This window comes from Tachysurus vachellii, chromosome 8, assembly GCF_030014155.1.
Source record: "Tachysurus vachellii isolate PV-2020 chromosome 8, HZAU_Pvac_v1, whole genome shotgun sequence".
NCBI classification, from domain to species: Eukaryota; Metazoa; Chordata; class Actinopteri; order Siluriformes; family Bagridae; genus Tachysurus; species Tachysurus vachellii.
The window spans coordinates 15,575,563-15,719,741 of NC_083467.1; the positions used below are offsets into that span (position 1 = coordinate 15,575,563).

The 144,179-nt window shown below is 36.8% G+C and overlaps 9 protein-coding genes and 1 long non-coding RNA gene across 14 annotated transcripts in view; 5 read left to right on the forward strand and 5 right to left on the reverse strand.

The window, feature by feature from the left end:
* Positions 1–2,082: 2,082 nt before the first annotated feature.
* Positions 2,083–23,285, reverse strand: tlk1a (tousled-like kinase 1a). 4 transcript variants are annotated; one of them, XM_060876514.1, is made up of 23 exons: positions 23,132–23,285; positions 22,819–22,957; positions 13,962–14,080; positions 13,486–13,557; positions 10,593–10,631; positions 8,997–9,072; positions 8,809–8,852; positions 8,377–8,466; positions 8,194–8,280; positions 7,983–8,075; positions 7,760–7,870; positions 7,426–7,562; positions 7,030–7,218; positions 6,809–6,875; positions 6,527–6,624; positions 6,045–6,126; positions 5,826–5,917; positions 5,236–5,325; positions 4,482–4,651; positions 4,253–4,388; positions 4,026–4,137; positions 3,774–3,881; positions 2,083–3,081 (listed from the first exon to the last, which is right to left on the reverse strand). In XM_060876514.1, exons 3-23 carry the CDS (start codon positions 14,073–14,075, stop codon positions 2,929–2,931), a joined length of 2,160 nt encoding a protein of 719 aa, XP_060732497.1. In that variant the 5' UTR covers positions 14,076–14,080; positions 22,819–22,957; positions 23,132–23,285; the 3' UTR covers positions 2,083–2,928. The 4 variants fall into 4 exon arrangements, with proteins under 4 accessions (XP_060732497.1, XP_060732496.1, XP_060732499.1 ...); XM_060876513.1 differs by having other exon boundaries at positions 8,377–8,472; XM_060876516.1 differs by lacking the exon at positions 10,593–10,631.
* A 2,184-nt stretch (positions 23,286–25,469) lies between these two features.
* On the reverse strand, positions 25,470–34,726 carry mettl8 (methyltransferase 8, methylcytidine). The gene is made up of 10 exons (XM_060876521.1): positions 34,624–34,726; positions 32,935–33,133; positions 32,468–32,559; positions 31,532–31,875; positions 31,405–31,454; positions 30,478–30,538; positions 28,523–28,662; positions 27,262–27,368; positions 26,096–26,161; positions 25,470–25,964 (listed from the first exon to the last, which is right to left on the reverse strand). The coding sequence occupies exons 2-10, from the start codon at positions 33,078–33,080 to the stop codon at positions 25,810–25,812; spliced, it is 1,161 nt and encodes a 386-aa protein (XP_060732504.1). The 5' UTR covers positions 33,081–33,133; positions 34,624–34,726; the 3' UTR covers positions 25,470–25,809.
* dcaf17 (ddb1 and cul4 associated factor 17) lies at positions 34,075–39,320 on the forward strand. Its single transcript, XM_060876520.1, has 14 exons — positions 34,075–34,840; positions 34,913–35,016; positions 35,109–35,199; positions 35,285–35,421; positions 35,619–35,697; positions 36,340–36,429; positions 36,522–36,629; positions 36,776–36,881; positions 37,073–37,215; positions 37,867–37,976; positions 38,083–38,170; positions 38,427–38,510; positions 38,920–39,075; positions 39,152–39,320. The coding sequence occupies exons 1-14, from the start codon at positions 34,523–34,525 to the stop codon at positions 39,260–39,262; spliced, it is 1,725 nt and encodes a 574-aa protein (XP_060732503.1). The 5' UTR covers positions 34,075–34,522; the 3' UTR covers positions 39,263–39,320.
* A 204-nt stretch (positions 39,321–39,524) lies between these two features.
* On the forward strand, positions 39,525–42,522 carry LOC132850213 (plasma membrane ascorbate-dependent reductase CYBRD1). The gene is made up of 4 exons (XM_060876522.1): positions 39,525–39,916; positions 40,703–40,911; positions 41,043–41,197; positions 41,533–42,522. Exons 1-4 carry the CDS (start codon positions 39,730–39,732, stop codon positions 41,783–41,785), a joined length of 804 nt encoding a protein of 267 aa, XP_060732505.1. The 5' UTR covers positions 39,525–39,729; the 3' UTR covers positions 41,786–42,522.
* Positions 42,523–43,428: 906 nt separating this feature from the next.
* itga6a (integrin, alpha 6a) lies at positions 43,429–60,003 on the reverse strand. Of its 2 annotated transcripts, XM_060876518.1 has the most exons (26): positions 59,776–60,003; positions 55,510–55,637; positions 55,070–55,149; positions 54,504–54,765; positions 53,865–53,996; positions 52,973–53,186; positions 51,468–51,661; positions 50,921–51,015; positions 50,558–50,685; positions 50,382–50,471; positions 50,179–50,240; positions 49,790–49,959; positions 48,666–48,809; positions 48,099–48,214; positions 47,807–47,966; positions 47,576–47,659; positions 47,390–47,469; positions 47,201–47,278; positions 46,958–47,060; positions 46,645–46,821; positions 46,270–46,371; positions 46,078–46,188; positions 45,883–45,981; positions 45,608–45,733; positions 45,249–45,370; positions 44,653–44,786 (listed from the first exon to the last, which is right to left on the reverse strand). In XM_060876518.1, the coding sequence occupies exons 1-25, from the start codon at positions 59,967–59,969 to the stop codon at positions 45,263–45,265; spliced, it is 3,237 nt and encodes a 1,078-aa protein (XP_060732501.1). In that variant the 5' UTR covers positions 59,970–60,003; the 3' UTR covers positions 44,653–44,786; positions 45,249–45,262. The 2 variants fall into 2 exon arrangements, with proteins under 2 accessions (XP_060732500.1, XP_060732501.1); XM_060876517.1 differs by lacking the exon at positions 45,249–45,370 and having other exon boundaries at positions 43,429–44,786.
* Positions 60,004–72,660: 12,657 nt separating this feature from the next.
* Positions 72,661–75,167, forward strand: dlx2a (distal-less homeobox 2a). The gene is made up of 3 exons (XM_060877333.1): positions 72,661–73,143; positions 73,328–73,512; positions 74,014–75,167. Exons 1-3 carry the CDS (start codon positions 72,825–72,827, stop codon positions 74,341–74,343), a joined length of 834 nt encoding a protein of 277 aa, XP_060733316.1. The 5' UTR covers positions 72,661–72,824; the 3' UTR covers positions 74,344–75,167.
* Positions 75,168–76,780: 1,613 nt separating this feature from the next.
* LOC132850216 (uncharacterized) lies at positions 76,781–101,421 on the forward strand. The gene is made up of 3 exons (XR_009648964.1): positions 76,781–76,850; positions 76,985–77,174; positions 101,394–101,421. It is a non-coding gene; the product is annotated as an uncharacterized LOC132850216 (long non-coding RNA).
* On the reverse strand, positions 80,233–83,240 carry dlx1a (distal-less homeobox 1a). The gene is made up of 3 exons (XM_060876523.1): positions 82,596–83,240; positions 82,119–82,318; positions 80,233–81,614 (listed from the first exon to the last, which is right to left on the reverse strand). The coding sequence occupies exons 1-3, from the start codon at positions 82,906–82,908 to the stop codon at positions 81,363–81,365; spliced, it is 765 nt and encodes a 254-aa protein (XP_060732506.1). The 5' UTR covers positions 82,909–83,240; the 3' UTR covers positions 80,233–81,362.
* Positions 101,422–111,636: 10,215 nt separating the features above from the next.
* On the reverse strand, positions 111,637–126,687 carry hat1 (histone acetyltransferase 1). Its single transcript, XM_060876524.1, has 11 exons — positions 126,611–126,687; positions 125,930–126,001; positions 125,271–125,346; positions 124,888–125,008; positions 120,914–121,093; positions 120,473–120,594; positions 119,361–119,465; positions 118,633–118,739; positions 117,484–117,635; positions 116,452–116,568; positions 111,637–112,105 (listed from the first exon to the last, which is right to left on the reverse strand). The coding sequence occupies exons 1-11, from the start codon at positions 126,621–126,623 to the stop codon at positions 111,938–111,940; spliced, it is 1,233 nt and encodes a 410-aa protein (XP_060732507.1). The 5' UTR covers positions 126,624–126,687; the 3' UTR covers positions 111,637–111,937.
* A 6,540-nt stretch (positions 126,688–133,227) lies between these two features.
* LOC132850217 (electrogenic aspartate/glutamate antiporter SLC25A12, mitochondrial-like) overlaps positions 133,228–144,179 on the forward strand; it is a 22,333-nt gene continuing 11,381 nt past the window's right edge. The window contains exons 1-10 of the mRNA XM_060876525.1: positions 133,228–133,316; positions 133,836–133,889; positions 136,706–136,851; positions 137,339–137,454; positions 137,685–137,824; positions 138,832–138,978; positions 139,326–139,464; positions 140,584–140,677; positions 141,578–141,662; positions 142,955–143,033. Coding sequence (XP_060732508.1) covers positions 133,305–133,316; positions 133,836–133,889; positions 136,706–136,851; positions 137,339–137,454; positions 137,685–137,824; positions 138,832–138,978; positions 139,326–139,464; positions 140,584–140,677; positions 141,578–141,662; positions 142,955–143,033 — 1,012 coding nt within the window. The 5' untranslated portion in view covers positions 133,228–133,304. The remainder of the gene's footprint in view (positions 133,317–133,835; positions 133,890–136,705; positions 136,852–137,338; positions 137,455–137,684; positions 137,825–138,831; positions 138,979–139,325; positions 139,465–140,583; positions 140,678–141,577; positions 141,663–142,954; positions 143,034–144,179) is intronic.

The following is a 144,179-nucleotide window of genomic DNA, read 5'->3' on the forward strand; positions in this document are numbered from 1 at the left end:
TGTGTTCTGTCCCCTGGGACTGCCTGCTGCATTAGGCCTGTGATAAACACTGACAGTCCTTTTATGCATGACTCCTTTAATGAAATGCTGATGGCGATATTGATGAAAGGAGCCTGGATTGGTGCCAGTGAATGTACTATTGTTTCTCTTCTGTGCTCACATACACGAACACAAAATGATCTACCGCACCAGTCAATAAAATCTGCCTATTTGGATGCATTACTTCAGAAGTACTGCAGCCTAAGTACTAACTTGCTGCTTGTTGTGTTTCACAATTATTCATCTTTACTACCTCTACCTCTGTTTAGGATAAAATGAATAATAAAAGTGGTAGACCTCAGAAATGCACAACTTCCATAGTTATTGATTCCGTGCACAGAAGCACTTTAGTGTAAAAAGATTTATTGGGCTTCAAGTGCAATTTGTTTCATCCCTGTCAGCTGAATTTCTAATAGGTGTCTTGTTAAAGCTAAAATATTGGTGGTTAACGTCCTTGTGAGACAAGTATTTAAGCACTTAGCAAGAGAACAGCCACTGTTCCAAAGTCTCCATACTGCATCACGTGGGAACACTGACCCATGTGATCACTCACAGGACATGATAATACACTGTACAAAATGTAAAGAACATTCACTGAGTACTGAATGACTTCTCACATAATCGGTTATTAGTTTTCTATAATGCAATGCAGAAAACATGTTCTTTCATCATTTCTTGCAAAATTGGACGTCACTTTGCAGTGACACTCTGAGATCATCACTAATACAAAAAAGACCAAATGTGCAAAAGAAACAAGCACAATAAAATATCTGTGAACACCAAGAGTCTTCTATAAACCACGTGTCACTTAAAGCAGACAACATTCAGTCAGTGCCAGAATTACTGGCACTGTATAGACTGGCAGAAAAACTTAATGTTAAGTAAATTAAGTTAGTGTGTGTGTGTGTATATATGTATATATATATAAATAAAAACATTCTGTACTAAACATAACACTGATCCTGAATTACAGGACGTCATGTTCTCTGTTGCAGAATCTCTTATTTCCTGTTCATCACAACCAACAGGTATTAATTGGTGTTTAGGTCAAAGGACTGACTGGGATGACAATGTCAAAAGATTCTGTGGTTGTTGAACCATTCGTGTGTGGCTTGGTGTGTACTGAATAGTTTAGATTATTGTCCTGTCTGAGGCCTTCATTTATAATTTCTGACCTATAATTACCTGACCTTCATTTATAATTTCAGGGTACTTCATGGAATCTTGTTCCAAAGTGATCATGGTCTTTTCTGTTACATTCTGCTATTTCACTCCTTTAACGAACACTCCTTTAGTGATCGTTATGAAAAACTCTTTTTTTTTTTGGTCTCATCTTGACATAGATTCTTGCTCTAGTCGATGTTGCAGTATGCTCAGAGCATTTCTAGCACTACATTTGTAGCTAGATGGAAGAAAATGCTTTGTCTTGGCACACCTTCCAAATAGTTTGGTGACACTGAGGTGCCGCTTAACTGTACATTCAGAGACTTGATGACCCTAAAATGTTGCCATCTGCAAATCCGAAAGTGCGATCCATGGAGGAATTTTTTCCTCTCTAACCATCCTACTCACCATCTGCTCATTACAAGTATGGCTGCATTTTTCAGTCAACAGTTTCATTTGTATATGCTATACTGTTCCCCATGTTGATGAATGTCTAATGGCATTTAGCTTGCTACCTCATTTATATCTCAGTGTAACAGGAAGGAATAGCTGACCACTAAAGTCATCTAAACACTCTTACGGCTAAAAACACTCTTATGGAAGAGTGTCGTACCCGCCCCAACCTCTGGTCATCATGTAATTTTTTTTTTAAATCTCTGATCATTTTTCTTCTGTTATGACCTGCTATCTCCCATCTAAAGATTTTAAAATTTAACTCCATTTGATACACACTGGTCAAGCAACTGTATATACAAAAAATATAGGATGTCTTCTCTAGTCTGAGTGTATAAAATGCCATCAGGTGGCATCAAACCTCAGCAAGAAAATTAATTTTCTGGATACTAATTTCAAGAACAATATAAACTTTGAGGCAACAAATAATTACTTGGCATTTATTACCATTTGAAATGTCAACAGAACTGTACACTTTGTACCCAAAGTAGTTCAATACAGCCATTTTTAAAAGGCAACATAAAAGCAACAAACACTTCAGGAAACCAGATTTACAGGAACAAAAATGGCAAAAAAAAATTAATCTGTTGAAATTTAATGTCTGCAAGTATGGTCCTGTACAGCAAATATACATTTACTTTCTAGAAGGGATTCTTTATTTTTATCCTGCATAGGGATTCTGTACATTGTCATTTGTCTACATTTGGTTATTTGCATTCAAAATTAGTATTCTGCCTGGACCTATTGTGACACTACATGTCACAACAAATGCTAATTACATTCTTGTAGCTAAGTGTACAGAAAACAGCTAACACTCCCCCAAATATCGCTGCCAAGTTTATATTGAAACTTTAGGAGACTTACTGTATGCAAGTAAGCACCTTAGCATTTTATAACTGCAATCTTTTTACCTGGGAGAGATTGCATTCTTTTATTCATGGTTGATATCCTTCAAAGCAACTGCCACAAATAAAAAAAATCATCACATTTCAAGTTCATTAGAAGGAACAGTGCTGTATAGAATTTTTGACATTATGCTTCAATAACGTTTATGCAACACTCTCTTTCTGAATGAAAGTTTGTTCTTTTCCTACCACACTTCAGGTTGGTAAAACTGCCCAAATCCAAACCCCAGATTCACCTGTCGATCTCAGGGTCCACAATCTGAGGACATACTTGATCCGTGCCTGCTTTGGCTCAAGTCCAGTTCCTGCAGCAGGGAGAGCAGGGATGGGCCAGCACAATGTTCAGTCAGTAAGTCAGTGCAGATTGTCAGTAGATGACACTTGATGGAGCTGGACTTGAAGACAGGTTGCCAGAGGAACTGGACCGTCTCATATGAGGCTGCAGGTATGAATCGCTACCCAGCTGCTGCACATCAAACCGGTCCTCCTTCCTATATGCAAGACAGCGTCGGATAAACGCCTGACGAACAAACATATGCATAGAAAAGCACCTGTTAAAATATACATATACTCTGTAGCTGCTGCATGTGCAGATGAATAACAAACAGAAGTTAACACTAGAGGGCATCCTTGTGACATGGCTCTAGTAAAAGAATTATATATTAAGTAATAAACATTAGATGCATCCCAAAATCTAGGCTAGTCAGATGATTATCAAGTGAAGTGAAATGGAAATGTCAGCATAAAATCTGCATTTCTTAAATTGCTTCAGTTGCTTTGTATAATTATTTGAATCCTAAATTAACTACTGTACAAGCTGTTCACATAGCATGGCAATTAGCTACTCAAAAAATTATGACAATGCAATGGGTAATACTATATTTCGATTGGTTCTAAACAGATTTTTAATAATTAGCAACATGTATTTTAATATAAATCACATTTGACCCAAACTCTGATATACTTGTGCCATTGCTTTTGAATTTGTTCGATGGACAAGGAGGATGGTTTGACAAAGACAATAAAGGATACAATGGTTTAACCTTTAAACACATTAACAGACTGCATTTCTGTGTCTATTTGAACATACAGTAAAAACGAAACATCATTGAGGCAGCGGTCGACAAGAGACGTATCGTTCAAGTGCAGTTTAGATTTTTGTGGCACATCCATGATCGTCCATGATGATGTACCAGTGTAACACTCACTGACCTTGGCCTCGTTGCTGGCCACCGGCTTGACTGGGAACTGCACCTCAGTAGCTTTGAGAATAGTGTTCTCCTGCAGGATATCCTGCTGGGACTGGTTATGACCAAAAGGCTGAAACACAGAGATCATTGTACTATTACTATTCTTATAACTTAGCAAGTTCTACATTCAGAAAGATACTGAAAAGGTCTGACCCATTTGACAACTGAATAAAAACATTCACTAAATTACAGCCAGTTCATTCAGTCTTCTTACCTTCCGTCCGTAAAGACACTGGAAAAAAATAACTCCCACAGACCACACATCCACCTTGTTGGAGATCTTTGGAGGTTCCTTACCCACAACAAAACACTCGGGGGGCAAGTACCTTAAACATAACACCATGACAAATCTCTAAACACATTATATACGTTATACACATCTGTTGTACAAAGACAATGATTACTGTAACAAGCTGTAGCAGGTTCCTTTGGATCCCCTACCAGTAAGTGCCTGCCCCTTGTGATGTGAGGTCCATCCCATCCACTCCATAGTTGTCATCGTCCATTATTTTAGACAAACCAAAGTCTGTGATTTTTATTTCTCCACACGCAGTTCCATCCACTAGTAGTATATTCCCTAAAATAAAAAGAATATACTTGCAATAAAGATTTTGGAATTGGTTGTTAGTAGTGCTTTGTTAAACAGTGAGTCTGTGTGCATGTCGGATACCTGGTTTAAGGTCATAGTGTATTATAGGTGGTTTAATCTCATTCAGGTACCGTAGTGCATTAACAATCTGCATAACAATTGAACGAGCTTCTTTTTCAGACATCAGCTTGTGCTGTTTCAAGTAGAAGTCCAAATCATTTCCTTCACAGTATTCCAGAACTGTACAAAACCTACAAAGAAATAAAAACATAAATAATAACAATAACTATACCTTGGTCTTTGCAGTTTGCACTAAAACAAGCTTTCTGCACTAAATAAAACCAGAGAGCTAATCTAAAGACAACAAATGAAATCCTTAAACATCTATAAACATTAAAGAAATATCATATAACCAGGATTATGCACAAGCTGAGAGAAAAGTGAGGAATGGTTTAATGAGGATTTGTTTGCATTAATAGTAAGACTGCAGCCAAGTACTATGTCAGTCCTTATGTAGTGAAAAGTTTACTGCGGTTCAAGATTAGGCACCAATTTTGGGAAATCAATAAATGTTTGTTGAAGTCAAAAAGTCTAATGCTATAAGAAGAATATTATGTGGAAATGAGGTGAGGCAGCTAGTTTTACAGACTAGAGAGAAATCGGCGAGTTAGGTCAGCATATACAGTATATATACCATCTCAGAATGTTCTACATTATATGAAAATGCCACCCTGATCATGTCTCCTAAACCCTAAGTACCTCCACAATACTGACTGGCATGTAACTAACCCATGTCACCAATAGGACTCAGTCTGGCTGCCTTAGTCATACTCACGTGTCTGTGTCCAGTGAGAAGTAATCATAAAGTTTCACTATTCGTGGATGATCCAGCTGCTTGTGTATTCTGTACTCTCTACAGGCATGTCTACATATGGGAGGAGAGACAGAGACAGAGAGAATGTAGAAGACAGAGAGGGTGAGAGAGGTTACCATGGGCAACAGAGGTTCAGCCCCAGGCAGGCAGTCAGACTCAGGTGAAAGTGACTTGATTTCCAGACATTTACAGCACAGAACAGAATAACAATCAGACTGAAATACCTTAGTACCCATCTTAGTGCCTGAATCACAGATATTACAGAGCAGACAGATACCGACCCCTCATCTACCAATTCCACCAGCTTATGACCACCAGTTCCACCAATTATTTTAGTAATTATGCATCCAATGAACAATTCCATAGAATTACACATAATAACAAACAATGTCATGATTACTATACTACTGAATGCTTTACTTTCATCCTTTATTATAATTATAGCACAATTAATGTCAGACAGTCTGAATACACACTGCTATAAACCATTTCATGCTGGTACTATCACTTTAAGATGGCATAAAACAAGAATGGGGTCATTTAAGCATTACTTGTGATAGTTCTCCTTCTTCTCCTCTCTCCAGTTTTTGTTGAGTTGATGGATTTTCACAGCTGCATAACGTTGTTCAATCAGGTCAAAAGCCTTAAAGACACCACAGAATACTACAAATGAAACTTGCTTTATAAATCTGACATCAACTTTACAGATATATAAAAAAATAGACTCAGATTTATCTATTCAGGTTGACAATTCTGTAGGTAATGAATACCTTGTACACTTCACTGAAGCCCCCTCTTCCAAGCAGATGCAATAACAAATACCGTTCATTCAGAGTTGGATGGTCCTTGAACCTGATAATGCAAAGGAAGGTTTGCATTCATTATATTTATTTAAGGACAGATGCCCTTATATGCTATAAAATAAATCCTGAGGAAGTTTACGGAGAGCTGTACTAATCTTGTGGACAGTAGCCTATTCCGGTTACTTGTGGATAGCTTATCATATGAAAAGCATTTAACACATAGCTATATAATGTTAAGCTGGACCCCTAAAATATTCTGGTATTGAACTTAGTGGAGATTGAACGCCTTGGTAGCGTAAGCATAAAATCTGCAATTTTCCTTCAATAAAAGTAATAGAAATTCAATAAAACTGAAAAGGTGCATCAAAAAAGTCAGGCAGTGCACTGAGGCATAAATAATGACAGCGCTACAGGAAGCAGTACAGTGACACCATGGTGACGGTACTCACTGGGAGCTGTCCTCGTTGTTTATTCTCTTCAGCTCTCGGATGTGAAGATTCCTCACTCTCTCCAAGCGTTCCAACTCGGCTTGGATCTCTGCCTCCTCCTAAAGAACATTCACAAACTGCATCATTCAATCACTCAGACACACTGTGAACTCAGCACAATAAGAAATGGCTCTTAATTCTTTCAATTTAATTCAGATGAATAAACTGACATTGCATATTCATGTTCAGTCAGAGGACTTGAATTTTCTATTAAAGAACTGAAGAATTAATACAGCTATTGACCTTTTTGAGATGGCCAAGACGTAGCTTGAAGATTTCCTCTTGCTCATGATACTCGGCTATAGTTAATCTGAACACACACAGAGGTAGAGAAACATCTTGGATTGTTAAAATGTTTGGGGGGGGGGGGAACAACAACATAGCAATCATTATAAATAAATGTGTTTCTATGTGACACATATGAGTCTTAGGCAAATAATGTACTGCAGCAGAAAACCACTCACAACTGAGGCAAGCTGGGTTTAAGGAAAGGGTCAGTCTCAGCCCCGTTAACAGCCTTGGTTTTGCGCTGTTTTTGCTCAGAGTTGGTGCTGGGGCTTTGGGAGTTACTGGTTGAAGGAGGTTTCCTCTTGGCTAATAACTTCCGTTGTCTTTCTATATCTTCCCTCTGTTGATTTATAGACTCTTGCTGCCTGCAGGACAAACACAAGCATTTAAATATCACAGAGACTCAAAGTAAAGTACATCTAGATGAAAATATATAAGGTTACCAAATAACCTACTATGCAACAAAACATTCAAGCAGTTAGAAAATAGCAAGAGCATCAATAAAATATTATTCTGATATATTTGCATACATCTTAAAAACATTAATTGGGGATTTTTTAGGAGGCCTTTACTTGATGAGGTTCTGGAAAGCATATCCGTCTGTCCATTGCTCAGTAAATGAGGCCCCGTGTCTAACGGTGGTGAAGTGTCCCAAGCGCAGACGATCCTGCATACTCTTCTCCCTACATGCCTGTTTCTCCTGTGTGCTCTAAACATCACATACAGTGCATTTATTATCACACTGACAATATGTTAAGGCAGAGACACCAGTTTGTATAAAACCAATAAATCAACAGTTAAGTATTGTAATGCAATGCATGTGAATTTCCGATAGGAGCAATTTGAAATTTAAACTCAAGCATTTCGAAGGTAAATTTTAGAACCTGGAAAAATGCTTCTTCTGACCTTTTCAATAAGGAGCTTCTTGCTCATGCTGATGCATTTATTTAAGCGTTCCTTGTACTTTTCAAGTAGTTTCTGTTGCTCATCTATTTGTCTCCTGAGATCACAATTTGCCTGATTAAAGAGGAAAAAAGAAATAATTTCGATATAACAGAATAAGAAGAAAAATCTCAGAGAAGATGGGGAAACAACATAGCAGAGTGTGCAGTCTGTGTGTTCTACTCACCCGTAACAAGTCATCTATCCTCCCCTCCTTTTTCTCCAGGTCTAGGTTCTTATTGCTCTCCAGAGCAGCCAGCTTCAACAAGGTTAGCTCAGTCTGAGAGATTGGAAAACCCCAAACAGTCACAAAACAAAAGTTCAGCTAATTTACTACAAACTGAAAGAAAAAAAATCTGAAAATGATCTTAAGTACAGTGAATAGTTTGTATTCCAACCTGAACACTCTTTACTGCTAACTGTTTAGGATGCATCATGTGGTCCCCAAAAGTCAGACTGGTGGGTGAGGAACTGTTTTGCCTGATCTGAGTTGCAGAACCACAAACAAAATAGTGTTAAAAAGACAAAAAGCAGAAATAGTCTGTGTGTGTGTGTGTGTGTGTGTGTGTGTGTGTACATACATTGGATCCAGGTGCAGAATGGGAATGTGAGTTCTGGGGAGAGCGAATAACTGGTGGCAGCCCTCGAACAGGACTGGACCCATTACCACCCTGTATCTACAGCAAGTCACAGAGAAAGCAAAAGAAAGAGAGAGGCAGGAAAGAAAGGACGTGACCTCTGTTAATTTCAACATCAGCCTGTGCCAGGACAGGCTTATTATGGCGAGTTCTACAGTATTTGTCTGCACTCAATCACAATGTTTTCTTCAAAAGAAAGAAAAAATGGAAAAAGACTAAAAATGACAGACAACTTAAGCTGATTTCTTTTTAATCAGTTCCAGTTAAAAGAGTGACAGACATATCCACCCATTTTCATTTTAGATTCATATTGTCCTATTCACATAATGGCATGTCATTCAGTTCCAATCAGCGAATGATGAATACATCACTTACATCAAAATAGTCACTAATTTTAGTTCCCCGAACGATGGATTTCCCTAAGCAACAAGAGGAAAAAAGCATGGTCAGGAAATCACTGAAACTATAAATATGTAAAAAAAACAACAAATACTTATACCTTGGCAAAAAAGAAAAAGAAATAAAAAAAAGGCCAGCAAGCCAAAAAAAAAAAAGGGCTTTACCTTGGCTACTCTCTGACTGAATCTCTGCTTTCCTTTTTCTACCTCTTGATGACTCTGAATGTTTCTTTTCAGGCGTCTACAGGACAAAAAGAAAGAGTCAATGCATATATGAATAAGAGCACTACCACGTTACATGTAGTTGACGTAGTTGCAGTTTTCTTTCTGTCTGGTGAGATTGTGGATGAGGGTGGTATTTTTAGGTTTGCTCATTTTCCTTTTTCGGTCCTCAAAGCAGATAATAAAAGAGCAAATAATGTGTGAAATTTTGTTATTTGTTTAACAAATCTGTTGTTGAATATGTGACTATGCTAGAGCAATCTTTTCAACACTACAGTGACCCGATGCATCTCCAAAACCTAGAAGCAGGTCTGGTCAGATGATAACTCAAGATTACTCAGTGACTGTGTTTTCTGATATTAACAGACTTGTTCATAGAGAGTTTGTTCCCTTTATACAGACTGTTAATCAGCAATTTTACAGTGAAGCGCTTAGACGTCAATGTAATAAAGCATGCGGAAAGACAAAGCACTTGCGCACACACCCAAATATTATTCTCTTCAGTCTCATTTTTAACTTCGTGAACAAAAAGATCTGTCTAATATAGTGTACGTAAAGTTTTTCAAAAACAAATCACATCAAGACAATGATTGCACTTTCAACATTAATATACTCATCGATGGAAGAGCATCAGGGAAAATCATCCAGAGATGTGGTGCACCCAGAACAGCACTGACCAGAAATAATGCCGTTCCAGGTTCACACTCAAAATACTCACCGGTTCTCAATCTTTGCAACTTTTTATTTCACATTTTAAAAACGAGCCTGAAGATTAGCATGTGTACATGTACAATTCTCCTGATTCTTTCCTGTAGACTGACTTGTCTCTCTGAACCACCAGCACTGACATTATGTCACAGTGACATACAAGTTGCAATGGCCTACTACTAAATGTCTCATGATACCGAATATAATGATTTTCTATGAGATGTGAACCGAACCGCGGACAAACACACGGGATAAAACAAGCATCTTAATAAAGGCCCATTTTACAACACTACACTGAATCTCATAATTAAGAACAGACACAGGTTAATGATGCATTATGTGTTACATTCATAACACTATACATGTGGATATGTGTACTGATGAATTGTTACACCCTGCTGCATACAGAAGAATAGAGACAAATGCAGACATCCTACTCAGCAGAGACAAAGAGTGGCTAGCTGCCAGTACATCTTTGCATTCTGATCACCAAGGAGCTCACTCTGCCTCAGCCTGAAAAATATTTGCAGCCCCCAAACAAAACAAAACAAAAAAAATAAATAAAAATAATAGTAATAATATTTATTAAAATTTCAAATTGGGTGCCAATTTCTTTTTGAGTGCTGCTGCAGTTTATCAATATGAACCTGCTGATTAATCGCTAATCTATTTAGGGCTTTGTAACAGACTACTGATCTGAAAATAATGAAAACATAATATACTTGTTTATTATCTAGCTGAGACTCAACAATGTAGACCTGCAGTAAAAGCAGAGCAAGAGAGAAAGCAGAAAATGCACCATAAAAAGAGGGGGAAAAAAGACTGACTTACTGAATATGCAGGAGAACTGCCTCGTTTTACGTCAGAACCCTGGAGAGAAACGGGGTGGGGGGACAAGCAGGTAAGAGAGAGAGAGAGAGAAAAAAGGAGAGTCAGAGAGTGAGCAAGAGAGAGAGAGAGAGAGAAAGAAAGAGCGAGAGAGAGAGAGAGAGAGAGAGAGAGAGAGAGCGAGAGAGTGGGCAAAAGAGTAAAAGAAAGAGAAGAGAGAAGTAAGATGTTAAAGAAAAACAGGTTCATTGTAACAAACTACATGACCAAAGCCTCTGTTTATAATTAGCCTTTAGTGACAGTGACAGAATGTCACAGTGGTCTTAATGAGCAAGGCGGGCTGGTTATCGATGCGCCACACACTCCCTGCTGGCATTTTTGGGTCACAGTGGGCAGCAGCTCAGAGCCATAAAAACAAGCAAAAATGAATAAATAGAATAATAAAAAAAAATAAAACTTATGGAAATAAAAACAGAATAAAGAACTTACTGACAAGAAAACTCTGATAAAGTGCAAAATAATTACAAAAAATAAATATAAAATGCATATCACTGCATAATGAAGCATGATCATAAAAGAACAATCAATAAACATTTTGGAAAATTAAGGTGTAAAAGCTATAAATTAAAAGTGTATATTAATTGCTATTCAAAGAGCGCACACTGATCTAAGTTTTTGTATATACATACAACCCATTTTAAATGAGCAAAATGCTGACACCAATAGCTTTCTTGTGGTTGGGTCATAATTTAATCCTGTATGGCTTATTACCTATTTCGTACATCATTAACCTTTTCCTCTAAAAAGATGTGCTGAAATGGGAGAGCTCATTCTTTCTGCTCATCATTAGGATAGAAAAGTTGAAAAGCAGTACAAGTGATTGTGGAAAGACATCTACTCAAAACATACCATTAAAACATGTTAATGGAAATCAATAAATTATAAAGATATAATAAATACAATTAAGTTTGAAATAGAAGAAAACAAGAATCTACACATCTTATAAAAGCACATGCAAAGTTATGATACAGTATATGATGGGATCTTTTTCTTTCTGCAGTACATACATACATACATACACACAAGCATACATACACACACTAATCTGAAGCTAGTGACAGACATTTTGTACCATGCAAGTGTCTAGATTTGTGCATAAACGCAACAGAGTCTGCAGCATGGTGTGGCAGATTTTGGTTAGAGGTTTCTGCCAAGTGTGATGTAGACTGCAATATTTATTTTGTTAGTCAATATGGATGCTTTTGTGTTTGAACTGCAGCATTTGTAGTTCTTTATTTGTGCATTCACATCTCTGTGCAGCATTATTAGGCACAGCATTAGCACTGATGGTTGCTCTGTGTCTGTGGGAGTGTTTGTGACAGGTGTGTGTGGTGATTGAGAGTGTATCTGCTGCATCATTAGAGAGCGTGCTGACGTATGGGGGCATCTGTGTGCCTGGCATCTGTGCACAATCAGCAGCTCAAGCCACCACAGGACTAGACAGGGGCTTTATGCACGTCTCCTTCAGTTTTCTGGCCCTCTCCATTTTAATCCGCGTCACCGTTTTGGTTGCTGGCTTCCTTTTTCCCTTCACTTTTCCTCTGTGCTCCATACATACACACTCCCTCTGCTCCCTCCTGCATTACCAATTACCACCTTGGCCATCCCTCACTCCAACACTATCTCTCTTCTCTCTACCAATCGTTCTCTCTCTCTCTCACTCTGTGTGTGATTTATGGCACAAGCAGGTGTGCTAGGCAGGGGGCAGGAGGGGGAGGGCTGCAGACAATGTTTTTAATGTCTGTCTGGGTATGTTGGAAAACGGGTGCTTAGCACTGCCTAGGTTTTGGAAGTAAACAGAGATAAAAAGCAGCTACTTACCAGTTAAAATCATTTACAACCTTAAATAACAGGTGCCAAACTTGAGGTGTAGATATCTTTAGAAAAGAACCTTTAAAATGTAAATCAACCCATAGAACACAACTACCCAATATGTTCATGATGGATCAGTTGTAGTCCTAGAGCACAAGTCGCATTATGCGTATAGCAACTGTCCCTCCAATCCCCATCACACACATTCTACCCACACCACCACACAGCACGAGATCACACACAATTATTAGAAAGGAAACTAGAGCCCCAATATCCAACAGTGTCAGTGTAGCCTTAGGCTCAGGGACAGATGTCATTTGGCCAGCTGTATTTTGCACTCAAAAAAGTAACAGAAAAAGAATAAACCGTATATATATATATATATATATATATATATATATATATATATATATATATATATATATATATATATATATATATATATATATATATACACATACACACACACACGTTTATCCATACGAATAATCACTAAGAAGCTACATGCAGAATCATGATGTATTATAACTATTTAACTATTTCATTATCTACAGGGAGTATGAGCTCACATCTTACGTGCATCTCACCAAGCTCCTGCAGTTAGGCTGGTTAAAAAAACCTGAGTGTGTGTGTGGAACTACATTTTGTAAACTCACTCAACCACTGTCAGATTTAAGGAAAGGCTTACATTTATGTTTTTAAATAAATAAATAAACTTATTAATTAATTAATTAATATATAACACACACACACACATAATAGCTTCTTCAAGAGCTCACAAATATGCAGATATGGCCCAGGCATGTGAATTCGACAGGCCTGTTTGAAACATCCAGGTCCATTCTTACCCAAAAAAGCCTACAGTAACAACGGTCACAGTGTAAATTCACTGCTTATCACTAGCCAGTTGAAGATGTTGGGAGCTTCTATTAAAGTCTTGAGAGAGCAACTGCTAGTTGTGCAGATTTAAAACATGTTAAACCAGTAAAATGTGGATGTTGGTCAGAAACGTGAGAGTACGTACCTCTGACTCCTTATCGCTGGAAGATCCCAGACTGCCAAAGCTATGATTCGAACATTCGTTGTTTGTTAAGGCCTGGAACATGAAGATGGCATAACTCATACATAGATTTGCACATATTGACACAAAGCAGTAAACTGACTGAGACTGAAAAAGCGACTTAACACCTTGCCTAAATACAGCAGGTGCTGATTACAAATTAATGACACTCCTGCAGAACAGCATGAGGCAGGCAGATCGAGTCTAATGACAGAGAGCAGGGATGTCACAAAATGAGGAAGCTTTCACTGGATCAAATAACCTCCTTATAATTCCTTTAACAACTGGAGACATTTTCCCCTCATTGCCTATTCTCTTCCAAATTATTCCACTTGGAGACAAGAGGGGACGGACGTGTGGGTAAAACTGCAGCCATTTTACTTCAGTTTATATAAAGAGAGAGATAAAAAGCTTGGACTGTAGGTCATGATGCTACTCACCTTGGTTCCTCCACTGGTGCTGCCAGTACTGCCTGTGCTGCCGCTGATGCCTCCTATAAAACGGGCCTCCAGGAGCTCCTGTCGGCGTGGATCTAGACTTTGCAGCTCATCCATAGCACCTGAGAAAACAAGCAACGATAAATATTCACTCATATTTCAATAACAAGCTTCATACAACTGACCATTAAAAAGGTGACCAATTTCAAGGCAGCTTAATTATTTACATTTTTCATCTCTGGTACTAAAATACTACAGTATAATGTTTTATATCATTTAAAAACCTTCCTTTATAGCATCAGTAAGAACATCAGGTGTGCTGTCATGGGTGGCTAACTATCTACCACAAGGAAGCAGACTTCCTGGATTTCCTGAAATGTGCTAGTTGGCATTTTTGCCAGCGAGTCTAAAAATATACATGCTGGAAGCAGGCTGTTGTACAGGCCAATTTTCCTACACGGCTATACTAAAATGTTTCCTTGTTGCACATGCAGACATTAACAATTCTCTCAAATGTATATTTAAATCAAATATATAAAGGATACCTATATGATCTAAAGCTGTGAAAAAACACAATTTCCTCCTGAATGCAAATCCCCAGGTTACACACCCAAACACAAAACAGATATGTATGTGTGTGTGTGTGTGTGTGTGTGTGTATATAAACTACACATGCAAGAAGGCACACATCAAGCCCAAACATTCATGGACACATATACTGTATATGTCAATATAATAAGAATTATAATTTCAAATCCAAAAAGTATTTCTTGTGGTCAACAACACTAGTTTCAAAGTATTCTGCTCCCTTACAATGAACATTTTGTGACACATGCCCTAGAGAAAATAACAGCATCGAGTATCTTCTTGTAATGCTAAATAGGTTGTTGACACATGTAGAGAAATCTTGTTGAATGCAGAACATTTTTACATTTTTTGGTTTGTGAAGCTGGGGGTCACGCATTAAATCAGACCACTGATTTTCAAACATTTATTATAAGGATTCTTATTAGTATGTTTGGCTCCCCATCCTTTTGAAAGCACTAGCTATGGGCATGAGTTTTGGGGCTGAAATATCCTGGTATTTAGCAGAATTAATGATGCAATCGAGCGTCACAATGGCCCGGGATCTACCAGTCAAAAAACACCACCAGCACATCTAGGGTCCCTTCTATATTTAACACTGACCAAAATGTTTGACTTTGGACTCATCTGGCTATAAGACACAATACCCATACAATATCTCTCTCTTCTGGCCACAAAACACAAGCTGTTGTTCTCAAGAGTCAAGTCAAGAAGCTTTTATTGTCATTTCAACCATATATACTGTAGCTGTTGCAATACACAGTAATGGTCTAATGGTTATTCAGCTGCTGCAATTTGAGAAATGATCTCTTAATTCTTGCCAAAAGTTATGAAAAGCAAAAAAAAAAAAAAAAAAAAAAGCAAAAAAAAACATCTAGGCTAATTAATCTACAACTGATCTTGATTATCTTTTCCTCCCATGCCTCTCTTTCCCCTCATACAGTTTCAGACATGTAAAACTTTTTAACTGCGTATTTTCATATCCAAAACCTGATCTTTGCAGGTCAACAACCATGTATCTCGTTTGTGCTGAACGCTTTTAATCGTGATTATGTTAATGGATGGCATGGGATTTTACATATGTGCCACTGCATATTTTCCCCCTCAGGGAATCAGGAAATGATTAAAGGCAACAACAGACTTCCTGTTGACTGACAGCAAATAAAATGTTTTTCAATAAAGACAATTTGTTTGCATCTATTTATAATATTTGTTACGGTTATAAATCATTTTGGTGCATTTTTAATAGAACATACTACTATAAAATGTATAAACGGATTTTTGTGCATGTTTATTAAGGTTGCCAATAATTCTGGAGGGCATTGTGCATATACAAACACCTCACAAGTGCCGGGAGCACAGGGACTGCTTGACTGCACCAAACCAGTAAAAACAGAGGAACTGGCCCCAAGAGATCACAGCAGGCATTAATCAAGCATAACGGTGAAAAAAAAATGATACTCATAACACAGCATCTTTACTATGGATACACAAACGCTAATATCTACATGTACACCTATAAGAACCGATTTATAGTACCAGGCACTGGGGACCGGGAAAACGACATCGACGCTGTAGCAAATAGTGAGATTCAAGGATGTGGTAAACCACTGAGGCAAAGACATTAAAATGTGTACCACTGTAACTGGCAAGACAAAGCCTAACCTAAATCAACTTAAAACTGTCATGAGGCTTGGGTTTGTGAGGCCAACTGAGATTGCTCGAGAGTCTATAAATATGCATATTGGAAACAGACTTGTAGCATGGTGCAAGAGTCTTCCTGCACTGGCACTGCTCAACAAGCTGAAACACAAGCACATTACAAATGACATTTGAACAGAAATAACACTGCACACACTTTCTCCTTCTCTTGCTTTGCAGGATTGTTCCACTCTTTCAAAATTCACATTTCTCCTTATCAGTCCTGTTGTAAATGTGGGCTCAACCAGCCCCTAGGCACAGAGGCCTGGCTGTAGCTGTGAGGATCCTCCAGGCTACAGAGAACTGGTGCTCTCCTCAGGGTCTTTTCTGCTTCCACTGTATCTCTCTAATGAGCCGCCATCACAGCTCTATAGCAATTGCAGCAGGTTAGTGCAACATTACATAGGGCCAGTGCCACAACATGCACTGACTCCCCGCACACACACAGCACCAGCAGGGTCAAAACAGATGAATTCTAGGCAAAACTAAATGCGACTCAAATCAGACGGTCATGCACATCAATAAATCTAATACTCATTTCCATCCCTTTGACTGTTGAAGGTCACGTCCTTTTATTTCCTTCTTCGGTCACTAATGCACTTTGCAGCAACTGTGCATCATGCACTATAAATGAAAAATGGTCACATCCTCACATGTTCTGTATGACACATGAAGCCCATCATTATTCCAGTCTGTGGCTAGCCTTAAAAAAACATAAAGATGATAAAAACACGATTCCTTCTGTCCTCACCTCAACAAGACTACCAAGGAACAAAAGAGAATCAGCTACTAACGTATCCTCAGTAGAGCTGCTCTCCACAGGGATGTGTCCCCCTCGACTCCTCTGGCTTTAGAGCACAGAAGAAATAGGCTACTAAAAACAAACCACTCTCACCACTCTGAGAATCAGAGGATAATGATAGATCTGACGACTTAATATTGTAAAGAATCAATAAGACATCATAAACTTTACTGAAGGACAATGAACAGCTAGAAAGTTCCAGATAGAGGAGTGTAATAAAAGGCTTTGAAAACATTGTACATTTTAAGCCTCAACATGTATACATCATTGAATAAGGAATATGACTACTCTATTGTAAATAGTGCTAAATATATATTTTTAAAAAAATTATGAATTTATGCATAAATGAATGAATTATCCTGACAATACAGGATGCAACAAAACAGTCAACTGTAACAACTAAGAAGCTTGTGATTTTATGCAAAAGCTAATGTACACCTACCTAATTTTAGCCGATTAACTAAGCGATATCAAAGATGTAAAACAAACTGACAACTGTCCACGGTGCTGTTGAATTCTCGGAACTCGGAACATGTCTATTAACATGTCTATATTAATGCACTCATCTAATACATTACTGCTGTATAGTAGCAACTTATTCAGAGAACCTTGTATTAGACTTATACAATATTATTTTGCCTTTTTCTCTAGATGTTTGAGGTTTCACTTCAGTTTTGGCTTTGCTCTCTCTCTCTCTCTCTGTCTCTCTCTTTTTTTTTATAGACAAATAATCATCATGTAAAGCAGTGGTGACCAAACCTACCTGCAAAAAGCTGGCAGTACTGCAGGTTTGATGCAGAAAGCATAAATGTGTGTATGGTTTGGTTGCAATAAAAACCAGCAGCATTTCAGCCCTTTGCGGATAAAAGTAGACGCCGAAGATATAAATGAACAATTGAGTATCGTGGTTCACATAGTTCAGTGCTCCAATTGAGAAATGTCCAGAAAGAGAACCGAGTCCCAATTTAAGTCCAGTTATATTGTGAACATCAACAGAGATCAGAAAACAAGAGAGGAGTAATTTTCACCCAGATCTCATGCAGGTCTTCGTTACAGGGACTACTGTAAAACACTCAAATTCAGTTCTTTATAAATCAAAATTTTTTCTACAGGTTGTCCTGGAGGTCTTATTAGCTTTTTAATAAATACTTAGTGAGGCCTCGGGAATCAAAATTGGCTGAATTTATAAAGTTGCAATTTGCAAGGTTGAGTACTGACCGAGTTCTGGAGGATTGAGGGTGTATCTAAGATATACAGGGAGACCAGTCGGCAAAGCAAAAGTAAGAACTCACACAGTTAAAGTTGTGGTCTGAGTGTACAGATAGAAGAGAGAATATAATTACAAACACTCCTCTGCTTGTGTATTACTTAGCAAGCAGCTTCATTAAGCCCTATTTAGTCTTTAACTTCATTTGGCTCTACTGTAGATTGTTCCCATAAAGCATTTAAGCTCTGTACATTCAGCAGCTTAATGCGCAGTCCTGTCTCACAGACACACACACCCAGAACAGAAACGTTATTAGACACACACATACACACATGGCTAGCTCTCTTTGCATTCAGAATAGGAAAGTAGGGGAAGACAAGGGGCAGAGAAGGCAAAAAAAAAAGGGGGGGGAGAGAGAGAGAGAGAGCGAGAGAGAGAGAGAGAGAAAGAAATACCCCTGAGACACACAGGATCAGGTAGTAGAGAAAGAACTAAGACAGCCAAGATGGATGCCAGCATGGCTCATTTATGGAGAAAGAGGGTAAAATAGATGTGCTGCTCTGTATATACCCTACTCTATGCTGTTAAAGATGTCAGTGTACAGCAACAACATAGCAGTGGGTGGTATGAGGGATGACCCTGTATAGTGGTCGTAATTCTTAAGGTATAGATGAACATACTGTGCTATATGATGTTTCTACATGACAGTCAACATGAGATATTGACTAAACTGGAAGACCTCTTCACGTGTTCAGGCACAACAACGTTCAGTAAATCATCAGTCATGATCCTAAATGAAGAATGATGTGGTCGGTCATGTTAGAGAAACACAAATGACAAATCCCCAATTATCTAAACAATTCAACAGAAATTTTACAAAAATGTTTAGGGTTGTTAAATTAGGGCCACAATATATCTTTGTGTGTTGTGTTTCTGTGTACTACTGATAAAGTAAGCTATAGCTTATAGCATGCAGAGTTACTGGAGAAGCAGCCAGAGGATATTTCAGACCAGAGCACAGGGTAACCTGAGAAATGTCATGTAACACACATGATGTAGTTCAGTAAATAACATCCTGCAAAATGACACAAGGCTTCATTTTGAAAACACACAATAACCACTTGACGTGTTTTCCAATAATGTCTTATTTGGAAGCATCTAAGCAGTACAGACGGAGTTCAGGTTTGTAAAGCTCTGTATTGGTACATGATGTGATATTCTCCATGTTCAATAATCTATAAGATGCATGTAGTACTTAACCAGCAACAATCTTCAGGCAGAGGATTCAGCAACAGGACTGTGGATTCACAACTGAATTGTAAGTAAAGTTTAACCAATATTGATAACTTACATTCTTTGAAAAGGAAAACAGTCAAGACCACAAAATAATTGAGAAACTGACGCATTTTTGCATCTCTTAGGTCGTTTAACTTGTGCGAATCAAGCAACACGGACATGTGTGGATTGTTTTTCTATCAGATCCACATTTAAGCAAACCATACAGCATTTTCAGAGGGGAGTGTGGCAAAAGAAAAAATAAACAAACCTGCTGCAAGTGCGTCAACACGAGCACAAAACACTGAGGCGGTACTAGTTAAAGAGTTCAAAGCATCAGCAAATTGAAACCTTTCCTTTTTTGTGTTTGCTGGAACAGAAATCCACAATCCATACTGCAAGCCTAGGCTCATGATGCCTTAAAAATAAATAAATAAAGCAAAAATAAATAAATAAATGTCCCAAAATACATAAATAAACCAAAATGTATATTTTGTTTTGTTTTCAGAACATGGCTTTGTTTAATATGTTCAGAAATCACACATTACATCAAAACTTAAATACTACATAAAATTTACAACTTGAGGTCATTAAACTACTGTGAATAACTAATTAGTACAGAAATAGTACAGAAATGGTTTAATCATCCTGACCACCCAAATCAGACTTTTATACTACATACATCAAGAAATTGGAGTAACCTGGCCCTTTTTATACGAGCCATACACTTCAATAACATTTGTTCTAGTCACTGCTTCTTCATGGTTTGTGGTGTAACTGTTCAGGTATCACGTACTGTTCCTATATAATTCATTTATGTAACAGAAAAAAGATTTATATATGTAAAAGCAAGACAAAAATCTAATAAACATGCAAGCGATAAATATGAAGAGCATGGGTGTTCAAATCACTGTCTTGGCTGCAAATAGGAGCACAGAACATTAATTTATGCTAATAAAATGTACTGACATTAAATACAGTTTAATCATTCTGCAAAACCTGAATTTCTATACAAGCGTGAAATTTGGGCCTATGCATATGTGTAAATCTTAATTTTGAAATTATTCACACAATATTAGCTGTGAAATTAGCACGCGTTCTTAATATAAATAGAGAATTTAACGGTGGACTAATGAAGTTAGAAATCAGGTAGTATGACCATTGCAACTACCTAAACAGCTAATTTATCTGTGTTTTGATACAAGCTTCAAAACAAGAAATGAACAGAAATAAGGGCAGATGAAATGAATTATTTATCTGCATGTTATGAGTGATGGAAATGGCTGGCCCGCTGAGCTCAGACACATCTCCATAACTCTGCTGTGCTCTAACTGCCACTACAGTGTGTGGTTGGCAGTGCTCCTTTAATCCACCCTTAGCCCACACACTCTCTCGAGTGTGAGGAGCCAACATGGATGCCCCAAACACACTGAGCCTGACACAAAATGGCAGTGCAAAGATCAGCCGTGTTATCAGGCTGGAGGACAAACAGGTTGAAGATGGCATACAGAGTTGGTATCAGAGTTAATGGCAGAAATAGCAGAGGAGGTGGCGAGCCTGCTCACGGTGGAACAATGCAGCACGGAGAGCATGCTTCAAGATTGATAAATTATTCAGCCGCCTCTCAAAACAATCTGTGATTAGGAAAAAGTTATTGGTACAAAAAAAAAAAAAAAAAAAGATGCAGCTTGGTGAGGTCAATAAGGCATTTACAATTTATTGCTTTCCTAAAAACAGTGAAGGGGGAAAAAGTGCAACACACGGTAAGTGAAGAGAGGAGTACAGGAATAGTAATTTCCCCCACCCCCATCTGGTTAGGAGGCATCATTTCCTTGACATTCTGCATAGGTTTTCAGTGCTCTCTCTCACACACACACACACACAGGCAACAATTTGAAGCCCCTGCACAGAGAAGCGGTTGAACCCTTAGAATGCAGTGGATGTCATTTTAGCTCTCTATGCACTTCAGCAGAGCGGGGTGTCCACCTGTTTATGGCACACTCAGACTTTGAAAATTAAAAATACCAGTCTCTTGTGTCTTTGCTCACTATTTCGCAACAAATTAAAGGTCAGTTCTGTGAAACAGACCAGCTGATAACTGGCCTATTTCCTCATGCCTGTGAAAAACTCAATAAGATTAATCACTCTATAACAGTTCTTGTTGAATAATATAATCAGTTTTGGTTTGTCATCCAGCCAAAAGGTTTATCAAACCGTGAGCACTAGAAAAAGTAGATGATGAACTCCTTACAGATGCAAGAACTTCACCAACATCCCTGAAGAATAGAAGCAGCTCAGATCCTACAAAAAAGGATTCAAATCCATTGTAGGTCTTCAGAGAAGTTACAGAGTGAAATGTGGTCATTATTTAAGACAGGAAAATAACTCAACTGTATAACAGTGGTCTTGTCATCACAGTGTTAAAGGCCATTTATGGAGAAAAACACTTGTGCAAAGCAATTGATCCTATTGAGAGCCTCACACGCTCAGGTCAACATGGCACAAGTTGAAAAATGAGTCAGTTCTGGATAGCAAACAACAAGTGTTATTAAAATGACACCCTGAAGTGTGCAGGATCATCAGGATCACTGTGCTGGAGAACTAGATCAGGGGTTTATGTGCAATTGTTGTGTGCAAAGCAACACCCTGTATGTCTGCATGAGCTGGAGTGTGTCTACAGAACATGCATACAATAAAAAAAAAGGGCAAACGAGGATATGAGCCTGTAACCTGTGAGAATGATCATTGCATTAAAGTCGATTAAGCGCTTATTAAAAGTTACACAGGAGACTTGGGAGGAAAAGTCTCCACCAAACAAGCTCAGGTCCTCCATCATGTCTAAAGATCTGACCTTACAAACATCTTTGCTAGCATACAAACTATCTGCAATATCAGTGTTATGTATGAACTCGCACTTGTTCCAAAAAAAAAAAAAAAAGGCAAAACTACACAGAATATCGTCTATTCTAGGCTCTGTTTTAACCCAAGTGCAACCATTCAGCCACCGAAGAAGACTGACAACTAAATAGTGCTCAGACCCAGAGCTAGCGTGTTGATGGTTGTTACTTCTCCCCCAAAACAGACACCTTATAGCCCCGCACTGTACTACAGTAGCACGCTAGCATGCTAACAGGCTAACCGAGCGTTGATAAGCCTAGCGAGCGCCGACCGACCGACCGACCGTGGCCTCGATTCAGGACGGGATTTTAAACCGCAGGAAGCGCGCACAAACAAAACAGCACCCAAAAACAAAAGAGCAGACATGTAAGAATAATATACGTGCACGATACCTTGCTTGGCCTCAAGCAGAGTCGCGCCGTGTTGCTGATAAAGCAGCCGTGGTGTTGGGGACGTGGAGAGCCGGGACCAAGATGGCGTCCCCTCCTCCAAACTTCCAGCACTTCCACTTACTTTGGACACTCATCAAAGCTACTTTTGGGAACGACAAAGCAAACAAAAAAATGGTCGAGAACAATTACGAATCTTTCTCACACCATACTCCAGGGAAACTATGAGATAAAAAAGATCCTAATCAGAATATTCCTACTGCTTTTTTGTTTGTTTGTTTGTTTGTTTGTTTGTTTTTGGATTTCGGACACAAACCTTCACGCTGCTCTGCACTGCGTCTGGTTGAGAGAATGAGGTGAAAATCACAAGCGTCACTAGTCACCCGTGTGCAGCGGTGAGACACTATGGCGATGTTCATGTGCAACTCACTCACACACACACACACACACACACACACACACACACACACATACACTGACGGAAAAAGCTGACCATCTACGTAACACCCTAAACATCTCTTACATCACGTCCCGTAAATAAAACATGCAAAACATGCCATTGTTTCATTATCTCCCAGTGTTAGACATTTGCTCCTGCATTTCTTCTTTACCCTACTACCAAATCAGTGCAAGGGGAAGGTTACATTTATTATTTAAATAAATAAATAAAAGATATTTTCTTAATGTTCAGTAATCTGATGTGTTAATCACAAACACAGTAAAATGTTAACATGGCTGTGTTGATGTGCAGGCTTCTAAATGTTATTATTCATTGGGATATTAGGTTTTTTGTAATTATGGTCAGTATTATTACAAAACATTGGAGCTCAAAAGAAACTACTAAATGATACCATTTCTTGTCACTGTGGTGATGCCATCAAGCATATTTGTAGTGTTTTTTTATTTATCTAAAAATTTTTACCTTAAAAGGTGAATAAAAAAGTACAAAAACTGGACTCTAAAAAGTCATCGCAGTTCGTTTTTGTACCTCGATCCTTCTTTAAAGTTGTCTGGTTTATTCAGGTAATAAATATGTGTAAAAGATACAATAGATAAACCATTTAGGATGTCATCTCAATTTTTTCTGAGCTTTTATAGGTTTAGATTGTTTTTTTTTTTCCTTTTTTATTCAGTGAAAATATATTACCTAGACTGATATAACACAAATCATGGACAAACCCTAACATAAGATACTTGTGCACTGTATTTGTTTGAGTTGTGAGAAAGTCTGCATCAGCTCAGTAACTGCTATCAGCCAATGCTCAAGAGATGTCAAACTGAAAATGTCATATTTGGGATCATTCCTTCTTTTTGGTAACCATTCTATCTTAGTCACAGTGGATAAATAGGATGTGTGTCACAGGGCATCAGACAACCATTTCACAGAAGGGGCAATTTAAAACAGTTTTGTTTCTGCAAAGGGAGGAAACTGGAGAGCCCACATAGACACAGTAACAACGCGTGAGACCAGGTTCAGACAGTAACTAGAGACTGAGCACACTGCTTTGCTAGGAGGTTTTCAAAAAGATGCAAAAAAAAAAAACACTGCATTTCTAATTTGAGATTACAAAATGTATGGATTTAATCCAACAACTATACAATAATGCAGAGCACCTTGGGAACAGATTGAGAACTCTGTTCTATAATTACATCAAATGATTTTAATGTTGTGATTAAGTGATCAAACGTAGCCGTTTAAAGGATATAAAAAAAATGGATTCAGTTCTAATAACGGTATTCACTGTCTTAACCTAGAGAAATTTAGTAACTATTTAATTAAAGCTAGATTTAATGCAGCAAACAGAAGCACCAAATAAATAAATAAAACCGGCTTCTTAGAATAAGCAATGAGCAATGAATAGGTTTCTTGCAAATATTTATAACATTTTGGTCTAAATAAAATATCCACAATTGTTGAATGTAAAGTGTAGAAGATACACATTGTGCTTTCAAAACATCAATGGTTTGAGCCTTCCTCCAATTCACTAATAATGTTTAAAAAATGAAAAATCCCACAGTCAGTCACCCAAGAAGGAAAAAAACATGCTTGGGTGTTGCATTCACATGATTCTTAAATCCAGTCCTGAAGACATATTGGCCTGCTGAGTTTTTAAGTTTTTCTCACTGCCACCCGACTCATGAAGAGCTTGATAATTAGCTGATTAGCTGGAATCCACTGAGTCGACAGTTGGGGAAAATGTTCAAACTCTGCAGGGCAGAGGGTCCCCTAGACTCAAGTAAAAAAAAAAAAAAAACCTTTCTTCTCATTATTGTTTGCAAAAAGAAAAAACAAACAAACAAAAAAAAATATATATATATATATATATATATATATAAAAACCTGACATATAAGACCAAGGAGTACAATGGTTTGGATAAGCAGTAGAAAATGAGTGAGAGAGTGAGTGAGTACAATGGTGATGACTTCAATGGGTTAAAGGCACAAACTAATATCTATGCAGTATCTCCTCTACTGCAGCTTGAGATTTTCTTGCAAGAGGCTTTCTGAACACCTTTGTGTATGCTTTGTATAATTCTACAAGCAAGTTTCACTATACAATATGTAGCTCTGCATCCCAACAGGAAACAAAGCATTATTCAGAAATTTAAAGGACATAAAAGACAGTTGTTATGACAAAGTTGATATTAATTAATTTGGTGGTGTTTTCATCATTGTCTTTATTCACATAAGTAAAATAACACTATTAAATTAACAATAATGTATTTAAATACAGTACTACTACTACTACTACTACTACTACTACTACTACTACAGTAATGTAAAATACAGTAGATACTGTAGCTGTAGCTGAAAACTAAGTTAAATGATCCCTCACATTGACTTTTCTCATTTCTTTCAATTTTGAGGCCAGCTCTTCACTGACAGACGAAATCTCATTCACAGACAGAACATCAAAACCATATCTGTATTTTCATCATAGCCATTTTATACGTGTATGTGCTTATTTGCTTCCACATCAGCAATCCCACTGGTTAACATCCTGGTGTTGAGAGAGGTTTTCGATACTTGCTCTGCATCCACACTCTATGCATCACCACTTTCTTTCCTCTGTTCACCTGAAGTCTCCGGTCTTCCAGGTTCTGAACCTCCTCCAATCCAGCATTTGTGAACAACTGCTGGATCTCGTCTACAAAACAGCAAAAATGTCATCCTTCTCCTCTTTACACATAATCAATCAGAATTTTTATGAGAATAATTGTCAAATAACATGAATACCATTAACCGCAGAGTAAGAGTGTGAGAGTGAGAGTGTGTTACCTTTCATAAAAAAATATACACAGGTTCCATCTTGTCGTGTGTAAAAATTGTCAGACAAACACTGCCCTGCAAAAGCAGAATATCATGATGGTAAGTGTCATCCATGCATGTGGACAAGGTAAAAACATAAAACAAAAATATCAGATTTATCCGCAATGCTGATGAATTAATGTTCTATAAAAAAAAGCAGCTGCTAGTAAGGTCATGAAGCATGTAACTCACAGGTTTATATTAATGCACAAATTCTAATACATTAACTCATAATACATTAATACGGTAACTCATTCACATTGACTTGCATGGTGGATGCTCCAATTAATCTCGGGAGGATTACAAATGGATTCCAATCTGTTTTTATTTAACAAAGAAAAACATTTGTTGATATGGTGAAGATTTCTATTTGGAAACATTTATTTAACATTTATGGAAAAAGCCTCAGGTGCCAACACTCAGTTATTTGTCTGCTATGGAAGAGTCTTCACGTTAGAAGACTTGCTTATGCTTTCTGGGTTCTGAGCATAAGATGATTATTAACAAACAGAAAGAAAACATAACAGCTCTTATAAAGTAGGTGATAACAGGAACAGGAACTTGTTTCATGGATACTCAACAATAATAAATACAACTCAATGTTAAATAATATGACTGACTGACTTCTTTAATATAATATCAGTAATTCATGTTGTAATATAAGAGGAAAAAACACTTTAAGATGTGCTGTTACAGGAAAATAATCATCTTGAGAGTGGTAACAAAGTGGAAAACATTCATTTTCATCTAACAAAAGGGTTGAAAAACAAGTGGTGGTATAACAAGTAATATTCTCTGTGTATCGTTGTATGTGTGAACAGGTTGTGGATTCCATCATTTGTTTCTCCTTCCATTTGTTCTTGTGCAGCATTATAACAGAAACAGTCACACGTGATGTTTCAAGGTTTAGTTCACCCACAGGTTCTGCTGTAGAAACTCCCAAATCTGATATTACTCCATCATACACAGACTGGTCACATTTTTCAAACGGAACATAGTGGACAAATGTACCTTAACATAAATGTTTTATGACTTTCAAACATCTGCTAAATAGGCTTTATTTTAACCTTAGTGATTACACACTGAAGAGCATAAATCTGTGCCACAAACTCTGCACCCCGACTAGCATACAATACCTTTTTTGAATCGTAACTGAGCCAGATCATATCTGCCATAATCTCTGAAGAGGATGATTCCTCCGTGCTTCAGGTAGCCTGCCAGACGATTAACCACTCTTTGGATCCTGTTGGACCAGAAACAGCAACAAACATACTCAGTCATGTGGTAGATAAATAACATCTGTTTTGTTTTTCCTGATTTGAATTATAAAAATATGTAAAATCATAAACAAATCAGTTATGCGGACCAACAACAGGACGACTATCGGATTGAAGAGGAATTTCACCAAGTTTTCTGCATAATTTGTTAAATAAGAAACAAAACTTGTATAACATACAAAGTTTAAAAACAAAGTGTAACAAAGTGATTACACAAAGAGCCAAACATGCCTTTATCAGATATGGCCGGAGTGTCATTTTATTAGATTGCATATTTCTAGTACCAGATACCTTTCATTTACATAAAGGAGGTGTAGACTACAACAACTTTAACAATTTCTAGTAGAACAACGTCGGACATCAACAATGTCTCACAGATGTGACTGTTTGAAAATCCAAGATGTCACGAACAGTATCTTTGAGGTAGAAATCACAACCCACTATTAACAAAGATATTAGTTTTTTCATCATTATATCATAGTTATTACCTTATTTGAAAGGTTACTTGAATTTAAAAATGTAAAAAAAAAAACTATGCATAACTAGTTTATGTTTAAGTGAATCCTCTCTGGCTTTTAAGACTGCTAGGTACACAGCTGTAAACAGCTATGTGATTGTTTCCTTCGTGACCTGGACATAGTGCAGAAGTGATGTACAGCAATCTACATCAGCCTTCTCCATGAAGAGAGACGTCATGTTTAGTTACACAGAGCAGGCTGCTTGAGCTTCCTGTTAAATGCCTGCCTAGTTACACGCTCTTAAAAAAAATAAATCATAAATATTTAAGGGCTGTGGTAAAATATGTAAACTGACATTATTAATGGACGGGATTTTCCAGGATATCTCTAGGGCAGTACAGTCAACTGTCTTAAGCCTTTACCTTGAGCCTGGACATGACTAGGGAACATTCATCTTTAATGAAAATAATATTAGAACCACAATTCCTTGTGACAGACTATAAAAGTTTGCAATTTACACACATCACAATTTATACATGCTTTATAAGTCCCCGGATTACAACAAAATCTCTTTTGTACTCCTGTCTCATGTTAAATCACTGCATCATTTTATTATTATTATTTTTATTTACATAAAATTGAGACACACGTGGACACCATACCTCTCTGGGTGAATGGAAGAGAGCACAAAAACTACAGCAATAACATCAAGACTTTCTTGAGGAAAGGGAAACATGGACACATCATCACAAATGTCATGCACAAATGCATGGCACACTGCAGGATCGTAGTCTGGATGTTCCTGTACCGTGAAACAAGCAAACATAAGCTACATAAATAAAAGGGTTTTAAAGAATATCAAAACTACAGCCATATTTTGATAAAGTTTATCAACGTATTCATTCAAAGAGACTTCAAAAACACTTCTGTACGTTATTCTGTATAATCTGCCAAACGCCATAAATGTAAATGTAAAGTGGTTACTGAAGTTAAACGAATTAATGAATAGTTAAGTAATAATAATAATAATAATAATCCTATTATTATCGTTGTTGTTGTTATTGTTGTTGTTATTATTATTATTATTATTATGCATGTATTACATAATGCATAAAATGTTTTCCAAAGGCAGAACAAAGCAAATGGTACAAGAAACAAAAACACCTAAGAGGAACAGCTAAAATTGATAAATAAACAGAACATGAAATATAAGAGAGAATAAGCACAAAGATGACTAAATAAATAAAATAAACAATTAAATATAGACATTGTGCAGTAAATGGTAATGAAGAATATAAAGTTAATAAGAACATAAAGTAAGCAGAACACAAACAGAATTAACTGAACAGTGTAAAGTAATAAAAAGCAAAGCTGAGATTCCATAAGTCAAAATGAACCATCCAGCAATGGCTTTCTATGAACGTACATTTTTAGATTCAAGTTAAAAGTGGAGACTGAAACAACAGACTGAATGTTGAAGGTTTAAAACAGATCATCTTCATGAGCAGGTCTAGAACTTTCCAGCATGCTGGTGTTAAACTGTAGGCTTAAAGAACTTAATGGATTTTAAAATGAGTAATGACTGTAAATAAAAAATATTCAGCTTCATATTTCCAACTATACAAAGCTTTGAAAACTACAGGCTTTCATGAACTGGTCTGATTACCCCAAAAGTAAAATTGGAGAAAACTGGTTCTATTAGAATTCCACTGAAAAACCCCAACACAGTGATTGTATTATTTACTAGTTTCATTTGTATATTAACATAAAATAAATCAAATATAAAAAGAATAAACATAACTATGACAATGGTGTGCATCTTTATACCCACATTTAAACTGGCTCCTTTTTTTACCTAACAGGGAATTTGCAGAAATCCTGGGCAAGTTTAGAATATTAATAAAAACATTAATTGTCATTTGTAGCTGTTTGCAAGAATTCAGCCACAGACACATCTGATGGGTTTTCTCAGACAACCACACATGAATAATGTGATCAATTTGACTGATATTACTTTATTTCCATTTTTAGTTGAATGCCAGCTGAATTGTATTGTTTCTGCACAACAGGGTGAGATGAAATGATTAGGAAACTTTGTACACAGCAAACTCTTTGACGTTATTGTTTTTTAAAACTGAGAAATTGCAGACTTTTGTTTTTGGCTTTAAACAAAGCCTTCTCTTAAACAAATTGAAGTATTTATTTATTGTTTAAATACGTTACAGTTGAGTGTGTTAGGGTCTCCTTTTAGGTTGCGTGCACAATCTAATGCATTCACTGTGCTAGTAGACTGCTGCCTCCATTTGATAAAAGCCTCTGCATTCTGACAGCATCAAATATCCACCAGGCCAATAGGCGCGTACACACACACACACACACACACACACACTCACACACACACCTGGCAGCCATTTTGACTGATCCGCTGTCGGCAAAGTGGTTGGAAATAAGACAAAATGAAGGCTAGGGAGACCCACTGTTTTCCCCTGAGTGTATGACAGTTTACTCGTGATTTTCATTTCACTGATACGGTCTGCTGCTCACATCTGATCATCACATTATGTAATTTAATGCTGTAATTCCACAGAAAAATGAAGAGAATATCAAAGTTATTCACCTTGACAAGTTGGATTGCTCTGTTAGAAAAGTCAAAGCAGTACAGGAATGCATCACTGCCCCTGGACAAAAGGAAAAATATCTGAAATATTATATCGGAATATATGAAGTCAGTGGATGAACTAGTAACTTGTTACATTCAAATAATTTAATCAGATTTCTGATTAGGAACAAATCTTTAAAATTATCTGTCTTTTGCATTCAGAACATATCAAGGTGTATTTGAGCTGAGACTCCAGAGGAACTATAATAAGAATAAGAAGAAGAATAAGAAGAAGAATAGTACAGCACACAAGGATGACTGAATAATACACTTTAAAAATAAATCTGTGCAAAGTGACAAGCCAAGACCTATTAGTATTGAATGGTTGTCTCTAGGGCAGATTTGAAATATTGGCCATCTCAGCAGGTGAACATCAAAAGTACTGTAAGCTCAATGTTGATCTCCAATACAGTGACACTTTACTCGTAGAATTTCTGTTTTATTTACTAAACTAAAGCAAATTTCATGTATATTAGTCTGAACTTATATTGTAATTACACTGTTTAACTTCGTTTCCTGTTCAGATATATACACAAGAACAAGTATTAAATAAGAAGAAACAAGAAGAGGCCAGTTGCTCAGTACCTCAAGCTGCCCTATGATGTATAAAAATGTTGACAAAGATGCATGTCACATTCCAGACTAAAATTAGAATTCAGTTTCCTTTTTAAATGAATGCACAATGATTTGCCATTCAGTGCATGGCATTAGTGTTCGATCTGAGACATTTGCTAGTTTAAAAATATGGCATAATATGCACAAGCATCTAACAAGTACTTTATTTAGTCATATCATGCATGCATGACTTTGATGAAAAATGAACACATTTTTCTTTAAGCTAACAATATCTTAGACAAGGATGAATGAATTGGCTGCTTTTCTAACCTGATGCTGTTGATGATAGGGAAAACACTGTTGCCTGCACCACAACCCACCTGTAGAAAACACACAACATGTAACACAGCACTGATTATAGCTAACTACTAGAAGGCCTGTATGAAAAGTGACTAACCTCCAGTATCCTGAAAGAAGCATGTTGCCCAGGAAAACCCACAGCTTTGTGAGGCTTCAGTGCAGAAACATAATCAGTGTGCTGATGCTTCTCTCTCAGTAGATCATGGTTGAGAATGTGAGAGTCTTCCTGCTGGTTGTCCATCCTGCTGTGCAGGGTTTCTCCTAACTCAGTACACGTTGGCACCAAAGTCTCCCGACTTTCTGGGATACGATTTGTGTCACAGCCCTGGGGCAAGAGCTCAGGAAACTCAGAGAAAAGCCACTGCCGGTTTTTGAAGAATTTGTTTTGATGCATTTCGTAAAATCTGTCCCAATATTTGTTTGCGTCTCTGTCATACCTGACTGAAAAGCAAATGGCTTAAACTGTACAACTTGCTTATCCACCACACTACAATCAATGCCATCCATAGGTTTGTGAACACCGGACCATCACACCTCTTTGCCAAACTGCTGCCCTAAGCACACATTGTATAGAAAGTTTTTGTATGCTGTAGAATTATGATTTCCCTTCACAGGAATTAAGAGGCTCAAAGCTGTTCCATGCATGACACTGCCCCAGTGCAAAAAGTGAGGTCCATTAACACCGATGTGGAAGAATTCGTGTCCTGCATAGAGCCCTGACCTCAACCCCACTGAATACCACTGGTACCACTGAACTGGAATGCCAACTGCCAGACCTCCTCACCTGATCTCAGTCTCTGACCTAATGTCCTTGTTGTTGAATGCGTAAAAATCCACACAGCCACACTCAAATATCTAGTGGAAAGGCGTCCCAGAAGAGTGGAGGCAATTATAACTTAGAAAGGCGACTAAATATGGAATGGGATGTTCAGCAATCACATATGGGTGTGATGGTCAGTTTTCCACAAACATTTTGGTGCACGTTTATATATGCATTCAATGGTTATATAATGAATTAGAATATTTGACTTACCCTGCTCTTCTACTGGAATCTGGTCTCTGGAATTCTCTTCTGCTTTTTGTCTGGCTTTTTCCATCTCCTCCGGTGACCACTGAACGTGATCCCTGCAGCACAGCAGTAAAAAATATGCCCAGGTTCGATAAATCAGCACTTTAGTTTACACACTCTTCCAATATACATCCATGTCTAAAGCACCACCCATTTCACACTGTTTACATGCTCACATGTTTGCACACAGTTTTTGCTCTTTGCACATGGTCCTGGAGTAACCTCCTGTTTGACTATGTACTGCGTCAGATATATGGTTAAAATGACAGTAAAAGCTACTTGACTTGACCTAGTCATAAAGTTAAGGTAAGATTAAATTTGGTTGATTCTGCACTTTAACAAACATTCATTGTCCTCCAGTTCTGCTACAGTAAACATTATTATGATCATTGACCAACTTCATTTGATGCAATGTTACTACACAGAATTACCACATGTTATGATGGAAGATGTGCTCAGGGTTGGTGAGGATTCTGCCTCCAAGTGGTGCAGGAGGTCGTCCACTGAGACATCTGCAGTGAACATGTCCAAAACCACGGGTCAATGCTGACACCGTCATCTTCAGCAATCCTCTCATTTTCACTTCATGTGATGAGGAGAACTATGAAGCATCAGTGAGTAGCCACACACCTTAAAAAACAAAAAAAAGTGTATCATTTTAATTCCATATTTTATTAATAAATAAATAAATAAATAAATTATATATATCATTCAGAATACTATTTATTTATTAATAAATAAATAAATTGTATATATCATTCACAATACACTGAACACAAGGAAATACTGTCTGCATTAATCATAATTTCCAAAATGAAGCTATGATCACTATGTAGTTATATATGCTACATTTGTACATTTAAAAGAATGATCACCAATCATAGGCTTAGGACACAAATCATTTGTGTGCATTTATTTTCTGTGTCTGCTTTGGTTTCCTCCAGTCTATGCACTGGTTACTTTAAATTGTACTTCAGTGTGATACGCAGCACATATACACGATGCCCTATGATGGACTGCCATCCTCTTCAGTGTGTATCAACCTTTCACCCAGATTCATGACCAACATAAAGCAGTTACTCTTGATGGATGGATGGATGGATGGATGAATGAATGAATGAATGAAGCAATTCATTCATTCATCCATCCATTCATACGTTCATTTATTTATTTGTTGTAACATCAACTCAAAGAGCAAAATATTATTGGTTATTGCAATCATAAACACGTCCCATATTTTCCATCGTGTTTGTTTTATTCTAGATATTTTTTATATCATTTCACAAGGCATGACACCATCTGAAAGGTTTAATAATAATAATAATAATAATAATAATAATATGTAATGATGTCCTATGCACTAATCCCTACAAACATTACAGTGCATTATGGGTATTCTGTACATCTTTTGAACATAACTGTATTGCATTAGGATTCCATGCGCTCTGGGGAACGATTAAAACATGACAAAACTCCCAAAATAATGCACTATATAATAAATAGGGCGCTCTGATATGTTTAACTGAACTGAAATGACCCTTTACTTGGGCGCCATTTTTTTTTCCATCCGGGTCCTTCAGCTGTTCCCAGGGAGAGGAAGAACTAGTGGTGGAAAACGGTGACTTTTTTTTTAAGACTCATCCCGGAATGGATTAAGACTCATCCCGGAGTGGATTAAGACTCATCCCGGAGTGGATTAAGACTCTTCCCAGGCGCATAACTGGATTTAGTTGCTTTCTCTTTTAACTCGAATAACACGACATCCATAGCAACGGGGTCGCGTGCACACTTTAGCTAAAAACTTTAGCCGGCTAGTTTGCTAAAGACAACTAAACTACACGACTACAACGTTTACCTGTATCTGTTAGCACTCACACCTAAATAAATAGTTTAACAATAAAAATAGTTAAACAAAAGCCGAACCAGCGCCGTTAGGTTGTGTTTATTATATATTAAAACCTATCGACATTTAGGTTAGCTAGCCTGTTAGTGCTAGCAGAGAGATGACAGTCATGCTGTATGACAGTATCTAAGCTGGGAATAACTTACTTTAGTCCTCAAGTGCATAGAGAGAGAGAGCGAGCAGAGTTACTTAGACAGAGATTGTTTAGACATCATACCTGTGTGCGCTGGTCCACAGTGTATATAGTGTCAATGGTCTCCACATCCTCATCCATGTGTTTGGAGAGAGCTCCTGTTGTGCGCCCTCTAGCGGGGAAGTCGAGAGTAAACAACGCGTGCATGCTTTTAGGCTTCAGGTCAGCAGGTGTCACCTCACATGACTTTGGTACTTTACTAGGAGGAAATCTCAGGATCCTTAAGAATATTATCCTCCAGGTATTTATATAAATATTCCCATTAGGTATTGCTGCTAGTGGTGTTGGTTATTAATTCAGATTGCTCCTTAAGGATGGTGCTGAATTTACAAAGGTGTGGACCAAATCCTCTAAATCTGTCGTCTCCTATGAAAGTGGAAGGCTATATTTTGAAAATTACAGGTGCTCGTACACCAGGTAGAGAACATGAACTATTCCTGTTTTTCTTTTCACTGATTCTAACAATAAAGTTAGTTATATTTATGAATAAATTGCATAACGAATTGCAGCCTAACACCTCAGCCGCAACTCTTATACGAGATGCCAAAGAGATCCAAAGCTGAGAAGATTGAGGATTCTTTATTATGCCAATGTTCGCTTGTAAGTCCTACGCACTACAACATAAGAAAAATAAAAAGATTGATAAAGTTAAAGGACAATGTGAGGTTATGAATGTTTATTACAGGATAAAACACTCCCATGGGCTTTGGAACAGAAACCCAGCCTTCTATCCCTAACAGCTAATAACTGGTTATATCATCTCTCAGCTGACACAGGACAAATACTGCACAGAGTCTACCTCTCACCTCATTTCAAATTCAGGTAATCCTATCTTTTTAGGCACATCTGAGTGCAAAGTTTTGCATTTCAATGTTTTTTTTTATTATAATAAATATCTGCTTTTTAGTTTATCTAAAAATGTAAATAATTATAAGATAGTAAAGAGATGTGGGTGAACCCTGAAACAGTCTGAGTAGGACTAATGTGCGATGTGTGTACTACCCCATGTTCCTTGACAGATCACTGGGATGGGATGTTTCTCTGGAAACATTTTATGTCAAATCCACTCAGCATAAACAGACACCACTAGCACGACAGGTGAGACAGTTTTTCTTTTAATTCATTTGTTTTTATTCTGCTCATGATTGTATTTAATGTAGAAGTGCCCTCTTTCACACTCTCTCTCTCTCTCTCTCTCTCTCTCTCTCTCTCTCTCTCTCTCTCTCTCTCTCACTCACTCTTTCGTTCTCTATTTTGCTCTCTCTTTTGCTCTCTCTCTCATACTATCTTCTTTCTTTCTCTCTCACTCTCTCTCTCTCTTTTTCTCTCTTTTGTGCTCTATTTTGCTCTCTCCCTTTCACTCTCTCCCTCTCTCTCCCCCCTCTCTCTCGCTCTTTCGTGCTCTTTTTTGCTCTCTCTCTCTCTCTCTCTCTCTCTCTCTCTCTCTCTCTCTCTCTCTCACTCTTTCGTGCTCTATTTTGCTCTCTCTCTTTTGCTCTCTCTCTCATACTATCTTCTCTCTCTCTCTCTCTCTCTCTTTCTCTCTCTCTCTCTCTCTCTCTCTCTCTCTCTTTCTCTCTCTCTCTCTCTCACTCTTTCGTGCTCTATTTTGCTCTCTCTCTTTTGCTCTCTCTCTCATACTATCTTCTTTCTCTCTCTCTCTCTCTCTCTCTCTCTCTCTCTCTCTCTCTCTCTCTCTCTCTCTCTCTCTCTCTCTCTCTCTCGCTCTCTCTCTCTCAGGCTGGCGTTGAGAACAACATCCTCATGCATTTAGCCATATTCAAAGTCTTTCCTCTTGACATTATTGGGCTGCTGGAGATCAACAAAAATGTGAATTATATTTTATTTTTAACCATTATTTTAATCAGTGAGTAAAGGCCTGTCTTGAATTTTAGTGATACATTATTTTGCTTTATATTTAGGTCTTTGGTAAATCTGTGGTTGATGTTCTCTTGTCTCAAGGAGTGTTGGCTGTTTCACACAGTTCAAAATGTGTAAAGCTTTACAGCTTTGAATATATAGTGAAAAAGGTAAAGTGCTTTATATTAAGATATCACATATAAATATGAACTAAAATGTAGTTTTTTCTGTAGTCCTCTTATTGCTTACAGTTAAATATATGTTTCTGCACTTTGTTATACATGGTTGACATTCTTATTGTAATTTCTTGTTCTAGTTTAAGACTAAAGAGCTGGTACTGGGACAGGAGTGTGATTTATATGGTGCTAGAGGAATAGTGGGAGACACTCCCTATGGCATTCCAGTCAACATTCACATCAAGGGTTGGTGATGACTGTCTATTCCCAGTTAAGGCATCTGTGTTAAAGGAATGTCTGAGAACACAGTATTCTTGGAGATATTTTGAATATATTTGACATACCAAAGATATTTGCACATCTTTATGGGGCAAGCTGGTGTTAGTGGAACTCCATAAGCAGTGGCCCATTTAGTTGAAATAGATTTGTTATTTCAGAGTGTCCTCCTGCATTGTTCGAGATGTCGTACTTGGATAATGGGATACAGATCGGTGGCCACCCATGGCACTACATCTACACACCTAACAATAAGAGACACAAGGGGACACACCACATATGTTCCATCACTGATGGTGCCCTGGTAATTTACATGCAATGTAAATTAGTAACAAATCATTTTCCAGAATTATTTAATCCAAATTATATAATATAAAAACACTGTGTAAACTTTGTGTTACTGTATTTTTGTTAAGTGCAGTCCACAAGCGCGCGTAAGAAAATGCTATTGCATAGCAGCATATTGTAGCACAAATACCTGTGGCTTCTTAATAGAGTTTTGTAATATCCATCATATTCATCAGATTTAGAGCCTATATTTAAGTGTCAGAGTTAGAGGCTAGCACTTCACTTAAAATATTAATTGTTATAGTGCTAATCATTTGAAAAATTACAATACTCAAAAATGTATATAAAAGAATAAATAATACTATAGCATCCTCATATCATAATGGGTGAAATAATTCTGGAGGTGGATATACATTTACTGTACACTCAGATACATTATTAATCTTTTATTTCTACTAATGAGTTGCTTTAACACACATATGTGTTTAAAGACAGTATTTTAATGAATGTACAACATCATTAATGCATAAAGTTCCGAGGCCTTGTAGGATGCCTCTAGCAGAGCAGGTGTGTTTTTAAAAAGCTCATACTGGATATATAGATTTCTAACCAAGCTCATACTAAGCTTCTAAGTCTATGCTCTCTTGGCTTGTGCTTCCCTACAAAGGCAAAGAATGGTGTACAGGATATGAAGTGTGATTCACTAGAGGAAGACTGGATCTTCTTCCACCCTGATGACTCAGGCAGGATTATCCATGCTGGGCCCAGTACCATAAAGTGATGCTTTAAATACATTTTTGAGGTCCTTTGTAATCAATCAAGTAAACATGAAGATTAATACATTTTATTGTTAATATGGTGTATTTATATTATTTCTTTATAGTGTTCTGAAAATTAAGGCAGAAAAAGAATTCATTTCAAATTATGAGGTGGTCTGTGACTTCTCTATCGTAGCATCCAGAGAAGACCGCGTAAGTCTGTTTTTAAAAATGTTGCTTGTGTTTTTTTTTTTGTTACATGCCATTTGTAAATTTGCTAAATCACAGTTTCTTACTGAGTAATACACTGTTTATTTGTTGCATAAATGACACCATTTTCTTACATCGCATATAATCCATAAACAGGATTTTACATTCCACTTACATTCCATATATTACTTTCCATCCTGTTGTAAGTTTGACCAGCAATGAAACATTAATGAATAAATGTTTTCATTTCTGCCTACAGGCCACCTCGCAAGTGACAGTGACCTCCTCTGGCCGAACTGTGAGAAAAAGAATTCAGCAGCTAGAAGATGATCCTGATCAGGAGGTACATCAGTCTGTAGTAACTCACTCCTATGCTAAATAATGTAATTTTAAAACCTGTAACCGAACAGACTACAGGAAAAAAGTGTGATTTATTCCTCTGAATTCCACAGAAATTGTGTGCTGTTCTATCAGTGAGAATTGATTGGGTTTAGGGTTTATCCCAAGCAAGATGATTTGCTCAGGCTTCATCAGAAATGAGCAGTTGTTAAGATTTTATTAAATAGTCTATACAGGAGTTAACTTGTGTGGAAGAATTGTGTTGGTTTCAGTGAATATTGAGATCATTACAACAAAAAGATTTGGTTTATTATTATCTTTGGTATATTATTATACATACATTATTATCTCATAACCCTCCAAATAACAATTTTATTATTATTATTTTTGGATTTCTGATTTGGTGTTCATAGACATTTAAGATGGTTAAATATGAAGATGAGCTGGACCTGTTAGCCATTGTAGATGTCAGTCATACAGAAGATGATGGACAAGCTCATGTTTGCCTGCACCACAACAAAAGTGGAATGTTGCTGAAAAAAATTGCACTTCAGGAACCATGGGATGTGGTAGGTGTTCCGCAATACCCTTACTTTAGCCTCCCTCGAAACAGTATTTACAACTAAGTACCTTTCTTTCTTACAGACCTACAGTCACGAAGTTTACTTCGACAGGGACACGATCATCCACATTGAACAAGAGAGGAATAACAGCTACTGTTGCCATGTTTATAAGATGACACGAAGGACAAACTGATGACCCTGTGAACACACGAATACGGAAAACCAACAGCTATGAACACGTTCCCTACGATATCCTATTCTCGTTTTGTTTTTGTTGTTGTTACTATTTTTTTTTTTGTTGTTGTCGTTGTTGTTACTATTTCACAGATTAAAGGCGAGTTTGTGGTGATGTCACTTTAAGAACTTGAGTTGAGTGGTTGTGACGTCACAGTGTTTGCTTTGAAATGTAACGCTTTTTTTTGCGCGTCTGTGTTTTTTTTTTTTTCTTTTCTTTTCTTACACGTTTTAGTGATAATAAAAGTGCTTTAGAATACAAATGCTGGTGTATTCGGGATGCAGTCACGAGTTAAGTGTCATCACGGCGTTGTCTGTTGCGTAATAGCGGTGTATGTGGCAAGTTACAAAACCCCAAGGACTCCGAGAGCACTTCACATTCCAGACTGCTGCAACTACAAGACTTTTCTTTTATAAACCCCAGACATGGAGAACCACAGGCCATTCCTTGTGCTGCTGTTCTTCGCCTTTGCAGTCGGTTTTATCTCGGTTGTGTTCGTATTGAGGTGGGTTTTACATTTCAGAGAGGGTTTATCCTGGGATGGAGGAGCCAAAGAATTCAACTGGCATCCTCTTTTGGCTGTGACTGGGTTTATTTTCCTTCAAGGAATCGGTAAGGAATTTATTTATGTTGGTTTTCGTGTTATGCTAGGGAACATCTCATTTCAGAAAAACAGAAATAACCTATTTTTCTAACACAGTTAATTATCTACAGCTTTAATAGGCTACACGATCCAGATCACGTGATTTGTCGAGTCGCTCGTGCGCAGGAAAATAGAATTAAATGCTTATGATAATTTCCTCAAAGTTTGTTTTGCTCTGACGTCGAGTGTAGGGACTAGAAAACCTGTGGAATTAGAGATACTGTACATAAGGCCACAGCTCATGTTTGTTTTCTGCACAAACACTCACAGCTGTAGTCTAGTGGATTAACATTAGCTGGACCTGAACTCCGAATTAACATTAGTCTTTATCCATTCTTTCATCTTTAATGAGCGCTTTGCTAGTCTGGAAATGGTTATACTGGGTATAAAGATGTAATACACCTAGATTACATCCTCATACAGTATGCAGGACACCGTGCAGTCACATCAGCATGTTTCTGAAAGGTCCAGAGGAAACCAGAAACCCAAAGGAAATCATCATGGACTCTACACAAGCTCTGGATTGAAACAGGGACTCTAGTGCAGAGAGGAGTTTGTTGGCTCACAGCTCCACTGTGCCAAATCCTGATGAACATTTATCAGACAAACAGACTGGTCAAATAAATAGATTTTCTCAGCTTCATGAGCAAACGTGCTGTAGCAATATTTTTTATAAAGAATTATATTGTGTTTTAGGAAAGTTAAGTGTTATTAATCTTGTATAGAATTAAGAGATTGTTTTCCCCCCTCTTTAGCAATCGTTGTGTACAGACTTCCATGGACTTGGAAATGCAGTAAGCTGATGATGAAGCTCATTCATGCTGGCCTCAGTGTACTGGCCTTCATCTTGGCTGTCATTTCTCTGGTAGCTGTGTTTGATTTCCACAATGTGCAGAATATCCCAAATATGTACAGCTTGCACAGCTGGGTGGGATTAATCGCAGTCATACTCTTCTCACTACAGGTAACCACCTTATGTTTTTTTTTTGTTGTTGTTGTTTTGGATAATTACGTTCTACAGACAAACACACACATACATATGTACAGTTGCAAAAATAGTTTTTATTTATTGATCCATTCTGTGTAATTGAACAGATTGTGCTAGGCCTTTGCATCTTCCTCCTGCCTGTAAGTCCAGGGTTCTTGCGAGCTGCATTTCTGCCTGTACATGTATTTAGTGGTCTCTTTATCTTCACCACTGTGATTGCTACTGCACTCATGGGCATCACTGAAAAGCTCATATTTGGCCTGTAAGTATGCTTACATAATCATACTCTAGTGAACAAATCTCTGCATTGTGTATGGAAATTATAGGATATTTATCTGCTTATCATCGGTAAATATAGAACCTGTTACTTCACCTACAGGTCACCTCAAATGTGTAATTACTGATATCCTAGCTTTGTGTCCTGCTTGTTTGCACACCACCACAGTGGTCACATAACAGCAGCAGTCCAATATGAAATGTCTCAGTGGCGTCTCCCATTTTAAATCTAGTACTTTGTATTTAGCACTTAACAGCAATGGAGAAAACGGTTTTCATTACCAAATATTGAATAACTGAATGTTTTGCAATCATACACAGGAAAGATCCGAAATACAAAGATTCTCCTCCAGAGGCCACATTTGTTAATGTGCTTGGATTGCTGTTAACCTTGTTTGGGGCACTCATACTGTGGATTGCCACTCGCTCCTCTTGGAAGAGACCGAGTGAGACGCTTCTGCACAACAATGAACCAGCATCAGACAGCATTAAAACAGACACAGCCATGTCTGAGAGACATGACCCAGAGCCTAACAGTGAGGCCCGCAGAAGAAATGGTAAAACAGAGGAGTGAGGAGAAGGAGAAAAACAAGAGTAAGGAGAGCAAACTGTCTATCTGCTACACTTCTTATTCCAGAGCAGGCAAACATATCTTTAGAGAATGTTGAAACATTTTCTTTGTGGCCAAAAGGGATTTTGTACACTGTTACCTATATAAAGAAGTGTTTTACAAGAGGTGTTACAGTAGTGTGCAAAAGAGGCACATGCAACAAAATGCTATAAAACAAAGTTTCAGTAAAAATAATATTTTTACATTAACAAACTAGTATAAAGAGCCGTAAGCAATAATAAATGAAACAAAGTCCATATTTGATGTAATCACTCTTTGCTTTTTATAAAATGGTCTCAGGTACAGCAGTTTTATAAGGAAGGAACCTGGTGGGTTTTTAATGAGTATCTTGTAGAACCAGCCACACTTCTGGTGACGTGGACTGTCACACTTGCTTCTTTCTGTAGTTACATGCAAAAATATTTTTTTTTAGAAAGCTAAAATATTTGTTTTAGTGTTGGATTTTTTGGAAATCTAAAATGCTTTTGTACTGACCTGACAATGTAGTCATAAAGTCAAAAAACAGAAGTCTAAAACAAAGTTTGTACTAAAATAAAGGCCTAAAAGTTTCAAAAACTGTGGGTGTCATAAAACTATTTTTATATTTGAGATTATAGTACAAAGCAAACAGATTCACTGTTATTGTACATTTGAAATAAACTCCTTTTCACATTTCACATATTAAAATGAACTACATCCTTTCAGCGTCTTCTCCTATTGCCTTGTTAGACTAGTCTCTGTTCACCTAGTCGTCACAAATTAATGTTAATTATCATTATGCAACAGTTAGAATATATTTAATATCTTATGTTACATCAATCAGAGCAATTTATTTTTTCATGTACTTAATGAATACTTTTGCTCTCAAGTGATATTCAGCTGCCCACCAGAGCAGCCATCCAAGACCAGGCTTTATGTCTTGTCAATAGCTGGAGTTATTCTCAATACCTGTGTAATTCTTGTCTTTAAAATGCAGGCTAGCAAGCTGCCAGTTATCTTTAACCTGACTAACACCTGCTTGCCATATTTCAATCTGTTTCTCTGACATTAGCTTGCAAGCTGATTTTGCACTGTAATCATGAGCCATGCTGAAAGGATGTAAAGTAGATGTTGTGTTGTTTCGTTATAACATTGCTTAATGTAACACTCTTTATGAAGAAATAGAGTTTTGTGACATTAGACGGGTGATTTGAGTTTGAATCTGTACAAATCTTAACTATCAATAATGATATTTGCAGAGTTGCTAATTATAATTTAATGCACATCCAATAAATCAAGTCTTGAATAGGTTTTATTAAACATGTCTTTTCTATATTGGCACTGTAGAAGGAGAGGTACCTTCAAATGAAGGTTAATGAATATGCTTTGTGGTGTTTTCTTGTAACTTGTTTGTACTTGTTTTCTATTTCTATAGCCCATAAATGTAAAAAAAAAAAAAAAAAAGTCAAACAAAAATATTTAACAAATAAAATTCAATGCTTTATAAAACAATTGAGAATTAATCAGTATTTAAGCAGAATCGTACCCTGCGTAAATAAATAGAATTAGGATTTCCTTAACGTCTCCCTATAAAGGATACTAGCAGGAAAGTAATTTTGGATGTTTTTTATTTTAAATATGTACATTTTCTTCTGATAGATTGATGCCACATTGTGGAGCTTTCAAAAACTCTTTGTTTTAGAATAAAACAAAACCTCAACCCGACATACAAAAAAAAAGTTTTTATTATGATTTCTACTGTAGTACACATTCAATTACAGTGCAAGGCTTAAAAAAAAAAAAAAAAAACACTCAGGTTTCACTTTTATTTACACCTAACTTAGCTGGATTTCATGGACCTTCAGTCCTCCGTGAGTCAACGAGAATGATGTAATCCATCTAATTAGCATTAGTGTGAACATGTATTTCTGAACACTTTGTGTAATCATGTATATGTATGCAGGCTACAGGAAGTGAATTTGAGTCTGTACTATAGATTAGAACGAAAAAACTGTTTAAAAATCCTACGTCTGTTTTTAATCTTTATTTAACAAATTAAGCATCTTATTCTTTTACATATTTTGAATTCAGCTTAATGTTCCAGTGAGTCTGATTTACTTCTACACATTACTGATTAAACAATCTGTTCAATGAACATACATAATAAAGTCCCTGCTCTGAAACTCATAGAAGTCAATAGACTGTGTATTCTTGCATAAGTACTTTTGCACTTATTTTATATCTTCTCTTCTTGGTCCCAATATTCAGTTTGTGCAGTTACTAACGACATCTGCACAAGTGTTTCTGACCTAATAACTACTTAACAGTAAAACTCACATATAGTATATACAAAAATATGAGCAATGAGTCCCAAAATATTAAGCCCTGCCATACAGATTGCGTTCATGCATTGTGCACATCAGGTAATTTTATCCTAATAATTTGCTTGACTTCACATTTTTTTAGAAAGAACCTGGAGAACATTTGGCTAATTAAATAATACAGAAAATAAATAAGCACTATGCAAGTACATTTCAATATGTACAGGTTTAAAATCAGTTCCAGTAGTCTAGTATTCATCCAGAATTGTACATAGGCAGGTCCCAATACAAATATCAAAGAAAAAATATCCCTAAATTAAACTTATCAATTGCTCATTATTTTAAGACTTGCCGCCATTGTTGCGTTACAAACCAGTGCATGAAAGGAGTGTTTCTTTATTGTAACAACACAGACTGTGCAAAGTCCTGAATCCAGGCTCTGTTATATTTAGTGGACTCCAGAAGGTCCTATAGTCTCTCACATAAGTGAGACAAAAGTCTCAGGAGTAACTTTCATTCTCACTCCATATAGTCATCCACTGCTTCTTCTCAAATGGGTCAAACATGATGCTTTCATCTGTAAAGTGTCGCGTCTCCTTACGGATCCTCACAGCATGGTACTTAGGAATGCTGTCGTCATACTTGGAACGTTTGAAAAATCCACACTGATAGACAGAATGCAAAGAAAAAGAAACAGTTTGAAATGTCAGTATAATGTTAGTGATATTTCAGAGGTTTGAAGTTTTGAATCGAGTTTCTAGAGTGAGCGTTATTGAAAGAGCATGCTTGACAAGTGTATAGTGTATAGAGTAGGACATCCAGCAAGTGAAACTGGCAAAAGAAAATTTCTTAAACAAAACCATAATGAAGAAACGACAGACAAGTTACACGTATGCTGCAGAGAGAGGAAATGCAACAAGGCAGTGAGTGGAAGGAAGGCAGAAAGAAATAATTATTACAGAATAAAAACTTCACACAACGTTGAAAAGTGAGGCAACTCTGTTCATAAGAAAGCACTTTGCTCTTTCTTTTCTCTTTTGACAAGCCAAAAGCTGCATTAGTGATTAAAGTGTTAAAGCTGTATGCCACATCACACTGGGGCACCATGGTGACCTTGTGTATTTTACCCAGGTGAAGGCCTCTAGGCCTCAGTTGAGAGCTTGTCTGTGTCTGAGGGCTGAGCATGGATCTCAGCTTTGTGATACGCTGCGTCATATTGGTCTTTTTGGGCACGCTTGAAGAAACCACACTACAGAGGGAGCAAGGTGAGTGATCACTGAAAGCAAGTGATGGTAATGCTTGTGTTTTTTTTACAGAACACTTGGTATACATTTAAACCTGACTTCTTTAAAAACTAATTATTTAATTTGAATATAGTTGTTGACCAAATGATTAATTTATGGAAATAGTTGACCTGGATTTGGATTTGGATCCAAAAAAAAAGGTGTAGTTGTAAAATGCAGACTGTCTAATTTTATAGGCTTACCTTCCAGAGTAGAAGCACTAGCAGAGCAAGCATCAGTATTCCTGCTAATACGGCCACCAGAATGATCCACCATGGCACTCCACCATAGTGAGCCACTGTATTTTCAGGGAAGATCGTCAATCTCACCTTTCAGAGCAGAGAAAATCAAAAATTACTTATGATGCAAACTTTATGATACATTACAATATGTCATGAAGCATTTTCTAATGGTTATTATAATTAGAAGGGGACTTAAGCCGGTCTAAGATGCATCCTATGAACAGTGGCCAGTATACCTGTGTCTCAGGATTCTTCAGCACAATGTTCTTAGCAGAAACATCAAGACTGATTGAGGCTTTCACTATCAAGTCAAGATAATTATATGAGGCGTAATCCTGTTGTAGAAAAAACAGAGAATTTTGCTGTTTTATTTGCAAAGTACACGAATGATTCTTTTGTATTGAAATTATTATGAATGCTATTTTACTTACTTCAAGGAAAGTCGTATTCCAAAGGCGAGACCTCAGTACAATGTGAGCACTACTGTCCAATCCCTGTAGAGGGCACTTGATGTCCACACATTTGGCATCCACAGCACATGACTTAGAAAATGTATTAAATACAATTAGCAATCTTCAAATCAGCAATTAGCAAAAAAAAAAGAAGAAAAATAATTCATTTACCAAGGTTTTGTGTTTCCTATTATCTGTGAAAAGAGATCTTTTAGTCTCTTCAGATATCCTGCTTGGCTCTGTGTGACGCTTCCTTCTGGAAAAAGTGGATCCCTGAACAAGAAAATGCTCAGTATAAAATATACAGTAAGATACAGGGAAATTATAGCTTTATGTGATAGAGTATACTTATAGAACATTATATCACATATGGCTAGTAAATGATCATACTAATAAATAGAGGATTAGTGCAGCTTTGTTTATTAATCATGAGAAGCAGGACCTAAATACAAATGGCTTCCACTGAATAAACCTGTTTTAATTACAGTAAAACTGTTACATGTGGGAAATGTATAAGCATGTAGAAGAATAGTGAGGAAGAAATACTTCAATTAGGCCATTTGGGTTGATCTCATTTTCTGGTGAACAGGTGATCTTCTCCAGCCCTTTCGAAGTGATCTTCACCAGGTACAGAAGCCATTTCCCCACAGCACTTTCTTTAGGCCACTGGATATTAATGGAGGCTGTGCCATAAGATTTCAGTGGCTTGCCTAAATTCATTACCTGCAGCCCAAACATTACATTTTTCATGGTCATTTTTATATTTTGCCATTAGATTTTGTATTGTTTCCTTTGAGTAAATGAGTATAGTCATTGCCATTTATTATTTGATTATCAGATCAAATGGCATATTCCTTACCCTAAATTCATATTCAATCAAACTTCCAACTTCTTCCTCTGAATTCATGGCGCTCTCTCCTCTAACATTCCCTCCAAAATACACCTGTGAGGGCTTGGCAACCCTAATTCATCACAAATAATTAATTAAAGCAAATGCACTAAGTGTATACCCTCATAACAATATACAGAAGGCAAAAGTCTTTAATTTATATTAAGAAGGCAGTTAGTATGTCAGGCCGAAGAGGTGATGATGAAACATTACCCTTGCACTGAAAGCAGAAGTTCAATCACAACTTTAGCTTTAGCCCTCACTTTCTCTAAACCACCCTGCAAACTTGTTCTGTTAAAAAAAAAAAAGTAAAAAGTAAAAAAATTAGAAACTAACAGAAACATAAATTAATTTTTTTTTTTTTTTTTTTTTTTTTTTTTTTTTTTGCAAGAACCAACTTACGTCTCTAGCTGGAGCTCAACCACAACCTCGGTGGTTTGGAGGGAGATCCTGGCAGTGCTCAGGATAATGTAAAAAGTGATCTAAACATAAGTAGCATATTTTTCAGTAAAAGTACAGGATGAAGGAAACTATGTTTGAGTTACAACACATTGCAACACTTGCAACACCTTGAGTCTAAGATCCTACCTCAGAATCTCTTTTGAATGGGTTTCCCAGTTCACAGTCTACTTGTGAACCATTCTGGTTGGCTGCACAGATCACATGCTTGTCCTAATGAAAGTAAAAATGTAAGTTAATGTCTCACACTTTAATGATTTTATTTTGTTGTTCTGATTTTATTCTAGATATTATAGATATGAATAGCTTTACAAAACCAAAAGGCTTTACTGAATGAAGCCCTGTGTCTTTGCTACTCACTGTAGTTTTCTGAGACCTGAATCCAGAGTATGAAAGCGAATCACCAAACCATCCCATTAGTTTGGCTTCATGAGCATCATCTCCATTCCTATTCTTCACTGCTACCTCCAGAGCAATGTCCTTTTGGTCACTCAGAGACACCACAGCAATACCATTCTGCCTGTTCCAAACAACAAAATATGCATGAAACCCTACAATAACTCATAGGCATACAGAGAGATGTAGACTGAACCACATAAACCACATACATGAAGACCGTATGTGGTTTATTTCCACTTACTGTAACACTTACATTGGTAATGGAGGAAATATGTCCTGGTTGGATTCTCTGTAACAGAATCTGTATTGGAGCTGCAGGTTACTCTGGCATATGTTGTCAGATCCACACCCCTCTTTTAGGAAGTTCACCTGAGACATGAAAAAGAGGTGCTATGACTAGACACTCTTTCAAATGTGTCATATTAATCATGTTGTGAGTGAGTAAATACAATTGAACTATTTATAAAGTATCATAATGAATTCCTTTATTGTAAGCTCGCACCTTGTTTTCTCCCTCATGTATAATCTCTTTGTGATGAGTTTATTTAAGCTGCTTGTTATTATCACATAAAACACGGAATTTATCATAAACTACATCTTTTACTAAGATAAGCTGCTGTTACTGTTTTTGTAGGATATGTTTATGCAAGTAAATATTTGTATAGTCTGTATAGTCTATATACTATATACTATATACTGTATATAAAGTATAGTCTGTTTTTCTTTTTAATTTCTGTTTCTTTACTTCTGTGAAACTGCTTTGAGACAATGTGAATGATTAAAATCGCTATACAAATTAAACTGAATTGAATTAAATTACCTCAGTGCTGGTCTTGCTTGGTATTTTGGAGTCCATCACAGGCACCAACTCTGGTAGTGAGCTTGGACTTTTCCCTCTCTTAGCGCTCACAATGGCACAGGACATCTCTATGGGGATAGCTCTCAGCTTGTCTTTGATGTTCTCCTTAGAACGATGATAAGATGATTTCAACATTCATCGAATCATGAAGCTTGCAAAAATTTTTTGCTTTCACCAAATCAGCCATAACTTAGACTCGAATACACAAATCTGGAAGTGCTTTAAGAGCAACATAAGCATCATTGTTCTGAGGAAGTACATACAGTACACTCAAAAGTGTTGTGCTGATTGACTAAAGTATATTTTTGTCAAAACAATTTCTTTTAAAGGTCTTTACACCTGCTGAATGCTCAGTTATGACTGCTCACATGGTGTTGATTCATTTCCTGTAATCGCAGCTCTGACAATAGTGCACACATCGAGGTTTCTATGTGCATGTTTTAATATGTTGTGTTTCCATAGTAACAACTTACACAGCAACTCATATTTCAAACTCTCCTTATAAATAGACTTCAAAATCATGTCACATTTGATATGTTTTCTGAAAGAAGTTGTTTATTCGTTATTTGATATTTTGACACCATTGTTGTAATTGCTGCCCTGTGATGGGTTGGCACTCCGTCCAGGGTGTATCCTGCCTTGATGCCCGATGATGCCTGAGATAGGCATAGGCTCCCCGTGACCCGAGGTAGTTCGGATAAGCGGTAGAAAATGAATGAATGAATGAATGAATGAATGTTGTAATTGCTGCGTAAGATGGATAAAACACTTTGGGATATAGTGTTGGCATATAGTCCACTTTGGGGTGGTAACAGCATTGGAATGGTCCACATCACAGCATTCCCTTTTTTGATTATTTTCCTAAAATGTCCAGTCCTCTTACTCTCTTATTTAATGATGTGACTATTTGTGATGGTCTGAGACCGGAAAGAATACCAGATAATCCAGATTTTACAAAATAATAGAAATAAGAATATGAGTTACTGTAAATATACTAGAGACTATGCACCCTGTTTACAAAAGCATGCTTAATATAACTGTATTTGAAGTTTTTAAGGGTCTCGTTGATCATATGCAGCAAGTACCTGCAGTCGGAGTTGGACTTTGTGACAACTTTTCCTGTTTTGCCCTTTCAGCTCTAAAGTGCCTGTAGACTGGAAGTCTTGATCCGTTGGCTTTTTATCCAGGAACGACACTCTAGAGTGCAAACCCTGCTTCCTGCGTTGTGATTCTGTCTCAAGCATGTACGAAATGGCTGCATGGACAAACACATAACATTAGTGCTTTAGTGTTGCAATAGTACTTTAGGAATCCATGTACTTTAGGAATCCATGAAATTGAGACATTCAAACAATAAACTCAAATAAAATCAATAAACATTTGCAGTTAGTAAGGAATGGTGAATGTATTAGGCGAGGATTCAAAAGGATTTAAAAGCAATTACATTGGAACTATAAGTAGAAGTCTGACTTACTCAGTTTGGGGCTGTAAGTCACAGGATTTGCTTTATAGGTAAAGCAGACTTCAACATTTAAACTGTAAATAACAAATTCCATAAATACTCGTTACAAAGAAAGTGAACAGTAACAGTATTTGTTAATATGGAATAAGTAAAATGTGGTGTTTTGTATTATGCACACTTATAATTTAACCACAAGTAACAGCTAAGTATCTCACCAAATACTGTTTCCACACGTTTTCTTTGTCAGGTCAATTTCCTTTGGTGTAACCTTGATTTCCTTCTTTATGTTGATGACAGGTCTGGCCCTGAATTTAATTAAATTTGATTCCATTTCAGTTTTGCTCGTGAGAAGAAGACAATGAGTAATTACTTGAGAAAAATATATTCATACCTGTACACAAACACTGCATCAGACAGAGATCCTACAGCAAGATCTGGGTAGGAATTGTAGTCCAAGTCCATGTTCCCAGCCAATGAATAGCCAAACATGTGCATACCATGAGGTTTACCTTCCAGAATCTGTTATGTGTACAAATATCAGTGCAGTATTAAAGCTATATTTACATGTCATTACAAAATTTTCAAAATTGCTCAAGATTGTCCATCTCTCTGTTTTTTAATCATAGTAATGACGTGTCACTCTCTCGGATGTTATCCATTATGAAAGCTCATACAAAGCAGAATAGAGAGAGGCAGCAGAATCAGAGGGCAGAGATCCAGAGAAGAAAAACAAGAGAGGAAAATAACTCTTTACCTGAGCTGGTTTGGTGTTAATGCCAGAAGCTGATCCATGATAGATGTACACTCTGCCAGAACCTGCATCTGCATAAGGAGCACCAACTGCAATATCTGGCAGAGACAAGGGCCAATTAGAAAAAATTAGAAAAAAAAGAGTCGCAATATCCGCATTTAATATAAACTTGCTCACAAATGTACTACAGAACCAACAAAAAAAATACATACGTATAGTAACATATGTATTTTTGGGGACATATAGCCAATATCTTACTCTCTTGCTTCTATAAGTTTTTATATGTTTATTAGACTTAGATTATGTGAAGCACCAGTCAGTTATATTTTAATATGCATTAATATAAATCTGTGATTTGCCTTGAAGCAAGCATCATGGTCAGAACTGTGTTGTTTTAGATAATGGATCCACACCATATGACTAATCAGTTAGCATACACAAAATGATACACAAATCTCTCACATTTTATATTACGCATTTAAATGTGGCATGTAAATGTGATACTCATGAACATCACCCAAATATATCCAAGAGCATGAAATGCTCCCACCTTCATAGGAATCCAGATTAATGTCACCAATATTCTCCACCGCCAGTCCAAACATTGAGTCTTTAGTTCCATTGAGACGGGTGGGGACGATGGAGCGCCACTTTCCGGCCTTGTTGAGGTAGACATACACTGCTCCTCCTACCTCACCATCTCTCTGGAAGAACTGAGGAGCTCCCACTACAATGTCCTGCCATCTGGAGTAATATACACACACATACACACACACACACACACAAGATGACATTACACCAATACACCACAATCTCATATGAATGTACTAGTGCAACCTGTCATGTCTATGGCTGCTTTCTGTTTAACAGTATGTAGTCTATTTAAATTGAATCTTGGTTTGTTTGCTTCTTGGTACACTTTGTTTGCGCAGGTGTGAGCACAGTAATCACAATCACGTGAAGAGAAAAACAAGCCATCTCAGGACACTACTAAGCAAACGTGGTTTGATTTCCTAGAGCACGCAATTCAATGCAGCTTGAGGATGTGATCATATCATTGAAACATTTGTAAATTAATGTTTCCATATTCCCTCCTTAATAGTTTGATTATTGCTTCCTGGTTCACTTAAAACTGGCTTTGTGTGATGTCTCCTACCAAAATCACACATCAAAAATCACGAGGTAGTTTTAGAACACATAATGCACATGAAGTGATACCAGTTTACTGTCACTGTCGATCACCAAAAATGTTTTTTATTACACTCTCCATCTGTGACTAGATCTGTGTTAATTGTCTAAAATGTATTGGAAGAAGAAAGGCATAGGATTCAAAACTCATGGATCAGCTGTGAATGATGGCAAAATATAGGATTTAGTAAAAATGTTTTGTTAAATTGTAGCTGCAGGAACAATCTCTCTTTAACAACTATAAACAACTCCAAACTTGATTTCTTTTTCTTTCCCTTCTTCTATAGACATAACATTACTCCAAAGACAGGTTCCTGTTTAGACAAGCCCTTTTACTACGCAAGCCTGTTCATGCTGATTGAACATGTAACATGTACAATGCTGATGTAACAAGAAGATGCTAATTTCCTTTAATCAATGGTTATGTCATTAGAGGCTCTTTATTGTATAATCTGACATGGAGAACAAGTTATCACACATTTTGTTATAGAATCAAATCAGCCAAAATAAGACTAAGTACTAATCTTGCAATACTGCTAAAATAGCAAGGTCTTGAAGAATTTTGCAATGTGAAAATATTTGCTTCAATAACTGCTTTATTCTGGTCAGACTCATGATGAATTCAGAATCATGGGAACACTAGCTGTGAGTTGTGGGTTCACCCTGGATGCAAAACTCTACCTAGAGAGTAAGTCCAGTTCGGGATTGAATTGTAGACCCTGTAAGGGGGTATCTGCTGCACCACCGATCCACCCATGAAAAAACTCAGGAGGCCAAATAGAAAACAACCCAAAGACAGAAGAGAAAGTGACAAATTCTTTTTAGCTATTTGTGTCTTGGTCTTATTGCATTATGTTGCTGTCTTACCCGTCTCCATTGAGATCCACAACTGCAACGTCATATCCAAACGAAGAGGCAAGTCCAGGTCCTTCTAGCACATACTCAGGCGACAGCATTGTGGACACCTCTCCCTCTTTCCTCAGCAGCACCACTGCTCCACTGTGATTGGCTCTTGGAGCTCCAGACACCACAATCAGTTTGCCCTTCTCAGTAATGTTGTGGCCAGAATCCAGAGAAAAACCTTGGGAGAAAAATTCCAGATATTTTTAAGAACGTCTACAGTACATCTTGTTCTTTTTGATAATATACACATTACATAGACATAAATAAGTGATGGCCTGATGATTTAATTGCCTCTTAAAATAAAACTTAATATAGTATAATGCATAAGAGTGAAATGGTGTGCAAAAGAGGCAACAAAAAAAATAATATTTCAGGCCATTAAAGTAGTTTATTGCAATTGCTATTTATTACTCTACTGTTTGCAATATCAGAAAATTAATAACTGCAATATTCACAAATGCAATGATAATGCTTAAGATTTCACCTGAGGTGGGTGATTACACTCCGTTCACAGGAACAATTTTGAACGTGATGAATTAATTGTAACATTTGAAAAGTTGCAGGATTTGATTTTATGGGTGAACAAAAAATCCAGATTAAAATATTGTTATAGCAACTTAAATCATTAACTCAAAATCTCGATTTAATTTGGCAAACAAGCTTATGTTATAAATATTAACTATTAAAAAATATTTGTGAGAAATAAAAATATTAAATATTATATTAAATGTAATTTAATATAAAATTAAAATCCTTTGTAGATTTTAAGAACTTAATGCATACTACGTACATGATAAAAGACACAAATATACTGTACAAAGACAAGTAATGCTCAGCAAGCACCGTTCAAACCCACCTAAGTAACTGTTAGCAGGTACAGGCACCAGCTCTGGATCCAAACGGCTTTCATCCCCTACCTCATATGGGCCGTCATCATAATAGCCCATTTCCAGGAGAGTGTTGTTTTTCTGCTCCACTCGTACAATTCCTGTGAGTATGAGATGAAATGGACATGAGAGGAAATGAGTTCAGAGCTGGAAGGTATAACCAAATAAACCCAAAACCTCTGCTCATAGAAAATGAAGATATGAACAACCCAATCACTGAAGAAATGATTATGGATTCTTGTCTCACATATGCACATGCTATAAAATATGCTGAGAAATATTAGCACTTACATTTTGAATTATTTAAATAAAATAATAATGCATTTATACTAAAACTGTTTGAGTGTGTGACAGAAGACTATTATGGTTTTCTGGTTATTAATATCACTTCATGAGTTGAACACAACAGAATATGCAGGCAACCCATCTGGAGTAAATTCTCCCACCTTGTGCCCAGTGTCATGATCCCTCAGGAAAGAAACTGAAAAGTGTCACTATGTTGTTCACTCACAAACTGCTCCATGAGAACAGAACCCAAAATGGAAGATCTAACAATTCACAAAATCATCATTTTAAACCATGCTAACTCAGTCAATAAACACCTATACCTTTCCAGTTATAAGCTCCTGGTGCTCCAAAAATGACGTAATGATAGTCATTGGTGAACGTTGCAGCCACACCTTGCTGACAGGCACCAAACCTCTCGTGACCCCTGGCACGACCTTCACAAAATTTCCAGTTGCCGCCATCTTCATCTGACTGGCCATCAATGCTAAAATCCTGACTGAGTACATAGCAGCGGCCAGTAATATCCCGAGACTCCTGTGGTGTGTTCACAAATAGACGTCGCTGGTACCGGTGAGCACAGGTCTGCCAAAGAAATGGAGAAGACAACCAACTTATACCTTCTACAAATACATAATTTGCATATGCTTTATTCACAGTACATTTACAGCATTTAGCAGACGCCCTTATCCAGAGCGACTTACATTTTATCTCATTTTTATACAAATGAGCAATTGAGGGTTAAGGGCCTTGCTCAGGAGCCCAGCATTGGCAGCTTGGTGGATGTAGGAATCAAACTCACAACCTTCTGATTGGTAGCCCAACACTTTAACCACTAGGCTACCACAGTAGGAACTAGATCAAATTTTATAGTCACAGTGAGGCTTACCACAATCTTTCCTCCTGGTCCCTGACTCTGCACAGTGACCCCCATCCACTGATTCTCTTTACTCTCCACACGAAGATCAGCTAACAACGTAATAATAAAAACACAATTTTACCAAATTACTCAAAACAATGCAATGCTTAACATTGAAGTTGATTTACTTTGTGGACAGTATGAGTGTGTTTGTCCTATTTCAGCTAGTAGTTAGTAAGATGATAAAATTAATATGCAGTACAATTACAAGTACAATTTTACTTAATTGTCATTATACGCAGAAACTTCAATATTTCACAAATAAATGTAAAAGAATGTAATTTAAAATTTCACATCAGCTTCCTTATGTATCAATTTAATAACCTTTTTATGTAACAGCTTGCATTTGTAATTTAATGGTCACCATCATTTTTTGTGAAAATGTGTCAATCCAAAATTGCACCACTAACCATCATTGTCGAACTCAATCCGATTGCAGTCATCCAAATGAGTGGTGATGTCACAGCTGTACAAACCCCCAGTGATGTTCGCACCCTGATTGGATAAAGCTTTAGCCCTGGGAGCTCCAATAAGAAGTCTATAAAAATGCATATAAGATATTAAATAAAAACTTAATTGCATTGTGATATTTACTAATATGTACCGAAAGCATGTAGGTTAATGCTACATAAAGTAATAGACAATAGATTCTATATGTTCCAAATTTTCTTTTCGTGCAAAGTGCCACTCTACCTCAAGATTACTATCAACACAGTGAATTAGAAAATGCAAGAGGTTATTATGTGATGATAAGGATGGATGACAAATTACACCAGCTGCCTGTCTCCTGCCCCCTTCAAGCAGATGGGCTGGGTTAATTATTTATGTACTCACCAAGAAAAAAGACTTTTTTACTGTGTAAAAAAGACACAGCACACAAATAAAGCAATATTTATTATATATTTCCTCTTTTTTCAATAGTTTCTCTTCCTCTGTATGCTCTACCTTCCTTGTACAAAGAAAGAACAGATCAGACACACACTTCTTCACATATTCAAAAAGCATATGTTCATGCAAGCTGGCAATAATATACAATGTGCTTTAACTTCATAAACTCTTCGAAAAATGGCTCACATCAACAAGCTCAGCTTGAAAGTCAGGCAGAGTGACACCATTTTACCAGTGACCCTCTAGTGTGTTGGCCCACAGTTTAAATTAACACATAACTCATTATAATTACAGAGTGACTTATTCTACCAAAACCTTTCCCGTAAGGCCACTGGCAAGACAGACTTTCATAAAATCACTGCATGTAGCAAGCAGAATAGGGAACAAGCAACAAGAGGAAAAGTGCCTATAGGCTCACTTTTTCCAGGCATGTCTCTGTAGACTAGAGCTCAAAATGAATACATAAACAAATGAGAAGTGTGGAAATAAAGCAAGTGTTCAAAATAAACCCAGAGTTTGAAAGAGCTACTGTTAAAAGATATTTTACAGGAGACCTTCGTGGTAAACTCGCATATTGGTGGAAAGGGATAATAAGTCAAAAGGAAGTCAAAGTCTGCTTTATATATCCTGGTTTATAATATGTACACACACATATATACACACACATTTTATTTCAGTTTACTTCTGTTTATTTCCATCTGTTAATGTCCAGGAGAAAAAGGAAGTTGTTGGTTTGCCAAAAGAGAGCATGTACTACTCCAACTCTTAGAAACACTTGTTGAATTTAACATGTCACTGAGGGACAACATTGGCATTTACTCGGCATTTACTCGCAAACTTAGGTCTACCAAATATCTCAACACGCTGGAAACAGGCTAGTCATTATAGTGGAGAGAAATCTCCTCTTTTTATCGGTGAACTCAGAGCCCCCTAATCTGCTTTTGCGGCATGTGTTCATTCAGATGAGTGGGCAGCTAAGCTGTGAGAACCACAGAATGCTACACAGGATCGTTACTGGCCCACTCATCCTTAAGCATGAATGAGGGACTTCATGCTGATCAAAGGATTATCGTTATTGTCCAACATTTTATGTACAGACTCATTACTGGCCAGTCCATAGACCCATACTTCCTTATTCTAGGAATCTCTCTCAATTGTATTTTTTTATAAGCTAAGAATTATATAATTCTTTCAATGTGAATGTAGAGATTTTATTAGACAAGAAAATCACAACCTTACACCCAAACACACCCAGATATTTATGGCCACATGAGCATTGCAGAGAAGTTAATATTCCATACGAACATGCTTTTAAAAAGATCTAAGAACTAAAACCTGAGACCCGAAAGACATGAATTCATCCAAGCACACTGCTCATTTGTAATCATTAATTCCTTAGTTTTAGTAACTTGTTATATAACTAGTTTATATAGAAACAGTTTAAGTAGAGAGCCTTTTATAACTTAGTAATGCATACTGGCATCTCCAACCACCATAACATGCTGAAACAAATGTCACTGTAATGCTGTTTGAAATGGTATAATTCTAATGCAATAATTTAATGCAGTATCAAGAATAACTGCTAAAAAACATACATTAGATTGACATACTCATTGTTGTAACAGCTTGGCTATATCATCCACAGCTGTGTCCTCACTTTTTTTTTGAGGGGGGTGTCCCCAACAATGTCAGAGCAAATTCTTAACTTTGGCTACAATAGGTTGTTAATATACATTAGTGCTGAACTATTAAGTGAATAGTTAGAACAAATATTGATGAAATGTGTTGAATTGTGTGTGTCTTGTGTTTAGGCTTCTTACACTGTATACTGTATAACTGTTTTCTCACAGGCAGATGGACTGCAGCAGCTGGTTGAGCTATATCACTTTCCCCAAATACAATTCTCTATTACTTTACCAAATTTTTTTTACTATAAGCACAAGTTCATTGCATTCATTATACAACATTCATTCTCCATTTCTGTGCAGACTAAAAGGCAAAAATATAACAGCTGTCATCAGTGGTCACTGAGCTCAAGCCACAGAGTTCTTAGTGAAATGAATGAATGCTACATTTATAGTTCACTATACTGTCACAGAAAGTTTACTGACACTTAAAATATTAGAATTGTAACAGAAGCTGCTTTTGGTCAAGCTTGTTAAGTTTTTAAAGACTCCTTTATCACAGTAAACACTCAACTGTTCAACAGTAAACAGCTGCAGTCAAGAATGCCAATACAAAAAAAAAAATAACAGCAGCTGTTCAGGCTTGCAAGTTTTAAAAGAATCATCCAAATCGCATTAAAGGTATATTACAAAGCAAATATGTGACCATGTAAAAGACTGTTCATCTGAGAAGGTGCCATACAAAAATACATGACACTGTCATGTATTATTAAGAGCTAATTATTTCACAGTTAACATGAAAAGCTTGCTTCAGGCTATCTATTGATCCTGTTACATTGGTTGTTGGTGGAACATTAGCACAGTCTGAGTATAATGTCTATTTCCTGAGTTCACTCTTAACAAAGTCCAACCTGAAGAACACATGACAAGACAAAAAGGCTAAATGTTCAGTTTTTATCATGTAGCTAGCTGTGTAAAAAAGACAGGCAATTGAACAGAAGTAGCTGTAAAATCTGTCCCACATTCTGAATGGGACCCAGAGATACAGTTACAGCATGCTTGTTCACACAATGTACTGATCCTCTAAAGCCTGTGCATTCCACTCCACCGGACTGCATATTTTACTCCTACATAAAGTACCAACCCAAACTTTATGCCCTGCACATCTACAGTAATAGACAGAGAACCAAGTTCTTAATTAATGCTTAATTAATCCTGTCTTCTGAGACAAAATCCGGAGACATTCCAAGACTCCATAAAACCAATGAATATAATGAACTCTGCTTGAGAGACGACCATGATTCCATGTTCAGTGTGACCTGTTGTTCAGTCAAAGCCAATCAGTTCAGTTATTAAAAAGTATACATTATTTGACCGGATCATCACAATTCAGATTAGTGGAGTATCATTGTACAACTTAATAACTTATAAAACATAACTATTTTATTTAAAAGTGACATGATAATAATAATAATACAGTCTTTCTTAAACACACACACACAGTTCCATGATAAGACTCTGTGACCTTCTAAAGTTCAAAGGTTATAGTTAAAGTGTTAATATATACAAGTCTGTGTTTGTCTATTTACCCAAATCCCACCCAAATGCAATATGTTCTTGTTGGCCCTCTGTCATTTCACATTTGTGTACCAACTCTCACCAACTCAGTAATCGGACCACCATGCAGTCTAGAAATCAGCACCACATCCAGAAATCAGAACCAACACCAGAATCTAAACATGTCAAATTTAATGATGTTAATGAAGTGTTCAGATGTACTTTGTGAAGTTGCACCAGAAAGAGATGGAATATCACTGGCTAAATCTGACTAAAGACAATAAAAGACAATAAATCCGTGTCATATTTCCCATCACACATTTGTTAAGCCTGATCATCTCTAGCAACTTATGACATGATTTGTCAAAATTTCATTGCACTTTACCAAAAGACTTCAGGCTGTTCCTACAGATATGCAGTACATTTCCACAGCTTCTTGAATAAGTCAGGCTTGAACATAGTTTAGAAAGCGAGAGCAACGCAGGTGCATTGATGGCGCGCAATACAGGGATCAACAGTGTGTCCATCGCCTCTTGCTTATATGGATAAAAAGCTTATTTATACACAGTGCTTTAAGTTTAATGATTGACTATCACCACTACTCACATTCTCTTATCCACTGGTTGTAGCTGCCGGTGCAGTGCAAGAGAGAATCCAAAGAGGCTACTGGGATCACCGTTCTTCCTCAACACGTTTTTTGTGTCCAAGTTAAATGCGCATGCATCGGTCCATAATAGCAACAGGAGAAATTTCCGCAAATTGAGAGAAATCCCCAGTCCAGAAATCTCCATGCTATTCATATGTGCGTATGAGTAGGGAATGGTGTGCGCTCTTTTCCCGTGGAGCGCACTGATCTTTATGCTCCGCTTCTATACTGACTAGTTTAGTGAGAAAGCTCCTCCTCAGGCTCAGGCTTGGTCCCAGACCCCATCCCCCATCTCTTTATTCAAGCAAAACTCTGTACACCTCCCTGAGCTCAGCCTCTCAAGCTGAATTAACACATATACTGATGAATTAACCTGTTGTGTCTAATTGGACTTTCAAAAACAATATAAGATCCAATTAATATAAAATTTAGGTGTGACTATAACAGTTATAAATGCCTTTTTTCTATTTTAGTTGACCTCAATAACCATTTTTCTTGTATGAATAAAATAAATAAATAAGGCAAATGTGTTTAGCTCACGTCTTTATGTGAAATCTCAACTTAAAGATTTAACTGGACATTATATTTTGTTAATTCATATCACATAATATGCTCTTTCACAAAATGTGAAGAGAATATGCCTAGATATACTCTTACCACCTTTAGTTCTGACTCTCCTGCTTAGACATTTAGGGCAATATCAGCATTAACCTGGGTCACAGATGGCAGGCAGTCAACTGTGAAGCTAATCAACTAGACACATAAACCTCAAACCCCACACAGAAAGTGCCCTGCAAGCATATATGGACTCTGGCCACCTGCTTTAAGTCCCACCACTGCACTTTAAACAACTTAAAACTGTGGGCTATCTAAAACTGGACAACAGTGAAGTTGCATTTTAATTGGAACAAAGTCGAGGTGAAATAAATTATATTGGTATATCTGTGAAATATTGACACATGTACTTTTATACATGATGCCTTTTCATCACATATAACATTACAGTAATTATTTCCACATAATATATATAATAAATCGTTAATCCCTTGTAAAATATAAGCCACCATCATTGATCAATACGTCATTAAAACCTTTATAGATCAAGCATCACCTGTTGGGAGCCAACAAAGCCTAGTGATGCAAAGTTTATGATGCACTGCCAAATAACTCATGAATCAAAATAACATGATTTTTTTTTTATTTATATATAGCAAATATGCTAGAAATTAATAGACACAGTACATATGCTGTAATGAAACATTTAATTAAAAAGTGTTCTCTAGCAGTGAAAATACGGCATAACTTGTGAGACTTTATTGTCATGAATTTCAGAGATTGAGAGGTCTTTGTAACTACAGAATGTTGGGTTCATGATTGCTCAACTTCCTTTGCTGCCCACACTCTTGTAATAAGTGCATCAGTCAATGACAGTGTTATATGCACACTGCTGACTCAATATGTGGGCACAGACATGAGGAAAAAAGGAAACGACTGGGTATGATAAGAGGTTAGACCTACTGTAACATAATACACTGTAATTGGAATCGTAGTATGTATTTGTATTTGAAAGAAAGGTGCATAAAATTAAAGTGGTAATTTTTGTAGGTTATAGCTAGATTCATTAAGGCTTTATTTTTTTTTCAGTTTGTTCTTCTTGGGAACCTTTAAAGGATCAATATGGAATCCTAAAAGATTGTTTTGCTGTCAGATGTCCTAAGTAGATCACTTTTAGGAACCCCGAAGAAGACTTTAATATCCATTGAATCCCTGGCCCTTTTTATTAATGCTAAAATGGTAAGGCACATTTGTGTGGCCTTCACTGAGCCCCGCAGCTTCCATACTAGCAGAGTGACAGGCATTACGCTTTACAATTACCACAAAGAGCCATTATGTCATTGTGATGGCCATAGCTAAGGCATTTACATGTCTGTAGATAGAAGAAGACAGATGTTTGTTGGGTACAGAGTCTCTAGGTTACTGAATAACAAAAGGTGACAGTGACTGACAAAATGCACACATGACATTTTACTTCTGACAGTAGGGGGCTTTGCAGACAATAAAGATACCAACAATCAATAGCTGTCATGCTGTTAGAAATATTGATATTTCTTGGAATAGTTCTTCTAATGTTTTTGTTGTAATTCTGAAGCTAGAGTACATGGCAGGCTATTCAGCTAAATCACATACAACTTTAAAAGTTATGGTAGAGGAGAAACTATTAAAGTTTCTGACAGTACATAAGCTGTTTTAACTCTAATGCTTTCTGTCATATCCTAATTTTTATTTGATTCTTTAGGCCCTCTTTTATTGATCATAGTCAAGGGACATTTTTCTAGCAAACAAATCTCTACCATACATATGATGAAGATGTACTCGCCTCTTACCAATAGCAAAACCAAATACTGGTGGCCATGTAATACGAGATATTAGAGAGTCCACTCAAATTCTTTTTAAAAGGAAGTAACATATGTGTGTGTGTGTGTGTGTGTGTGTGTGTGTGTGTGTGAGAGAGAGAGAGAGAGAGAGAGAGAGAGAGAGAGAGAGAGAGAGAGAGATTACAAAAAGACCACATCAGGTGAAGATTCATATGTTCTGAGCTTTGTTTTACTCATTCATGCATCTATTCATTCTGTTTAACTAACATACTGCTGCATCATTCCAGTAGACTGCACAAAAAATATTAAGAAATTGTAGGACTTTTTGTTTGTTATTGCCCCCATTTAAATAGACATTAAAATCATAGGAGTAAATTTCATAGATTATGTTTTTCACCCCAATTTTAAGTGTATGAAATGTTTCATATGAGTATCCTCATTTAGAGTAAAGTTGTTATATAAAACAACTAAAATTAATATAATTAAAAATTTAATTAGTGTGTCCACTAGCAGAGAACAATCATATACAGTACACTATAAAGATCATATAGACTACACTAAAGCCACCCAGGCTAAGATTTTGAAAACCTAGTTTAAATATTAATGAGCACAATATTATACTAGCTAACCATCCACAATGTGGTGTCATAGTACCCGTGAAGTGTTTTTATGACCTCTATGTCAATGTCATACTTATAACCAAAAAGGGTCTCCAATCAGGGACAAGTGAAAATTACTGAAATTCTTCCACCATGTCTGCTCTTGGTTGCTGCAGTAATATATAATGCCTGGAAATCCTGGACTCTAAACCCCTCATGTTTTGCATGAGTGGCTGCATAAAAAGTGCTGTTTAAACCACACCAAGTAGCACATCTGTCCGTGTTGTGACAGCACAGGCTCTTTTGTACAACACAAAGCATTGTAAATCTAGCCAGCCCTGTCTTCACAAAAGCCCCGCTTCTTTTTTTATGAGTGAGAGAAGGGGGAGAACTGCCCTGTGAACAATGAGAATGTCAGGCCACTTGGACACCAGTGCATGCTTTCTGACTGAGCTCCTGAACACCATGTTAGCAAAGATGCTAACATGGTGTAGTTATACCTTTAGTAGTATTCAACAGTATTAGGTTTTTCTAATAGTTTAAAATAATTATTTGTTGAAGTAGACATTGCTTTTAGTTATACATTTTATTGATTATTAATATAGTAAATAAATTTTCATCTAACGAGTAGGTAATGTAGCGGCAAAATGAGCAAACATACATCAGAAATTAGAGACCTACCACAACACAACATTTTCCCTGGGAAGGAAAAAACAAAACAAAAAAAAAATCATTTAAGGAATAATAATTTGGATATCAATTCTATATATTTGATATAGAAATATACTATATATTACATATAGTATTTTTTGCAGATCCTAATTCATGTAATCTTCTAATATACCTCTGGCACAAAACCGACCATGTTTCCCCAAAATTATTACAGAAAATGTTTTTAAAAATGCTTCTTTCTTGATGTAATTATTATTATTGCTAACATTTCTTAGCAGGTTTACATATTATATTACACTATATGATGTAAACTGTAGTAAGGCACTGCATATAAACATGAACTCCACTCAGCTGAATCTACACATGGGGTATTCACACGGAGGTCAACAAACATTAACTTATGTCTGTTTCATTTGTTCTGCTCTCCCTGTGTCTGTGTGTTTGACTAGAGTTGTGGGATTACCAACAAGTTTGTGAGCAGGATGTGGTAACTAAGGTGGTAAATAGCCCAGAAATTAGTAGTCACTTTGGCTACATTTGGCTAAATAGACTAGTTGTCAATCACTCACTCACTCTCACTCATTTTCTACCGCTTATCCGAACTACCTCGGGTCACGTGGAGCCTGTGCCTATCTCAGGCGTCATTGGGCATCAAGGCAGGATACACCCAGGACGGAGTGCCAAACCATTACAGGGCACACACACTCTCATTCACTCACGCAATCACACACTACGGACAATTTTTCCAGAGATGCCAATCAACCTACCATGCATGTCTTTGGACCGGGGGAGGAAACCGGAGTACCCGGAGGAGACCCCCGAGGCACGGGGAGAACATGCAAACTCCACACACACAAGGCGGAGGCGGGAATCGAACCCCAACCCTGGAGGTGTGAGGCGAACGTGCTAACCACTAAGCCACCGTGCCCCCCTTGTCAATAACTGCCTAATTAAATTGTAAAAAAGATACACAATTACTTTCATTTTAAACATAACTGATTACATTTTATGTGTAAAACATTGGTTCCAGTTCTACACAAAAGTAAACAAAGCATTTTAGATTGCTATGCGAGCGACAGAGGTGGATTTATGGAGCTCTGTGCTGCATGAGTACTTCTGTATAAATGTGAATGTTTAGGGCAGCAGGGGAACAGCACGCCTCAGCAGGGCAGTTCACAGCTGATTACTAACACAATAGAAGTAATATCCTTCACTTTCTCCACCTCCACCTCCCCCACATACTCTCCCTACACACTGAATAGACCGAAGTGCCAGTGGAACACATCATTAAAACACGGTTCACTGAGGTATTTTTGAGAAACCAGACATACCTTAACACTGCACTGTTAACACATGTTTTTAGGTGAAGCTATTGTATAGTATCATATCACTAGATATGATTTGTCATGAGCAGTCATGAATCGTATACTGTAATACAAACTGTAGGAACATTTTTTTTTTACTAGCAAAACATTTAAAGTGCTAAGTTAACCTGTTTTGTTTTGATCAATTGAGTCAATAAAGCAGAGTAACAGAATTTTTTTGTTTTTTTTTACATTTATGGCAATTTGGCAGATGATCTTATCTCATTCTTCATGTAAGGGCCTTGCTAAATTGCCCAGCAGTGGCAGCTTGGTGGACTTGGGATTGAACTCACAACCTTCCAATTGGTAGTCAAACACCTTAATTATTTTTTTTCTCAGTCTTCAACATGGCAGCCAAAAACACAGAAAAAACACAGACACTTCCACTTTTTCTTACATGATCCATTAATAACAGAAACAGATGTCAGAATAAGTGTAAAATATTCAGTAAATCCTTATTTCAGGTTGATTAGCAATTTTTCCATTTTCTAATAGGAATGTGTGGGCATTATTACAGTAGTGACATTAACAGTGACATCAATAAAGTCTCATTGATGAGAAAACTAAAATAAGGTTTTCTAACATTTCACACACTGGTAATCTTTAATAAAACTGGACATTTCACATAAGATTTATAAACAAAATATTCACATTCCATACAAAATAATTGTAATTCCCACTTTATATATGAGTTTTTGACTGATACAAACAGACATTATTGCATTATATTCATAGTACATTCTAATGGTACCATTTTATTATGTCATAATAATATGATTTCTTTTATTTTAATTTTTGAAGCCTCGTGCTGTATCCAAAAGGTAGAAAACATATAAAATCCCAAAAAGTTTAAATATTACAGAAAGGTGCAAATTAAAATGATACTATAGTAAAATATTTTAGCAGTGGTGCACTTTACCCTTGGCTTAGTGCATCATCAAAGCCCATTTCTGCTGAGAAAGAAGAATAATAAAAAGCTTAGCTCAATAGCTAAAGTAATGTCATGATCCCTGCCAGCTATACATTACATATAATTTCTCTTTCATATATTGAAATTCTCTGAACTAAAGGGCCAGGTCTTATGTGGTCGAAAATGGTGTTATAAGTGATTTATATTTCACAGTGAATCCTGCAGATCCATTAGTGAAATATAATTTTCCCTGGTGAAATATTGGCAGTTAAAGTACCTTGTATTCACAGTTCTAGCTCTGACTGACCCAGGTACAGTTCAGACACAGTTCAGCTCAGAAGTTCTGGAGTGCAATAGATTAAATCTGATGCCAGCATGATGGCAAACCAGTACCCATAAAATAAAAAGAAATTCTCCCAATTTTCCCTCACCTGGAATATAATATATATGCCATATATATATATATATATATATATATATATATATATATATATATATATATATATATATATAACATAATGTGTAAAAAGAGACCACGAGTAAGTAGTTACACTAACAGACAATTGCACATAGGTAATATTGCACATTTTTCTAAATTTCTGTTATTTCTTTCATTGCACATGTTTAAAATACTTTGTTATTGTTTATTATTGCAGTCAAAACAGTAATAACGGTGGGCATTATGGTGACTGGTTGACTGGAGCAGCTTTGATTGTAAAGTGTAATACTGTAGCAGCAGGGAGAAAAGGCCGTCTGTATCTCTCCTTCAGACACTTAGGATGTAACAGTCTGTCACTGAAGGAGCTGCTCAGAGCTAAAAGCGTTTCATACATTAGCTATGTAAAATAACATATATATATATATATATATATATATATATATATATATATATATATATATATATATATATATACAAATATGTACATATATGTGAGTATTAATGTAAATTAAATGTTATTTTATGAGTATTATTTGCTCTTTTTCAGGCTTTCAGCTATCTATCAAAGCTGTCACAGCAAGTTAAATAGTCCATGACACTGTTACAGCAAAGTGTTGGCAATACGGCAGGTGTGTAAACACTGATGTCCAATTGTCTGAGAATCATTTTGTAAACATGAGTTTTAGTTGATATTTCAATGCTATGTGATACTTCCTCCTACTCAGTCATGGCAGATGTGGTCCTAAGAAATCTAACTATAGTGGGAAGTATAGAGAAAGAATAACTAATAAAAATGAAATGAAGTAACTTAGCTCAATCTAAAGACAGCCTTCATGGCATGCATTGAATACATGTGGAAAACAGCCTACAATCAGCAACTGCTTTTACACAATACTTTTGCACTGTGTGGAAAATCATTTTCACACATATCTCATTAGCAGATGCTGATGAATGACTAGTCAGCATAGAACATGTCAAACTGAGTGTAAGACAGTTAGTATTGTAGCTATAAGCTTAATGTGGGTTAAAACCACTAATGCTAACAGTTATTTGCCAACTTTAGAAATAGAAATAGAAATAGAAACAAATAGAAATAGTTAAAAGAGCTAGCTAAATTTATATTTCACATTATATTTGATGTTGCAAACAACAGAATTTTCTTTTTTTTGTTTGTTAATATTTTGTATAAACCTTTCCACATTATACAGGCTGGATGCCATTAGCCATGTTTTTCTGTAAAACATATGTTCCTTATGCAAGGTTGAAGTATATTATTGTGAGGTGTGTGGGTGACAGAGAGAGAGAGAGAGAGAGAGAGAGAGAGAGAGATGAGTGAATAGAGAATAACAGACAAGGTCAATTTTCTTTGTTATTATGGCTACAGAAAATGCATGGCACTAGTTACAGTAAATATTTTTCTTCTTAGATTCTGAAAGAAGTGCATGTGAGTTCAGTAACATCATGAAGTATAACAATGAATTATGCATAGACATTTGAATGAAAAATCAATTTTTCAGAATGAGGTTATGCCATTTGGATGATATCCCAGTGTTTATGATACCAACCTTTCAAACTTCAGAGCCATCAGAAATAGGTTTCTTTAATGCTTCCTCTTCATCTTCATGCTTTTAGTTTCCTCCTACGATTAGAGTAGAAGCCATTGGACATACTTTAATTTTAATATTTGTCTTTTTGGCTATAATAACATTAAGCCTGTTCTGAAAATACATTAATCTATAGTGCAGTGTTTTCTCATATGTCCATCATGTTCACCTTATCAATTTTCATAAGTATATATTGCATAGTATTAGACCTAAAGATGGTCAGAATGTGCATAGTCTGTTGTCAGGTGATTATAAATTTGCAGATGTGAGAACACCTGCTGCCTCATGTCAAGATGGTGCTAACAGAGTTCTACAGATGTGGCTCCCCTCACCCTCTGGACCTGACTGATTCATCCTGATCCTATGATTCTTCACTTATGACTCACATTTGACTCACTTTCTGCTCTTGTGAATGGTCCTACTTCGATACCCATGGGATTTTCACTCAAAAAAAAAAAAAAAACAGTTAATACCCAAGACTCAAAAATGTTTATCATGGGTGGATGATAACCTGGATTTAGTTTCTTGAAATGCAGTGTTTTAAAAGCCAACTCCAGCTGTCACTCAGAAGAGGATGCCTTTTGAATTAGGTTCTTCACAAGGTTTCTTCCTCGTGTTGTCTAGGGGTGGGGCCCAATGTTGTCTCAGTCACTATGTAGATCACTATGTAATCTGAAATGAACAGAAATCAATTGAATGTGTCATGGTTCTGTATACTAAGACCTCAGGTCACCTTCTGAGAATATTGTGTTGTTTTTAGTAAAAAAAAAAAAAGGTGTACGCACATCTAAGCATTATAAGCATTATAGTGCATCTTGCCAGTGTGTTTATGCTCAACTGTCTGTTTCTGAAGCACTCTATTAAAAGCTTTCTTTCTGCTTGTTTGGGGTGTGTGTGGTAGCCTAGTTGTTACGGTATTGGGCTACCAATCGGAAGGTTGTGGTTTTGATTCCAGGTCCACCAAACTGCTGCTGTTAGGCCCCTGAGCAAGGCCCTTAACCCTCAGTTTTATAAAAAAAAAACGAGATAATGTAAGTCGCTCTGGATAAAGGTATCTGCCAAAGGCTGTAAATGAAATGTTTGACTGCATGGTCATCCTATCACACAGCAAAACCTTCACACATTTTATTCATATGTAGACTAAACAAAAACAATTAATTTTATTACTTATATATATATGTGTGTGTGTGTATTTTTTTTTTACAGATTAGGATATTTGAAAAGGGCAGACAGGTTGCCACTAAATGAAACAATGCAGCACATGTGGTTGAATCTGACAGCTGTACCTTCGGAAAGCAGCTGAAAATTTGATGATGAGCATAGCTGAATGGCGGCACATACTGAGTCAGTGGTATTTCATGCCATCTTGCCAATAATGGTAGACTACATTGCTATACAAAAAGGAATGTTCTATCAAAACACCTTATCAGTAGCAAAACGCTGAAGGATTTTTACCAAATTCCCTCTACAACTTTTAGTGTTCTGTAACCTTGAGTCCATGATAACCATGATAAGCTTCTGCACTCCTCTCCATGATTAGAGCAGTGAGCTACAGATGAGTGAAGGCTAATTATAGTCAGACTGAGAACAGAAGCCAGAAAAGACAACAGAAGCAAATAAACCCCATTTATCCAGTAGTTTTTACAGTTTATACAGTTAGAGATACAGGGAGTTTTAGCAGCAAGCTTCTTGTAAAGTATGAATATTTACTTCCAGCCTTATTTGTTTAGCTAAAGACCTATTATAAGGGCAAGACAGCTGGCCAAAAGTTCATGATATGTAGCTACTGACCCCTATTGGTGTGCTACTTTTACGCACCATCTTTTTGAATCATGTACTTATACAACACCTTAAATTGTAATAAATGCATAACTAGAAGGTAGAAAAATCAAGCAAAAGAATGCTTGATTTTTCATGGTCAAGCATCATGCTTCATTACTGCTGTTTGAATGTGGTTCTTAATTTTTCACGTGCCAAGCTAAATTATTCAAGAAACATGTAAAATACTCTTCTCTTCAGTCTCTTCCTCACACATGCATTTTGAAGAATATCCCAAAATGATTTCCCAAGTCATCTTCAATAATCTGTCACAGTCTCATTCTACCTCAGACAGATCTTTTTGCCTCTGTCAGACAATGTTTGCCCTGTCAACACAGATATTAGTATAAGAAATACAGCTGTACGCCTATCATTCCTGACCTTGGCAGGTATATTATACACTACAAATATCAGGTTTCTACTGAAAGCATTAGATACGTGTTTTAAAATGTAATATTCATTTATTTGAGTGACCTATGCTTTGCATTATAATACTGCAGCATTAAGTAAGAAATAAAACCTGATGGGAAATAATAACTATAATAATCAATCATGCATCAATCAGAACAAAGCTTTAAGTTCTCTTTCCAGAAGATTCCATGTGGCAGAAAATGTACTGACATGAACAATGGAACTGACACCCTAAACGTCTTCCATAAATGTCCGTTAAACATCTCCTTATTAAAAGCATCAGTAAAATAACTATACTTTTTTGTTGTTGTTAATTGACACAATTAATTTTTGATTGTGTCTTTGATTTACATTTCTGGCATTTAGCAGACACCCTTATTCACCCTTATAGACTTACAATTTATTTTAATTTATACAACTGAGCAATTGAGGGTTAAGGGCCTTGCTCAGGGGCCCAGCAGTGGCAGCTTGATGGACCTGGGATTTGAACTCATAACAATATTAACCACTAGGCTACCACGATTCCCACATCCCTAGAAGTCTTAGATTGTGTGCCTGTGAATGAAACGTTACTACAGAAACAGTGCATTATATAAATTTGTGACGTTATAATGCAACTATTGTCAGAGCAGCTTAATCACCACCTGCTTACTAATCAGTTTTGAGAATTCAACAGCTATGTGGTATAATAGCTCAAAACATATAGTAATTGCAATTCATTCAACGGTTTGTGACCCGTTCTGAAGTCTCTGTGGGTTTATCAACTTGATGAACATAAAGCATTCTGTGTTATAGGAGTTGACCATGGAGTCATGACCATATAATGCATGTGCTGCAGCGCCCCCTTTCGGTCTGCTATATTCATTGCGTGTGACAATTTAACGCAGTAATACCGCTGTACACCACAGGGGAAGCTAATGTGTCATTTTGATTACTACTTGCAATAACTTGTAGCTCTTTTCCCCCATTGTTGAACAATTTTATTTTGCTAAATCTCATAGAAAACAATAACTTTCATAAGAAAACATACACACTAGGAAAAATACACGTACACGCATAAATACTTCCAGTCATATATTGTAAATATGCTTAAGCAGGCTCAATATAAAAGAAATATTTTTTAAAAATCAAACGAACAAACAAAAAACATTAAAATATCGAAAACAATGAAAACAAGCTTTTAAAAACGAATAGCAGCTTAGTACTTGCATTAACACGTGATCTAAATAATAGCGAGATATATATATATATATATATATGTATATATATATATATATATATATATATATATATATATATATACATATATATATATATATATATATATACATATATATATATATATATATATATGTATATATATATATATATATATATATATATATATATATATATATATATATATATATATATATATTATGTATACAGGAAGTATGCATGTGTACCATGATTTTGGAAGCTATCTATCATACAACATGCAATAAAGAGAGAAGTAGCTAAAAACACCTGTTGTATGGAACAAAAACTAAAGATATTAATTCTGAAGATCTGAAGTTTCACAATCATATACATATTTTCTGGACTCTAATAAATCTACCGTTGTATAAAAACATGTCGAATAATAAATAAATGAACAAATAAACAAACAAATAAATGAACAAACAAACAATAAATAAATAATAAATAAATTTAGTTTTCCTAAAAATATGATTTAATTTAGCATGCTTGGTTTTGTCTGTGTGGTTAATGTGTTGTTGGGGTTATTATTTGTGCTGTATCAGGTTAAGAAAAAAAAGGCTATATTGCAGCAAATAAACTAACTAAGCTACATACAGAATTATAAGTAAATTTTTAAATAACTAATATGCTAAAATGATATGTACTAAAATTATATATTTTTATACCTATTCAGCTAAAAAGCATTGCTTCATCGGCCTTTTGATCAGCCATTAACCTTTTACTCTTAGGGTGTTTATGCCAACAGATGTCGCAACAGGGCGAGAAGATTTGTACTGAGTACTGAGGCATTCTGTAAAATAAAAAGAATGGGTAACCAAAATCTGTGTATAAATTACAGAGATTTCGTTTACTTGTCCGGGTGTTATAAACTAAATCAAGTAAAAACTGGAAATGTCTTATAAGTGGTTACAAATAACTATTTAAAATGAACGTTATTATAGATCATGTAAATTCAAATGTTTTTGCATTACGTTTGCTCATGTCATTCATTCATTTATTTGTTCTTTCTTTATATTTAATCTATGTATGTATGTATGTATGTATGTATGTATGGTTACTGTAAAAAAGAAAACTTTGACAAAAGTTGTTTTTTAAGCGTAAACTTGTTTAAATCTTTCCCAACGGGTTGTTTTCACACGAAAAAATACGAAATAGCTAGCAGAAAAGTTGACGCTTATTAAGTCTTTAATCCAATATTTTATTTTTCCTTGTAGGTATGATTGCTTTTATATGTGTATGTGTGTATGCAAACATTAACACGCTAAATGTTGATTTTTGTGCAGCTCTGTACATCGCTCTGCGTTTTCCTGAAGCCTGCCTTCATTGGCTGTTTGTGGCGCGCAGGTTCGGCCTCCCACGTGACGCGCGATAAATGCCGCCCGCTGCACTCCTGAGCTGCAGACAATCACGCTCCTCGGGCAGGGAATGACAGTCTGTTCTCTAAATCTCACAGGAATGACAGCTACTGCGAAAACAAATTAGTAACTGATCGTGAATTTTGTTTCTACTTTTTCCCACGCGGTGTAGATGAGTGCCTATCCATTATTTGCACGGTTTCATTTTGTTTGAGAATTAATCATGACTGGGGTGTTTGACAGTCTCAGCACAGATATGCACTCCAACCAGATTACCTCGAGCGGTTACCACAGCTTGCACAAGTCACAGGAATCCCCGACTTTACCCGTCTCTACCGCCACGGACAGTAGCTACTACAACGGCCAGCAGCCGGGTCACTGTGCAGGGTCGCCTTATGGCCAGCTCGGTACTTATCCGTACCACAACAACGGCATGAGCAGCGTCCAGTACAACGCCAAGTCTTATGAGTTGGGCTTCAACAGTTCCTTCAGTGCGTACACCACATACGGCTCTAGCGCATCGCCTACTCCTACTGACGCAGGTAAACCGATCTCCACTGTGTGCTATTATTCAGCAAGCTACAAGTGTAAAACCATGAAAACTAATTACAGCCGTTTTTACTCTAGTGATTAGACTACTCACCTGGCTTTGCATGGAACCTTATTTGTTTACCACAATACTAGTTAGTGCATCTTATAGTCTAAAATGGTCTTATTTCATTCTAGAAAAAGAGGAGAACGAACCTGAAATTCGTATGGTGAACGGAAAGCCAAAGAAGGTGCGCAAGCCGAGAACGATTTACTCGAGTTTCCAGCTCGCCGCGCTGCAGAGGCGCTTCCAGAAGACGCAGTATCTGGCGCTGCCGGAGAGAGCTGAGCTCGCCGCTTCTCTGGGCCTCACACAAACCCAGGTGAGTGTCATTGACAACGGCAGCAAAAGCATCATCACTCAACTGTTATTAGCAAAATGCATTTATATAAACATCTATTATGTTCAATTATATATATATATATATATATATATATATATATATATATATATATATATATATATATATATATATATATATATATATATATATAATTGAGATATATATTATTATCTATATTCACCTATATAGTCTATATATATGTATATTATCTATATAGTCTACGTATAATCGCGTTGTACCTGCCATTCAATTTTACTTTACATATAATTGTATAATACTAAAATTGCAATATATTAATTAATACAAACCTGTTAATTAATTAAAAGCCTGTTGATACAGAGATATACCGTTAAACAATGCATTTTTTTACTTTTACCAAAGCGCACAACTAAATCATATATTTGTTTTTTTAGCCATGTGTAGTTTATATGCGTTTATTTGTTTTGACCAAGCTTCCCTCATCTTGATTTATTATTTCAGGTGAAAATATGGTTTCAAAACCGCCGCTCAAAGTTCAAAAAGTTGTGGAAGAATGGTGAAATCCCGCCCGAGCAACACGTGGCGTCCAGCGAGTCTCCGCCGTGCCATTCGCCTCCTGTTAACAGCGCCTGGGACTTTCCACCAAATCAGAGGATGAACAGTGTGAGCTCGGCTTTAGCCCCGAGCAGCGGCTCTCCCAGCACCACGGCGCCTTCCTTCCTCACCAACTACTCCTGGTACTCATCCACGAACTCAGGCGCGCACCTCCAAGCAAACGCGCTGGCACCGCACCATCACAACACAGCCGTCAGCGCTGGGACGATATTTTGACAACAACGAAAATGACTTTTAAAAAAGACTGGAGAATTAATTTTGCGGGGAAATAGACAAAGAGAAGAAAAACGAGAGCTTGGGGTGACTTATAGGCCTCGTTTTCTGAGAACTGCCGCGACTGATTATATTGGACAGAGATGTAAGCCTGCCATGTTCCTTGCTGCGTGTAATACTGTTTTTCTTTCAGTTTTTTCATTATACACAATTTCGTCATCAGGCAGATGCGGAAGAATAAAAGACAATGCAATTATTTTTGTATTTATTTATTTTGGAGGCGGAAAATGAAAGGATAACATAATGCATTGTTAATGAACCACTAAGATCCAAAGCTATGCTCTAAAAGGCTATTCAGGCCGGAGTGAACTTTATAGCAGGATGTGTTGACGTCAGATTATGTAGCACAATTTCAAGCTGTATCGTGCCTTCAGAAAATGACCTCACTTTGGTTTGTCCACCATGATGTATTTTAAATGTGCCCATCGTTGTCTCAGATTTTTTTATATTTGCTCTCTAAGTTGTACATAAGGTTAGTAGGAGAAACTCTCTCTGTACTTGTATGTTTCACCGCGTCCTTCTGAGATGTTGCCATCATTATAGGCTTGTAGGTATAAGGTAGGGTTTTCGTTTTTGTTGGATATATTAATGAAAAACGTTATCGTTAAAAACTCAGAAGCTACTGATTTTCCCCCACTCAAAATTCACATGTAACACGTTTCTCGGAAATAGCCTACTTTTGTTTAATTTATTTTTATGTCTTATCCTGAATGAACAGTTCTGCCATTCAATGAAATTCGTATTTAAATAAAAATGTTTCATGTGAATTTTACGTTCTTTTGCGATTTCATCTCAAGCACTTGAAGATTGAAGAGAAAGCTGTTTGTTCCTCTGTGAAGGCTTTTTGCTATAGGGCTTGTAGCGCACTACTGAAATGTTTCAGATGTTTTCCCCTCTCTCCGGCCACGCCTCCTCCCGCTGCTCTGGCGCCAGACAAGCCTCTCAGCCTGTAATAAGTCTGGCTGAAGGCGTGATGCTTGTAAACGTTTCAGACAAAACTCACAAATTCACCTTTTGTCCCCCAACATGACAGGTATGACTATACAGCCTACATAATGTAAAATATGAAAACGTAGATTTAGTGCTGACAGGAGGACTAGTGAGATGGAGATGAGGTGGAGATCATGATATGGGTTCAGCAAAAGAAGGTTTCAAGCCTCAGCATAAAACTGTCCTCCACCTAAACTAAAATTAAAACACTACGCTCAATCTTAGTGTAAGATGCACACGCTCACACAACATGCACACACACACACAGGTTGTAGCCCACTAAAGAGTAACAGCAAGAGCATAAAAATGTTTTCTGTGACATTAAAGCGCGTGCGTAATTTTATGTACAGTGAAGAGTATAACAGTTTAACGGGTTTACAATGATCAAAACATCACATGGGTACTGATTAGCTATATGGTTGGTGAGGTATAAAATACTGGCCCAAAGAAATAAAGAATATAGTGTAAGCAAATAGGGAGAGCACTACATTTTTTTTCTCTCTACATGATCTTTCAGAGGAATGATCAAAGCAGAAGACTATGTAATCAGGAGGTACTTTGTCAGAGATGGTCGCATTACATATGTTATATGTCGCCTCGGGGCTTGGAAGTGCAAGAGCTCTCTGCAACCTTCTGATGTGCACCCTAGGAACCTCACAAAAGAAATTAGCCAGAAAGTTTACTCAATATGTCCAGCTTTACAAATAAAAAAGAAGCCAATTTCAGTGTGGCTTGTATCAGTATAGATCAAAAAAAAAAAATAGTGGGATGTTTTGAAAGGGAGTAATAACGTGACATCATGCTCACAGTCACTTGTTTAAAACTATGAAGTGTGGATTTGAAGAGTTTGAGACGTTTGACCATCGGGACACTGGTTAACACCCATTATTACGTTACGTTAGACTACTGCGCGCCTCTTGTACTATTCACAGGCCACGATGGGAAAGTGAAATAGATGATTAGCGAAGTAAAATCAAGATGTTTTAAAACTCACACAAAGAGGGGGAAATGTCACTGTATTACAAATGAAAACAAATGTGGGTTATAGAGACATATTAGTGCTGCGCGTGTTCTGCATGCCGCCCTCTCTCCCTAAAAGATTAGTGTTGATGCGGTGTTAGACACTTCCGGAATCCTGGAGACAACTTGAAAAATGCCATACCCCTTCCCTAATTTATACTCTGATCTGTAATTTCATCCACAATTGCTCCAGTTTGAGCATTCTGGCTCTCCGATCCGAAAGCCTGCAATTACTGTATAATTCTTCGCAATTTTAGATGTCCTAATATGGACTGTAATTTTTGCGCAAGACAATTTCCAGCTATTTCATGCATCAGCATTGTCAAAGTTGCATGTACATAATAAATGGGAATATCAATGCATAGTTTTTAGCATAACATCTTGACTCGGCTATAATTATATCCGTTTGGAGCCTACGCAAAATTAGCCTGAATTGCGTGGTAACTGCTGCTTTAAATTTTTAAAAATTACTCATAATTTTCCCAAAGATTACCAAGATCTCGAGTGCACAATGTCATCAGCGTAATGAGGAGTAAACATTTATGCTAATAATCTGCAATTTTTCCCCCAACAGCTATAAAGAGGGAAAATAAAGCTGGAAATTTTCAGTCTTGTTCTGTGTGCGGCTGCTAAAGCTCTGAGCCCAGCGACGAGGCTCTTGCAGGGACCTAAAGCGTTCAGCCAGCGTAGTGACCACTGGATATTTAACACTGACACATATATGAATATACGCCTGATCTGCATACTCATTTATCTTACAAAAGGTAAGAATAAAGCTTATCAATTCCTAACGCTTGTTGTCAGAGTTAATTTTTTTTATTGCTTTTTTTTTTTGCACCTTTCCCAACAAGGACATAATATAGAACAAGGTAATTTTTCAATAATATACTACATATTAAAAGAAAGATTCAAGAAAAAAAAGAAAGACTCAATCAAAAAGAAAGACTCAATTTGAGATTTAATGAACAAATAAAAACACCTGGATTAAATATGAGTTAGAAATAATTGAGTTTGTCTTTGCATTAACTTAAAAATTACATTCAACAAATCAGTTGAAGTGGAAAAAAACTTTGATCTTAATTGTTCTAAATTTATTTATGGTTCTCGGGTTTATTTATTACAAAACTATGCGAATACAGATATTTTAAAAAAGAAAAGTTACTTTACTATAACAAAGACGTACTATATTTTTCTTATGCTACAAAAATAACGCAACTTATTCTCTGTTTAATTTTTTAAAGCTAGCCTTTCTGTCATTTGTAGGACAAAATAAGGCAGCCCTTGTTCCATAATTTCACTACAGCCTTAATTATTCCAACATTGTGCTATTGCTAATTTTGTGCGCTCTTCCTATTGACAATCCCTCGGTATACACCTGCAAGCAATTTGCCAGGCTTACTTATAAGCGAGCCGCTGCGAGGGGGGCTGTGGTGCACCTAAGTCGCTTTTTTTATCGCACAGCAAATTTTCTTTCAGTGCGCTATCTCCTTTGTTAACAAAAGATTCCACGTGCGAAAAAAATTGCTCATAATTATCCTGTAGATGGGAAACTGCATTAGAATAAATAAGGGCGCAATGACTGTAATTATGTCTGGTTTGATGGGCTCGGCTCGTAATCAAGAGGAGAATATAGTGAAATAACGCTGACCCTCTCCGCTCCACAGCTGCATACCCCAGCCCCGTGGTTATAAAAGAGAGATAGAGAGAGAGAGAGACAGAGAGAGAGAGAGACAGAGAGAGAATGAATTAATATATTTACCTTTAATATATTTTATTAGGTTCTTGTCTGGATTTATGATTTAGATTTTACATAGTCAGTAGAGCAATTTTGTGTGTCTCATTAATCAGTGAATAAATGACAATGTATTAATGTTGGCTTAATGGCGTATTTTATATGCGTGCACATTCGATTAAACATTTACTCAAAATATTAACTAAAATTATTTAAAAATTTTACATTTTATTTTCAATCTTATATTAATCACTACTTATTAAAACATGGGATCAGTTATTACTACTATTAAAACCTACTACTACTACTACTACTACTACTACTACTACTACTACTACTATTATTATTATTATTATTATTATTATTATTATTATTATTATTATTATTGTTGTTGTTGTTGTTGTTATTGTTATTATTGTTATTAATAACAATAATAGCAATAATAATAATAATACGAAATAAGCTCAAGACACAACATATGGCACATAAATATTATATTATCAACAAATAAAAACATTTCTAAATAAAGACATTTCTAAAGTTATATTTTTAACAGTGCATAACAGTCATTATTATTATTATTATTATTATTATTATTATTATTATTATTATTATTAGCAACTGGAAAAGCGTGATATAATAATGACGTTAGTGTCGTTGTTGTGGTCTTAGCTTCTGATTTTATTTTATTTTTGACACTTAAGGGACCCTAACAGTCTTTCATATATATATATTTGCATACTATAATTATTTAATTTTATACTATAATTATTTTATATATATATCCATAACATAATTATAGTATGTAAATATAATTATTTTATGTGTGTATGTATATATATATATATATATATATATATATATATATATATATATATATATATACATAACATAAAATACATAAAATAATTATAGTATGTAAATATTCAAAGATAACTCATATCCTGTGTAATTTATTCTCCTGAAGCTGCAGCCTGTATCTACTCTCTGTTCTTGACCACTGTGGTTGGTCAGGTGTGACACACTGTGGCCTTTTCTGTTGAAGTTATAAAGGAAGAGGCCATTTTTCAGGCCCCACATGAAGAAAGTCCAAATTAGTCATAATTATTAGTGCACTTTATAGCGGGTGCAGACACACAGACACACACAGACACACACATAGACACACACACAGACACACACGCGCACACACACACACACACACACACACACACACACACACACACACACAGAATCGTGACCTGTAAAGTCCGAATGCCGGATTAAATTGTGACATAAAATGATATAAACATCTGATCTAACAAGACAGTTTACATAAGTTTTAAATTGTGATCCTATTCTTTTCTACATATCTTTAAACAAATACATTTATTTTAAATGATCCGTTTTTAAATGATTTTACTATTTACCATAAAAACGTTCCACAAGAAATTGTTTACAAATCACATATTTATATTCAATAAAAAAAACACTGCTGAACGGTGATGAAGACATTTCGTGCATTTTCTATCTTTCCCTAAACGATGATTAAATCGTCTTAGGTGTGATTCGGATTTTTCAAGTAAAAAGCGCAGTTAAACTATTCGCCACAACCAAGTGGTATTTCGGGCCTGTCCATGCACCCCTCCATCAACCCCTCCATCAACCCCCACCGGCCCTCACCGGCCCCCACCAGCGTCACCATCCCCCTGCTCTTTTCTGAAGGCACCTGTCTCGCGCTCAATTATTCACTTAACACATACGCGTGCTATTCACCCGCGCCCGAGGTTTGTTCCAGCGGCACAAGAGCGGAAAAGAGCTTATAGCGGCTAAACGAAAGAGAAAAGGAACAAGCACCCTTATTGTACAAGGATTTACTGTGTTATAGAAACCAACACGGGATTAATCGGAGATTCAGTTTGAAATGAAAAGTCTAGGAAAAGAGATGAAATCATAGCTGAAATAATGCGACTAATGAAGACGTAGACATGTAAGACTAAAACACGTATATATAAAAAAAAATATCTATATAAAAAGTCCATTTATATATACACATGAGTGCTATGACGTGAACTGTTTCAATGACGACATTGTAAAATATATTTTAAAGTGTGAATTTTACTGTCAGAGTTTACACATTGTACACGAATTCAAAATACAAACAAAAAAATAAACAAAACAATAAATTAATTGAACCAATATAAAACTATTTTGCCATATAGAACGCTAAACACATTAATTTGTTAATAAACATACTCGGGTCGAAATCCTTTTCACATCATTAACAGCACAATCTAAAAATGGCTTTATTTTCTGTACATAATCTCTTAACACTTCTGTTGCTTTGTGTCCGCGGGGATGCTCTTAGACCGACAAGCACTCGGCTTAACAAATTCATCTCAAATCAAAGTGAAGTGTTGCTCACTTTAGTGCAGCCACATCTTTTAAAGAACATTCATTTTAAATAAACATACAAACGGACATAAACGAAATCTAAATAAGTTACTTTAAATAAACACACAAAGAAGCTCCACACAGCCAAAATGACTTAAATTAGCCTATAAAGATTTGTTCTTTGGAATCAGGAAATCCAGGCTCTTCGCATGATTTTACCTTCTACTATTCCAAATGCTCAGAGCCTGGTACAGCACAACCCATTCACCCTTCTCTGTAGAAAATATATTCTATGTAAGATATGGTGTGCGTGCGTGTGTGTGTGTGTGTGTGTGTGTGTGTGTGTGTGTGTGTGTGTGTGTGTGTGTGTGGTTATTAACAACTGTCGGCTGTAAAAAGGCAGATAGTTGCTTTTAAGTAAATCATGCCAAATAAAAGCGTTTGTTCCTTCTTCCTGGCAGAAATGCCATTCAGAAAAAAAATGATTCATTTTTTTTGTTACAGCTTTGTATAATGTTTTACACACAGTAAAATGCCAGGTAAAAAATTAAACATCAGGAAGGAGCAGCTTCATTTGACCCAACATCTCTGGGAAATCCGCTCTGAAAGTAAAGGAGGAAAACTTGATCCTCCGCCGCAGAAGCTTCTTTTTCAGTGTCTCGGCCTCCGGGCTGTTGTTGCCGGTGTCTCGGTGTGCTTGTGCGGTGTGCTCCGGTGTGATCTCAGTGTATGATCGCAGTCTGTACTGTATGGGCTGAGGGCCGGAGAGCCAGGCGGCAGGGTCGCTTGCTCCCCTCATCCGGGTCCTCCGCGAAGGAAGAGGGGCGGGGTCCGCTAAGCACTGCCTTCACATGAGCTGCGGCTGCTGCATAGAGTCCTGGTGCGTGCTGGGGTACCAAGAGGTGTAGCTCGGGATGTACGAGCTCGGTGTGCCGACGGAGGTTTTAACGCTTGCGGATGAGTTCCATACGGGCGCTACGGAGGGCGAACCGGCGCTCAGTCCGCGGCCATTGGCCAGTGCGCTCGCGTCTATGCTTCCTCCGCCTTGTTTCATCAACTTCTTAAACTTGGACCGTTTGTTCTGAAACCAGATCTTGACCTGTAAATTCAAAGTCGTGTTAGCAAAGCGTCGAAGATGCTTATGATTGGATTTTGATTAAAGAAAAAGAATCACAAATAACAAGGGACCTGTTGCGTTTTGCGTGCAAATATATAGTCTCCTAGACAAAAATATAGGCTACTATAAGGTTTAGGCTATGTATGGCATCGATAACCCTTAACTGAATAATAGCAGATGTCTGAACGGACTTTTTCTTTGAAAAAAACAAAAAAACAAATAAACACACACATACAAACAAACTGTAAGTAGGCACAACGAAAAGCACGGAAAGTTGAATAAACCTACAAATGCAAAAGAAAGTCTCAAAATACATAACGCAAATTGTCCAGATTAGCAGTCATAATAAGGCCTAGTTTTAAATCTAAAATTTGACATATTAATTTATCCAAGCTTCACTGTGAAATCCAAATGATTTTGCGCCTAGAATCAGATATTTACAATTGTAAATTCTTAAATAAATAACCATGTAAAACAAGTCCTCACCTGGGTTTGTGTGAGCCCCAGAGACGCGGCCAGTTCTGCTCTCTCCGGCAGCGCCAGATATTGCGTCTGCTGAAATCTGCGGTTCAGCGCTTGCAGCTGGAGACTGGAGTATATAGTCCGAGGTTTGCGTATTTTTTTCCCCTTCCCGTTGAACCGAACTTCTCCTCCTTCCACCACCGTGCTTTTCTCCGTCTCTGGTGCTGCGTGAGGGAATAGAAAAGGTGCTCAAGATTAGAGTTGGAGCCTCACAGACGCTTGTAGTGCAGCGCACATCACTGTGCTAGTTTTAGCTCCAGCCTGCAGTTTAGATATAATTAGCGTTAATTGCATACATTGTTTATAGCATTACGCAATAAATAATTACCAAGCCTAATACCCACACATCTGGGCTACTCCATTCCAGCATTCTCACAGTGAGTTGAAAAACAAAGGCACGATTAAGTTAGAGATGAACGGAGGAAAAAAAGTATTTCTTACCTGCATCTTCTAACCGCGTCTGCGTTAACGCCGTGCTGTTTTGGTAAGTCTGAACGCTATTGAGATATGGACTTGAGGAATGACTACCGACTGAGTTGACATATGGATAAGCCAGAGATCTGGGGAAAGACGGAGCAGGACTGTACGAGCTGTCGTGCTGAGGATGACCGGCTGAATGTAAACAGTGCATTGAATAATGTCCGTGAGACATAGATGAAGGCGACATTTGTTGACTCGGTGGCCCAAATTCCATGAAAACGCTCTTTCCTGAGACTGGGCTGTTTAGACTCTCTGGTATTGTGGTCATTGTCATGTCTTCAGTGCGAATCTCCCTTCTCCTGCCTTTTTTGTTTTCTTCTATCTCAGTGAAGGATGGATCCCAATTTAAGCTCAACTGATTTTTTCACTTTCCATTCATAAGAAAATGTAGTTTGTCTCTCTGAAAAGTCTAGGTGTGATGCGGCGGATCTACACAAACTCGCTCAAACGTTTGAATCGGGGAATCATGAATATTTATTCAAGATGCTCTCTGATTGGTCCACCCGCTCCAAGAGTGGAGGGGATTGGAGATCTCGGAGTAGGGTCCGAGGAATATGATAACACAAGAAATAAGACAAACCTGAAAGCCAAATGTTCAACGCTAAAAAGGAAATTCAGGGGTGGGTCACTGAGAAATGTTGTTTTTTAATCTCTCGTTTATTAAAAGAAATCGCACAAACAGTGAAACAAATAACACACATAATAAGACAGTGGTAATATTCTGTTGCAATAAACCTCTTTTCTGACAGAATCTAGATTTAATTAACGGGATGTAATCATAATAAGCTAGATTTTGAACTAAATAACAAAACAGCCATTAAATTCTCAAATTATTATTGTAAACAGACACAAACCAAAAGTTAACATTTACGCTTAGGTTTTATTATTATTATTATTATTATTATTATTATTATTATTATTATCATTATTATTATTATTATTATTATTATTGTTTTTTGTTTTTGTTGTTGTTTCTACTGCTGCTGCTGTTCTCATCGACGTCGTTGTTGTTGCTGCTGCTATAATTATTATTTTTTTATCTTCTGCGTATTATTATTATTATTATTATTATTATTATTATTATTGTTGTTGTTGTTGTTTATTTATTTATTTTTATCATTATTATTATTATTGGTGGTGGTGCTTTTAGCCATTATTATTAACCATTTGTTAACGTTGCAAAGTAACAATAAAACACTTGTTTCCGAATATACTTTTAACATTGTTTATCAACTGTGAAAGCACTACACAAATATGATTAATAATTAAATGGTCTGTCGCTTTTGTCTGTGCCCTTATTGTTTCAGGGACAGATGTATTACTAGCTTCATTTGATTAAATGCTAGTCTCAAGTGCTGAAGCCACAGCTGAAACCAGCTGAATTTGCATAACACTGTTGTTTAATTTTCATACGCATAATTAGCCATATATTTAACACTTCTACTGGCATGCAGATTCAAATCACTCCGATCCCCTTAGCGACCGTAAACGCACCTGGGCAAATTCTGCATTTCAGTGAAAATATTGCGCCCAAATAATTACAGTTTTTCAGTGTAATTGATAAATGATAAATTAATATTCAAGAGATTAATTTGTCTAAAGTTTGAGTATTGCATTCGTATTTGTACAGACATTGCTATTCGCAGCAATGAATACGCTTTTTTGGTGGTTTAATATAAAGGGACATTATTTCTGAGGTTTTCCTGCGACCTGCATCACAACCGGCATCATTTTTCACATCAGTGGAAATCTTTTAGCGTTTGGTTTAAATGTGACAGGTTAAATAACTGGGCGCTATTTATATCTGATGGTGGCCTGGGTCATGACCTTAAAACACCAAGACCTCAAGAACACGAACGGATAGGAAAAGTGCAAGAAGCAGTTGGTTTCATTTTAAGTGACTATGAATGGATGAAATGAGTGTTTAGCTCCAGTAATAATAGATTCTCTATGAAAACAAAAACGAATAATTTCCAATAAAACATTTTTCTTCATGAACGAAAGATTTTTGAGCAATGCAAAAAAATTTTTTGTAAACATCTAATATACAAGAGTGAAAATTAAGCACTGTGGACTTTAAACTGACTCATCTCTGCAAAATCCTAAACCCCTACACTGTTTACCTAACATGTTAATTGATTTTATTTTATATAGGCATAGAGCTCGGTTTGTAATGTCTAAAATCTAGCTAACCCACAAAGGACATGCATCATTTGGAAAACTTGTAGGAGGTCTGTGTTAGACTTAACTTAACCCACTGGGGATTTTATCATGATGCACTTGACAGGCTTAACGCACACATATCTTGCCATCAGCAGATTTATTCAGGCTACCAAACAAACCTGGCTGAAAAGTTTTCAACCTGGCAAACTAAAACGAATAAATAGACATAGATATTCAATAATATGGGCAATCAGCTTTAATCCTACCAATGTCTGTTTCTCTTGAATGAGGGATTTAGAGCAGCTTAACCTAAACAGGTGACAAAGAAAGGCGGTATTACCGGTGCGCTCCTTGCCGATGAAAGCGGATCACAGCTTCACTGTTATTTTTCAGTGTCATTCTCTTGCAGTTGAACTCTCGGGAAACGCTCCCTCCAAATCTTAACCCGATATACAAATTAACTGCAGCAAAATTCCGTTACTTTCCAAATTCCCATCGCGCGAACGGAGCAAGGCAGCGCAGAGCGACGCGCACGCCACGCACACCAGTCCTCTGTACTGACGGTCACATTCAGCAATTTTTGTGTGATATCCCCCCCAAAATCGGCTCAGAAAATTGTCCAATTTAAAGCAATTTGTATTTGAAATTACATTCACAAACTACCTCACAAAGATTTTTTTTTTATCAATGACAAAAATAATAACGGCATTACAACCAACAATTATCATCATTCAGAGCTGAGGGAAGATTTTTACATGTAGCGTGGCTCAGACTGATAACTGTGATTATTGCACTCGGTTATGGGATCTAAGACTGAAATTGAGGTGTAGTCTGCATATGCACCCTATTTTATTGTTGGTGACAGATGTCAGCTCCAGATCATTTTACAAACAAAAGAGGAAAACATAGATCAGTGCAAATATAGTTTGCAACTAAAAAAAGAGGAAAGATATTAAAATAATGATCTAAAAGTAGGCAAGTAAAACAATACTAACGTTCAACTAAAATTAGTAAGGAAACAACTGAAACAATGTCAAACAAAAAGTAATTTCAACATATAGTCCTTTATAATGATCTGAGAATATACATGAAGATATTCACTTTATATGAGGACGCAGGGGTGACATACTACAATACTTTCTAAATAAACTGTATATAAAAAATAGACACACAATGTTTAATAAAAATACATAGTTTTATGTTACCCAATGGTGTGTTTTAATTGCAGTTCAACCTAGAAAATCCAGGTGCAGGTCTGTGCAACATGAAAAAAAAAAACGTACATTAAGCAAAGGATTAATCATGACCATCATTAGACTGAAGGAAAAAATCATGTCCAGAGTTCACGTTGACATTATCCAAATAATATCTGTAGAAAATAAACCGCTTTTAACGGTGTCTCATTAATTCTAACATACAGAGGGAAAATCCCACGTGTTCGATTTTACAACCACACAGATCTTTTTTTCCTAAAGACTCTCTATACAAAATCATGAGGTGAAATACAGTGGAAACGAGGAAACCAGCATTCAGGAAAAAGAGAGCCTGGCGTTATTTTAAACACCTGCTATCCTGTAGTTTAGAGCCTGTTGCGTGTGTGCATGCGTGCGTGCGTGCGTGCGTGCGTGTGTGTGTGTGCTGGGTGGGGGGCTCTAGGTTAGAGACAAATACCATCTCTACTCTCAGATGGGGAAATACCTCCCTGACAAAACTCCGTTTCAGCAACAGACAGTTGAGTTATTGCCTCGTCTCCGGCATGAAATCAAGCGCAGACATCCGTCCTTTCAGTATAGAACTCGATCCGACTGTAAAGGGACTTCCGACTTGAGGGCCAGAGTAAATTTAAGTCAAAGTCTCTGATTAGTTTCTGTTATTGGTGGCACAAGATTGTCTGTGAGATTTAATTGCTTCAGTATGAAGCAGACTCACTTCCTCCCATGGTTAGGCTGATCTGTGAGATGTCCATGTGATAAAGTGCTCTTGACTAATATAGACAGTAACTCTAAAGTCTACATTTCAGGAGACAAAAGCCTCAGCAAACGTTGACACTCTCTACAAGTATGTTTGATATCTTTAGCTACAGGAACATAATTGTAGAAAAACATCATCTGCTCTATCTGGGTACAGTACATTTTTGATATTATTTGCTATTTCTTATTCTGAAAATCCATGATGTCAAAATAAAATGAATGCCTATTTCAATAATTATTTTAAACCAAATGTAAGGATGACCACAATCCAAATTTAGAAGCAAGAGATCAGTTACTATATGAATAACTTATTTTGAGACTGACATAATACACTACGTTGCAAACCACAGAAAACTATTGACCAGCAAATTATACACATGTTCCAGGATCTTTTACTAGACACAAACAAAAATCAAGAAGTGAGTATCTGAAATTCTAAAGCAAAATGGGCAATGTTCTACATCACCATTTTTGGACAAGCTATAACCACATCAGCACAATATTCTATGAACCCTGCTACCTTTTGTTGGAGAAAAATTGTTGAACTGATCTCTTGGTGTATCATTCCTGAGCTTTATGAGTTTGGCTAATGTAAATATCGTGCTAATATAAATAACACTGTTTTCTTTTTTGTTTAATTGAAGTTGCTCATTTATACTGAATCACTGTAAACATACATACACACACACTCACACACACACACACACACACACACACACACACACACACACATTTTGCAAGATGATATACACTGGGCATACACACATAATGAATGATAGTGGGTATAAAGAAAAGCTCTCAAATGGATTGTGCTTCTTCACATGTTTGGATTAAACAAATTGCCCATAAGTGTTGCAGTTTAAAAAAGCATTAACTCCACATTAACATAAATAGCTCAGCTGAGTGAATAACAGCCAGTCTGTCCGTTTGGACATGTGGCCCGGTATTTAGCCAGAGATTTGCAATTACACCTTATTTACACACTTGCTAATATGGATCTTTCCTATCTCTATGGCATGAAGCCCAAAAAGAATAAACAAAATTTGATCAGACGTAATGATCCAAATTCAGTGTATTTAATCAACCATGCAGGACAGAATAGTGCTTTACTGGACCAGGATTAACTGGATCTCTATTGGATGGTTTAAGCAGGGCATACCTTCAATTTTTTGCTCCAGTGAGCTCTCATAAACAGAAAGAGGAGGCAGTGTAGATGTGCTCATTCAGATTCAGAAGAAGGAACAAGACAAGATGTAGTGCAACAAAACCTGTCAATCAATACATAATGATTAAGCCAGGTTAAATGTTTGTTGCTTGGACTTTGGAATATTTGATTTAAAAGGATTGATTGTATTGACAATGATGCAGCTTATAACCAAAATTTCATATAGATCTGTGTAAATAAATATAAAATGGTCAACCTTTTTAGACCAATCAGTTGGGATTTCAAAGTGGTTTTGACAAAATTATTTATTATTTCATTGTGTGTGTTGTTTTATTCTTAATAAATATTTTTAGGATTTTTCTTTTAACTAGTCATCAGTCCATAAACATCTTTATGAACATGTGTGCATGCAAATTCATTTAAAACCCATATGTGTTTCACATATCTTATTTTTAAAATGGAAATTTTATGATCCATCAATTGTCCATGACAATAACGGAGACCAGTTAAAAGTATCTCCCCCAGCAAAGTAAAATTTTTTGAACATAAAACATATTACTGGAAGATTAACTAGCCAATGTGCATGGTATTAGTCAGAAAAAAAAATGAATCGTTGGTACATCATTACAAAATGAAGCAAATCAAATCTTGTTAAATAATTACTCAATATATATCGTCAATATTTACACAACTGTAGTGTATGTGTAGGCCATATAAATGGAGATAGATTATTGCATAGCTCAGCTCTGGGCCTCTTTGGCCCATCACTGCAGTGTTCACCTTCCCCAGCTGCACACACTCAGGCCACAGTGGGAGAGAGTTAAAGGGGAGCCCTACCTCATGGGTCCTCTGGGAGAGCAGACAGGAATAATTGTCTCCAGGCCCGGCCAGTGGTTCACACCTGCAAACAGAAACAGATCAGAAACACACACAAACATAATAGACACTAACATTGACATCTCCCAGTGCCAGACAGACTTTCTGCAAACTCTGTGCTTCTGCTAAAGAATAAAACCAGCAACAGGAGCAAAAGCAACATGCTGGTTGTGCCAACAGATATCTATGAATGCAAAATCATTAATGGTGAATGTTGAATATTATTTAACTTGATATTAATATGTTTGATATTAATATATTAATATTAATAACTAATGTGGTCAAAGTTTACGTAAAAAATATTTGTTGATACAATATCCTGAAGTTTTTCTGAAGACTTCCTAACAATGCCAAATACGTTGGATACTTCTTTAATGTACAGATTGCTTTTCTATTTTCACAGTTTTTTTCAACAACTATTTATATCCTGTTATCTTATCCTGTCAACCATTTTTGGTTTATTTAAAAACATGATCATTTTATTACAATTTCAGGCAACTTGTGAAATTCTAAAAATAATACTTATCTTCGTAAAGAAAAAACAAACTGCATATTTGCCCACCTACTTAAATGAAGAAATGAAAAAGTGAACAGGGTATACACTATTCACCCTGATGATTTAGGGATTCCATAGCTGATTGAGCTTAAACAACAGGTGACAGATATGATCAGAATAATCTTTATCTGATCTTATATCTCCTATTTTCTCTAATAATCTTCATTTATCACTTACATGCCTGAACCCTAAATTCAAGACAGGCTAGGAAAACCCAGCACGAAGTAAAAGAGACTGTCCAGCACTACACACACATAAACACACACTGTACACACCACAGACATGTCAGTGACAGCCCAGCAGCCTTTACCATTATCATAGCAGCAGGGGTCAGAGGAACCTGCCCAGCCTCCTACCTGCCCCAAAATTGCCCTACAAAATGAGCAATTACCTGAGTTAGGTGTGACTGGTAGTAAAAAATCTGGCCAAATAGATGGTGGTTACTTAATGCATCAACAACGGCAAAATGGAATGGCTATAAAATTGTCGTATTTCCTTGTTGAGGCCACAGGCTAAAGGGTTGAGACAGGCAGTGATCAAATCTTCACACTAGGCAGTAAATTAAAATCCATGAAAATCATTCCCTGGTGAAGCAAAACCATTTGTTCTGGTATGCAGTGTCACTGTGGCCTACCCATGATTTTAAACCAAACGAGACTGTGGACAGAACCAAGACCATGCAGGGGAAAATACGCACTATAATATGACTGGCTAAACTATTTGTTTTGTCTATTCTCTGATTCATATTTAAACAAGGTTTGATTGCATGGCCAAAAAGAAACATCTCTTTGTCCAATTAATGGGCTCGTAAATGAAGAAACATGCAAATTTTTTAATTAAATAATTTGCTGTGCATGAGGATGGTGCAAGATCTTCAGCTGTGGGGGCTGCGGTGGCATGGCCTTTTCAGGCTTTGTTAAGAGGTAAAGCCTTGAACAAAGACAGAAAGAGGTCAGTCCTCAGCGACACCTGAATGCTCTCCCTCTTTTCTCTTCCCCTTGATCCCTTCAGCCAGCCTGTCATTAGCCTTAATGATGGAAAATTGTCATGTTGATGTCTCTCTCCCTTTCTACCCCTCTCTAGCACACGCGCTCTTCCTCTCTTCTCTTTTGTATAAGTAGTAGGTGGAAGCTCCATTTATAACAAAGTTCTTTTTTGCCTAAAAGCCAGGGACAGAGCATTTGTGGCATGAAGGAAAAAAGGTGCTTGGATGCTCTTTCCATCACTGGGATAATTATCCCCACTGTGACCTTAATGATCCTTCGTGTTCAGCCTGCATCTCCTGCACGCGCCCAGCCGCTCGGCTCCAGGCCCTCACTGGCTTCTCTCCTCTGCTCTCCTCTCCCGATGCCCTGTGTCAGGGAATATGAAAACCCCTATAATGAAACCATTTTATCTGATGGAAAAAAAAAGCCTACTAGAGCTTCACTTGCTACAAAGACGACTCAATTATATGAGTAATTGTGATAATTTTCCTTCCATTCACAGCCCTTTCTGAAAGGGAAGGAAAAGGGGGAAAAACAGAGAAACGCTGAAAGGGAAATTACATGGACAATATGGAGTGCAAAAAAAAACGGTACACACTAAAAAAATGACTGCAAGAAAAGTGTAAGACTATAAATAAATATGTTAATGTAGGTGGGCCATACTTATGTGAATCCAAACCTCACAAACAGAAACACGAATAAACACACACAGATAAGATAGATGTCCAGAGAGCAAATAATAATATGATAAAAGTAGATGTGCAGCTGTCTGAAAATTAAATCTCTTTCTCCTTCCTATTGACAAAGCTGAGCTCCTGCAAAAGCACCCCAGTGGTTAGAGATCATTTGGAGCCCTGTGACAGGAAAAAGGATAATTACGTCTCCAAGAGAGGCAGGCGGACTGACGCGCCCTTAAGACGCTGCCGTGAATGCAAGGGCTTGATAGAAGGCAGAAGGAATAATTTTGTGCTTTGCTTTTTCCTTTATTCTGCAGAACATGTTTTGTTGGGCGGAAGACAAGGCAGAGAGCACCTCTGAGTGCATTAAACCCTAGGTGTTCGCAAATATAAGGCTCTTCTGTCTATCAACCGCTACCTAGAAAAAAAAACTCTTAAATGCATTAAAATGTCTCTTCCATTCTCCCTGCAGACAGCAGTGCCAGTGAGATATGCATTAGTTTCTATTTCGCAGCAGGAGTTGGATTTTCCTCACAACACCATGGACATTCTGGATTCCTCTTGGCAAAAAAAAAAAAAAGACTACAATTCTACAACATTTGAAAAGACAACATTTATTATGTTCCAGTACACATAATGAATATCATGACCATCCCCATCTATGTACTTTATTACATATTTTATTTTTTTGCAGCATCCATATTGTATGTAACACAATGGATTATGTATATATTAGTATTCTGCAAAAAAATCCATGATAATATTTAATCTATTTATCCTATAGTCTACTACATTCTTTTGTTTAGAATGTCATATGATACAATTAGAAACTGTAGTAATCTTTGGTATAATAAAATATTCAACTGTCTCTTGAATACTGAATACATACATATATAGTATTGAGTATATAATGTTGAATACATATATAAATGAACACACACACACATAATTGTATACACAAATTGATAATATTGATAATATTGTCAACCATTAAATATAACCATTGACACATCAGTGGTACTAAATTAACATTAATCTGCTCAGTAATCTGATAAATAAATATTCTACATATTAATGAGATTGTTCTGCTCAGAAACACTCATGTTTCTTCTTGTTCAGAAAGATAGTAACACATGATATTGTTTATATTGTTACACCAGCACTATGAATCATCAATGGTAACTGATTTATTTCTCCACAAGTCTTAACTATGATTGCACCTGGACACATAAGGCTCCAGATTTAAAGGAAAGGAAGAGTGGTTTCAAATGCCACAAACACTTTCTTCATGCCCACTTTTCTTCCTGCTCTGTCTCGCCCCCCTCAAGCCTTAAACTGTTCCCACATGTATGAGGTGTGACCCCCTCAGAGCACAGCAATCTGGCTAAATCTGTCCAGGCTGAGACAACCATATCACAGCCTGGCAGCACAAATACTCAGATCAGACTCACATGATGGCTCGCTGTTGGCTACCATGTCATCAGTTGCATCCCAGAGTCCCATCTCTTCTGCCCCACTGGACAGACACCCTGAGAACCCCTAAATGTCTGTGGCTGGGTATCCTCCTCAAATGTACAAAGTGTCACACAATCTTACCTGTGTTGTAAGTCCAACAAGTCTATCACTCATAAACTCACCAAAAACACAGAGCTGCTGTGGTTTTCAAAACAACTTAGTGGCTGAAATGTTTGTGAGGTTGTTGATTGGCACCTGGGATAAAGCTGGATGTGACACAAAAGGTGCACCAGAGCCTGAAAAGAAACCAAAGCAAAAAGTAGATCCAGACCTCAAACAAAAATCGATCACTGACTAATAGCCATTAGAGGGTTGTTCGATGGCCTACAAATGGCCTGTATCTGCCCAGAGAACTTGCCAAGCGGTTTAGGTCATTATCAGTTATTTTTTAAGAATAATTTATTATGAACTAAACGCTACAAAACTCAGCAATGGAACACAAAGATGGACCCCTTGTCATGAGGCGCATTGAAATAATAATAATAATAATAATAATAATAATAATAATAATAATAATAATAATAATAATAACAATAATAATAATAATAATGCTTAGATGAAGGCCTGAGTCACCATATTTTACTTAAATTCTAAAGAAATTACATTACAAACACATTTACATGCTAAATTCACATTTAATTATTTGTTACAGTACAACTGAAAATGAATTGTAAATAGAAGTCATGGTGGAGTATTAGTAGCTATTATTAGTATTAGTATGTGTTGACAGACCTGAAATGCTGACTCCACGATCCTCCATGAACAAAAACTGAAACCATGGACATAAAGTTTTGGTAATTCAGTTATCATACGCTATTGAGCCATAATTTAATTTATTGATGTAAAACATAGAACAAAATCAGTGACATTAAAAACATTTTGAAAGAAATTCATATAGAAAGAAAAGAAAGAAAGTCATATAGAGTCATAATGTAACATTCAAAGGTAGATGCTAATCATGTAAACACCAGCTTAGTCACAGAGCAACTAGCTTTTACACATTTTAATTTCTCACTGATATGTGAACAGCTTTTTCCTGCATAAGTTTCATACATGGGCAAATCAAGCAAAGCCTTTTTAGCAATGTAATGTTTTGGATTCATAGCAAGTACCTTTTCAATATGTGTAATATTATAATATATTATATATAAAAATATAGATACTACAGAAGCTTGAACATGATATATGGTGGTTATAGGATTAATACGTTTGTTTTAACAGTATTGTGCAAATCATATGGTTCCTAGTAAGGTTTGTAAATGTAATTACTAATAGGAATATAATTTTGTATGAAGAAAAGGGAATATATTCTTTAAAAGGATTATAAATGTAGGTTTAGTCAGCCTTCTCTCTCTGTAACCAACATTCAGTCACTATTTCATATATACAGGATAACCTGGACTAGCAAGAAAAGGCCATTCTGATGATCTCCAGTGGTGTGAGCATTTCTGTAACCCAGCATCCCCAGCTCCAGTCAGGGGTTAAAGGGTTCCTAATGTGTCTGTGAGGCAGCAGGCTGTCAGTGGCTTTAATAAATACAGGGAGCAGTGTGAGAGAAAAGTGTAGCTGTCTCTGTAGAGTGACACAGGCAGGCCAGCAATGGCGATGGCTCCTCTCTAATGACAGAGCAAGGTAATGACAGAGCCCGCTCCCTAGCAGCGGGAACAGGAAGATCAATCTGCAGCCAGAGACCGAGGGATGGAAGAGGAGGAGGAGAGGAGGGGGAAGACATGGCAGTGTGATTTTCTATTACACTCTTGCTCTATGTTAGCTTTGCTCTCTGCCTATGTGTCGTTTTTGTCTTGCTGCTGCCAGTCTTTTTCAGGTCCATGCAGTGTCTGACCAGCTTTACATTAAAAACACTACAGATCAATAGCCATTACCACTCCATGTTAGAGTGATACACTGTGGATCTCTGCCGACATCCTCTCTCACTCTCTCCACCTCCCTATGTGTGTCTCGGACTCTCTCTGCAACATTGATCTCAGGGCACAATATTCCAGCTCACAGCCTGGTTCAAGGGCACCTGGGGCTCAGTAGGAATTGAAAAGCACCAGAGAGCAGGCTGAAAGAACAGATTTGAAATAAAGTGAGGGAGGGAGTTACTAGCCGGCATCCGGAGCACAAATAAACAGCATTCCACTTTCTCAATCTACTGATTTTCCTGTGCTACTGGCCATGCAATCTCTATCAAAGCACATCAAAAAAGATCGCCCGCCCATCTAAGCAGAATTTACATATACATGGCATCTGAGGGCTTATTTATGAAGTCTGTTTGCGAGAGAAATTCTCGTATTGAGATCAGAATCGATAAGATGTCACTCCTCATGATCAATTGCTGTAACTTGGAAGCCATAACAAACAAAAACATTGGTAGCATTTCGAAAAGAGTGTGTCTCTAAGAAAGCTTGCCAAAGATAAAAACACAAGAAAAAATAGCAGACAACATAAAATTAGCAGCAATTTGGGCTAATTTCTGTTTAATTGTCCTTTGGGACGAGAGTTAATCTGCAGATCTCTTCATTTACCAGAAGCCTGAGTAAAAGAAAATAAGCAGTGCTGAAGCAAACAAGAACCCTTTCAAAAACTAACACAAAGAGCTGAATATTGCTGAACAAAATTCTATATCAAAATCATATACATTTACAGTAGACGGATCTCAATGTTTACCAGAAAACAGTCAGAGGTGTACCACAAAAACAATATAAGTTAATGCCAAACTTGCATTGGTGTAAAACTGCATCTTTACTTCTTTCATTTATTCATCTTCAGTAAGTACTTGGCACACGGTGTATAGCAAGAATAGGCCATGAATGGGACCCCCGATTAAATCTGATAGGGCAAATTGCTTGTACGTGATACACTTTTTTTTGCCCATTTATTTAAAATCCATATGAAGAAGCCATGTGAAACTGAAATCATAACATTATAAAAGCAATCTTTTTTGCCCTAATTGCTGCTAATCGAAACGTTGGGGTATTATGGAGTTATTTTTCCCAGGCTGCATTTGCTTGGCAACATTTCATTTGGAAGGAAGAAACAGAAAATAAAACTTGTCTTCTAAATATTGATATGACCAATGATCCACTTATTAAAAAAAAAAAGGTTCAGTGTCTTTATTTACAGATGTATTTAAATAGTAGCTCTTTTAGAAAATACATTTTGTACAATACATACATTTTTAAATAAATATACAATTATCATCTATATCATGTTATGAGTATTTATTAATAATAATAATAAAAAACTCCGTCCAGGGTGTATCCTGCCTTGATGCCCAATGACGCCTGAGATAGGCACAGGCTCCCCGTGACCCGAGGTAGTTCGGATAAGCGGTAGAAGATGAATGAATGAATGATAATAATAAAAAAAAAAGTTTAAACAAATCTTTGCATTGCCCTGTTTAATTGTAATCATGAGAAATAGCTTTTTATTGTTCTACAGTCTTTAGCTAAGGCCGAGTTGTCCACTTTCATCACTTTTCTTCAAAATCATGAAAGACAGTGTCTCTCCTGCAGAACAGAGAAGCCAAAACTCAGCTAGATCTATCCCCTATGGCAGCCGGATTTTTTTTTTGCATGCTGCTTTACTGAACTGAATAGAGTGTTAATAAGGAAGAGAGGGGATTCCCAGAGCCAAGCCTAGGGGAGCAGCAGCTCTCAATACCTGTCAGGTGTACAGTGACATGACATTGTTTAGCCAGGGCGAGATTGATTGTGGAAAGCCAAGGCAGTGTAGATGGGGCTGATGGGTAATGTTTCTGATTGCCTGAACACAGAGCAATGCTGTCTGCTTTATCTGATATCATGCCAAACTGCAGAGAGATAGGGAGAGATAAAATAAAGAAGACAGCAAAAAGACAGTGTGGAATAAAGCCAAGATCCATCATTGCACTCTAGATCTCTCATTACCAAACTTTACAATAGTCTAAGCATGAATCTCTCTAAAAGTAGCATAAGCATAATTTGAGCATTATTCAGTGATGTTATGTGTTCAGGCTCTATAAGTGAGAAACGTACTGATGACACTGAGATTCGAATGGCCTTTCAGACAATTATCCTCCCACTTCAGCAAATGGACTTGACCATGCTTGTGGGATTTCTCTACTGCTGCTTCAGAGAATGTGCTCCTCTGAATGCTAGCTATGTTAAGAGCTCCTATGAATAACTACTGTACATTTAAACTGGACACTTAAGTATCATTTTGAAAGAATGAGACATTACAATGACAGTTTATTTTCCATTTCGCTATATACGTATGGCATATCACCTAGAAAATCCTGCATAATATAATTATGTCCATGAGTAGAACATTATCTGAGATATATTATTAAGAATTAATGATTTACATTAATTTTCAGTTTAAACAAATGAACTGCCCTAACATTTGACTAAAGCGATCTCCTATAGTTAGTAAAATAAAAAAACTAGTCCATAGACTAGTGAAGAAAAGGGTCATTTCTCTCATTTTTGTAATTTTTTTTTATTCTGTCTAGCAATCCCTCTGTGGCACCAAAATCTGATTCCAGTCTTTTCCATACAGTGTGCATGTCTGTCTGTCTCATTGCAGTAAACACAATGGTTGTCGTCACATAGTCTGGGTCTGTAATGTGCTGAGAGTGGACAGAAAAGGAGATTGTACATGAAGATGAGACCAGGTCGACACTCACAATGCCCTCATTTAGTGAGCTGAGACTTTCAGGCTCAGTGGCCGCTGGCCTGTCTATCTTCCAGTCTTACCCCAGGAAGAGACTGCTGCCCTGGGGACAATCAGACCATCGACGCCTACTCAGTCCTGCACATCCACTGCACACGAATAACATGATACCATGAATAGAGTGACTACTATTTTTGTATTGGCCATTTACAATGTAGCAAATACATTAGCATAATTTATCAGCTACCTATCAATCTCAGAGATTTTCTTTTTATTTCAGCCACCCATTATTCTTTAGGGTAATGTCATTTCGCTTCCAGAGTTTGGAGGCGTTGACTAGCCCCTGTTAGCATAAAGATATGTTATAACAGTGCAGTTGTTGACAGGCCTTAATGTGTAGACAGTTGATATCACTGACTTGAACCACCCACTACTAAAGTTCCCTCCCACAACAGTATAAACATTAGCACAATTCATGTTTTACAATCTCTTACTAGGCTCTATTTCATTACAAATTTGCATTTCCTTTTTATGAATTGCACCTCACTGGGACTAGAACAGATGTTTCCCCTATTAAATGTTTTCATTAAAAGAAAAGCCTGTTTGGCAGTGCTCGGTTTTTAACTTTACACCTTACATCATCCAACAGTTGACATATGGCTTGGGAATTAGATCAACACATTTACAGAGCGTACTGTAGTATTATAGTATATATAGTATTGTAGTTAGTTCAAAAGAGAAAAAAGCACTGATCTTTATTTACAGATGACTTTAACCATACTTGTGCAATAAAATATTCAATAGCCAAAGAATGAAGAATGTTTTCAACAACAATCTCTATATAATTTAGCTAATTTAAATATAGCAATGATGCTCTTGAATAACTCCAGGCTGATGACTAGGATCCTGGTATTAAATCCTGATCCAATCTCAGGCCTGTGACTTGAGCACCCTAAGACACACACAGACACACAGACACACAGACACACACACACACACACACACACACACACACACATACACACACACACACACAAAGGTATAAAGCATCAGTCCAGGACCTAACAATCGCTATGGTAATAATCACCGTAGGCATGTAGATGGTGTGTGTATGTGAATATCTGTCTATGACTTTTGTGGAGGGGGAGGGGGAGGCAGGGGTACTATGATCTTAGAGTGCAATCAGGTCTAGAGAGGAGCCCCGAGGGGCCAAGACTGCCCCACCATACAAGACCAACAAATCTTGTGCTTAACTCTTTACTCTCCACATTCTCAACATCTGAGAACCACATATCAGAGCTCTTCACAGCAGGATGCCTGAATACACTCACACAGATTTTCACAAAGCCATCAAAAGATTCTCTAACAGCACACTCATATTTACACATCTCTAAGCAGATTCCCTCTCTCGCGCATTCTCTCTCACACACAGGTAACAGCAGGATCGCTCACTTCAGATTCGCCATAGTGCACTCATATAGGGAGGAAGTCTCTCTTAATACATTCACACACTTGCACAGAGGGATGCCACTTCTCAGATCTCTAGTGGTCTTTACTCACATCAGGCAGCCTACAGAATCGATGATGAGAGGTGCTTCCATATCAGGGACACAGAATTCCCCTGTCTATTCGACAAGGCAGTTCACTAGCGCCCCAGATTTTGTCTTCACTGATGAGCTACATACAAAAACAAATCACTAATCACAAGAGCAACCTGGTCAAAAGTGTGCATTTAAGTGCACATTATCCTGAATACTTGTATAGCAAGGGCTAAAAAACTCTCCAAAATTGTTCACCAGTGTTCCCTGCAATAGATTTTAAAATTTTCATCAATATTATATCATCTGCATTTCCTTTTATTCCTTTTTCTTCAGAAACAAACAGAGCTGATAAAAAAAAAGGAAACTGAATAATTCAAACAGATCCAGGAGTGGATGCTTGATTACACATCTGTGCCTATGGAAGAGAGATGCAGGGACCACAATATGGACCTGTGGAAGATAAATAGTAAGACTCCTTCCACATATGGAAAGACTTTCCAAAGTCAGAAACTTTGTACCAGTCTGAGGCATTGTTCCTATAAGATTTTGTCCACAGGAAAGGCTAAGGATTAATGATGTTGCATTTTTTGCAAATGTTCTGCAATAAGCTGTATATACTTGTCTCATTAATTTCGAGTGAAACTTAGGGAACAGCAGATTATAGATTATGTGACATAATTATATATATAATTATAGATTATGTGATAACACAAACAAACCTTCAAGTATAAATGGATAAAAAGTCCAGTGTGACATTTTTCGTTCAATTGTTGATAAAAAGTACAATGTGTTGTTAAATTGCTGTGGCGTAAGAAGGATAAAATATTTCAGGAAATGTTGTTATTGGAAATAATGTAAGCCTTCCTAAATTTTCCTTAATTGTCTACACAGCCTAACATTCACTGTCATATTAATGACTTCAATACAGATAAATTAATACTTTTAATTTAATTTAGAGCAAAGCTGGTATAAACATAATTTTAGTTATTACTAATTAGCCCTGAGAGTGTATGTGGAATACGCTGCTGCGCTTAAAATAATGTATTTTATCCACTTCCATAACTACTGAACCACTATTGCCCCACTTCACATCTAAAAATTTTTCTTTTTAGGATATCCCGAGGGTAAGAAAAGATACAGTAAGTTCCAGGTTTCTCTGTTGTAGTGCATGGTGTATGATGCCAGACGTGTACAAGGTGGGGAACAGCTGTTCAAAGCAGCACTGGGATATAGTGTTGGGGTTGAGGACCTCGGGCGTTCATGGATGGGGTGGTGAGAAAGCTCAGGGTTCAGGGTTGGGTCCAAGTGCAAGCACTGCCAGTGGGGGCTGGTGTGCTGGTGGGGTTGGTTAGTGCTGGGATATAGTGTTGGTGTTGGGACACAAAGTTCAGCTGGGTCAGAGCTCTGGGGAAGAAAGTTGGTTGTGAACAAACCTGTACTATGGCCAGATGTTAAATCAGTAAATAGGCACAAGCAGGTGGGGCGAATATTGATGTTGATTTTAAAATGTTTTAAAAGTCCTAAAAGACTGGCTGTTGGGATACAATTATACATTAAAAAAAATTAATTTAACAGTTTCATTTTACTTGCACAGTCAGGAAAAGAGCAGTAGGGTGTGGTATTAATGGTACAAATGTTGTAACATATGATGTTATGGTGACTCATGGACTCCAGCTAATACATTAATCAATCCCATGTTTAGTCTAGCATCCTAAAAGAAAGGAATACTAGATGATGTTTGTATTAAGTAGTTTCCAAAGAGACAAATATTACAAAATAGACTGCCCTGTAATCTTTTGCAGAGTTACAAGAGAGTCATTGTCTAGTCCTTATAAACCTGAATATATGAACAGGGAATAGAAACCCAGAAAGAAACCCAGAAATTGTCCTTGTATTTTTCCATTGTGACTGTCATGACTACAGAATTATCACAATCTTCACAGGTCATTTCATATGAGAATTAACCACTGTATTGGGAGAAGAGGAGGAGCTATTTTGTTCACTGGTTTGCTGACCCCTGGGAAAAGTAGGAGAGAATAATATGGGAATAAATCGGAGGAACTCAACGTTGCTACTCCAGAATAAGCGTCATCTTCACAGGCCATTTCATAAAGCTACACCATCAATCATAGTAGAGCACAGAACCACCCCTCTGCACTTCTGAACTGCATTTCGCTTACACCACTGACATCTGAGTCCAGACATAATACTCATAATATTGCATGTAGACATGCAATAGCATTACTCTACACTAAAATCCCAGAACAAATCTCTTGCATTGCTGTCTTTCAGTCAGCATCAAAAATGGAAGGAACACAAATGTTTAGGCCATTATTTATAATCACTGCTAGAAAGTATTTTTAGTATAATGTACTGCAAAGACACATCTTTTTAAATGCAATATCAACTGCAGTTCTGCATATAAAATAGCAAGCCACAAAGGCCAACAAAAACAGTTTATTGCAAAAGAGAAAAACAGAAGATGTGATCAGGAAAGCACTTCAGCTGAAGATAAATGTTGACTAAGAAAGCTTCAATAGTGTATGAAGAAATGTCAACTCAGGTCGACTAAGGAAGCTTTAGTAGTGTATGAAGAATGACGTTTTTGCTTTGCTCCTTTGTACGCTAAGATCATTTCTCTCTCACACACACAGTAATGGAAGAGGTGGTCTTGACCCCAGCTGACTGAACGCAGAGCCTTATGGGAATTTCTTTTCAGTTGGTTCAATTATATCTCCATGGTGCAGAGTTGAATTTGGTACTTTATGTGAGGACATCCACTCTTATTCAGCTGAACACAAAATCAAGAAGCAACTCGTTGATTAAGCTATTGGAGGACAGGGAACAACCTGAGCTGAACAACCTGAGCTGTCTCCAAATGCAGAGGACCTGGAGAACAAGAAGCGCTTTGAAGGGTTTTGATGAGACATGGAGCGGTTTCAGTCAGCCTACAGACTTCAGGGGTTAACCTCCCCTTTAGCCAAGCAAAATACTCCAAGAAGCATGCAATTACAGCTTCAGTCAAAGGGCATGCGCAATTTCCAGGCCTATTTACACAGTCATGAAGGGCCTCCCTTCAACCCCCACTTTACCCTGCATGAAACAGTATGATCTGAGATAGCCTGATTAAGGTGGCTTCCACTGTATAAAAAATAAAAAAATAAATAAGTAAATATGTTTTTTCTACAAGCATGTGCTTGGAAAGTTATACAAGTTTAAACATACCACTTAATATGTATTAGGCATAGACAGATTCTGTCATTCAGAATGCATTAAAAGGTTATCAAGATCTAAGAAATAAGCCCTGACCATTATACAAAAAGGTTCTAGCTCCTCCCTGGAAGTGCTATGTGATGGAGCCCTTCCAGATCTGTAAAGCTGCACAGCTGTTGGCCAGCACCAGGATCCAAAGACCCTCTGTGCTTCCTCCTCTCACAAGGATGACAGCCTGGCCAGGGGGCACAACACTCTAATAATAACAACATTCAGCATGCAGAAACCAGGTCACTCCTGCCCTCCTCTGACCTCCCATCACAGTGCTGATGTCTGGATAAGAGCCAGGGCACAGACCCATAGCAAGGGAATACATATTTTCATGTGTGTGAAAAAGAGAGCGAGAGAGAGAGAGAGAGAGAGAGAGAGAGCGAGAGAGAGAGCAATATTGTACACTGCAGGGAACCAGAATACTGGAGTACTGATCACTTCCTCCAGATCCTGTGGATCACTTTGGTCACCCACCCCTTTAAGAATGTTTTGTAAATTCCATTAATTATTCATCAACAACAGTAAAACTAATGTGAAAGGCATGCTGTTACAAGGGTGAGGAATGAAAATGTGGGCCCACCAACGAGTTCTGGGAGTTTAAGAGGTTAAAGAGCTGTTTATATTTCCTGATTCAATGATTGCAGGTTTTCCTATGTAAACACAAATGTGAGCCAAAAATGTAATATCGCAAGTGCCTGAGTAAATACAGTAAACCCTGGACTAAGACACAAGATCAGAGGATGAATTGTTGTTCTACTGGCATAAGCTGACTTACCTGCGTCTTCAGTCCCATTGATGTATTCTCCTACACTGATTACAGTCACACTATATGGCCAAAATATATAGACCTCTGACCCTCATACCCATATGCGGACCTTCCTGAAACTTTTACAACAAAGTACACAACCGGAAAGGATGTCTTTGTATAGAGTAGCATTGAAATTTCCCTTCACTGAAACTGAAGGGTCCAAATGAGTTACAACATTACAAGGCCCCTGTGCACAAAGCTAGGTCCATAAAGACATGGTATGCCAAGGCTAGAATGGATGACCTCAAGCTCTGACCTCAACCCCACTGATTACCTAAGGGATGAGACAAAATCTGGGGAAAAATCTGGAATGGGATTTTTAAATACATAGCGGTGTGATGATCAGGTGTCCACAAACTTGGCTATATACTATACAGTCCTCCATTTACTTATTCATATTGGGTTATTTTTGTCAACTTCTGATTTTAAATGACAAGAAAATAATGAAGTGATTTAACAGTTATTATAAGGTACTAAAAAGCTGATCAGCATGCTTAACAAGATTTTAAATATATGTATAGCTTGAAACTGCCATAAAAATATTTTATAAGAACTCAATAGGCAGTAAAAAGTGTAATAATGTACAATACTCTTCAACAGCGTGGTGTGGGACATTGTGACATTAAAGAAATAACATTTTTATGTCTATCCGCTGCACCATGGGAAAAGATTAAGACACATTTCTGTGTACCGAGAAAGGGAGAAAGAATAAACACTCAGAAAATCCACTGATTTGAATATCACTTATAATAGAAGTACAAGGGCAAAAATATAATATATAATAATTTAAAAACTGTAACTAGACTAGGGCAATATAGTTGAAAGTAATATGGGTTTATTGCTATCAAGAGCCATTCATTTATATTGGCAAAGCACAACTACAAATTATTCCCTCTTAAACACAGTTCCACCTCTGAAAGTGTGCATTATACAGATTTAGAGATTCATTATCAAAAAACATTTGTGAAGTGAGTGAAGAATACATAAAAACGTTCTAAAGAAATATATTCCACTTTAATTTTCATTTACAGAATTCAACAGCTGCCCTTATACTTACATTTTAAAGGAGCTGTTGGTATTTTTTTTTTTTTTTCTTTTCACAGAACATGTCAAAATTATTTTCTGTGGTATCGAGACTAAAGATTTGGTATTTACAGATTGGTGATAACCTTGAAATGGTGAAACATAAACAAACAAATTGCAGTTGAATTACATACTAGCAAATGACAACAGGCATAGTACAAAATCCCAGCAGAGAGATGAAGGCTGGGAGAGAGGAAAGGAGGGTTGGAAATAAAGATAAAGAGATGTGTGCATGTCAAGAGCAGACTGGACTCTTAATTACAGCACAGAGCACCAATAACATAGACAACAGCTATAATGCACTGACTGTAGAAGGAGCAAAAAGTGAACACACTGAGATAGGCTAAGAAAATGGTAGGTTGAATACTTCCTGCCAGGACAAGCCGTGAGAATAATCACATGACTTTCTAACAGAATCACCAGCCCCACCTGTGGAGAACATAGCAGGGAGAACATAGCAAATGTCGATAAAGCAGTTAAGTTGATCAAATGTGGAAATCCGAAACCTACTTTTTTTTTTTCTGTCTCCCTGGAATAACACTGTTGGGTTTTTATAAGCACTACAGCCCTGCTCAGAGGCCGGTCCAAAATGTTGAAGGAGTGTGGTGTACTGTTGGTTAGTATCTGTCTGTCTGTCTGTCGCTTTTAAACACACACACACACATGCACACGCACGCACACACATGCACACACACACACACACACAACCAGGTTCTCACATACACAGTATCAAGGGAATACTCATGGCTCATTAGCTCTCTGCATCTGGGAAATGTCAGGCTGTCTCCTTTTTGCAAAAGCAACATTCTTATTTACTTACTAACCTCAAACCATTTACTGTACATTGAAACCCCTTTTACATCTGGTATTAAACTGTGTACCGGATCAGATTTTTTACAGGCATATTTAAATCAGGTCATGATCTACTAAGCCTCTGCTGTGGTATTTGAGGAATCACTGTTAAGATTATTAGAGCGTACTTGTAGGCTTGTTCCTGAAAGGAAAATGCTAATACGTTAACAACTGCAATGTTTTATGCTTAATTTAACTCCAGGTTTTATAAAACTAAGATTTTATACAATTTTATAATACTAATACCTTGATCACAGTTATGTGAGTTTAATGATCACAAATATCACAATATCACATATTTTTTGATATTTTTTATATTTATTGATCAAAGATTAAATCAAAATGTAAAAAGAACCACTGGTATGGCAGATCTAAATAGATGGATAAATAAACTGGACTAAAGAAAAAAGTTAGTACATCATCATACGCTCATAACCCTCATCAGAGCCACATGGAAGAGATTAGTGCAGTGCATCTGATGCTGGGCTTCTTTCCAAACCAGCAAACTAACATTTTTCTGAGGTCACTTCACATGTTACCAAGCCTCTTGGAGTCTGTGTGCTATTTCTCATTGTTTTTTTTTAACATGTAATGTCTGCTTACGCTTCATAATTGTAACAAATCGCAATACAAACTATCTGTAAAGTGATCCATTGATTGCATAGTTACTATTATAACTGTTTTTATTATTCTGACAGCTGTTTCATAGCATCACAATATAAAAGTTAATGGATCTGTGAGATTCCAACTACAGCATCTAGAAACATATTTAAAATGTTATTAGTATATTTGTGAATGCATATGTGACTAAGTATGTGACTCACCATATGGCCCTATTACAGAGCGCTTCAGATTAAGGCTCACCACCAGTGCTAGATAAATCTGATTGATGTTTGGCCTAAATAAGCAGAAGGAAAGCCGGTAGAGATCCTTCACCTGACAACATCACACAGACATCCTGTCTGCCTGCAGAGATGCTATCTCTAGCTAGAAGACAGTCCCTCCTCCTGTCTTCCCAATAATTAGCTTCCTATTGTGGCAAAACTTTAGTTTGGGCATGTAATTTTTTCTCTTTTTGCCACATGATTCATTAGACTGATGCTACTGGGTTAATTATGCTGAGCTAAACCATTGCATTTCCCCAACCTTAACATTATGATTAACAGATTAATTTCTACTTTTTTCTAGTACAAACTAGATGCAAATACATTTTGCTGTATTATCATATTTACATGATGGGTTTTAAAGGTAAATCCAAGGGCAGATCCTGCTAGAGTTGCTTATAAAACAATCTACCGTCAACCTACGACGACTCCTGACTATATCCGGACCATGTTTGACTATTAATTTATAATAAAATGATACTCAATAAACAAACTCATTTTAATATACTGACCAAAATTTCATACACTTATATGGCACGAGTATACATTACCTCGGTCACTGTTGGCAATACCAAATGGAGCTAGAGTTCAGGATGGACTTGTTTGTATTTTCAGCACTGCACACATACATCACATGTGACAAGAAACAACAAGCACGGCAGTGGAAGTGTTCTATCAGCATCAATCAGTACAACCAGATGCAAAGTGAACAAGTGGTTTTTACAGTACACTCACCATGCAAATCTACCAAAAACACCTCTAGTGTTGCCATACAAATTGCAAATTATGTTCCACTTTTAGTGTAATCAAAGGGGGGAAAAAAATAAAATCTAAAATTTTAATTTTAAATTCCTCCTTTTTATAATTGCTTACCTTTCAAATGTATTCATATTAGTAACTGTAGTTACCAAATAATATGCTGCAAGATGAATAACTGAAGGGATAAATATTGCCAGCACTAAATATATTAGTATTTGCTGATATATGGTTTCCTGCAAGTCACTTTATGAAGAATTTGAATCCAATTCCATGCACTATTTATGCTATGAACCTGAGACACAAACAAACCCTGAATACACATTTTTTTTAAATAATTACTCTTGGTATTTTTGTGAGATGTTTAAATGTATACATTAAATACAGGTGACTTCATTACAGAGTCAGTAATAAACACTAAGTAAGGAAATATTTGATTTGTACAAAAAGGCATGGTGTTAACTGTACAGAAAAACTGGCATTAAAAATACAGCAGTTCTATTTATATTAACTGAGCACAAATCTGAAAAGACATAAAAATTCAAACTACATGGTGAAGCTGAGTACAAGCTGATTCTGAATCAGTCTGGGTTGGTAACTGAACAGTCTATGGATATATGAGGACTCAAGTTCAACTTTAATTCGATTTGACACAAAGTGACCACAATTTTTGGTTAATACAATTCTTCTGCCTGTTTAAGTCTTTAGGCAAAAATGGATTAATTGGTTTCTTATGTGGGAGGGAACATACGAATAATATTTTGGTAATTGAGCCTTCATCTTTTTATTAAACATCATAAAAATCAACCTTCCTTTATTAAAAATAGCAGAATAAGAAGTCTGATGACTTGACCCAATATTAATTACCACACAAAGGTCAAAGTCATTACACATTGCAGAAGTACAAAGAAACAGGAGGTTGCAAAATTTTAAAAATGTACCTGCTAGAAATAATCTTTTTTTTGACTGACATTTATACAGTTCATTGCCGCTCGTAAGATGTTCATATCTCTGGAGTAATTTGAGTAAAACACCTGTAAAGTGAAATGTGTTTACACACTGTGAAGCATTACCACCAATCCCCAGAGAGGTCCTTTTCTACTGTCAACACATTCACACTCTCCATACCTCCCTGCTCAAGTTTACTAGGCCACCCTATCGCTCCACCTGATCTCACCCCATTCCTCACTCCTGAACCCAGGATCAGTCTACTGCAATTAAAAGATGTCAAACGTGGTTTCTTTTTACGGTGTTTAGGTTCGGCTTGTCAGCACGTTAAACGGTATCTAAAGAAGGGCTCATTAAAGAGAGAAAAGGAAAGGTCTGGTTAAGTGAGCATAAGGAGGATCAACTATGTGATAGAGCAGAAAGTGGACAATGCATTGGGAATCTGATCAGGAGCAGTGCAGGCCCAGGGGAAGGGGTCACATGGCCTCGCTGTCTCTCCCGCCCTCTTGGGAATTCTCTAAGACACCGAGATTTCAGGGGAGCTGTATCAGATTCATGGCTCTTCGAACTGTGGTTGGGACATGTTCCAAGAGGTGCCTCTGTCTCAAGGCAGAGCTACAGAGGCGCCAGCAGGTAAAGAGAGGTAGAGGATTACAGAGTTTGACGAGTGAAACTAGAGATTTAAAGTTCCAGACTTGAAGCTTCCAGTCACATTCATCACGACAGAGATGAGAGGCAAAACTGCTCCTATCTGGCAGCGGTACAGTATATTCTTTTCCAACAGTATAAAAACCCAATCAATGTACTCACTCACACACACAGCACTATGCAAAACACTACACCCATGCTCACAGAGCCAAACCACAACATAATCCATATGTAGCACATACAAAATACACACACATAATCAACCTCACAAACTTTAGGAATCCTGCCAAAGCTAAGAATTTGAAACCAAATTAAGACTATTGTTAGATTTAAAAGCAAAGATTATGAAAAGCAAACTGAATCTGCTACAGAGGATGAGAAAAGAAAGTACCATAAGATACTGATAGGTCCTTGTGCATGTATCTTAACACAGAGTTTGTACAGTAAGTGTTTAGAATAGACAAATGCACCACAGATAAGGGATCATTTACAGTTGTCCCCACTATGACACTGAAACAAAGGCTAAATCTCCTGCCAGTCAAACGGGAAATAAATACACAGAAGACTTTGTAACTTAACCTCCAGCAATTGTACAAAGTTCAGACTTAACATGATGGACAGATGGCAGAGACTGCTGTTCTTTTACAATGGTAAAGGAAAGGCCCTAAGGCCAGTCTCTGATCTCTGATAAATTTTGAGCAGGTCCGGTTATGCCACACTACGCTCCCTCACTTCACTCAAGCTTAGGCGCTCCACTGTCAGAGTGATTGTAGTAGGCGAGAAGCCTACAATAGCTGACCAGCAATATTACAGTTTACGCAGCGCTCTGAATGAGTCCTCCCCAAAACATGGTTATTTTCCATCCCTCACTCACACCTACTTTACAATATTTCGGCTGTTAAAAAAGGGCTGTAGAAAAGTACAGGTGTGTTGAGTAAAAATTGTCAGTCTACAAAAGCCAAAGAAAAACTCAAACAAAGATGCTTGCTCACTTCAGCCTGGCCTCCACAAACCTTATCGATAAGAGAAATAGAATGTCATTCATTAATTTATGCAGACAGAGTGCAACATTGGTCCATTCCAGTGTATCTCTAATACAAACAATTCATAAGGAAATCTGTATAGGTTGCAGTATGTATTATAACACAAGGGATGTCATTATGCAATTCACAACATTGTAAAAGCAAAAACAAAAGAAACAGAAAAATCTAACCATTACCTCTCCGGTTTACATAGGAAAACTCAGAACAGCAGCCGAGCTGCACATGCTGAGTGGGTCCAAGTAATATCTCAAGATGCTGGAGAGCAATACTTATTACCTGAAGGGGAGGAACAAATGAAAATTAACCCAGTGCTTAATATTTTTAACTGGAGCAGGTGGTTTTTCATCAGCACGATCTGCATAAGTGGCAGAACAATGGGTAAGAGGTTTTAAATTGATAGGCATAACCATCATTAGCGAAACAATACCACATTCAATCAGTTCTAAAAATTTAGGCAGAGATTATGCCATAAATTGATTTGGCTTAACAAGCCATGTGGAACAAATTAATGATTATTTAAAAGAGAAGATGATATAAGGTCTATACTTTCATAAAGGTAATCCTCTGTAATCATATTTTATCCTCTCTAATCATATAGAAAACTTTTTTATGAAGCCAGGATCCACTCAGACAACACAATGATATTGTCGTGCAAAATACACAGGTTAATGAAGTTATTTTTTTATTACCTGGTCCAATTTAAGTGCGCGCACACACACACACACACACACACACACACACACACACACACACACATATATATATATATATATATATATATATATATATATATATATATATATATATATATATATATATATTATGTATATACAATATATAAAACCTATAAATATAGATAAAAATATATAAAAGAAATAAAATATCAAACAGCCCGACTTTTTTTGTGTTCTGCTCCAAAAACAAGTACAAACTGACTCTGAAGTCTGTCAAAGTTGATAATTGACCAATCTATGGACATATGAAAGCTCAAGCTCTTTTTGAAACATTTTCCCTGAAAAGTTCAACTGTAATTAATTTCATTAGTATGAAACATGTTGGGTGGGCAATAAGTGGCACAAAATGGCCTACAACCAAATGTGAACTATTTTTGTCAAAAATAATTATAGCCAGTTTATGTCTTTAGGAAAAAATGGATTAATGGGTTCCTTAAGTGGAAAGGAACGGCTTAAATGCTTTGTTTAGTTCATTTAGAGCTACAGCAAATTAAAAACAGAAGTTATAACCATAAATATTGGAATAAACCTGCTAAAAGTATGTAAATAAATCATTTACAATGATCAAATCAGTGTTGCACAAATAATCGTGTTAAATAGTTTTTCAAATTCAAGTCCATTCAAAAACAATTGTAATTTCTGTAGCATTTGGACCACCACTGATTAAACCAGAGTGCCAAAATTCCCCCTAATTTGCTGTGACCAATGGCCATACACATAAAACACAAACTCATTTACTCATCTGAAGTCTGAGAGTCTACACAAAAAAGTGGAAAATCAACATCAAAAAGCCAAGAGCAAATTTTTTAATTGCCCCAAATGCATGCTACTAGTGAGTGAGGAACAAATTTGTCCTAAAGAATTGTTTAATATGTATTGAATATTACAGTCCAAATTACAACGGAGTTAATGACTCAATGAATGAAATAAATAAATGTTACTGAATTTAAAAATGAGTAATTGTGAATAACCAGCTATTGTGTGGGACAAACCTAGAGCTCTATTCATGCTGCTCTTGATCTATACATGCTACTTGCAAGACATAGATGTTTTTTTAACTATATACAAACTATATAGTTTTTTTGCTATTTATCATGTTTTTAATTATTTATCTTTTTAATTTGCTGAAACCTGGCAAACCTAGTTAATGATAAGCAATGAAGTTTTTTTTTTTTATTATTATTTTATTTTTGCCTGTCATTATACATGTTAGCCTGCCCTATCAAAATCTATGGTCTTGAGCCACCTCTGCATTTAACCACAGATGTCAGCTTTGATGATCTTTAAATAAATAAAAAAAAATAAAAAAAATATGGCATCCATAGTCTTCACCAGAAATGTAAGAATTCATGAACTTTTTGCACATTTTGCATAAATATAAGTGAAAGAATAACGAGTCAGAATCATTATGTTAATTCTGATCGATCTTAAAAGAAAAAAACGCCATGCAGTTACATCACCGGTTTTATGGGACAAGTTGCCACTTAAAATTTTTTGCTAATAAAGCTCTTTTTAAAGAGCTTTTTTAAATCCAGAATCTGCAATTCTAAACACCAATGTGCTGACAGTGACAGTATTCCACCACATCAATCCTAAATGCCCCATCAGTGAAACTACAAAGACATGTTCCTCATGGAACACAAGAGCAGGTTGAGGAATAAACAAAATCATTTGCTCTAGATCTTATTATTCACAAAATATTTGTTCATACATCAGAAACCATCATACACTTCTTGTTCTGCCTCCAGTAATTATGTTGCATTTTCTCAGGTAATAGCTATGAATATGAGTGCGATAAAACAAATAAATATTAAAAAACAACACATTGCTGAGGAGCATAAGAAAAAGTTGCTAGAACAAAATCAGTACACAGTTGATCAATATACAAAACATTTATTTCTTTTATAGGAAGTGCTTCAAAACCTATTGAATTTGACATCTGAGTCAGACACTGAAATACAAGGAGAAAAGAAAAATGTTCCAAAAAAATCTTCTCTGGAACAAGAGAACAAATGTGATTCCAACACATCACATCCATTGTTTTGGTGAGGTCTTATATGATTTACAAAGGTATGGTAGGAGTAGGCTTGTCAAATGTGTGTATCCATTTTATAGTTGAGCACTCATCTAGCCCCTACTACAGTAAATCTACCCCCTGACCCCCCCTGCTGGGTGTATTCATGCCTGGGCCAGTCTTTCAAGCACTCTGCGATAATCTCCCAGAACATCCTGGTAGCTCTTCTCCAGTTCTTCATGCTGTAGCTTTGTGTCCATGTGACTTATATGGGATGCCAGTTCCTCAGCACTCAAACACTTGCGCATCTTTCTCAGCTCACGCTGGTTCTTCTATGCAAGAAACAAATGACAGTGCAGTCTAGTGTAAGATGTTGCAAGCACCATTAATTTACTGCAAGTTATTATTATAATAATTAATTAAACATGTCATTATTTTTTCTAATTAAACTTCTGGTTTCACTGATTGAGACATATATATATAGGAATCACTGCACTAGTCAAATCCCAATAGTCATTCACCAACATAGGAAGATAAATAACCAAAAAATGGGTAATAAATAAAAGAAAAAAACATAGCTGTACTTAACCAGAATGAATAAGGAGATGAGTATAAAAAGCTTTTCATTTCCTCTATCCACAAACATGAACACTTGAAATTCTCTTGATGCTAGTGAAATAGGGTTCTCTGATCAAATGATACTAAAAGAAACCTTTGGTAACAAACCACTCACTCACTCATTTTCTACCGCTTATCCGAACTACCTTGGGTTACGGGGAGCCTGTGCCTATCTCAGGCAGGATACACCCTGGACGGAGTGCCAACCCATCGCAGGGCACACACACACACTCATTCACTCACGCAATCACACACTACGGACAATTTTCCAGAGATGCCAATCAACCTACCATGCATGTCTTTGGACCGGGGAGGAAACCGGAGTACCCGGAGGAAACCCCCGAGGCACGGGGAGAACATGCAAACTCCACACACACAAGGTGGAGGCGGGAATTGAACCCCCAACCCTGGAGGTGTGAGGCAAACGTGCTAACCACTAAGCCACCGTGCCCCCCTGGTAACAAACCAATAAGGAGCAAATAATTCAAGTAGATAGTCAAAACATTCCAGGATTAAATAAACAGGTTAACACAATATTAGTTAAAAACTTTTCAAATTGGGGAAAGAGAAAAAGAGGGGATGTCATTTCAAATATCCCATAGAACCATAACAATTAAAGCACAAAAACAATACAAGAATGCAAGTAGGCTAATCATGTACATTCTCTTAAGAATCCACCCCCCCCAGTCTTAAATGCACAGGCACACAGTACCATGCATTGTAGAACATGCAGAACTTTACACATCATTCCCACCTGTGTGCAAAATCATACACACACCAACACCCCCCTTCTCCCCCTGAGGGAAACTGAGTGTGTGTGTGTGTGTGTGTGTGTGTGTGTGTGTGTGTGTGGGAGAGGAAGGGAGAAAAAGAGAGAGCATCTGGTCTCCAGATCCCTTCATTCTCTCTTACTAAGGAATTCCAATTTCCTTTTCAATCTCATGGTTTTTTCACTCTCTTCCATGTCCCTTATTTTTTTCCCTGTCAGGAGACTCTATGCTGGTTAACATCATGGTGAGAGGTTAGGGAGCCATGATCCAGCAGTCCCCACTGATCCTATATTCCTGGTAAATGTTTGAATTGGAGCAAAGTCTAAAGATAAAGTTGACAACAAGTCTTCACTGCTGTTCATAGAAGTTATGTGTCTGCTAGCTGAAAAGTTCAGATCTAAAATAAACATCTCTGGTAGCACTGCGTAAAGCAAATCATCACATTTAATAATATGCTCTTCTAGTTTTGTGTGGAGAATTAAGAGAGGCTCTCTTCTCTATGGCAAGTAATTAGTTTTAGATATCTGGGTATACATGTTAAATACTTTAATGATCTTTACACAACTCAATGAGATTAATATTAAAGGATTAAGAGTTGTATGTATACTGAATTCATGTCTGGGGTGGGAAAATCAGTAGCTCTGGTTTTTAATAGATTATGTTAATTAATAGATATATATGTTTAAATATAAGTCTCTTTATGGGGCTGTGATGTGACTCAAAGCTCTAATTACAGTAAAACTGCCAAAGCTCCCCATCTGTGATCTGTTGCACTGAAGAACAATCTATATTACATCGACTCATTTGAATGTACGGATGACAGATGATTGTTTCAAAAGAAATAAAAAAAAAACATGCACAATTAAAGTCCAGGGCAAAGCCATGATATGACACCTCTGCTAGAACAATCTGTCAGAAAGACTTGCTGACTTTTTGTTGATGTTCTACAGGAGGATGAGGATTAGGGCTACACAGTCAACCCCTCCCTGGAAGTCAAAATACTTGTTTATTCCCTTTATTCTTTATTAATTCCATAAATTAGCTGACTAGACTGCTGTATGTTATTACAATACAGTAGCTACCAATTAGATTAACAAGCAACGAATACAGGAGAACTTTGGCATAGCAAGCAGAGATCTATTGTACTGATGCCAGTAGTTGACTGAATTACAGTTTTCACCTTCTGTGGATTATGTGATACAAATGCTGCTAATTGTAACCCTGGAGCTGAAATGATTATTTTACAAGAATCATGGCAGCAAACCCAATTTCACACCAAATACTCCATGCCTTTTACAAGAAAACCCAGAATGAATTTTTAAAAATAGTATGAAAGAATACTTATATTTAGTGACTAATCATAGCTGTTAACAGACTGTTAAATAAGAACTACAGCTGGGGCATAAATGTATCAATGCTCATGAAAATATTGACCATGTATCATAATTAAATGTCTGAAGGGTTACACAGTAGGCTCATTAAAATTTAAAAAGCACTGCTGCAATTCTGAAATTGCAGTCTATAAAAAGTGAAAGGCCAGGTGAGCAAATAACCTCCATCATGAATAAAGGAGTGTGTGTGTGTGAGTGGGACAAATGATTTTAAACATAGCTGCACACCAGGGCTAGGTGACATGACAAAATAATTTTGATATCATGATAAATCATGTCACGGTAAACTTTTCGATATGGTGATGTCATTTTAGTAAGCTTTACATTTTAAGATTTTTTATATTTTTTAATACATTGTATTTTCTATTCTTTCAGAGTTAGTAGACCTTACATAAAAAAATCCTTAGGTATACAGGTTTTGTTAAAAAAAAAAAGAACACGACTCTTAGAAAACCTGTGTCATGATGTATATAGTGTATATAGAAATGTCAGGGTCATATGATATATTTTCATACTGCACAGCCCAATGTGTACTGCACTCCTTGTATGATATCACATTCCATAAGTAAGAGCAGTGCATGAAGTTTGAATTAGCAGCGCACTAGTACAGCTGTACATAAAATACTGCAATCCACACAGCATAATGGGAGACATATCAGTTCAAAAGAGGACAAATTGTTCTTGTGCCTCTCACAGGAGCATCTGTAACTAGGCAGAGAGTCTTTGTGGTGTATCAAGAGCCATGGTATCCAGAGTAATGTCAGCTTACCACCATGAAGGACGAACCACATCCAACAGGAGTGACTGTTGACGCAAGAGTTAGATGTCTCAAAGAGATGTCAGGGTACTAACCCAGACGGTATCTAAAAAACATAAAAGCCACATCTGTCCAACTGACTGCAGAATTAAACATACACCTGCACTAAAACTGTTTGTCAGGAGCTCCACAGTGTCAATATTTCTGATCCAAACCTTTGGTCACTCGTGCCAATTAGAGACAACAGTTTCAATTATGTCAGCAATGGAAGTCTTGGGCTGTGAATGATATGAAACATGTATTGTTCTCTGATGAGTCCACCTTCACTGTGTTTCCCCAGATCCAGGAGAGGTACAGTTTGGAGAAGCCATAAAGAAGCTTACTACCCAGACTCTTCAGTGTGATGCATCAGTGATGTTTTTACTGCAACATCAAGGCATTCCCTGTACCCTCTACTTGTGCAAGGACTACGGAAGCATCCTGGAGGACCATGCGATCCTAATAGTTCAAACCTTAATTGGACAAACTTATGCTATATTGACTGCAAAATGTAGCCTGTCACTATACTAATGAATTATTGTGGTCTGAAACCACGTGTTTAATGTCACTGTACAACCCCTGTATATGTTCTTACTATAAGTGCAGCTTAACCAATGCTGGTTTTCTTTGAACTTCACACAAACCTTCACCTTATGAAGCATGACTACTACACGTCTACTTCTTATTTCTTATTCTTACTATTATTATTATTATTATTACTATTGTAAAAGAAGAAACTTTGGCACTAGCAATTATCTGTGCAATCTGTTGGCTCTTACAAGAGAGCCAACAGATCTGGATGTTCATTTATTTATACCAATGTCATTGTCAAGCTTTAGGTTAAGCCTATGAATAACTTGCATTCCTAGCTAAGAGCTGTCCTCACAACTTTTAGAAGACATTTTTACTTTCAGCTTTTAACTAATAAGTAAAAGAAGAAAGAAAAAGATTAAATGCATGGTATAAAAGGAATAAATGTTTTGGGATGTAATGTTGTATAAGGACAATATTCTTAGCAGACTATGTCAGTGTGAATGTTAGGCTACATTTTTAAGGCTCCAATAATTGATAGTAATTTAGATTAGATGTGAAAAGACACCTACCCTGTAAGGACCAAAGAGCCTTCTCTTCACTTCTAGCCGAAACTCTCTGGCCTTTTCCTCATCACTCATGTCTGTGTTTCTGAGACGCAGAATCTCGTACACCCGCCTGGCATGCTTCTGCATACAAAACGACAAGATGCTAAGAATCGTGGTGAAAAGAAGTGGTTCTCTAATTCGACTAGTTCTCTAATTTCTCAACAAGGGCATTTGTAGAAAAAAATAAAATGATCACAGATATAAAGCTGTACATTTAAAAAAAATTGGTCAGTGTGCAAAAACACACTTAGCCCATCAGATACTTATGCTTGAGCCTTCCACTGTAGTAATGGAAAATTGTGCATGAGCAGCAGATGAAAAACAAATGAAATATGCCCCCACCCGATGTTGTTTGCACCAAATATCAAGAATTATTTACCCAATTTTGTAATATTTTAATAGACATTTCTATTCCTTATTTCAATATTGTCAGTCGGTTTCTGGTATATGGGTGTATCGCCATTCAAGTAGATGGCAGCCTGGTCTTGTATGACTGAAAATAATTGACCGGGAGCATTGCCAAAATGGCCGCCGAGTGGACAGGTTTTACTAGAAGGACTTCGTCATGGCACAGGCACCAGACTGTGATAATCACTCACAAACAACATGGCCAGAAAGGAAATAAAAGACAGTGAGATGTAATCGGCGCAGTTAAATAATGGCCTAAGTGCAGAGAAAAAGAAGTCATACAGGGGGCACACTGAGGTGAACTCCCACCCATTCACTAATGGCCAGCTTCCAGTGTGGTGTGTGGATGTGGGTGAGGAGAAAGGTCATTAGGAATTACAAATAGGAAAAAAAATACTTTCATGTGGCTCAGAACTGAGATGGTGAGTTAATTATATTATTCAATCATCATAATTCATATTTGTCACTTTTAAAGAAAAACTATAACACAAATAATCCAACTGCAGTTTGAGTACTGCAATTCAAAGCACTGGATGAGCTGCTGTTTCTTTAAAACATGAAACATCATGTGTTGTATGTAGCTCACACCTTGTTGATTTTAAGTTTCTCGCGAGCTTCAGTAGCCATTTCTTCACTGAATCCCAGGGCCAGTTTTTCGTTGGAGAAAGAAGGCAGATCCATACACAACTTCACAAGCACAAAGTCCCTTAACTTCACATAATTGTCAGATGGGTCTTCCGCTATGACAATTTAACAAAAACACACACACAAAGTTAAAATGAGAGCAACTAAAGAATGAACCACCTATAGTCTGGCAGCAGCAAGTGTCCAAGCACAAACAAATGCTAGTTTTCTCTATACGTGTCTTTTTAAATTTTAAGTCTTAACCAAAAACCTAATTCATATATAACCTATATGTAAATAGCCTTGAATGAAAGGGTAGGAAAGGTTGTGTTTCAACCTCAATCATAATTTCAGTGTGCTGGAGAACAGAGCCAAAATATCAAAAATGGCAATGCTGTAGTGTCGGTGTCCCATATAGATTAAATGATAGAGAGAGACAGAGAAGCTATAGAGGCAGGTAAGTGACAATGTTCACTTTAAATATGTGGCATAACATTACCAGTACACCAAGATAGAGGGAACAGTACAAAAAGGAAAAAGAGCACAGAAATAGAAAAAAAAGAACAAACAAAAGCTGTACAAATGGTGGCTGCAGGTCTGTCGTAGTAGAGTGGAGCAGCGTATTCAGTTTGAATGAAAGCTAATCTCTCTCTCCCCACACAGCTCAATAATTATGCCATTGTGTGAGAGAGCCTGAGCAGCAGCATGTGGCCAGCACATTTCAGCTGCAAACTGCCTGCAATTTACATACATCCCTCCCACCTTGCCACACGTTGGACCAGAGAGCTCCATACACTGCCGTGGTAGAAAGGTATTTAAATTCAGCCACAGCTACCTTTGATAAGGAGGCTCTGTTCATTCCTGTCTTATACACTTAAGGAAAGTTTTAAAAAACTACCTAAAAAGTACTTTATTCTACTTTCAAAAGGAAAATGTGACATACATTTTGCAACAATAACTGCACGCTATATGCACTTTTATAAAAGGCCCTGGCTCTGCCTGTAAAAGAAGCAAGACGTGCAAACCAATAACACAATCGAGCCACCAGTGTGCATTAGGAGTATTAGTCAATGCCATAGTCAGACTGTACAGACAGTTTTCATCCCAGTATACCTGTGATATCCTGAACTTTAGGTAAGTTGCAGTAGAACCGGTGAACCGTCTCTAACAACTGGGCCCCATGACCTTCACCTTGAAATTGTGGCAGGATCAGCATCTGACTGAGATTATATATATATATATATATATATATATATATATATATATATATATATATATATATATATATATATATATAAAAAGATAGAAAAAGAGAGAGCGAGAGAGAGAAAACTTGCACATCAACATACAGGCCAAGATTTTAAAAAGTGTTCTCTGCTTGTCCCATAGTGCCAACTATTACCCAATGCCCTCCCTATATTTCCTATTCAGCTTTCCTTGATACAATGGACATTATGATCATGATGATGACCTGATACAGATATGACAATATGTTTTGTTCAATACAAACACTTCATGTCCAGACAACGTTCTTTTCTCCAGCATAACAACTTGATATAATCTCTAGCAAAAGATTATTTTTGTTCATTCACTTGGCCAACATAATGAAATGTTACCATGTTGTGCCAATCAATATATTGCGCTGATTTTCAAAATGGGCTTTCTGATGGGTGCTGCAGATTTTGCCATCCTTATAATAAGCAAATGGGGATTGGCTTATAGGATATATAAGCCAGTAATTTGGGGCACTTAGGGACAAGAGAGCCAGAGATGTATAATTTTCTTTTCCCTTTTTTCAAAGAATAAAAGAGAGAGAAGGCACGTGCTTCCCTGGTAATTACCTAACACGTGGTCTGGTTTTGTCTGGGTATACGTAGTAATTATACACTGTCATGTAGCCAGCCGTAGCATAGAGAGTCTCCCCATCCTTATTGTATTTCTCAAATCTGTACAGAGAGAGAAGGAACACAAAGGCAAGCAGGTCAATCATAGGCACGCTCCCATGCACCGGTTCTTCTAGCACTCTTTCAACTCTTCTCTCTTTCTCTACTTGGACCATCCATCCCCCAAAACCCACCCGACCACCCTCTCCTGCACACTGCTTGTTTTCTCGCTCTGGCCTCCTGTCAGTGTGAGCATGCTGAAGCAGAGAGTAGAGCAGTTGCAGTCTGTGCACCTGCTGTAGAGTGAATGCATTATGCACTTAATTGGTGCACTGCAACTTAGAGAACAGAGGAGCGGAGAGAGGGAGGCATCTAGCCTCTTCAAAACTCTCCAGTCCATTTGCCTATTGTCAGCTTTAATAGGTGGCAAACTAAAGAAAACACTAGCAGAGTCTCTTTTTCGGCTGCTAGAGATTCCATTCACTGTTTCAAAAGACAACAGTATTCAGTTCAGCCTCTTGCTCTGCCAAAAAATAAGGACAGCAAAGAAAAGAGACAAATAACACAAAAAGAAACTCTTATGAGATGAACAGTTTACCTCTGTACAAGGGGCGAATATAATTAAACAGGCTTGGTAATTGGTTGCATGCACCACAAAGAGTGGTAGTTGCCTAAGCTCAAATGTATGTGTGCACGTGTGTACATGTGAGTACACATAAGCACCTGACCAAGACAGAAAAGAGCATTTTCCCAACATGATCATGTTCTTTAAACTTAGTAATCCTAAGGGTGTTCTCTCCAGTTCTCTTCTCGAGTCCAAACTTGACACAAAGGATAATGCTTCAAAATGCAAACTTAAAAACATACCTTGTAAAGTTGTTTTAGCCCCTACGGTTTTCCATGTACAGTCCAATCTCGTGTCAAGACAACACTTATGATATGTAGAAACTGTTTAGCAACCAATTTAAAACATGTATGCTGTATAATAACTGGATACAGCTCCAGACGTACCCAGGTTTATGCAGTCAGTGAATAAACGTACGAAGACTCAAAAGCAGCTAACAACTCACACAAGGAAGAAGTCCCAGTGATCATCGTCTACATCAATAAAGCTGGCTGTCTCAATGAACCACATAAGAAATGTCTGAAGTCGCTCGTGGTATTCTCTGAATCCTGGACATGCGATATCTGCCTATAAGGCAAGAACACAAATACAAATCGCTATTACTTTATAAGCTTCTATTCAAAGAGAGATTCAACCTCAAGCTTGTCATTTGTATGTGCCAAGGATTATTCTTTAGAAAGCAGTGCACTAGAGCACTACATACAGGGTATTATTTACAGGAAACAAATGGCAAATGACAAAACTAGGCCAGTGTGTACTGGTGAATATGTACAGGAAATTATCCAGCAAGAAAGATGTACTATAACTAATAACTGCCACCGGTCTTAAAGACTGTGGAGCCAGCCAGCGTCCCCTAGGCTTCTTATGTAACAACATTTGTCATTACCTTGTGTATCAGGTAAGTGAGATCAACTCCCTCTTCCACATTGTGAACTTTATAGGTGTGCAAGAGGCTTCCAAATGGTTTAAAGTTAGCCTCTTTCTCCAAAAGAGAGATAAAGTCATCTGTGTTGGAGCAAAACCCTGGAGGAATGATTTCTCTGATCTTCCCTTCCACATCATCAGGCTGAAGACAAACAGGAAAAGACATATCAGAAGGATTAATACATGTTAGTCATATTTCTATCATGTACATGAAAATGTTTTATTTAAAAAAAAAAAAGAAAAGAAAAAAAAATTATTTTGCAGCAACATAAATTATGTTATAAATTTAAAGACAAATAGTGTAGTTAAAGGGGCTTATATGTATTCTTGGAATTGTATACACCAAGATAAATGCAAGCTGATGCACAACACTTTATTTCCATTGCTCCTTGTCCTTACATGTAACCCTACTGGAGCCACAACAGAATAAAGCCCTATTGTTCTGTCATTAGGCTATACTTCAGCCTTGATTGACATAGCACACGTGAAACTAAAAAAGAAAGGATACATATTTTTGTCGAACAAAAAAGAGAACCATTAGGCAATTAGTCCTGTCAGCTGAGTAGGCCTTCAGCCCCCCTCTCTCCAATCCTCTGTGAAAGACCACTTAATTGAATACATTTACTACTTATCTTAAACCATGAATATTTGATGAAGTCCCCCACAATAATGCATCTCTGCTTCTCACAGGGCAATAAAATTTAATGAATTGATCTCAACCTTAACAAAAAAAAAAAAACAGGCATCTATAATAGGCTCCTCTCCTCTAAGCCTGGTGAGTGAACTCAATCAAACAAGTTTGCCCCTGCCATTCAGTGGCTCCTGGGCAGACAAAAGACCCCCCTTTGCCCTCTTTGGGATTTTTTACTCAGCAGAATGCGCAGTGGCTTCAGCTGCGATGTTTGCATTGTATCCATTTCCAAGCGGATTGACATGAGAACACTTTGTATTAAGTTGCTAAGCAGGGCCTTTGGCACCATTTAGACGTGTGATAGGCATTAGTTCTGTAGCAGGCCTCTCGCTGCTCCACATTCAAAACAGGGAAATGAAGAAGGACAAGGACAAAATGCGCAACAAAAGGCTAATGCAACATGGCGCTAATTCCTGCTCTTTCAGACATCAGCTAATATCAGCCAGGAAGCAATGCACCTGCGTCTGAGAAACACTTCACTATTGTTACAGCTCAACTGCATTTCTGACGAGTAAGAGAATCAGGGAATGCACATAAAAGGCAAAGGACAAACAAGTCAGATTGTCCCTGCTCTCTTCTATACAACATTTACAAATTGCACAATCTTCCATATAAAGAGTGCATTGTTAGGTCACTATATTAACTAACTGTGCTTCTTCAGAGCTTTTTGTCTATTCAGGAATACATCATCTTTTCAGCTGAAAGCACAACAAAGGTAAATGCCAGTGTAGGATCTAATTCTTACATAAAAGGTTTCATTTTAATTAAAGAGCATCTTGTTTTGTACCTAAAAATAGGGGAAAAGTACCTCAATGTGAGCAGCAATTTACTATTGTTGACAAACTTTGTGAATATTTACAGGTGAGAATTACCTCTATATGTCTATATCACTATATGTGATGTGACCTGAAAAAGAAACTTATTAGAGTTTTCCCTACCATATAAATGCTTAGACGTACCGCCGGAGTGCCTTAAACAAAATGAATGCAAAAATGCGTTTGAGCGAACAACAATGGTGAGAGTTCTATGCCCTAGAAAAATGAAGAGGAGGCTTAGTCTGAAATGGAAAGGTAAGCTGGCAAGAGGAACGACCCGCCAAATCAACAATCAGCGTTTTGTCAAACGTTTGTGATTGGTGTGAGACTCTAATCAAACAGCTGATTGGCTATTTCTCTGTATAGTACACTCAACAAGCTGCAAGCTATTGATACAGTAAGCCTCAACAAAAAATGGAGTATAATAATTGAAGTATAAACTTTTTAAAAAGTAATTATTGTGAATGTTAAAGCGATAGCAGAGAGAGAAATCATATAGCTAGCCTATTTTACAAAAAGTAACCTTTTTTACAATTAAATAAATGACAGTTAGCTAAAGTACACAGATATTCATATACTGAATTATGTTACTCAGCAAAGCTAATTAACTGATGTTGCATAAAGATACCACAACTAAACTAACGTTCTTATCTAACATAGCTTGGTAGCTAAACAAAATTTGCCTTGTTTACAAATCATGTGTTTTTCTGCTGCTTTTAATAAATAAATAAATTAAAATGAAGAAAATAAATGCTGTTCCAAAATGCAGTTAAGAGCATCCCAAAAAAAACACTGTCTACTCCAAAGGATTATTATGTAAAACAAGTGCTAAGTGCTTCAAAAATAAATGTTACGTGTGAACACAGCCTCAGGTAGCTTCCTCTCCACGCACTTGTGGGTTGTGTGGCATTTCCCATGACTGTCCCAGAAAGAACTAGTTTTCTCCACTATTCTTATAGTGTAGTGTGAGAACCAGTCACAGACACTGACGCAGCTCCTTATCTAAGCAGTCATGCAGTGCCAGCTATCTTGTCGACACACAAAATTTGCATTCTTTTTTTTTTTTGCAAATATTTACATATCGTACTTTTACAAATTTATGTTAATATTATTTGTGTGTGATTGTGTGTATGTAAGTAGACATATGTATGGTTAAATTGCGTTTTACTGGGTAACCACTTAAGCTTCTTGAATCTTCTCATTTTACCTTTTTATTTTGATAAAAGGCCAGGGCCAGAGCTTTTGCAAAGGTAATTTGTCTAAGCCTGGGAAGTCTTTCGACAGCCACAGTTAAACAGCTTATATATACAGTTCTCTGCCTGTCTAACTGCTGTCCTTTGGTTGCAGTTTTCAAAATAATTACTTGTGTATTTCAAAATATTTATTCTTCCTGTGTACAAGTCAAGGCAATCCACATATACTTTCATTAAATCTCAAACATGTCATTTGGTAAATACAAGTAAAATAAGTGCTGCCAGCGTTTTTTCACAATTTCTAAAATAACCTAAAATTTCTCTCTAAATTCAAACACCCCCCAACCACCACCACGCCCCTGAAACCAAAGAGCGCCAAAGCACTCTGAAACCCCAGGGAAAACCCTGCCTAAGTATTTGCCTATCTAACTAATAAAATAGAACTGTAGGGGTGTGGCAGGGGTGAAACCTGAGAATTTTTTTTAACACAAATGATCTGTAAATATCCAACAGATTACAGTGTTGTGCTACACAGTGACAATGTAAATATAGCAGATAATACTAATGCTACTCCAGTCTGAATCCCAACAGCTGCTGTACTACACACAACAGCTGAGGTGCAATCTGTATAACAAATAGACATCAACCTACAACTAGGGTTGGGCTATATGATGATATTCTATCAATAAAATACATTTTATTGAATTGATAAATTGTCACAATGAAGAGAATATTTCTGTCATCAACTGCTGTTGTTTTTCCTAGCTAACTTGTTTGATGTATGTTTACAAACCAGTAGTTCCTTTACTTTTCATGACAATACAAGTTGTTACATTGGTTATGCCCATTCTACCTATCTATCTAAATATCTGTCTGCACACACACACATACAAATATATACATATATATGAGAGTATATACATATGTACAATCCAGATTTAATAAGCACTTCCAGCAAGGTGCAGTGATTATTATTATGGTGGAATAGAAATTTATCTAAGTCACTAAGTGTGAAAGTGTAAAAATGTGATTTCATTTACCAGTGAATCTCAACGATCAAACTAATCACAGACAGTTCTGTATGAATTACAAGCCTATAACCAGCATTTTCATAAATAAATGCAAGGAAAAAGTAGGGAAAAGGTTAGCTTTGAGGATAATGAACATTATCCTTTCATATCAATACAATATATAGGACGCCTGCAGAAGAAAAGAATAGAGTATATCATCAGCCTACCTGCACACAGTCAAACTTTTCATTGACTTTGGAAGTGTACTTCACTTTGAAAAGCGTGCTCAGGTTGCCAGCAGTGTAGTAAAGCTGAATCTGAAGGCCTTTGTATCCAAATGCCACTTCACTAGTGTGAAATTCAGAAACAATTTATAAAAAAGTGTTCACAGTATTTGAAGCCTTTTTAATGAACAATGGTAAACTGTGCATGAAGAATTTGATATACTTCAGCCTTTTGATTTTTCTAATGAAGTCTTAGAAAGATATTCATATCAATTAACAAGTATATATATATATATATATATATATATATATATATATATATATATAAACATTTCTATATTTATATAGAAATTATCTCAATATCTATATATCTTGCAGGTACTTACTCATCACCATACAGCTGATGGCTATACTCAGGATGGAACGTTGTACTTTCATCATCTATATCCTCTGGAAAACGCACTGCAGGAAATAATAAATAGAACCACACCGTATTACTGCAATCATGCTTTGGTTATATGCAAACAAATAAAGGAAACATCTTCAGTAATATGGTGAACAACTTCCAGATGTAAGTCTTATGTGGTCATGTTAACGTCTCAAAGCAATTTAACTAGTGATATCGAGATAAATCCCAGAGATATGGGTTTTTCAGGATTTACTCACAACTGCCATAGAAAAAACTTGCAATTTTAATACAAACTGATTAGACCTTTATTTTTAGAGCACCTACACATACCATTTGTATGCTGCATGCTCATTTATATAGACCAGGAAATCAGTAACATACCTAAAACCCTCAGAAGGTTCAGTTCTCTGACAAGGACTTATAAATAGCATCTACATGTTATTGTTCTGTGTATTAAAAATCAGACACTTCCTAGAGTGTCTTTCTACTGAAGAAAAGGGGGATCATTTGTAGAATAATAATTACCCTATTAAAATAATACATCAAAACAAAGGCTAAATAAATAACCGGTGAGGTGAATCGGATGACTGAGATTATCATGACATTGAACATATGAACAACAGGTGTATTATTTACCTAATTTTAAACAAATGGCTTCATTGGTGTCACATTTGTACTCTGCCAGTTTCTTCTCCATTGCATTCATATCTGCAGGACAAGCAGAAAGCACATATAAATAAACAATGATGCCTTGTGAATGAGGATGAATTCCCACGACCCTGATCTAGATAGAACTCTAACTAAAGATAAATAAATGAATGAATGAACGTTAGCAAGCAAAGTAACAACAATTCACTCTGTTTACTCTGCATCTCTGACACAAACTGCACTTCATAAGCATCTTAAATTAAAGCAGCTACTCAGGGAAGCTACATGAGTGTTTGTTTTAATGCTAAACTTTACTAGTCACCTGGATAACGAGGTAACACAGAACATGGCGTCCATCCTTCTCTCAGTCCTGTTATTCTTTAATGGCATTAAATATCATTATCATATTAAGGCCAAAGTAAATTCAGGACTATTTATTGTTAGCTGATTTACTGTTACTGAATTATAACTAGCTAATTAGCCGGTAGCTAAGTAGCTAACTCAGGTAGCTAACTAGCTAACTCAGTGACGGTTGGTTTCCATGGCAGCTAGTAAGCTCACTGAAGAATACTGCTAGCTACATCAGTACTGACAACGTATTTGTGAATTATTTTATACACTATATCGTATTTTTTTACGATAAGAATGCGACATAAGATACATTCTTACCCGCCATTTCCATGCACGCGTTATCACATAACCCGCGAAATGCAAAGGTACTTCCTGTTTACTCACGTGCTTTCGCCGTCAAAAGGCGATTGGATGTTGCTGTTTTGACGTCATTTCCTCCTCGGTTACAGATCATAGTGTTCATGATGTCAAATGTTAAAAAAGTTTAATTTCTATTAAAAGTCTTACAGAATAATCTACACGTTTTAAAAGTGAAGCAATATGCATTATAACCTTAGAGACTACCTTAGATACTGTCTCATGTCTCTAAGGTTATATATTCTGTTTGAGGTATAATCAGTGTTTACAGGGTTTGTTTACATCCTTATTGTTTACTATATATCTATACTATATATTTTTTTTGCCTCACTGGGAATAATTTTATCAGTAGTTCCAAGAGCCTTAATTTACTCTATGCCCTTATATATCTGACTTCTGTCACTGTAAATGAAGAATCATCTCGTGTATAAATATCTTTACCTGGAGGTCATATAATCTTTTTTAGCCAAGTATACAAGGAATATTAGGAATTAAAAGAATTAGATTCGTGAATGTAATATTTGGTTAAAATAATAATCAAGTTTGTCAATTAACATTGAGAGCTGACCTTTCTGTCATCATTGAAAACCAATAACACATTTTTTGACAAAACATTGGGGTAGATATGATTGGCAATAAAGCAGGTTAATTTACTCTGGAGTTGCTCTGTATAAATATATGTAGCCGCGTTTTTCCGTGTTCTTTACAGAGGGTACAAATAACTTCAATGTCTTTTTAAACTTCTGTTGGTAACGATCAGTTGGGTAAAACATGAAACATTTAAAATGATATCACTTTGACTGTGTTAGTCAAACACAGTCTTAGTGTTAGTCTGTTAGTCACAGATTTTTCTAAACCAATATTGCAAGGTGCACTGAAGACACCTTGTACGTTTTGCCTTCTTAGTATGAACTGAATATCAAGTTTTGCCTACATTAATTTCATTTATGTCAACCAATGTAAAGTGATAATGTTTTGCGAAAAAATCTTTAAAAAAAATGAAATAATACCAGAGGGCACAGCATCAAAGACAATGGAGAAATAGTTTGGAGCAATAATGACTCTATAATGGTGAATAAAGTCAGCATATCTATAGTTATTGACTTAACAATTAAATGTTATTATTAAACCCCTGTTGAATAAAATACCTATTATTCCAAATATACAATCTATGAGGACTAAAGTTGTGTTTGTGAATAAGACTCCATGTCAGTAATATATGTCTATAGTAAGATTGGAGTTTGAAGAGAAATTAATCAATATTATAACTACATAGCAACAGAAAGTTATTACTCACATAATCTTTTTGGAGGGAAAGCATCTGTGAAAGTTGAGTACCTAACTCCTCCTTTTTTCTCATTTAATCCTATCAGTCTTATATGGTCACACACACACATATATATATATATATATATATATATATATATATATATATATATATATATATATATATATATATATGTAACATATCCACCCTGTTATGTCTAATATGAAAAAAAAAATCAATGTATAAAATAAATATTTTTAGCTTTTTTTAGATTTTAGATTTCAGCTTTTTCCTAGCCCTGTTTCTTGCGCACACTAGGTAATGGCTAACTTTATGTCCAGCATATTAGCACCAAAGGCCTCATGCTACGTTCACACATACACTGAATCCTGGCAAACGTTGACCTCATATTTTCAATCAGAATTGGCAACTTCCAGTGATATAAGCACAAACTTTATTCAAATATGAATCATATTGATGCAGCAGCTACCAATATGAGTGAATACAGTAGGGTGCATGTAATCTGTGGCAATGAGCACACACTGGTGAATTTTAAATACATACACTGTTCCTCCAGAAAATTTCATTGTTGCAGTGAGAAAACTAATTTAGTTGCACCTCCCACTGCTAGATGTTATTACCATGGCAACCATGTGTAATATTTACAGAGTGGATATTAAAATAGTGTGATGTCTCTGTGTGTTTTCTATAGCTTTTTTCATCCAATTCAATTACAGTGGTAAGAAATAATAATATTAAGTGTACATCTTTTAATGAATGCCCTCAAGTGCAGCTGAGGAAACACAAGTTTTACAGGGAAGGTCAGGATTCTGATCCTGAAAGGAAAAGGATTTACCTACAGAGAGAGAGAGAGAGAGAGAGAGAGAGAGAGAGAGAGAGAGAGAGAGATGGTAGAGATGGTAGACCGTCCACAGATGCACACATACACACACAGAAATACATACAGTTATGACCCGCATTATGACTGAGTTGGAGTAAAGCTCATAATTTTTTGTCTTAGGTGCCCTCTTTACCAGCTATAAACAGAACCTTAAAGATGCACCAGATAATAAGCATTAGTCCAGGGCCAAATTAAATATCACAACCTCAGATATGCATGCAAAATCATAGTAGGCATAATGGATTGTCCTTGTTCTGACCTTAAAGAAGGTATGCTCATCACGGCTACAGTACCTTCCAAACCTGAACAAGATCACACCAAATGGAGAGCAGAGGTCATCACGACCGCTGATATAGGCCAATGGTGTGTGGTAAATTACGATCAGGAAGCATACCCTGGCATTATTGCAGATGTTGAGGGCATCAGTGTCATGGTAAAATACATGCAATTCAATGGATATAATACTTCTGGCTGAGACTGTAAGAAGATATCAGCTGGTATACTGATGAGCAAATGTGAGAGTCTCAGGCTCACATTTCTTTCAAATTGATAAATTCACATGAAATTATGTGGAAGACCTGCTTTGATAATGCCATATTATGGTTGCTATACTTGCTTGTTGTGTTATGCATTTTTTCAGAAGTTTTTTAATTTGTAAGGTGCTGTAAGTTACTGTTTTTAAGTTACTGAACTTTATGTTCTTCTTGTAAATTATTACATAAAATAAGGCCCATGTTCCTCAATGTCAAATTGCAAAGGCTTTGCAAATATCATCATCTACAAAAGCAACCAGCATCATCAAAAGATTCAGAGGAAACTGGAGGAATCTCTGTGGGACAAGTCCGAAGACCTTTATTGGATGCCCGTGGTCTTGGATGCCCTCAGACAATCACTCATCAGCATGATTGTGTCAATGACATTACTAAATGGGACCAGGAGTTTTTCCAGAAACCACTGTCAGTAAGAAACCATCTGCAGATGCCAACTAAACCTCTATCATGTAAAAAGGAAGCCGTATGTGAACATGCCCTGTGGGCCAAGGCTCATTTAAAATGGACTGTTTCAAAGTGGAAAAGTGTTCTAATGTCAGACGAGTCCAAATTTAACATTTTTGTTGAAAATCATGGATCCCATCTCCTCTTGGCTAAAGAGGAGGGAGACCTTCCAGAGAGTTATCAGCATTCAGTTGAAAAGCCAGCATCTCTAATGGTATGGGCTGCATAGGTGCATACAGTATAAGCAGCCTGCACGTTTTGGAAGGCACTATGAAAACCAAAGGTATATAAAGGTTTTCGAGCAACATATGCTCCCCTCCAGATGATGTCTATTTCAGGGAAGGCCTTGTGTGTGTATTTCAGGGAAGGCTTTCAGCAGGACAATGCAAAACCACATACTCCAGCTATTACAACAGCATGGCTTCATCAGAGTAGAGTCCAGGTGCAGAATTGGCCTTCCTGCAGTCCAGATTTTTTACCTATAGAAAACATTTTGCACATCAGTAAATGAAAAATACAAAGAATCAAAGATGACCATGACTTCTTCAGCAGCTGGAAATCTATATCAGGCAAGAATAGGAACAAATTCCAACACCAAAACTCCAGAAACTCATAACCGCAATGCCCAAATGTCTTTAGAGGAGATGAGATGCTACACCATGGTAACATACCCCTGTCCCAACTATTTTGAAACCTGTAGCAGGCATCAAATTTGAAATGAGTTCATTTAGTGGATAAAAGTGTAAAATGCCTCTTTAAACATTATGTTATCTATGTTCTATTGTGAATAAAATATTAGCTCATGTGATTTGAAAGTCTTTTAGAAACGTACCAACATTCGGGTTGTACTACTACTACTACTACTGTACTACTACTACTACTACTACTACTATTACTACTACTACTACTACTACTACTACTACTAATAATAATAATAATAATAATAATAATAATAATAATAATAATAATAATAATAATAATAATAATAATAATAATTTGAAACATTCCCTAACCAGGTTGAAAGAACATTTCTACCGTATTCCTACTTTTTTATTTAAATTTTAAATATATATTAACTGATGACTAAAAAAACTATTCTACACAAGTCTGTTTTTTTCTACTGCGATTTTATTGTTTCCATTTCTTTCTTTTTTCTCTGGTTTCTAAGCATTTATTTAATGTGGTTTAATACAGTTTTATATATACAGTTTCATTGCATAATATGAGCTGCTGCTGTTCTCTGGTGAGAAAATGTTAGCATTTCACCATTTATTGTATTATTGTGAGATTATTAGAAATACCTGCCTGGTTTCTCTTGACCCTTGTTAGACCTCTGCTGCTGTGACTCATTGAACATACTATTATAGAAAGCTCACTGCTGTATTTCTTATAGAGACCCTACTAAGAATGAAATAAAAAATGCGGCCAATTACTGTTATGACACCATTAGGATGTTAGAATAAATTGTTAAATGATCAAGTAAACTTTAGCCATGTCTTAGATGTGCACTTTGCTTGAATTTGATTTCAAGAAGAATCAAATGCTTTTGAAAAACAAAGGATGTGCAGTACTCTACAGTTAAATCCTTAATAATCAAGACAAAGGCTTTATCCTGTATTATCAGCACTAAAGGAATAATAATGTCCCTATGGGATTCTAAAATACAGAGCAGACCATATGCAAAAAGTTAAGAAAATCCATAAATTAGGTTTCATTTTTATTATATACTACATGTTAATATATTATTATTTAGCTATGAAATTATGGCATCAAAGGATTTTTACATTTTACCTATGCAATATGTTCTTTCTTATATGCTAGAAAATAAAACCTGGGGAAAAGCTATACACATTCTAATAATAAAAGAATTGCCATTATAGATTTGTGTCAGCTATTATTATTAGTATATTCTAGAAATAGCATTCATAACTATGGATTACTGCTCAATATTAAATCAACAGCAAATCAACTAAACATCAACATCAGCTGAAATTCAATGTATTATTTCTTGATTGTAAAGTCTTTTTTGTTTAATCAATGCCTGTTCACATCAAAGCAATCAGTGTGTAACAACACATGTGCTTTCTGTGGACTCTGATGTTGGTGCTTGATGCTGAATCAATGCTTTTGATGACGAACACAAGAATGTGGATGCAGCATCATTTCTGTATCTGCTGCAGGCCTCATACGACTGAGTATAGAAGAAAGTGCCACTGTGGATTACATTGATGACCTCCATGAATGAACAATGAAGCTAAGAGAAGAAGGTCAACCCAGTCAACAGTGGCATATTTCAGTTCAGACCTAGCAGCAGACCACCTAGATATTTAGAAAAGATTGTTGCATTTGCAAGATATTTGAATACTAGCAATATTACAATTATATAACTATAAATTACATAAATTATCCAGAGCCAGATGTAATTCATAAAGTCTGACTGAACTGTATGAGTGATAAGTATCTCAGAAATATTATTTAAGGTCAGGTTTGGGGATGGCAATTGGAATAGCAAAACCTGCCACCCCTGTGGCCACATTCATGCCAATCAATCAGCACTCAATTAACTTCTGTGGAGATGTGAATAACAGCCTGTCAGTCTTCCCAATGTCCATAATAAAAAAGTATATGATAACTTTGTACCATAAGTGACACCTAAAGCCATTACAAGAAAAAAACTACTTAGAAATAAAAACCGGTTTGATTACCGTATGAATTTACCTTCAAAGAAACTCACAAGTGCACTGTTTCTGTGTTATAGTGACATAAATTAGCCTACAATATTAGAAAAAAATAATTCCATCTAGCACCCAAAGTTCCTTGGTTTAGCATAAACTGTAACTTTCAGAAACATTTCAAAATTAAAAATTATTTAAAAAATAACTATTTCAAAATCTAGTAATGAATGTTTTTCAGCTTTTTACATCTCTATCTTTGAAATGTATAATCATGGGTACAGTCATATAACCATGATTTTCATGGTTTGCATAGTAACACTAGCAAAGCCCTGTTCAAAACCATGATCATACCATCGTGATCATAGTAAAACCATAGTAATACACATTCTTTTTCAACAGCAATAACTCCTGTTGAATATAGAGACTATTTAAAATATTGAATGAATGTATAGTTTTGATAACCTAAAATGGATCAGACATGGAAAGATTGTTTCAGGAACGAGATGTTAATAATTGATTCATATATTATCAATAAATAATTTAATAATTTGACATCTTAAAGTATTTAAGGATTACCTTTCCAGGTAAAGTGGAGCTATAATGGTGCTAGACAAGCAAAAATTGCTGGCTGCTAAATACCCAAGATCAGTCCGATTTAACTGAGACCTTTATTTACCTATGTTTAACATGTCATTTATCATATCTTATATCTAATTGCAAGTTTATCAGTTGGACAAAAACAACAACCCAGTCACAGCACACAGAAGGTGTTGCGCTCAAAGACACGTGGGCGGTGGAAAGGTGACGTCACACCAGCATGGCGACCAAGGTGACTCTGTCAATATTTATGCTTGTGTTAAATACTAACTACTAAATGTTGTTTGTTCTGTTTGTGAGTTTCTGACCTATTATTTTAATACACACGCATGTAATTTGTCTCTTCGCCGGCTGTGTTTTCGAGGCTTTTTCAGCCTGTCCCTACATAGCTGAAAGAACATATATATTTCATTCTCATTAGAAATAAACAAACAAACAAATAAATAAATAAATAAATGAATGAATAACGTTGCATGTGATGTGTTTCTTCTTATCGCTCACTGCTGTTAACATTATTTTCATGCTCATATTATACACAAACTGGTTATTATACTGCTATAGTTCATAAACGTACGACTTTTTTAACTTAACTTTTAACTTTTATGTATTGAATATCTTGTCAATTTTAACTCGTGTAACAATCAGTAATAAGTCACTTGTTGACACTTAGTTATTGTAACCGTACATCATAACTTGATGTAAAAGTGTAAAGATCTTGATGTAGAACTCAGTGATTAAAATGTGTTTGCAGGTGCAGTCTACTAAACGTGCCAATCCAAATGAACTTAAAGAAATATTCCTGAAGGTAAGATTTTAATTTTGAATTATGACGTCATAATCGGAATATTTTCACAGCACGTGCATGAGCTGTACAGATTTCAGGTGAAATTTGTCATCTTCTGATTCAGTGGTGTATCAGAAGATACAGAATACATAAAGAAAAATAAATCAGAATACATTCATGCTCATCTGTGCTGCTCTGCATACCATTAATACCAAATGAACAAATTGAAAAATTAAAGGAAAATCCAATATAAAGAGTAGAATGGTGGTAAGCTTACAGTCCCTAGGTGTGAAAGGTGTGTGTGCATGAGTGTGCATGTGTACGTGCGTGGTGCCCTGTGATCGTTTGTGTAGTCTCTCCTTATCGTGAGTGTGTTGCCTCAGTGGTTCCTGGGATAGCCTCGACTCTGCCCAGGATGAAGAAGTTAAGGATGATGAATTAATTATTATCATAAAGTGTTACTCATTTGTAAGTTGTTGGGACATCATAAGCTACCGCAAATGCTTGAGAGAATCTCAGTGGTGTTTTCATTTTTTGTGCTGGAGAGCCCATAGGTCCAAAATCTCCCAGAGTTGTTCACTTAGGATGAGATCTGCTGACTGTACAGGTCATAGAATGTGATTTACATGATTTTTATACTCATCAATTCATGCAACCTTCATGCTCTGTCTATGGAGGTATTAGCACCCTGGAAGAGATCACTCTTATCAGGATATCTGTTAGAAAATCATTGTATTGGTTTGCAATGAACATTGCCTCTAAGTGGACCTGAATCATGCCAGCAAAATGCATGTCCTGCTGACGTGATCATACCCTCTGAATGGGACACCCCTCTATCACAGGGCATAGTTTTTAAATTTATATATATTTTTTATTAGGCATGTTTTCCTTAAAGTGTGACCTAAAAAAATTTTCAATGATATAAGCTTCCAAAAATTGATAATGAAGATTGTTGAAGAAGGAACTTGAGCCACAACTATAAACAAACCAATTTTATTAATGAGTAAGCCCTTGTTAGAGTAAGCCCTTGTTTGAATAAGATAGTTAATAAAGATTTTATTTTAAAAAGACACACCTATGATTTGCCCAGTGATCTATAGCTCTGTGTATACAAACTAGTCTTCAAGGATGTGTGCCAAAAGTTGGCTGAGGTCCAAGAACTTACGGAAAAGGTCACACACATGCTTGGACTAATTCTGTCTCTTCTCTTCACCCTGGTATCTGCCCTTTCTGGCCTCTTCCCAACCTCTGACATTTATTTCAGCCACATGCAGTCTCAGCAAGGCAATTTAGGCAATGTGCATGCAAACAGGGTGTTTTTGCTGTAGTTTTGACCCTAAGCCGTAAGTTTCTTGTGATTCCATGCTTGGGCTGGTTGTGAATCTGTGACAGTGCAGTAAAGCAGTTATGGCAGCTGATGTTACTTTACACTGTCAGTAGCTAGTTATTGTAAGCACTTCGACAACTCTCAAAAAGAGTGGCTCCCGTTTTAACCTAGCAACATTTTAAAAGCCGCTCACTCTCTCACCACACATCACTGCACAGTTAACCTTGCTCGACAGTGATCAAATCTATAATTGACGGAGCTATGATTTTAATACCACCCTCGTTGCATGAAATAATTAAGTAGCTCTCAGAAATGAAGTCCGCTATAATGTGTAAAGGAGCCACTGAAAGCAAGAGTACTATTTCACTCAGTGCTGACTACGTGCTTGATTTGATGATGAAGTACTCCAGGCTTACCATGGCTGAACTTGTGCTCAATTATATGGTGAAGCTGTTAATAAATTGATTGGAATTAATGCTTTCCCCACAAGCATTAGCTGTAGAGTGTGTTTGTGTGCATATGTGTGTGAGGGAGGGTAAAAGAGACAGAAAGAGATAGTGAGTGTATTGCTTCAGAGCAGGATCTTTAACTATTGCTCTTTAACTTGCAAGTATGTACTGTAAAACTTTACAAAGCAAAATCCAACAAAGTTACAAAGATGTCACCCAGAGTTAGTTAAAGTCTGTTAGACTAGTTTAGTGTATGTGACAGAATTTTCTCCTGCTGACGACATGCTCCGGGAGAGACGGATTGCATAAATATCTGTCGCTTAATTGTATTCTGGAATAATCTATTTTGTAATGATCTTTTTGTAAAGTTCAACAAGTTTTTTGATGTTTCTTGTAATAATATTGCAGAAATCATTATCCTTTTGCACACATAGTTTGTGAGAAGCAAATACGTTCTTTTTTCTTTCTTTCTTTCTTTCTTTCTTTCTTTCTTTCTTTCTTTCTTTCTTTCGGGTTGTATACTTTGAACTCATCAGCTTTCAATGGAATCTATGAATAAGGTGAAATTATTGATATATTTCAGACAGAGTATACACTGGGTTTGCAAAGCAAACCATAAATCAATGACATTGATGTTTGCACAGAGAGAAAAACACTGCTGAAAAGCAGTTTCAGCTTAGAGCAATTACTGTTGTAATGAGGAATAAAATGGTCATATAATAGCAGTGAGAACAGTGATACAAAGGACGGACTGCGGCTGATTTTACATCATCTTACACCGAAGCATTTATAGAGACAGTAAACAAATGTTGTCTGTAGATCATTTAATTTCCTACTACTGTCAGTGTACAGGATGTATTATTATTTTAGGAGATGAAAAAATACTTGTATTTCTGCAGGTTTTACTTTTATCTTTCAGCAAGCAACAGTTTGACTGAGTAACTTTTAAGAAAGAAAGCAAGAAACTGCTCAGCGGAATGGTTTTGTTTACCAGCTTTGATTTTTTAAAGTATTATTAAGATACATATATTATTTTTATTTATGTATATTTTTTTTCACAGCATGCAACTGTGGTGGATAAAGATGGGGAGTATTACATGACTCCTGAAGACTTTGTGCAGAATTATCTGGGTCTCCATACTCAACCTAACCACAATCCCAAAACTGTACAACTCATTGCTGGGGTTGCAGACACCACTAAAGATGGGTAAGGGTTAACAAAGGAACACTATTTTGAGACTGATATTGATGCTTTCAGAAATAAGATTCAAAACACTTAGTAAGTGACATTTTGAATATCATCAATTTAAAGGAAGATTAATAATGATTTATCTCTGCTTTTGAAGTTTTTCAAGTGCATTTGAGGTTCCACCTCTCCTGCCAGGGATTAATGCTTTATGACACTTTAATAGCTTATTGAAACAGCAGCAGTAGTTGGTCCAGCTATTCACCAAGTCATAAATCCTCAGTACAAATGTCTGTGTCTGTGTGAATGTTGAGAACTAAGATAGATTTATTATTTTTATTTATAAATAAAGATTTAGGGCTGCCTGAAGTAAGTGACTTTCTTTTTATAACGGAATTGAATGGGTGATACCGTTTTATTGAATAGATGTCATGCGGTAAAATTCACAGGATTTTGTAACAGTAGTAAATAATAAGTGTTTCAACGCTAACTTTTCTCATCCAAACAGACTGATCTCTTTCCAGGAGTTTATGGCCTTTGAATCAGTGCTATGTGTGCCTGATGCCCTTTTCCTAGTTGCCTTTCAGTTATTTGACAAGACAGGAACTGGGGATATTTCTTTTGGTATGTAATTGCTAGGAAATTCTGAACTTGCTAGTTTAAAGTGACACATGCTTATTAGTCATGAACTTAATAACTGAATTTAATTTTACATTTATGTACAGCTTTGTCTATAAATTACTAAAATAATAAATTCTGTATAAAATGGGAATTATATCATGACTTAAAAATCTGGCTAATATCACTAATGATGAGATTTATTAATAGGAGCTGGGTGTGTTTTTGTGTTGTAGAAAATGTACGAGACATCTTCAGCCAGACTACTGTTCACCATCATATCCCCTTCAGGTGGGACTGTGAGTTTATCCACCTGCACTTCGGACAGGACCTCAAAAAGCACCTCAGCTACTTAGAGTTCACCCAGTTCCTACAGGTGGGGAACACCCATCTTCCAGTCCACACCAACCTGCTCCTAGGAGTTTGTTTTCACTCTGCCATCTTGTGGCTGAAATATCTCCTCATAAATTGTGTACATAAGAACACAAATCCTTATGTATCTTGTTTCTCTGGGAAATGCCCAACACACAGGGAAAAAAATAAGCATGCATATTTCCTAGTACAGTGTATTTCCTTGTACCTTTGGTAAGTTTATGCAATTTAGATAAGCTAGTGTAGGAAGCATGCAGTCTGTTCTTAGTTTTACCTCATTAATAAGAATGTGAGAAGTCAAGCGAAAAGTGCCTGAAAATTCAAATTTAGAACACAGGTGATCCTTCTGTCCATCAGAAACACTGTGTTCCTGAGAGATGAAAGCAGTTAGAGATGGCTGCCGTTTTAGTTGATGGCATGTTGAGTTATGGAAATCAGAGGGGCTGGTAGTATCTGATCAGTTTTGACAGCAGTGCTGACTCCTGGTGCGACCCCCTCCTCCCGCTCTCTCTCCTCCAGCTCATGTGTCTGATTGCAGGCCTGTCCGGCTAAATCACAGCCCCCTGCTCCGGAAACACCTGCCTCCTCTCCAGGGCAGGCAGCACAGGATCAGACTACACCTGATGTGGTTTTCATTAAGCTTACACACACATGTGCACACACACTAAGATGTGGACGCAAAGAAACGCGCAAGAATGCACGCATAGCACAGGGCTTGTTGTAGTCGTCAGACAAACTACAGGTTCTGCGGTTCACAAAATGACTGAGAAACCCTTACTCACTCTGACATAATGACACAGACTCACGATTCTACTGGATTTATTAGTGTAAAAGATAGTTACTCTTTATTTCAAGACAGTATCATTTTTATTGAGTGATGAACTTATGTAGAAGGAACCGTTTGTTTGTTTGTTTTGTGACTGAAGTTTTCTTCACGGTCATTAGTTTTTGTATATAACCCCAAAATGAAAAATATTCTCATTTCCACATATTTGCTCCTATTCTCTGTAGGAGCTGCAGTTGGAGCATGCCCGGCAGGCCTTTGCTATGAAAGACAAGGGGAAAAGTGGAATGATTTCTGCCATAGACTTCAGTGACATCATGTCCACCATCCGCCATCATGTGCTTACCCCATTTGTTGAGGAAAACCTTGTCTCAGTGAGTAGTCAGTGTGTACCACCATGCATGTGATACCAAGTTGTGGTCTAAAGCATTACTTTAAATAACTGACTGTATTGCTTCTTAATTCATTTATCTCTTTAACCTATCTCTGGGAGTCAACCCCCTGGATATGTCCACAATCATATTTATAAAGACTGTGAGGAAGTACATTAAGTGAATGATTATGTGTTCAAATGATATTGTAAGCCGTTTTCTCTCAGTAACTTTGGAAAGACTTTTGACCTGTTTGTGTAGGAAGATCTGGCTGATTCATTGTATTATTAATTATAATTAATTAACACTACTGCATTTAATAAATGGTATATTGGCTCCCTGGTTTGCAGGTCGTGGGAGGAGGCACTACTCACATGGTTAGCTTCTCCTTCTTTAATGCTTTTAACTCTCTCCTCAACAATATGGAGATCATTCGGAAAATCTACAGCACAACATCTGGCACGCGCAAGGACACACTCGTCACCAAAGGTACCTTTCTCACTGAACTCTTTTATATTTTCCAGGAAGTTCAGAATGAGTGAGATAAAATCAATTAGAACTCTGAGACACCATTTCCTGTTTTGTTTGTAAGAATGTTGCTGTGTTCTGCTGGATTAGTGCTGGTCACAAGACAAGCCTTAAAACAGGAATGAAATGTTATTTCAGAATGATAAACGCAATACAACAGCTTAATGCCAGTGTGTACGATTCTGTACATGATCATTCCCAAACCTTTTGTAGCCAGAGTCCTTTATTAACTGTAAAATAATTTCCAGAGACCTCTTCAGCCTTGATATACAGTACTTCATTACTTTAGCATATATTTCAATATTATTTAAGTATATACAGTAATGTTTGTCTATTTCTTGGCACACACAGATCTTATTATTCCTTAGAGTGTTGTTTGTAGGCCTACTTCATTTTGAGATTTTGATGTACGGATTAAATCCATTCTAGTCTAGTGTCCAGTCAAACAGACCAAGAATTATATAAACACTTTACAATAGTGGGGTGAGCTCCTCACTGTTGTAACTTAAATAATAAAAAGTTAAACCTCCTGAGCTTCATGGGGCTTCAAATTGAATTCCACTGAAAATTACTGTTGTTAAATATATCATGCTTATATATTTAAAGTATATAAACTCCAAAATAGCAGACAGACATATAGTATACTGTAGACTTCACTCGACTGTACATACAGTTGTTTGTGTAGACACAGTAATTAGAACATGCTTGATTGATGATGTTCTCCCCTTGTCATATTGCAAGATCTGTGAAGCTCATCCATTACTCATTCTTGTGTCTGACATTTCAGTTTTTGCTCTTTGCTCTTACCAAGCGCTGCTTCTCCGGCCACTAGCAAATAAGCTACACAAGCTAGGGGCAGTTATTCTGTTGTCCTCAAAGGGTGTTATTCTGTTATCCTCAAAGGGTGTTTTATGGCTGATTGTATTCTGTAATAGCTATAGTAATAATTTTTTTATCTACCAGTATTATTAGCAGTAGCACTATTATACTATTATTATATACTATTATTAGTAGCAGCACTAGCAGTAGTGTTATTAGTATTATTGCCATTTACTTGACTCTCCATCGCTTTTTCCCCAGAGGAATTTGTTAATGCTGCCAATAAATTTGGTCAGATCACACCGTTGGAGATAGACATCCTGTATCAACTCTCTGGCCTCCACACTCACTCAGGGTAAACAACATTTAAGCTCAATCTTTCTCTGCACAAATTCAAACACACCTTCTTTAATCTGTCATAAATTCAGAGCACAGTAATATTTATTATAGCAGCTACACTAATTTATCATTTAACAAATATAATTTTCTTACACTTATCATATCACCATGTTGTATTTTTGTTTAATCACTATATGAAAACAGATTTTGCTTCAGCTTGTCTCTCAGATCTTCTATAGCACAAATATATTTGCCCTGAATACAACCTGTGCACTCGATATGGTGTTTTACATGAACGTTGGCAGTATAATATGGCCTTATGGTCTTACCTATCTAACAAATTTCTCAAAAACAGCCTCTGTTGAATTAATCTAATAAATGCCATTAAAACATTACTGCATGGTTTATAGCTTGTAAATTTAGTGTTATTGCCTGTTTTCTGTAACAACGGTGGCTCCAGCCAGTTGATTTATTGGGGAAGAGAGCATGAGGGAGCCAGAAGAATGCCTGCAGCATGTAGTGGAGAGCACTGCATGTGTCTCTTTGGCTCTCTAAAGCAGTCTCACTCTACGTGTGTGTGTGTATCTGTGTGTGTTGCAGGCTCGTGTCCAGCTTTGTTTACCTGTCTGTGTGTATAAGCACGCAGTAACTCGGTGTTACGGCACTGTAAAAAGCTTATGGAAAATGTGACTTCATGCAGCTGGGAGGGATACAGCGCGTTTGGTGTTCTGGCTTCAGTGAAGTGAAGCTTTCCCGGCATCTCATTCTAACCCTTGCTGCTTTGTCTTTCATTCTTTTTACAGTCCGCTGTTATCTTTCTTATTTCCTCTCTCTTTCATTGTGCATATCCGTCTCTTTATGGTTTATCTCATTCAAATGTATGCACATTCATTTCTCCATACTGTGATGTGTGTAGATGGCTGAGCCTGGCTGATATTGAGAGGATAGCTCCTCTGGAAGAAGGCGCTCTGCCTTATCATCTAGCTGAAGTGCAGAGACAGGTAAGGTCCCTCACACCTCCTTGGTTTTCTCACTGTTCTCTCTCTGGATGCAGATTGAGAGCACACTTTAATCTCTGAGCCTTTTTGCTGGGTAATAACATAACCACGTTCTTATTACACTGAAATTACACATGCTCTCTCCATAATAGAATTAGAAGGACGATGGTTTCTTCTTTGTGATCCTGCATTATGTAAAACTAATTGGACAGAACATTATCCACAATTTCCCCCCAGTAAAAGCTTGTCACCTCTGCACAGATACATGCATCACAAACACACACCCACCCTCCACACACACACACACACAGAGAGACACACGCACACTGACATCTGAGAGTCTTTAATAGGTGCCTTTCTGCAGCCTGGGTTTTCTGAAGCCTCATTGTGTGAAGATCCCGAAGCAAGGTCTGTTTTGTCTAAAAGTTTGGAAAAGAGAGAGTGATGGAGAAAGCAAACGAGGCAGACAAAACATAATCAGAGAATCAGTGAAAAGACAAGAAAAAGAAGCAGTGAGATGGAGAGCATTAGTGACATGGTGGGAGTTTACCTGAGGGTGTGTCTGGAGGCCTAATCTAGTCAGTGCTGTGGTCTCTGCCTTCACTGCTGGAGGTCTGGAACAGCATACTGGGAACATGTACACACACAAACACACACACACATTTGTGGCGTTCTCAGGCCTCCTTGGGTGGAAGTTGGGGTAATTGCACAAGCTCCTTTGATCAGAGTGCAGCCTCATTAGCATTCTGCCCTACAGTAAAAACAGCTGTGCAGAGAGAGAGAGAGAGAGAGAGAGAGAGTGAGAGAGAGAGTGTATGACAGAGAGACATAGACTCCTCATAAGTATGCAAACACACTTTTGTAACTCATGTAGATGCTTATCAGTGCCCTGAACTTTTCACAGGAATAATCATCTCCATTGTATCATGGTGGAGAAAGTGAGGCAGCCTGATATCTAGAAAGTCCTGCTTTGGGTGATAAGTTAAAGATCAGCTAATCGTCGTACTGTAAGCAATTTTATTACTTCAGAATTTTTGGAAGTAATCTTAACCATCTACAGACAGAACTCTATCTTCACATAAATAAGAGTGGGAAACGAGGAGGGTAAGATGCAAGGCGCCTACAGCACATTCCACATCTTTCCTCTCCTGTCAACTGCTCTATAGCACTCTTCTGTCTGCACAGTATCTGGTTGGCGATAGTTTTATAAAGCTCAATTCATTCATCCCCTCTCACCAGTCTTGCTCAGTGTTTTATTCTCCCTCTTCTACTATCCTTCTGTCTTTTTGCTGCAGCATACAGACATTTCGAGGCCGGTCTGGCTCCAGGCTGCTGAGTCTGCGTACCGCTTCACTCTCGGTTCCATTGCGGGAGGTGAGTGACGTCCAAGCTCCGCTGGCTGAGGAGTAACTTGAGATGGCAAGACTGACATATAGGGAGGCCCCAGGGCTTGTTATTGTCCCATGGAGAGAGAGAGAGAGAGAGAGAGAGAGAGAGAGAGATCCATGGCTCCAGGCTGTCTTTGGAGGCCTGAGTTCCGGAGTGACACAAATCTTCCGGTATTGTGATGGAATCTCAGAATAATTACCAAGAAGGAACTGATACAAGGAGACCACTGACAAAATGACACGCACACACACACACGCATGTATGCATACACACACTCATACACATGAACACAATGGACTTCACATGCAGGCTTGTGAGTTTTGAAAGGACCACACTGTCTGTTGGCAGAAATGCAGTCATTTAGTTGCACTTATGCTGCTAATGCTTTAGATCAACAGCTTATGAAGTTAACATTATGATGGAGATAAATGTTAAACTGTGACATCAGTTAGAATCAATGATCATATATCCTTGCCTGAAATGTCACTTCCAAACCTGACAAGTGTGTCTCTTAAGGTCATGGTGTATTACACAGTGCCTAAATATTATAGTTAATCACAAAAAGATTAAAAAGTAATGCAAAAAGACACAATTTGAATAACACAAGCAATTATGTAGTGAAATATGCTTTTGAAAATATTATACAATAAAATCCTGTTAGAGTGAAGGACTAGAAACAATATTTGGAGTAATAGTTGTTCGTATTTTTTAATGCCTTCTGTTTCCGTTATTCTGCAGTTTTCTGAGGAAATCAGCAGGCAGGGTTTTCTACACAATCTGTAGAATTTACACAAATTTATGGTTTTTACCTGGTTATCAAACCTAATTAATATGTTCTGTGTTAACCAGGCAAGTTTATTTTTATATTAAACTTAGTATAGATTAGAGTATATGCGAAAACCTGGGAGAACATTTCTGTAAAATGCTCATTTAAAAAATGAATTTTTTAAATGCTCCTAGGTTTTTATTATATGTGAGTGTGAAGAATCACAAAAAAGTTACATGTAGATAAAATGGAGTTCTGCGAATATTGTAGTGGGGTTAACTGCAAAAGATCTAAGGCACCTTCTACCTGTCTACAGGTAGAAAACCTTTTCTCTCCTGGTGTGTTTTTTCCCTCTCACACTCCCT

Coding starts and splice junctions, on each gene's coding strand:
- tlk1a (XM_060876513.1), bottom strand. CDS start 14,075: ATGGATGAGCTGCAAAGTCTAGATCCACGCCGACAGGAGCTCCTGGAG. Junction 8,473..8,808: donor AAATTAGTGACTATTTTGAT/GTAAGTGATGTA, acceptor GACTTGCTGTAG/ATACAGGGTGGTAATGGGTC. Junction 6,625..6,808: donor GTCTTGGCCATCTCAAAAAG/GTCAATAGCTGT, acceptor AATGTTCTTTAG/GAGGAGGCAGAGATCCAAGC.
- mettl8 (XM_060876521.1), bottom strand. CDS start 33,080: ATGAGAGGATTGCTGAAGATGACGGTGTCAGCATTGACCCGTGGTTTT. Junction 31,455..31,531: donor CTTCTTTCAGGATACTGGAG/GTTAGTCACTTT, acceptor TGTTTTCTACAG/GTGGGTTGTGGTGCAGGCAA. Junction 26,162..27,261: donor TCAGTTACGATTCAAAAAAG/GTATTGTATGCT, acceptor CTGCTTTTGCAG/GGCAGTGTTTGTCTGACAAT.
- dcaf17 (XM_060876520.1), top strand. CDS start 34,523: ATGACAGTATCTAAGCTGGGAATAACTTACTTTAGTCCTCAAGTGCAT. Junction 36,430..36,521: donor TGCTGGAGATCAACAAAAAT/GTGAATTATATT, acceptor CTTTATATTTAG/GTCTTTGGTAAATCTGTGGT. Junction 39,076..39,151: donor TTCAGGAACCATGGGATGTG/GTAGGTGTTCCG, acceptor TCTTTCTTACAG/ACCTACAGTCACGAAGTTTA.
- LOC132850213 (XM_060876522.1), top strand. CDS start 39,730: ATGGAGAACCACAGGCCATTCCTTGTGCTGCTGTTCTTCGCCTTTGCA. Junction 40,912..41,042: donor TCATACTCTTCTCACTACAG/GTAACCACCTTA, acceptor GTAATTGAACAG/ATTGTGCTAGGCCTTTGCAT. Junction 41,198..41,532: donor GAAAAGCTCATATTTGGCCT/GTAAGTATGCTT, acceptor AATCATACACAG/GAAAGATCCGAAATACAAAG.
- itga6a (XM_060876517.1), bottom strand. CDS start 59,969: ATGAATAGCATGGAGATTTCTGGACTGGGGATTTCTCTCAATTTGCGG. Junction 53,997..54,503: donor AGGAGCTTATAACTGGAAAG/GTATAGGTGTTT, acceptor TCATACTCACAG/GAATTGTACGAGTGGAGCAG. Junction 47,660..47,806: donor TCAGGTCTCAGAAAACTACA/GTGAGTAGCAAA, acceptor TACTTTCATTAG/GACAAGCATGTGATCTGTGC.
- dlx2a (XM_060877333.1), top strand. CDS start 72,825: ATGACTGGGGTGTTTGACAGTCTCAGCACAGATATGCACTCCAACCAG. Junction 73,144..73,327: donor GCCTACTCCTACTGACGCAG/GTAAACCGATCT, acceptor ATTTCATTCTAG/AAAAAGAGGAGAACGAACCT. Junction 73,513..74,013: donor TGGGCCTCACACAAACCCAG/GTGAGTGTCATT, acceptor TTATTATTTCAG/GTGAAAATATGGTTTCAAAA.
- dlx1a (XM_060876523.1), bottom strand. CDS start 82,908: ATGACAATGACCACAATACCAGAGAGTCTAAACAGCCCAGTCTCAGGA. Junction 82,319..82,595: donor GACGCGGTTAGAAGATGCAG/GTAAGAAATACT, acceptor TCCCTCACGCAG/CACCAGAGACGGAGAAAAGC. Junction 81,615..82,118: donor TGGGGCTCACACAAACCCAG/GTGAGGACTTGT, acceptor TTGAATTTACAG/GTCAAGATCTGGTTTCAGAA.
- hat1 (XM_060876524.1), bottom strand. Junction 120,595..120,913: donor TCACTTACCTGATACACAAG/GTAATGACAAAT, acceptor CTTGCCTTATAG/GCAGATATCGCATGTCCAGG. Junction 117,636..118,632: donor TAAAGTTCAGGATATCACAG/GTATACTGGGAT, acceptor AAATTGTCATAG/CGGAAGACCCATCTGACAAT.